Below are 116,983 nucleotides of genomic sequence, written 5' to 3'. Positions count from 1 at the left end.
CCAGTGCAAGCTTATTTAATTTGTTTGTATATCAGAGGAAGTAGAGGAATGTCGTCCATCTTTATCTATATTTATCTTTAATTCGTAATTTCTACGTATAATTTATTGCCCACATGAGGTTTTATGATATATAATAAAGATATTTATGTCATCCTCAGTGTGAATTGTATAAACTTTTTTGTCACTTTTCATCTTGAGCTTTCAATCAAATACAAAAGAAACAAACTAAATACATTAAAATTAACTTCAGATGAACTTTGTGTTTAAAGTCAAATGTCATTATGTTAACACTGGAACTTGCTGCTACACAAAGCTGAAAGCTGGATGTTTGTAGTATAGAAAGACGTCCTGATCCATATTCATCATATCAGGCACGTTTCAATGTATTGATATTTCTTAACTGCTCTTTTGTGACGACCATTTTTCAAAGGAAAGGAAAAAGCCCATAAAGCAGAAACGCTGGTGGAGAGAGTCCTGGAACCACCTGGGTCCGGCCCTGTGTAAACCACAGCAGCTTCTGTTATTTGTTCGAGGGCCGTGCAATATAATAATTGATTAATAATGCAAAGCCCTGTCTCCTCCATAGTAGCAAGTAATAGGATGGTCACTGTAGGTAGTTCTTATCATGCAAATATCTAGTTTTACTTAGTAATCATAATTGTGACCAGTGCAAGCTTATTTAATTTGTATATCAGAGGAAGTAGAGGAATATCCTCCATCTTTATCTATATTTATCTTTAATTCGTAATTTCTATGCATAGTTTATTGCCCACATGAGGTTTTATGATATATAATAAAGATATTTATGTCATCCTCAGTGTGAATTGTATAAACTTTTTGAACTTTTCATCTTGAGCTTTCAATCAAATACAAAAGAAGCAAACTTAATACATTACAATTAACTTCAGGTGAACTTTGTGTTTAAAGTCAAATGTCAATATGTTAAAACTCGAACTTGCTGCTACACAAAGCTGAAAGCTGGATGTTTGTAGTATAGAAAGACGTCCTGATCCATATTCATCATATCAGGCACGTTTCAATGAATTGATATAAAGTTCTTTAGATTCTGATCTGTTCTTAACTGCTCTTTTGTGATGACAGGAAAGGAAAAAGCCCATAAGACAGAGACGCTGGTGGAGAGAGTCCTGGAACCACCTGGGTCCGGCCCTGTGTAAACCCGCAGCAGCTTCTGTTATTTGTTCGAGGGCCGTGCAATATAATAATTGATTAATAATGCAAAGCTTTAGGGAAAACTGTAACCCCTAAAATGAGGGCGATGATTGTGCCGGCGCCGGAGCAAATCAACAGCGACAGAGCCGCACCAGGGATTACAACATCTGCAGCCGAGCGGTGTCGAGGTTAACTTGTCCTGTGATTACAAAACGCATTTTCCCCGGGAGCAGGTGTTACATTGACACCGTCACGATCATGTATGTGCACTCGCACACACACACACGCACACGTAGTGAAGCACCCAATCACACAAAGAGAGAGAGAGAGAGAGAGAGAGAGGGAGAGAGAGAGAGAGAGACCATATGCTCTTGGCCTCTCCTGCCGAGTGGGAACATGAATGAGCCGCCTGCAAATCGATGGGGACAAGAGATCCAGTGTCGAGCTGATCCAGTGCCGACTGACACGTTCTCTGTGTAATCTGTGGCATTGTGCTGCCCGGGGGGGCGGGAGGGTAAGGGGGGGGGGGGAGATTATCCTCCTCTGACTGGCTGCTAAGAGGCCGCTCTGCTGTGGTCCATGTCTGCGTGAAGGGAAGGGAGGGGGGGGGGGCTGGGAGCGTATGCCTCTCTGTAAACGATGCTGGCTCCCCCCCTCCTCCTCTGTCACAGGCTGGATTATGTCCAACATTATCCACCAACCCCCCCCCCCTCCAATACACACCCACAGACACACAAACCCCTCTCTCTCTCCCTCCCTCCCTCCTTTCCAATAAAGGGCTCTCTCTCTCTCTCTCTCTCTCTCTTTCCTTCTCCTTTCAGAAACCATCGGATTTATGACAGTGGATTTTCGGGAAAAAAGTTCTCCGCCAATTCCTGAAGCCGGCTGCTAAGTACCCGGCCGGATTAGAGGAGGCCTCTTGATGTGAGCGCTCCAGTGCGTCGGAGCAGTGCATTGTGGTCAAAGGGGGGGGGGGCGCGGGCGGGAGTACATAGTGCATAATGATAAGGTCTTGTTATACACACGTCGAGTGCTGAGAGCAGAGTGAGAATGTGTTTGTTTGTTTTTGGAATCAATGGAGGAACGGACATCAAGTTAAATTTGTCTCGTGCTTTTGTGGCCATTATGGCTGATATACCACATATACACTATATTTATAGCATTATGACTAATAAAAAAATATTTGCAACAAACTCTGGGTAATGAAATACAACGACGACTTTCCTCTGATCCGGAAATAACCAGGAAAAAAAGTTGTGTGGTGTCTTGATGCTTGAAGATTTATTGTGACACGCTCGTATCGGCAAGTGTGTGTTGCTCAACGTCTAGACACACGGGAGGTAGACGGTCACCTTCACAGCCCGATATCCCCCCCGGTCTGTGTGTGTGTGTGTGTCTGTGTGTGTGTGTGTGTGTGTGTGGCCTGCTGTAAATTCACCACCTCTGAATTAGTTTTGATTGACTGACAGTGGAGGAAAAAGGGGGTTCGGTCTCTTTTGGCGTGCGCACGGCGAGGAAGCTACCACGTTAGACTCAGTTAATAAAGCCTCTCCACCAGTTACCCACCCCACCCCCACCCCCCCACCGCTCTGCCCTTGGAGATCGCTTACATCAAAGCACCAATCAAAAACTGGTGCAGATATAATTTGTCATCAGGGATTTCCTTCTGGAGAATTATAGAGAAGATACAGCTCGAGATCGATACTATGGATTTTCACTGCAGCGGCTGATTGTCCAATTGCCGTGAAACATGTAGCGAGATAAAAGGCCACGCCTGCCATTTTGTAACGGAGTGCCGAGTCAGCATAGCGGCTTGTCAGATACTTATAGGCTGCTGTGATAGAAAATTATCATGCTGCAGTGTCCAAGTTCTATTTAACACGTTTTCCCTCCGTGGGACGTGATTCATCACGGATCTCCTCTCTCTCTCTGTCTCTCTGTCTCTCTCTCTCTCTCTCTCTCTCTCTCTCTCTCTCTCTCTCTCTGCTTTTGAGGAGGCATCACTCTGCGTCATTGTCAAGTGGCCACACATGGGTGGTATTTAAGAGGAGCAGACACACACAGATGCCAGGGCGATGGGATCCCTCCGCTGGAAGACGTCGCCCGGAATCAGGAGAAGACGCTGGCAGAATGTGTTAAATTCCCCAAAACTCCACTCGCTGCTGAACACTTCAAGCATTTACAGCTGATTTTTTAAAAATAAATCCTGATCATTTGAGATTAACTTCCCCAAAACAAGAAGAAGATTTTGAAGAATGTGTGCTTTTAAGGAGACGTCTCAAAAGTGAAGCCAAATTATCTGCAGCAATGGTCCTAAACCCAGTCTCCTCCATGTTAGCAAGTAATAGGAAGGTCACTTCAGGTAGATCTTATCATGCAAATGTTTATTTTTGTATAAATCTACTTTTAATTAGTAATTTGAGGCTAAACAAATGGACTTAAACATCATGATTGTGCAAGCTTGTGTATTTTATTTTGTATATCAGAGAGGAAGTAGAGGAATGTCGTCCATCTTTATCTGTATATATTTATCTTTATTTCATCATTTCCATACATAATTTATTGCCAACCTGAGGATTTATGATATATAATAAACATATTTATGTCATCCTCAGTGTGAATTGTATAAACTTTTTTTCACTTTTCATCCTGAGCTTTCAATCAAATACAAGAGAAACAAATTAGAGACATTCCGATCAACTTCAGGTGAACTTTGTGTTTAAAGCCATTTGTCATTGTGTTAACACTCAAACTTGCTGATACACAAAGCTGAAAGCTGGATGTTTGTATTATTAAAGAGAGACGTTCTGATCCATATCAACCATATCAGGCACGTTTTAATGAATTGATATAAAGTTCTTCAGATTCTGATCCATACTTACCTGCTCTTTTGTGACGACCATTTTCTTGCAAATAACTTCTAAGAGAGAACTTGCATCTCCAGTAATGTTTTGAGGAGTTGAAGTTTTAGGAAGTGGAAGTTTTCCTGCAGCCGAGCGTCGGAGAGGTTAGAGATACAGATGGAAGGAAAGAAACTCAAAGTGTTTCTCCTGGAAGAACATTTTTTTTGGGGGGGAAATATCTGTCAGACGGTCAACCCCCTCATGTCACAGAATGAACACCAGCTCCTCAGAGGAGGTGGACCCTTGTTCCCTTGTTCCACGGAGCCGGGACACGTCTGTCTGTGTTGTCCACGCCGAGCCGGCCTCCAGACCGAGGGCGAGACGCCAGGCAGAGCAAATGAGAGGCTGCAGCTCAGTGACAGAAGCAATGACCCTCAACTCCAGCGTCTCTCACTGTTTACAGATGTTCTGCTGTTGCTATAACGACCCTCTTTCAAAGCCGTGCAGCCGCTGCTCAACGTTGTGTTTTCATGTATTAACGGAAGCGTTGGCAGCGTTTCCCATCGGGGGGGAAAACCTAAAGGTTGAGGCCGTGGAGCAAGAATCCACCAGTCAGAGTTTTATTTCTCCTGCAGCTCGAGATGGAGACAAAGTTAAATGTAACTAAACACAGGAAGATAAAGAGTTTTTCTAGATATGTTCAGTGGAATAATCCTCTGATCGAGTTTGGTTGTTACCCCAGATTCATAATTTTCTTAAGAAGTTGAAAGAAACATGAAGGTGAAAACATTTCTTACCAAAAATAATTCTAGTGAACCATAAAGATGGCAGCTGTAGGACTGGAATCTCTTGTGCTTGTACATTCAAGCTTCAGTATATCACCTGGATTGTTTTGTGTTAATGCATTAATAAGATAATAGTTTATAGGGTGAACCTCGCTGCTGGGATTGGCTCCTGCTCCCCCAGCGACCCTCAAGCAGGAGAGATTATGATGCATGAATGTACATATTTGTCTGTATGTGTAGATTAACAGGAAGATAAAGAGTTTTTCTAGATAAACTCAGTGGAATAATCCTCTGATCGAGTTTAGTTGTTACCCCAGATTTTTGGCTTTTATAATTTTCTTAATAAATTGAAAGAAACATGAAGGTGAAATGCAAATTCTGAGCAAAAATAATTGTAGGTTCAGTTCAACATTTCACTTTTATGGTGAAAAATAACGGAGACGAACCACGTGAAGAATCCTCAGTAGAATAATCCGTGAGATTCTCCCTGGAAAAGACCAATTGCCAAAAAACTGGAACATGTAGGGACGGTTCAGGATATCACCTGGATTGTTTTGCGTTAATGCATTAATAAGATAATAGTTTATAGGGTGAACCTTGCCGCTGGGATTGGCTCCTGCTCCTCCAGCGACCTTCAAGCAGGAGAGATTATGATGCATGAATGTACATATCTGTCTGTATGTGTAGATTAAACGGCTCTGAATCTAAATCTAAGACACACAACCTGTTTTAGGCGTTTTTCATAGAGCCTGAACATGTTGCTGTTGATCTCTGTTCATGACAATATACATTAAATTCTGCTTCTTTACACTGTACACACCAGTCTTTATTCTGTTTATATATATCTTACGTTTTCCTGCAATTATAAGAATCTCCTGCTGCTAACATCGCAAATTTCCCCTTTGTGGGATGACTAAGCATCATCTTATCTTATCTTATCTCATCTCATCTTATCTTGTCTTATCTTATCTTATCTTATCTTATCTTATCTTATCTTATCTTATCTCATCTTATCTTATCTTATCTTATGTCATCTCATCTAATCTTATCTTATCTTATCTTATCTCATCTTATCTCATCTTATCTTATCTTATTTTATCTCATCTCATCTTATCTTATGTCATCTTATCTCATCTTATCTCATCTCATCTTATCTTATCTTATCTCATCTCATCTCATCTTATCTCATCTTATCTTATCTTATCTCCTCTTATCTTATCTCATCTTATCTTATCTTATCTCATCTCATCTCATCTCATCTCATCTCATCTCATCTCATCTTATCTTATCTCATCTTATCTCATCTTATCTCACTTCATCTGATCTTATCTTATCTCATCTTATCTTATCTTATCTTATCTTATCTCATCTTATCTCATCTTATCTCATCTTATCTCATCTTATCTTATCTCATTTCATCTCATCTTATCTCATCTTATCTCATCTTATCTCATCTTATCTCATCTTATCTTATCTCCTCTTATCTTATCTCATCTCATCTTATCTCATCTTATCTTATCTTATCTTATCTTATCTCATCTTATCTTATCTTATCTTATCTCATCTCATCTCATCTCATCTCATCTTATCTCATCTCATCTTATCTTATCTAATCTCATCTCATCTCATCTCATCTTATCTTATCTAATCTCATTTTATCTCATCTCATCTTATCTTATCTTATCTTATCTTATCTCATCTCATCTTATCTTATCTTATCTTATCTTATCTTATCTTATCTTATCTTATCTCATCTCATCTCATCTTATGTCATCTCATCTTATCTTATCTCATTTCATCTCATCTTATCTCATCTTATCTCATCTTATCTCATCTTATCTCATCTTATCTCCTCTTATCTTATCTCATCTCATCTTATCTCATCTTATCTTATCTTATCTTATCTCATCTTATCTTATCTTATCTCATCTCATCTCATCTCATCTCATCTCATCTTATCTCATCTCATCTTATCTTATCTAATCTCATCTCATCTCATCTCATCTCATCTTATCTTATCTAATCTCATTTTATCTCATCTCATCTTATCTTATCTTATCTTGTCTTATCTTATCTCATCTTATCTTATCTTATCTCATCTTATCTTATCTTATCTTATCTTATCTTATCTTATCTCATCTTATCTTATCTTATATTATCTCATCTCATCTCATCTCATCTCATCTTATCTTATCTTATCTTATCTCATCTCATCTTATCTTATCTTATCTTATCTCATCTCATCTTATCTTATCTTATCTTATCTTATCTTATCTTATCTTATCTTATCTTGATAAAAAGAGCAAAATGAAGGCCTCAATGTTTCAAACTGTGACTCAAGAACAATTTCCCAAGTAGCCGAAGCAAATCAGAAGCCGGACCGAGTCTCCTCGAAGGTCAAAGGTCAACCAGAACAAAGTTTACCATTGAGTTGTTGTTCCTCTCCCTCTGTCCCCCCCCTCCCCCCCACCCCCCCGCTGCCTGTCTGGGATGACGGGCGTGTGGATGAGTGTTTTGGGAAATATGCGCGGCGAAAATGAATTCCCACTGTAAGGTAATGAGGACTTGCATGAGCTGTAATTGTTATTATTGCCAGACACAAATTGAAAAGCATAACCTGCCTGACACCAGCTATCAGTTGTCATTATGTGGGAAAACATGCCCTCATTGCAGATAGCTGTCTGTTGACACCCAAAGTAATTGAGGAGGTAGTGGCGCCGCTGAAGGCTCTCAAAGGGGAGGACCAGCACTTGATCAGAGCGTTTCTATGTCTTCAGAGATGATTTGATTTCACGTAATGTCTATTTTACAGCCAGATATGCCATTAATTTGCATGATAGCCAGCCAAAATGTGACATTTTTATTTAGACGTCCCCACAATGTTTGGAGAACAATTGCTCGGTGTTTTTTCTTCTGTCAGTCTCTCAGAGCGCTGGCGTCTCATTATATCATATCTAACAGAGCAGTGAATAGCTGCCTCTCTCCTCACAGTGCTGTGTCAGGTCAATGTGCCATTTTTTAAGTGGTGACGGGAGAGAGGAGGAGGTGGTGGTGGTGGGGGGGAAGGGGGGGAAGGGGGTTTGTTGTTGACAGCGAGATGATGATTTCACACTTAACTCTTTGTTGTTGTTTACCAACAGCAGACTCCTAACGCCGGAAACAAAGGAACGACTTTAGCCGGCACGTTATGCTACATCCTCCATCGTCTGGACAAAGGTTCGGAGGCTTTACTGCAGAGAACAAGGATCCAGGATGTGAAGGGACGGTTTATCTGAAACCTGATTTTTCCTCTGGTCAAAAACAGACCCAGGATCCCCCACTAACATCTGGCTTGTGTCTGCAGGTAGGAAACAATCGGCATTCAGGCCCGGGTCAAGTGACTGACACGGGTTTCTATCGGCTCTGAACGGTGATGATGGAAACTCGGCCTTATCCCTTTGCAAGATGACTTTTTGCCATCAAAATGGAACTCGTGTTTTCATTTGGTACACACAGCCATATTTTCAAATGATATTGTTCTCATGAACCATATCTACAATTTCAGTCTCCTGTTCGGCTGTGAACATGCGTGTTCTTCCTCCACGGTGTGGTTCTCTTTCAGTGAACACAGCGAGTTGAAAAAACAGAAAGTCCTCAACTTGCATCATAAAGGAGTCAATTAGTGGATTTAGTCACCTTCTAACGTTGGTGTTAGGGTTACAAAGGGTCGGAAACTTTCCAGTAATTTTCAGGAAACTTTCCGGAAACTTTCCATGGGAAGTTAAGACGCTGAGCAATAAAAACATCATTCAAAACTCTATTTTAAAGATGGATGGATTGTTTAGCTAACTATTTATATCTCTGGCATTGCATTAGTGTTTTTTTACAAACTTTTTTCTCATCTTATTCTACAGAACAATGCCACGTGCACTCTCTCATGTGTGGAGACATTTCACCCCATCCAATGTAGAAGGAAAGGCTGTGTACATTTGCAAATACTGTGCAAAGACCTATGTTAAGAATGACACAACGATGCAGAAGCATATAGTCAGGTGCCCAAAGTTTCCTCAGGGCTCAAATCAGCCTATGACACAACAAAATGTTTATATTTATGTCTGTATATGACAAGGTAAATACAGGTAGTATAAATTACCCACAACATTTCCAGTTTACAGTTTTTCACAATTGTTAACACACGTTTTTCAAAACAATAACGTCTTTCTCAAAAATGCACACAGAAAACTCAAAACCTCACACACAAAATGCTAAACCTGACACTCCCTTTGCAAGATGACTTTTTGCCATCAAAATGGAACTCGTGTTTTCATTTGGTACACACAGCCATATTTTCAAATGATATTGTTCTCATGAACCATATCTACAATTTCAGTCTCCTGTTTGGCTGTGAACATGCGTGTTCTTCCTCCACGGTGTGGTTCTCTTTCAGTCCTGCAAAATATAAATACTGTGAGCACACTGTATTCTATTCTATTCCATTGTTCATCAAACAAAACAGAGGCTGAAGGCACTTTTATGCCGCAGTCCTGATTGCAAATTGCTCAACAGACCTGAATGTTTAGAGATTTGAGTATTTGTGTGTTGTAGGTTGATGCTTTGAGATTTTACTTGAGAAGTGTGTGCAACAACTGAACATTGTGTGTAGTGTTTTGACAACAAGGTGTTGTGTAATTTACATCAGAGTGTAAAGAAGGAAAGTCAGAGTCTAATGCGGTAAGGGAGTGTGAAGTAGTGCCAAATTGGGTCAAGCTATTGGTACATGAAGTGAAGGTTGTGCAAATTGTGCCGAATTTTTGCTTTTTGTGTGTTAACAACTGAGAAAAACTGTATTCCCGTGTAAAGTTTCCAACTTTGAATATTCCCGGAATTTTGCAACCCTAGTTGGTGTAAATCCTATCTTACTCTCATCTTATCTTAATGCGCAATATATGGACAGAACGATTTCTCGCCACACATCTGCAGCACTGGTCGCCACTCTCTCTCTCTCTCCCTCCCCCCCCCCCTGTGAGCTCAGGCTGGCGAACCGGGCAGACCTCAGCGCCCGATGCCTGAAGCGCCGGAGCGAGACCGGGTGGGGGGGTGGGGGGGGGCTTCTTCTTCTCCCCCTGAACTGGAGCCAAGTGGCAGCACTTAAGGTGAAGGGCCGAGGCGCTGGAGAAGTAATTTAATCCGAGGCTCTGCCCAATTCCCTGGGCGGCCGAGTTTAAGAAAGGTCACGGCGAGAAACAGGCGCCGGTGACCTCTTCCCAATTACGGGCGCCACAGCAGAACGCATCACAGCGGCGTCCGCGGTGACAGTCATTTAGCAGCGACTCATCTGAGGGGAGGAAGTGGGAGATGGATGATAAGGAAATAAAAAATGATTTGCCAGGACCTGTTAGCCACTTCTCCACACAGGCCTGCTGCTCCCCCAGCTCCTCCCTCTCCCTCTCCCTCTCTCTCTCTCTCCTCACTCCCCCCCCCCTGCCACCCCTGCTGCCCATCTCCCTCCTGCTCCACAGACACGTGACAACTCCGCATGATTATTGGCGCAATCACTCATGTAACAGCCTGCCCAGCTTTCCGTGGGGGCTCCAGTATTTGTCACTGTCACTTCCCCAAGTGCTCCGCCATTGTCTTGGAAATTGTATGTGTAAGGCAGGAGATGCCGCTGACCCACTTCGACAAGGGAGCCAGCGATGTGAGGGTGCTCATCACACACAAAAACAGCAGTTTGATGTGTCCTATTATGTGTCCCAGCAAGAGCCATAAATAATTGTGACAAGTTTTTTTGTTGCGCGTGAAAGTCCTTGACTCGGCCTCCTGTTTCCAGCACCTCCTCCTCTCCGGTACGCAGCCGCTGCCAAGCACCCCCGATGATAGATGGCACGGCGCAGCAAATGACAACGGGATAGATTTTTAGTTTGTGCTTTGGAAAGGATCAGTAATGGTGCTTTGCTGTACAAAGCAATAAAAGAGAAGGACAAGAGACAGAGGAGGGGAGGGGGGGGAATGAGGGGAAAACAACCCCCCCAAAAAAAAAAGAATCTATGGACGCCGGAGAGGGAAGAGCGATGGTCAGTGACGCATGGTTTCTGGTGGTTTTCAGCTCCTGGATGTATGAAATCCGGCTCTGTCATGGTGGAGCGGCGGAAACAGACATGAAAAATGCATGAAAGGCATTTTGTTGTATTACATCGTCCACGACATAGTGTTTTTTTTACAAACTTTTTTCTCATCTTATTCTACAGAACAATGCCACGTGCACTCTCTCATGTGTGGAGACATTTCACCCCATCCAATGTAGAAGGAAAGGCTGTGTACATTTGCAAATACTGTGCAAAGACCTATGTTAAGAATGACACAACGATGCAGAAGCATATAGTCAAGTGCCCAAAGTTTCCTCAGGGCTCAAATCAGCCTATGACACAACAAAATGTTTATATTTATGTCTGTATATGACAAGGTAAATACAGTTAGTATAAATTACCCACAACATTTCCAGTTTATTCCTGTTAATTCCCGTTAATTCCCGTTAATTCCCGTATATTCCCGTTAATTCCCGTTTATTCCTGTTAATTCCCGTATATTCCCGTTAATTCCGGTTAATTCCCTTTAATTCCCTTTAATTCCCTTAAATTCCCGTTAATTCCCGTGTATTCCCGTTAATTCCCTTAAATTCCCGTTAATTCCCGTGTATTCCCGTTAATTCCCGTTAATTCCCGTTAATTCCCGTATATTCCTGATAATTCCCATTATTCCTGTTAATTCCCATGGAAAGTTTCCAGCTTTGAATATTCCTTTGAATAAACAGACTTGAAAAATGCATGAAAGGCATTTTGTTGTATTACATCGTCCACGACCACTGAAAAATAAAAGTCCAACGATAAAAACAAATTGATTTACCTCCGTGCAGCTGCATTGTGTTGTTGTGTTGTTGTGTTGTTGTGTTGTTGTGTTGTTGTGTTTCTGACAAACACAAGCTGTATGCAGTTGTTCAACTATTCATTTGAGCACATTCTTTTTTGCTCTTTGTTCTTTGCCAGGATGTGATCCTCAGACTGCTTAGCAGAGGGAAAAATCTTCCGTGAGAAATCGACACGGACGTTAGATAAAGTACCACCTGCAGGTCCCGGGCGCCGGGCGGGGGGCAGGATACCGGCAGACACCAGATCAGTCATGGTAATGAGTGCGGCTCTGGCATACATGCACTGAATTATATGACTTTGAGGCCTGGGCGCCCTCAAACCCCGGCCTCCGCCGTTACTTCCAGCGCTCGCCTCTTATCTCCGAGTCAAGCTGTGAAGTTTTTACTGGGCCATCGTCCCGGCTCCTCCCACTCTGAGTCGTCCCGGCTCCTCGGAGAGAGGGACGGCTCGCTGCGGTGGAATCACGGCTCCGTCCATACGTCTGTGTTTCCTGTTGTTCAGAATCGTCTCGAGCGTTTTGGCTCAATACGCAGATTTAATTCCCAGGTCACGTGACCGCTCGTGCACAGAGAGAAAGAGAGAGAGAGAGAGAGAGAGAGAGAGAGAGAGAGAGAGAGAGGCTGCAAATGAGACGCTTGTGATTGATGATCCACGTTGTGTTGAACACCGGTAGCAGAGGTTGTTTTCTGCTGGAAGTGGGTCATGTGATCGGAGCCTGGCGAATCAGCTACGTCAGCACGCCGTTGTCTTCCTCATCGTTTCCAGAGGTTCTCTGGTTCTGTCCCTTCAGAGTAAAACGCCCTTGAGTTTTCAAACTAAAACGAGGTCAGCGGCGTCTCTTCCTTCACGTGTCAGTCGCTCTAGAAGTATGGACGCATCCTAAGATCATTTCTGGGCCAGCTAATACGCGGGAACTTCTTGTGCCTGAATTCCCCAAGTCAACAATCCAAAGCTTTATTTATTTTAACCCTTAAAGAAATGAAACGTGAGGATATAAGTGACGCGGCGGCGTGTGAGCATGTTTGTGCTCGTGTTCGTCTCCTCCGGTTAACTGCGGACACATTTGCTAATTGTATTCTGCTTCCTCCATCACAATTATTAATTTATCTCTTAAGACCACTGCGGCAGCGATGATCATTCATGTCACCGCATCCGATAGTTAAGAAGTGGGCTTCCGTAAAAATCCATCATGTACATCAATGCACATTACCGAGGTAATTAAACAGGAGGTAATTCTGCCAGATATCGTAAAATATCAAGGGGTGATCATACACCCCTCTGCACTGTACAGCCTCCGCACCCGGACGATGAGGGATCAGCTGCAGGAACCCCTCAACACACGGATGTAAATGTAATTTGTCTATTTTAGAGTATCTGTATCTTACCCTATGAAAAATACTAATTATTCGAAATGTACTGATTGCGGCGAGCCCAGAAAGTGGCATTAAAATAATTACTTGTGAGCCCTCTCAGAGTTTGTACATTTAGCACTGTACCACCATTAGGAATAATCTGTCCAATTAAAGGTTGTGTAATTAATTAAGTGCACGTTCTGTGAAGAGGAGAGGGGAAGAGGATTCATCAACCTGCTGAAATATGACCTATCTTGTCCAAAAGACTAATATGTTTAAACAAAAGATGAAAATTGATGACAACATTATTTGCAACAAAATGCTCACTGTGCAACTATGATGCATCTGCACTTGTATTCGGCTTCGTTGCATTGTCCTCACACTGCGGTGATGTATCACCCCCGGCCGCCTGGCAGTAACTTTCAATGAAGGGCGCTTTACCTATCCGGAGAAAAACGTCTGTTACTTTATCCAGCTTCACATCTCGTAGTACCATGATCGGACGTTGTTTCTTAACGTGTGGAATTGCACACGTGAAGCTAGACGTGGCGGCGGCGAAGGCGAAGGCACGTGATGTGGCGAGGAGCTGAGGCGTGTGTTGGCGCTGAGTGGACATCCTGACACCAACCGCCCAGAAGTGTAGTAGAGCAGAAAACGTCTCGCTGTGCAAAACCTGTCGGGTCATTTCTGTCGTAGCAGGAAGTTTTGAGCCAATGTCGTGTGTGTGTGTGTGTGTGTGTGTGTGTGTGTGTGTGTGTGTGTGCGTGTGCATCTGAGAGAATGAGCAAGATGCCAGGTGCACATTCCTTCACCTGCCATTACACTTGCCAGCTTCACACACACGACCTAGATCAACACTTCGGGAACAAGCACCAATATTTTAGGGCAAATTGCTGAAAATGTAAAAAATAAATAATATCTCAACGCTATAAGAAAGAAAATACAACAAATAACTCTGGCTCTGCCTCTTTGTGCTGAATTGAACGGGCTCTTCTCTTGGCTCTTCTCCCAATCCTCCCACCAGGTTTACTGGAAATCTGTTCAGTGGTTTCCGTGTCATGATGTCAAACAAATAAACAAATGAAAACATAACCTCCTTGTTGGAAGTGGTTTCATGACGTATTAAATAACATAGTTAAAGAGACTAATCCTCATCCATGTTATGGGTTCTTCTCAGGTTTCATCCCTCCATCACAACAATCAGTTTTAGTAGAATTAGTTTAATCCTGAAAACAAACAAACTAACACAATAAAACCAACCAGACATTTGAAATTAAATAGGAAGTGGTCTGATAAACTGAATTATTAATTTGTCATAAAACACAGAGGAAATCAAGATCAGAGTATTATTCCCTGAAAAATCTATCAAAATTAAAAATAATTGTCAGTGTAGTAATAAAATAATAAAAGTCTAAGAGTTATTTAAAAGCTTAAGTGCAGCGTTTTGTATCTTATGAGTTTTTGAATTCGTGGATCTGGGATCATCATATAATGAGTCCACTCTTCAGTTGTGATTTCACAGGTTATAGTTTGAGCTCCGTGGCCCCTGTGTGCTAGCAGGAGGGGTGGGGGGGGGTGGTACCGCCGCCGCCCCTTCCCCAAACCGTCGTCCGGCTGACAGCTCCCAGCCAGGGGTGGGAGGGAGAGGGGGAGGGAGGGAGGGTGAGAGGAGCAGGAGACATAAATCCTATGTCCTATTTAAAAAGAAATACTATCCGTGTCAGGGAAAGGTGGAATGCCCTAAAATGAATGATAACAGACTCATTAAAAATAACGGCCGCCTAAATGACAAATCGCTCGCCTCCTGAACAGAGCTCAGGACAAAGGCTTCAACAGAGTGGGAGCGTACAGAGCCGAGCGCCGCCGGGTGCTACGGCCGCTCTTCCTCTCTCGCCACAACATCAATTAGCAACAACGTCCAGTTATCACGCTCACTGATGGATAACCCGAACGCACGCCGCACGCCACCGGACGCCCCAATTTGTCGCTATTCCTTAAAGGGTTCATATTATGAAAATTCCACTTTTCTAGTGCTTCTACACGTTAATGTGGGTCTCTAGCATGTCTACCGTCCCAAAAACTCTGGAAAAAAACAACTCCCGCGATTTGTTGTGGTTCCTCTCTGTCAGAAACGATACGCTAGATGGCGTCGAATGGGATTACGACCCAAAAATACGTCATTGTCTCGCTACACGGCCTAGGACCCCCACCCCCCACCATCATCTCACCGGTTCCGGGGATAGACGGTGGAGCATTAGCATTAGCATTAGCATTGTGGGCGGGGCACTCAAAAGAGGTCAATCTGAGGAGGGCTGTTTTAGACAGGGTTAAAAAAGATGCTGTTTTAAATTATCCTTGTGGTGTTTTGACCAAAATATGTTACAGATATTTCATTAAGACCCCAAGGAACCATATCAACTTGTGGTGAAATGGGCAAACGATGGGTCCTTTAAATTCCAGAAAACAGAATTTCAAGTTTTTTGCGGCCGCAGAGTAAATCTCCAAGAAAAGTTATTCACGCGTGAAACACAAAACACAAAAACAAACCATAATCCATCTAATTTATTCCCCATCAGTTTGCGTTTGCAGAGCGGGAACCCAACATGGACGCCGCTGGGTTCGGACCCGACGACCACCCGGCCGCCATTAAACCCGTGAACCTGGCAGCGCCGCTTTAAAGACCGAACCCCCCAGCGCCTGACATCACACATTCCTGACGATGACAGTGAATCAAGCCTCCACTATCTCCGCACATCTCTCTCTCGGACTGTAAAGACTCCAGCCAGCGATCATCGGGTATAAACATTTACATCTGTGTGACATCAACAGATTCCAGCGCTACATGTAAATACTGCGGAGAAGAGACAGAGCCCGTCGGGGGGGATGAGGCTGAGGAACGGACGGCTCCAGCGAAGTTGGCCGACTTCTGAACTGATGGATGTCCGTTCTCTCCCGAGCTCGCTTGACGGGGGCAGACGTGTCCGGGAGTGCACCCCCCACACCCTCCCCCCCTTCCTCTGTAAACACTGGCATTCCACACGCATGAGAACATTATTTAGACGAAAGCTTCGTCAAAGGCCTGCGATGACGTGAGTTATGAGGCTCACCAGGAACGGTGTGAATCCTGAGATCTGCTCTGTTTAGAGAAGAGATGCATGAAGTCAGATTAGAGGAGGAGTGGCAGCGAGGGGCCGAGAACCAAGAGGACGGGTCGGGTCGACGTTTTAAAAGACAAAGTTTCAGCCAAAGAAACTCACGGAGAAGTCCTTTTTTTAATCCCGTCATTCACACGCTGCCGGCTCGTTGCTCCTTCACTGCTAAACACTCATCAAAATCACGACTGTTTTGTGTCCTGGCTCCTAAATGGTGGAATGAGCTCCCCATCGACATCCGGACATCAGCAAGTTTACACATCTTCCGACGCAAGCTAAAAACACACCTCTTCAGACTATACCTTGAATAAAAAAAAATTAAAAAAAATAAATAAATAAATAAATTAAAGATAAATAAATTAAAAAATTACTAACAATTTTTGAAACTTACAATTTAGTAGCACTTAAATGGCACTTACTTATAGCATTTTGTAGTTTTGCTTTATTTATCAAGAAATTGTACTTTCCTGATTCTTGTTGTTCTGGGTTTGTAGCCTCGGGGTTGATGCACTTATTGTGAGTCGCTTTGGATAAAAGTGTCAGCTAAATGAAATGTAATGTAATGTAATGTGAAGGGTTTGGGACAGTTGGACTGGAGGAGACGGGGATTGAACTACCGACCTTCTGGTTTGTGCCCGACCTGTTCTACTCGCTCTGTCCCATGCACAATAACAAGGTTCACGTTTAAGACGCCTTTCTTTTAAAAAGAGAAGATGAAATGTTGATTATCAATATAGACTGTAAATAAAGATGGACGACACAGTTCCACTTCCTCCCACTGTAAAGAAATAAGGCCAAAATAACCCGGATATGGAAGCTGACATCTTCCCACTGGGCGATGGAGCTGCAGATACATGTCCTCGACAAACCTGTTTTTATATAATTTATCCTAGTGCGATAAGAACTAAGAAATATAAATGAAAAAATATATTTGTTTATTTAGATTTTTTTAGTTGGGATCAGTTTTTGATCCATGTCCCGTCTGACATCAGGCAGGTTTTATGACGTGTACTGCAGCCAGCCACTAGGGGGCGATCGAGAGGCTTTGGCTTCACATGTCGAACGTCTTACTGCTGCAGAATTAGCTGATTTTACAAGCTCTTAAATATTTCTTTCATTAAAATACCCAGGTTAGCAACGCCCAGCTCATACTAACTCACGTCTTTATACATGAACCCGGACAGATGCAGGAAATACACTTGTGTTAACATTGGCACAAGTTTTGATTGCAAATTTCAGCAAATTCCTGAGTCAATTTGTCGCTGTGCCTGTTCTCTTCTTATTTTATATTGTATATTTATATTGTGACACATATGAGAACAAAAATATTCAGTTTTTTAAGGGATTCACTCAGAGGCAGAGGAGATGATCAGGAGACTTTTCACAGAAGCAAAACAAAGGTAACTTTACATATTATAAGATATGTTTCTGCCTCTTGGTGTGTAACATGCACCTCTTTTCTTCTTTTAATGTGTCCATCGAGATTCTGTCAGTTTGCATTTTCAGTAAATTACTTCATTTGGTGTGTTGACCTCCGACTGGAGAGGTCACTGCTATAAGGACGCTGTAATGTCACCAGATATCACGTTGAGTGCTTTTAAATGACAACGACCCTCGTCTCCGAAACGATTCCAAACGGAAGTAGTTTAAAGAAGCGGTACTTTGAGGGAAGTTGTTGAAGAGGAGGAGGAGGAGGAGGAGGAGGAGGAGGAGGAGGAGGAGGAGGAGGAGGAGGAGGATGACGGCGGCGTTTTTTTTTTTTTCGAGACACTCTGAGCATTTGTGCGGCTTGATTATACAAAGCGACGCTGTGATAAGGCTTCATTGAAATTTACAACGAGCAATCTCCACCATATGGACTTCGCCAAATGGAGATCACAGACGAGCAAAAGCAATCAGCTTTTTAATTAACAGAATTAACAGTGCGATGTTAAACCATAATGACAGCAATAAAAACAGTTGATGTGACAATCAAAGTGCACCAAAAACATTCATAACCATTATTTTCATTAGTCGGAGGGAAAGACAATGGCAGGGAGTGGGATTACACTGGAGAGGGATCGCAGACCCCCCCCCCTGTAATCACACTTGAATTAGCTGCAGATACTGGAAACGCTCCGAGAGGCTGTAAAACACGAGGGTCACACGGGTCTTCTCATTCGGGGTTTATCTCGGACACTTCATTTGATGATGTCGATGCAAAACAACAACAAAAAAAAAAAGGAGAAGTTTCTGTGTTTTTTTGAGACGTTCCTGAAACGAGAGACGAGTCGGCAAAGTTGTTTTTTTTTCCCGATCGGCGGAGATTCATCTTCCAAACTGCCGCCGCTGCATTACAGCCGGAGATCTGATCAGCCGCCCAACGACTCTGGCAGGAAAATAGCAGTTTATTGACCATAAAACATGTGCGGTTACACATAAAAGCACAAACGCACGTCCACATGCTTACACCCGCACAAATCTAACTGCACACACACACACACACACAGGGAGTGACACCTTCGCACACATGGATGCACCGTGGCGGGCGGCGAGGGCCAGACCCCCGGCAACAGCACACACAAAGAAAGTCAAATTATTAGAAATAATGAAAAGCCATCAATAAGAATTCTGCAGAGACTCATTTCATTCTGTTGTCACCAGCGCTTTTCAGCCCATTATTTTCTGTAAATGTTAACATCGCCGAGCCTGCCTATTGATTCTATTATTTTTGACCTTGCATTAGTGTCGGCTAATCTCGCATGCTATAAAATTTCATTTCATAGTGAAAAATACTCGGAGGCCCTAAGGGTGAGTTATACACAGGTTGTGGCACCCCTGGGATTCATAAGTGCACATGCGGGTAAACAAACCGTACATTTAATGTTTCTTAGATGAGTGAGCAGCGCTGGGGGTTTTCATTTCTCTCCAAACCTCCAGGTTCTTTCCTCTTTCCTCCGAGTGGAGGTGAATCAAACTGAGGCCGAGCTGCAGAGGAACGAGAGGATTCTTCCAGAAGCAATATGAGATTTTCTCTCCTGCACACGGACCTGAGAAGGATTCAGGTCATGAAGTCAAATACCGTCTTTTCTTTTTTATTTCGATGCATAAAGGAGACGCTGCTGAACGTTGTTAAATTGTTGGTTCCTTCATTTTTTTTTGCTGTCGACCCGAACTCGACCTCGGTAAGAGAACAGGGAGGGAGTGAAGCTCCTCCCATTAACAGACCTTTAACCAACTGACTCATAATAATACTCAGAAGTAGAATAGTAAAGTAATAAATAGACGTTTTGGAAATACTGTGAGTGCATTGATCAAAGTTGTGGATATCAGGGGCCCAGATCCATAATAATACAAGTAAACATACATCATTCTATGTAATGAATATATTTAAATACACAGAAAAGGTACTTTCACTCAGAGTAAAGCAAGTAGAGAACTTTATCTAAGCTGAGACATATTGTCGTTTATAAAAACTCATTTAAAAAATGTCTCTCTGGTTTTATGTTGATGAGATTTGAATATAAACAGCATTTTTTCATATTTGCAGAGAAAGTAAATCTGTATTTTGTGACTTTCTGCCAGATTATTGTGAAATTATTCAAAATTCTAATCACACAAATTAAATCAAGTTCACAACAACAGCAAACTGCAACATCAGAGTTTCTCCACAAGCGAAATCTATATTCCAACAATGCTATACTTTAATTGTGGGAAATATAATTTTTGGGACCATGAATGATTTAACTTCAGTTTGTAGAAACTTTGCTCCCCCATGAAATATGACTTTGTTTGTGAGGATTGTTTATAATCCGACTGGAACTGAAACACAACCTCAGACGTCTGTTGTAGAGTCAGAACAATTATTAACTTTGTGTTAACTTTTAAAACAAAGATGTGTTCGGTTTCTGTCGCCTTCGATACTAAGATTCACGTCTTTGTTCCATTGTTTCCATTCGATCTCGTTGGCTTTGTGTTCACAGGATCATTTAAGGAGCGCACTAAAGAATGTGTGTGAGATACGTCCGTCCTGTCGCACAATGTGTGTGAGACGATACTTGACACACAATACGTGACAGTGATTGACGTACGGGCGTGTTGATCTGACGCTGGCTCGCTGTCAGTTCCCTGGCAAGTCTTTCAGTTTGTGGATGAACTGGTTCCCTTCATTGTTATATAATTATTGTTTTGATAACAACAAAATCAACATCATTCTTTTCACTTCACAGCTTCTTCGATTTGTTTGGTGACGTCTCAACGTTCGGAGTTTGGTCCCAACGATTCAAAAAATATATATTTTGATCTCTTGAGTAAAATGAAAAGTAGGAAGGGACCTGCCCCACCAAGGAAGGGATGAAAGCCGAATAAGTTCAGAGTATAAAGAAGGCATGAAGGTCAGCTCTATTAATAATTAGTGAATAAATATATAAACGTAAATAACTCGTGCTTATACCCTGAAATCCTTAATTACAATCTGTCAATTTCAACTAAAGACGGTTAATTCCCTGGTCTATTCCCCGTGGGTGAACCTGCTGTGCACCGTGTGTTGATGGAGAGCAGATCCGGTCGGACGCTTTGGATCCGAGTGTCAGAACAAATCAGAAATCATCCGATCATCTCCAGATATCAATCTGTCTCTGGATCAAACCCGAGCTGCTTCCTCTCAGATCTCCAGAGGATCTGTGATCGGCTTTGTTCCCTGATTTTTCCTTTTGTCTCGTTTGTTTGTTTGTTTGTTTGTTTTGTCCAGATTAGTCCACAGATGTGTGTTTATCTATTTTTAATGTCCCACCCCCCCCCCCCCTCCTTTCTACCTTATCACACTTTTCAATTTGGGACTTTTGATGCAAACATGCCGGAGCACTTTGCCGCAGCTCCAAAATTAGAGAGCGAGGAAAAGGGAAGGGAGGGAGAGAGAGAGGCAGGGAGATAAAGAGAGAGAGAGAGAGAGAGCCAGTGATTTTCCAACTGTGGATGCCTGTGTTCTACGTGTCACTTTGGTTAATAATCTCCTACCAATCCTTCAGCTGGCGTGCACGCTGCGGACGCTGCAAACCATGAGAACATCTGGCTGTGTGCAGCCGGCTGTCAGAGGCTCCTCTGCTGTCCATGATGGAGATATCAACCCAGTGAGCCGTGAGTGGACATCTCAATCTGAATCTCTTCAGCTCAGATAAACCACCGCCGCAGTCCTCCCACTGATAATTCACACAACATACCCCCCCCTCCTCCTCCTCCCTGCAGTGATACACAGGCAACAGCAAGATCAGTGATTCTGTTAAACAAGGAATTAGATGGAGGTTGTTTTTTGAGGCGATGACTTGGGTTGCATAGGGGCGGAAAGTTTCCATGGGAAGTTAAGCTCGGGAATTTTGGGAATTTTGAAAGAAAAAAAACTATGCAAATTAAACGCTGAGCAATAAAAACATCATTCAAAACTCTATTTTAAAGATGTATGGAACGTTGAGTTTCAACCCTCCACTGTGCATTCTTCCATCACATGCACAGATAACTCCCAGCATGCTTCACTCTACAGCAGGACTATTGAGGCCTGCTGTAGAGTGAAGGACTAGTCAGGTAAGTTTCCATGATATTACTGGGAAAATATATGAGCATGCTGATTGAGGATTGTTCATCTGTTCATCTAGACTATTTCCATTCATTTATCCATCAATTGTAAAATATGTTTACAGACTATTCCAATTGTTTGGCTAACTATTTATATCTCTAGCATTGCATTAGTGTTTTTTTACAAACTTTTTTCTCATCTTATTCTACAGAACAATGCCACGTGCACTCTCTCATGTGTGGAGACATTTCACCCCATCCAATGTAGAAGGAAAGGCTGTGTACATTTGCAAATACTGTGCAAAGACCTATGTTAAGAATGACACAACGATGCAGAAGCATATAGTCAAGTGCCCAAAGTTTCCTCAGGGCTCAAATCAGCCTATGACACAACAAAATGTTTATATTTATGTCTGTATATGACAAGGTAAATACAGTTAGTATAAATTACCCACAACATTTCCATTTTATTCCCGTTAATTCCCGTTAACTCCAATATATCCCCGTATATTTCCGTTAATTCCCGTTAATTCCCATGGAAAGTTTCCAACTTTGAATATTCCAGGAATTTTGCAACCCTAGCGATGACTGCGAAATACAAAGGTCCTTTTAAAGAAGGTAAAGAAAGAAATGGGATTTATCTGGGAAATGTTGTGGGTAATTATACTAACTGTGCTAATATCAGAATCAGAATCAGATCAGAATCAGAAAGGATTTATTGCCAAGTAGGTTTACAGAGTCAGAAACGACCTCCATCCAGGGAAGCAGCAGCTTAGCGTTGACACCATCAAACCAACACAACACCATCAGTCTTCCTCAGATGTTACCTCGTTCTCCTGCTGCTCTCGGTGGCGTTTGCCAGCGTGCGCTCAACCTGCCCATTTGTTTTAATCACCACAGCAAAGTCAAAAGAAAACAAGGGGGCGTGGCCGGGCGAGGCGTTTCCGTGGGAATCCTGATCCGCGAGCGTGTCCTAACATTTCACATTACGTCAAACGAAAAACAACAAAAGAAGATCTCAGGATCTGTTTGGAGAACCTGGCCCTCAGAGCAAAGTCAAGTACAAAAAAAGACGTTTTTGAAATTCTGTGCATTGATCAAAGATGCGGCCGTCAGATCCATAAAGTAAAACAAGTAAACATACATCATTCTATCTAGTGAATATATTTAAATACACAGAAAAGGTACTTTTATACAGAGTAAAGCAAGTAGAGAACTTTATCTAAACTTAGACATATTGTTATATATCCAAATGTTAAATTACAGCAACGTGTATAAAAACGTGTTTAAAAATGTCTCTCTGGTTTTATGTGGATGAGATTTGAATATAAACTGTATTTTGTCATATTTGCAGAGATAGTGAATCTGTATTTTGTGACTCTCTGCCAGATTATTGTGAAAATACTAAAAAATTAAACAACAGCAAACCACAACATCAAAGTTTCTCCATCAGTGAAATCTGAATTCCAACAATGCTGTAGTTTAATTTTTTTTGGTGATGTGTTGCCAAATGTGGGAAATTACAATTTTTGGGGCCATGAATGATTAAACTTCCGCTTGTAGAAGCTTTGCACCTGGCCTTCAGATCCATGAAGGAGGCCGAGCAGCGGATGTTCCCGATGAAGAGGAGGGAGGAAGGAAGGAACGCCGTGTTTGTTTTTCCTTCTCCGGGAAAAACCACGGTTATGTGTTTTCAATACGATGAGAGTGGGAGATAAAAATTAAAGAGAAGTCCCCGGGGCTCATCCGAGTTTAACAAAGCACCGAGGACAGGCGACCTTAAGCCCACACAGCACGCCGCCAGAGGCTCCTCCCCCTCCTCCTCCTCCTCCTCCTCCTGCTCCTCATGGAGAATGTAATAAATAAATGAGCAGATGAGTTTGGGTTCTGACAAGTGAGGGACACGGCTGCTCCCTGTGCATTTTTGATAGTGATCTAATTCCTGTGGCAGGCGTGGATGTTGATTCAATCAGAATGTCGGGCACTTGACAAGACAAGACACAAGCCGGCGTGGAACCTGTTTGAACAGCGTGCGCCCGTGTGGAGATGGCCGGGGAGATTTGCAACGCTGCACGGCCGCCCGCACGCCGCCCCTGTTATCGTCCCTTTCCCACAACATGTCCGCAGAGAGACAGGCAGGCGGGCAGAAGGGGGGGGGGGGAGAGCGAGCGAGAGAGACGTGGAGGAATCCTCCGAGGCCCAGCTCCTCTTGTGTTCCCTCTCAGGGTGACATCAGCCCTCTGACACTCTGGGTAAACAGACGTGTGTGTGATGGCGCCGGCCGTGTTTCCCTTCCACTCGCACGTGTCCGCCCGCCGCCGCCGCCACCACCACGCCTCCTCCGTCAAGTCGCCCTGACAATCACGGCGCCGGAGGCAAGACATACGCACGAGCTGGAATCACAGGCCACCAGTAATTATGGTGGACGAGAGCCGAGCGAGTCGCTGTGTGAGACGCCATCAATGGGAAATCAGAGCTCGGGGTTGGTCGCTCGGTGGCGGCGCCACAATAGGAGCGTGATAACGGGGGGGGGGAGTTTTCAGGTTTGCTATTCAACTGATGAGCGCCCGGGAATCACTGTCTCTGTGGAGAAGTGCTGCTTTCACCCGGATTCAACACAATACCTCGATCGTCTGACACAACACACACGACAACGCACTCGTGTAAACACACTTTGGGACGAACGCTCGAGATTCCCGACGCACACGCGAAGTTCTGACATCACATGTTGTCTGATCAACAGATTTCATGGAAGTTATTTGTCTCTATTCACATTGTCAACCTGTTTGTGATATTGTGTTCTCTTAGTTAGTGAGTCGTCCTCAAACACTGCAGAGTGAAGTTAGACAACTTTGTGTTCATCCTACCTGGTTTATCTGCAATGAAGATCTTATATAAAGTCAGTGTTATTAATACAATGACCCAGAATTTGCTTTATCATTGTACACGTTGAGCCTATTGCATTTTTCAGAGTCTGTTAAGCAACCAACACAATCTTCAGACCTGAAACATTTCAAAATAAAAGGTCTGTAAATCAGCTCGATGTAAAGCCTTGCAGCAGCAAAACAAGCGTCGTGCTTTTACTTTCCTGTAGTTTGTCCCATTTGTCGACCTCTTCTGTAGTTTATCCCAGGATGTAGAATACGACATGTTACACTGTAAACCTGCCTGTTTGTATGTTTGTAATGCTGCTAAGATTTAATATATATCCAGTGTTATTCATACAATGACCTCAAATTTGCTTTATCATTGTACACGTTTAGCTTATTGCATCTCATCTATTTCAAAGTCTGAAGGTTGTGTTGGTTGCTCAAACAGACTCTGAAATAGACGAGATGCAATAAGCTCAACGTGTACAATGATAAAGCAAATTCGAGGTCATTGTATGAATAACACTGACTTTATATAAAATCTTCATTGCAGATAAACCAGGTAGGATGAACACAAAGTTTTCTTACTTTGCTGTAGTTTGACCCAAGTGTCGACCTTTTCTGTAGTTTATCCGAGGACGTAGCATAGGACATGTTACACTGTAAACCTGCCTGATTGTATGTTTGTAATGTTGCTAAGATTTTATATATAGTCAGTGTTATTCATACAATGACCTCGAGATTTGCTTTATCATTGTACATTATAAAATCTTCATTGCATATGAACCAGGTAGGATGAACACAAAGTTTTCTTACTTCCCTCTGCAGTGTTTGAAGACGATTCACTAATGACAGATTTAGAAACATTTCAAAATAAAAGCTCTGTAAATCAGCTCGATGTAAAGCCTTGCAGCAGCAAAACGAGCGTCGTGCTTTTACTTTGCTGTAGTTTGACCCAGTTGTCGACCACTTCTGTAGTTTATGTTCAACTACTAACACCGAATGAAACTCCCGCCCAAATCGCACAGAACTCACGCTGCAGTTCCCTCGACCACCTGGTGAGAAACCGATAGGATGAACGATGGCGTTTGTGGAACTCGTAGCTAGATCTTTATCCCGAGTGTTGGACGGAAATTTGGCTCCAAATGAAACGGAATCATTTGGGCGTCCCCCCCCACCCCCCTCCTGCCGCCCGGTCCCCCCCCCCCCCCTGCGTGCACGGCCCCAAGGAGGTCAAAGCTACATGTACAGAGTCACTCCACTAATCTCCTTTGTCACTCATAAAATTTACACAACATCTCCCTCATGGAGGCCTGTCAGTTCTCGGCTGCCTGTGGCTGTCAGAGAACACAGATAATTACTCGGAGGGATCAGAGGAGGCCTCCATTATTTATAGGGCCTGGATTCTCTGAAAAGAAGTAAAGAAGAAGAAGAAGCTATACAAGCTGCTTTGAATGATTTCTCGTCAGTAATAATATAATACAAGGTTATTATTGTTTTAAGGAATCTTCTTTATGGTGTTAAGTTTTGAAAGAAAAATCCAGAATCAGACGGTGAACACGCTGGAGTCTTTTTTTTCGTGTGTGTTTTGCTAATGATAAGGATTTTATTTATTACCCATAGAGGGAAGATTCTTTTTTGTAAAAAGTCTAAAGTGTGATATGAAACTTTTTTGAACATTTAGGTAAATGCAACACGTCCTTTCTGAGTTCATGGGACACGAGTGATACCGGACGGGCGTCATGACAACGTGACGCTCACACACTCCTTGTGTTTGTGTTCATCTCGTTGCAGTGACCTCACCGGCTTGTTTTGTGTCTTTCTCTTTCCCATGAAAATCCTGTGAGTTACACTAAAGCCTTGTGAGAGGAGAGAGAGGATGAACACGTCACAGGGATTTCTAGATCATTAACGACTGCTTCTATCTTACATGGAAACTGCTGCTGTGAAGCTCTGGTCTCGACCTCCAAGCAGATATCAGGGTTTTTAAAAACGTGCCTGGCTTCAAATCTTTAAAATAACTCTCCATAAATCTGAATTTTCATGGCTAAACAATCAAAGGTCACGGAAAATGTATGCACGTTTTTACGACACCTTAATTCCCATGAAAAACAAAGACTAAGCAATTAGTAATAATTAAAATTAGAATATATTAGTGGTAAAACAAAACCTTGAGATTATCAGGTAGTGGGTCAGTGGATGTGACGTTAAATTGGGTTTTAAAATCATTTGTGCTGCTCCTGGAAACGAATGATTCGATACCTGCATCACTCTCAGCCGCCAGATGTTGACCTTGCATCTTCCTCCAGATGTTGCTCCAGAAATAACGTCCAGCAATTTAGCCTCTTAGCTCCTCTCAAGCTAAACCGATGGATCACATTTTAGCGAACGTGTGACTGAATCCAGCTTCTAGGATGAGATATGGACCAAACAAGAAAAGTACACGTGAAATAATCTTTCTCCCGATCCCCATTAGCTGCAGCATTGCTATACACCGTTAGCTAGCAGGTTATTTATCTTAATATCAATATTTGGTTGTTATGAGTAATTTAATGATTTAAAAACAGGGAGAAACATCATGATTGACAGATGAGTCTGACTCCCAGGTGAATAAGTGAACGTATCATCCAGGCCTCACTGTCAGGTCAACTCTGGCTGTTATTTCATATTATTATTGGCTATATTTAGTCAGGGAATTAAACTGGGTTTAAGCTAATCTACATTTTGTGTCCGACCACCATTGTCTCAACGAGGTGCGATCATTCAGAAGCATCAGCTCCCGCCCGGCGCCAGGACTCGTGGTCGTGGGCAGATCGGCTCCGACTGACAGTGACCAAACAATGATCAGGATTAAGTGTGTTTTTTTCCAGGGGGGCTGTAAGCCTGGTTAAAACCATCTCCTACCTCCCAGTACACGTGCCTATTCAAATCGAATGCGCCATTTAAATGCCAGCTTAATAAGAGGTGGCAACTCCATGTGCAAATCAATTTGATATCTACAGGGACTGAAAAGTGCACATCACACATTACGAGCCCGGATCAAGCAGGGGGCAGGTGCCTCTCTTCTCAGAATTACAAGGAGTTTGCAGACGGATATGAATTCACAATTAGTCTCATTGTGGCGACTTCTTACGGTTTGACAGCGTCTGGGGTTCCACTAAAGGCCATGTGTGCCAAGCCATGAATTTCTTGCGACAGGCTACGATACCAGAGAGGCTATATTTAGGGAGGATAACTAGTACTGCACGGTATAATCTGACATTTGTACCACAAGGGAGTCATACTGCATTGCTCACAAATGACAGTGTCACTGTTGGTTTGTGTCCCCGGTGGAATAGGTTAAAGAGAACAAAACATGTTTTTGCAGTGGAGTGCCGCTCTGCAAGACAGATCTAATAAAACTGTATTTGATTGTGTGGATATGATCTGACTGTGGCTGTCAGTGGTGAGTGAGCCCCCCCCGAGCGCGGAGGCAGCAGCAGGAACAAAGAGTCTCCCTGGGAGCGGTCTCAGTAGACTCGGGAAACAGGAGTCTGCATGACTGGCCTGCTTGTGATGGCTGACTCCAGCAGCAAGGCGTTTCACCTTCCCCTCCACCGCTCCACCGCTCCACCGCTCCACCGCTCCACCGCTCCACCGCTCCGGCCCCCGAGCCCGGGGACAAAGGCAGGAGGAGGAGTGGAGCCGGCCATTGTTCCCGTGGTGATGGCTGCAGATGTTCCTAAATCCCAAGAACACGAGGTATGAGCATTTCACCCTAATGTGAGATATTCATGAATAAACATGCAGCACGTCCTGGTAACATTCTTATCAATCTGCACAGCCGACGCTTTCTATCGGTGTCGTAGTTTAAATTATAACGTCAAGCGGCGTATTTGAGCACCTGTCAAGTCCTCTTAAAGAAAACAAGCATGATGTAATTCTGCTCAACCAGGCAATTCATTAGCCCGAGTCAAACACTCGTCCTTCTGCAGTTGGCTGCTGGTGTCCTCCCCCCCCCCGGGGACGAGCAGGAGCCACTTAGGTCCACATTCACCAAGGTGATCAAACCTGCGTCAGCCTACACCTGCTTCCCCCCCCCCCCCCGCCCTCTCAGGAGGAACCAGGAACCGGCTGCACAACAACACTGCTGCAACGGCGGCGGCGGTAACACACTTGGGGAGTTCGTCTAACTGCGTCTTCAATCACCACATCTCAGAGCCATCCAAGGATTGCAGGCATTTACAGGGCGGGAGTGGGGTGGGGGGGTGGGGGCAGGAGAGCACATGGAGGAGTTTGTTTAGGATGCATATTGCACCAGCTGATTGATGCACGAGGAATATTCCAGCCACTTAGCTACTGTAGTGCTCTAGCAGTTATATGACACCTTGCATTTTTTCTTCCATAGCGCCTTTGCATCCTCTGGCAGAGCCGCCTGCAGATGGAGAAACACTGATGCTAATAAACAGACATGGAATATGAGTGTTGAAGACATCTTTACTATAGGAGACCGTGAAGCCATGTTAGCAGAGGCAGTGGAATATTACACCAGCGAGATGCTCAGTGGAGATTTGGGGATCAGCAAATGTGCAGGCTGTGTTTTTTTTCCAATGATATGTTTGAATTATTTCTTATGGGTGTGCATAATGGCAATATAAATCTTTCTGGGTGTGCAATTACAAAGACTGGCATGGTCTATTCCCCGCTGGGTGATCGCCTGCGAACAATGACATATTACTGGCTGGCCGGCAGTGGTCATTAAGAACTGATATGGGATTTATGGCCAGTCTTTAAACATGAGATGGCATTAAAGAGATTTGAATACAGTCAGAATGGCACAAAGAATCCTGCCTGAGCAAGATGGAGCTAATGAACTGGAGCTGGAAAGCAGAGGGATATAAAGTTATTTTGGGTAAAGCCAATTTCTCATCAAGCAAAACGAGTCCGATTTTAATCACGGGTTGTCAGAGCGCATAACAAGCTCGCTGCGTTATTGTGGTTTTGTATCGGTGTAAGTTTTATCTGGCTGTAATGAGCAAAGTTGAACAATTAATACATTAACGCACGGTTCAATTTGCAGTGATGGAACGCACACGCTGAAAAGCAGATGACAAAATATGGGATTTTTTTTAATAGGAAGTATGAAATGCACGGAGGGAGCGATTACGTTTGGCGAGGGTTTCAGAAACGACGCCGAGCTCGAGTCAGTGTTTCTGCTCGATGACAAAAAGCTCCTCATACAACCACGCTGCTAATTTCCACTGGTAATTAAGGAGTCTTACATTCCACCCGATACCTGCTGAGTGAGTATAAGGAGCTTAAACATCAGATGTGTTCATTGGAAAGTGAGAAATAAAGACTTTGCCTCATCATATTAGTGCCAACCCCTTAAAGTGACTGTTTATCATGAGGTAGTGCTCAAGGTTTTAATGAGCTCCTGCCTGTTCGAGTATAATTCCAATTAGTCCCTGCGTCTCGTATAATGGCCTGATTACCTCGTGAAGCCTCCATTGTTTTCTCTACAAGCCTTGAAAGGAACCCTGACTATTTTAATCTGTTTCCCAGCGGCGGCACACCTGCCAAGCCCGTTCCACCTCCTGCAGGATGATCACAGGTACTGGTTCAGAGGATGGCAGCGCATGAACCCCCCCCCCCCCCCGGTCACACCTAGTGGATAGATGAGAAAACCAGTGTTGGAATCCCGGATTCTGACTGCATGCGTTTATCTCTCTGAATTAAAGGTGTGTTGCTCGTTTGCAGGTTTATAATTCAGTGATAGGAAAGGAGGAGACTGTGTCTGGAGATGAAGGACGTGACCGCTCATGACAAGTGAGGATGAATTGTCGTGATCGCCCCCTGGTGGTTGGCTCATGTTCGTGTTTGGTTTTAATTTGTTATTTGAAGCTATAAACAAACGTTATGATTAACTGCTGAGACTGACTTTCTATTTGTCGGGCGCAAGATGGAAGCATTTGCAATCTGCGATATTTTTTCGGCCATTTATAACTATGCTAGCTGTCTCATACTCGGACACTCTGCTCTGATTGGCTAGCTGGCCTTTATCTTTATTGTTCAACAGCTTAAAGTACGTTGAGGAAATGTCACGCCCCTTTTACCCAGCTGCTTCCTGATCAGCTGTGAACACTGGGTACGTACAATGGCGTCAGTTCTGCCTTAACAACTTTAGCCAAACTAGCCTAAAGAAGGACATGCTACGAGCTACATGCTAATTGGTGACATAGATGTTTATGAAAAAGAATTAAAGGCCACGGATGGACAGCCCAATAAATAAACTACGAAAATACACGAAAACCTAAATATAGACGTTCTAAACTCACCATGTTAATCACCATGTAGCATTGATTGAGATCAGGTCCCAGGTATAATTTCCGAAAATTACGAAAACGCCACGATAAAGACGCTGGCAAAACGATTCCTGGATCTGCCTGTTTGTCCCGATCGACTCCACCTCTTCCTCCAGTCGTGACCCCCCTGTGTGGAGGTGCATCTCTTTATATTATATTTATAAAGAGACCTGCAACATGGCAACAATACCGTGCATATTGTAGTGTTTGCACCTCGGCTCACTTACGTTACCGTGCGTCTGATCTCAGTCGGAGCGATAGAAGATCCTGTAGCCGTGTCGGCCTCTTCGCCGCCGAGGAGCCGTTACCTCAATTCTGGTCGCTGCCATTTCAGAAGCAGCGAAGAGACGAAGCTATTTCTGATCAGAACCGAGTCGGGAGGAGAATCAGTCGTTAGCAGCAGACGTCTGCACTGTCATCTTGTTTAGACAGTTCTGGTTCCACGTGAGGCTGATTTACCAAGAAACCCAGCGTCCGACCCGGATGACACACGACTGGTGTTTCTGTCAGGAGGAAATATCGTCAGAAAAATGCGTCTTTAAATAACGTCTTTAAATAACTTCACCCGAATGATTAATCGAGCTTGTGCTGCCGATTCCAGGTCATTGTTGTCGGTATCGGAACGGATCCGGATCCCCGAGGCCGGCGTCATGCCCGAGAAATGCTTCCTTCAAATCACTCTAACAGGATATCAGCTGCAACGTGAACAATAGGCAATAACCAGAACCTAAAACTGAATTTAGATTTCTCTCTCAGATTTGACACTCGCGCAGGAATAAGAGACAGGAGGGAAGAAATGGTAATCTGCAAGAAAACCCTTAAAAGAATCAATTTGGCAAGGTGTCTGAAAATGTGACTTTATCCGGCGCTGTGATTCCGACTGTCTCCCGTGCGAGTGGGATGACTGTCTTTCTTCCCCGCTGACAGGCAGACCCAGGCCAAATTGACAGTTCTTTAAAGCGCCTGACAGAAAGCCGCATTAATTAAGTCATTGCTGGACTTTAATTGTGTTAAGAAGTTGAAAAAAAAAAAATCTAATATGAGAAAAGGTTACCAAGTCCTCCGTGGTGTCAGATTTTCTACTTTCTATGAATATTAATGTGGCTAATGAAGACAATCTCCGCTTCATCTCCCCATTGTTCTGTATTCAGGTGCCAAGCTTTCACAGCCATTGATTTGTTGTTAAAGAACAAATATGTCACGGGAGGAAATGACTGCCACGTCCTTTATCTTAAATTTATCAAGAAAAACGCCTCTCTTCCCAGTGGAAGTGCAGATTTCTCTTTTCTTTTTTTTTGTTATTCCAAGACGATTCTCGCTGAGTGAGTGTCATGCAAAAGTTGTCAAGGTGTGTTCGGGTGTTAATTAAATGTGGTAAGCCAATTTTGCTTCTCCGCTGTGAACAGGGAACAAAGACGAAAAATCCAGAATCTCGACAAACAAACACGAAGCCGCCAAAGCAAAAGCGAGTCTTTGTCTTTAGCCAGTGGCGTAAAACGGTGGAGCTCTCAGCCTCCAGCACTTCAGCTTCCAGAGCAAAGAAATAATATATTTGTTTGTGCAGATAAAGTGTGTTGAATGCTATCAGGGCAGAAAAGAGCAAACGAGTGTGTGTGTGTGTGTGTGTGTGTTGGATCTCGCTGGTGATGAGCCGCTGGCAGATAAAGTCCAGTGATAAGATATTTGATGGCAAGTTACAAGTTCTTTGTGCCTGCCACGGAGCCCGGGGGGGGCGGAGAACAACACCGAGCATTCCCCGTACTTCAATATTAACCGGCCGTCATGATTGCCAGGGCATATTGAAGAGACAGAAATTCAAATGAACCTCTCTCCCCCCCCCCCCCCCACCCCCCCACCAACCCCGTGATAAGACGACCTGAGTCCTTGTGAAAGATGAGCTTCGGCTATTTCTGGAGAGCGAAGTGCTCGGTCTCGCCACGGGGCAAAACCCTGAATAGCCGGGGTTGGAATTACTTGAAAAGAAGAAGGACTGGCTGATGTACTTGGCACTTGTCGTTGAAGGAGTGTCTTTTGTTCCCAACGCCATAGATCTCCATCTGAAGGGAAAAACCGCACAAAGGAGCTCATGTATTTGTGAATCCTTTTTGTGAAAAATTAAAACACACACACACACACACAGAGGCTACGTTACAGAGGAAGGAAGGAAGGATGGAGTCAGAGAAAAGAGTTTCATCTGAATTTACTCTTTATAACCTTAACGTCTTTTTAACTCCCTCAGAATGTCCTTGTCTCGGACGGTTGTCGGAAACGAGAGGAGTCACCGCGGCTAATTTATTATGTGTGTACACAACGTGTGACGGATGGTGGGGGGGGGGGGGGGGGCATGTTGGACGTCTCGCTTAATGCATCCGACAGAGACGACTTCTTTCTGATGTTGTGTCCCAGTGCATGTTGTCAATGAAGTTCACAATGTGTCCCACCAGAGGACACACACAAAGACGCACGCACACACACACACACACACACACACACACACAGAGACACACACACAGGGAATGAGAGGAAGCATCACTCAAAGCCGTCCTGAGATCAGCTCTCAGACATCATCAATTTAACACTTCTCTCCAGGGGAACTGTGGTTTTATGTTGAAAGAGTCGATGGTAATTCAGGACACGATAATTTTATTCATTTAATTTGATGAATTAGCGAGTATCTGCAAAACTTTTCAACTCAGGAATACATGGAATTCACTTTCAGTCACTTTAAGGCCCGATAGTCTCCTTTACTTAGTTCAGGCTTCACCACATTAAAGGGACTCTTACCTTTGTTGCATTTTTACACTTTTTGTGGATAAGGTTAAATTGGTATTAATAAGGTAATGACACTCTAAAATGCAAGACAGACCCACCAGGAGTAAAAACAAACAATTATTTCACTCTCATAATATTTAGTGAAAACTTCAACCAATAAAATTCTTCGGACCGAAGGACCTTATTGGCCGACAGACCTGTCTGTTTGCTGCATGGAAACAGACAGGAAGCCCGTCTGCTTCTTGTGACGCATTCGGGCCCACGTCATCAATGTATATAACTTACCGGTGCTTCTGAATCCGCATCCATTGCTTTGGTAAACAAACCTCACGTGCGTGCGCGGAGGCAGTATGTCGTAAGTCTGCTTGTAAATAAAGTTTCTTCAAAAAAACACCGCGGATGGGAACGAGGGGGTGGGGCATTGGAGGAAGGCGGGATGATTTGAATGTGCTGTAATTCTCAAATGCAACAAAGGTAAGAGTCCCTTTAAACACACTTATACATATCTGAACTGTAAATGCACCTGATTTTTAGTTTTTCATCAAAATCTGTGAATTATTTCCATTGGAAATCAGTGATATTATCAAAACACGCCCTAAATTACCATGTTGTCGATGTAATAAAGAAAATTATTGGAGTTGCAAGAAAAGTTAATGGCTTCTTCTCTCACTGATACCGAATCTTTCCGCCAAGTTTCGTTGTCATCCGTTGTGTATTTTTTGCGTTATCTCGTTCACAAACACACAAACAACCATACGAATCAACACACAGGGGTAAAAACTATGATTGTCTGACTCTTTATATCTTTTTTGTGCTTTTAAAGTCTTATTTACACTAAAATTGAGAACGTGTCTCCATTATTTTAATGATAGTGCGATTTTCTTTCATGTATAAATCAAAGTCCTCAGTTATTTATTTGAATATACTTAACAATTATGCGGACTAGAAAAGGAGAAAGAGGGATTGTGGCTTTAATGTCCCCCCCCCCCTTAACAATTTATGTTGCATAAAGCAGATTCCTCAGCGGTGATTCTGCAGGAGGGAGAACTGAGAACCACACTCGCCTTTATTTATGGGGAAAGTTTAACTTCTGGCTTTGTGCTGTAATGATTACAATTTTGACTTCGGAATCCTGGTTTTTTGAAATGAATCAAATTAACGACCATGTACAGTTGATATCCTACATTTTTCCCTCCTGATGTATATTCTCCCCCTGTGTTTGCGTGGCAATAACAATGAATACAGTTTTTATTATTGTTATTGCTTTTGTCCCCCGTCCCTTAATCGTGACTGCGTTGACCCCAGGAAGACACCGGAGAACAAATGAAGAGCGGCATCAGAGGGAAAGTAATGAAACGTCTCTCAACAACACTTTGTCTCCGTTCCTTCTTCGGCCGAGTCTGGGATACCTATTAACACTCCCTTTAAATTATTCATTCTGATGGATAAAACACCTCCACAATTAATTGCATGTGAGCCGCCCCAGCCCCCTTAAATCTGTGGAAGAGGCTGAAATTCACAGCGTGCACTCGTTAAATGTATAATTTCCTCACGCTGACCGGAAACCCCCCCCCAACCCCCCCCCAACCCACCCCAGCCAGCCTCACAATAACTTTGCCGCGCTGTACTGCAGGTAAACACGGTAACAAGGACGGCTGCTGATTAATGGGGATATGGTGAAATCTCCTCTGTGTGAGTTGGTCTGGAGGAAACGAGAAACGCCCTTCTGGTGTCGAACGTTCCTGTTTCATTCCAGAACCTTTCACCGTCCACACCGACGTTTAAATTCATCACAGACATCATCAACACAAGCAGCATTAATCACCACACTTCTTTAACAGTAGGAAATGTGGCTAATGTTTTATGTCTTCTCTGTTTTGTTGACGAAGGAGGTTTCACGTGCTAACTGACTGCAGCCGACTCCTCGTTAATATTTGATTTCAGATGAAGTTTTTCGCTCTGAGCTGCAGTTGTGTTTCCACCTGCAGAGCGATGGATAACACATCTGTACGTGACAGAAACTGCAGTATTGATACGGGACACAAACATAAAGAGACTGATGGCTGCTGCTAAACCCACGTTAGTGTCGCTATTGACGATTCTGGTGGATCTCGAATGCAGAGGTGAAACAGAAGTTGGATTAGGTGTAAAGTCCCGCTGTGAGCACAGAGGGTAAATAAGCATTGTGTGTGTTTTTTCTGCTGAAAGTCTTTGTGCAGAAGCTGGTGAAGAGGAAGACTGTGCTGCCCGGCTATTTATTGCTCTGCTGCTGAATGCAACGCCAGCTCAAAAGGCTTCAAATCATTGGGGAGATTGTTAGGCTTCTGTGAAAATTACGGAAATGCAGGGGAAATGGATGAGCAACACTTCATAACAATTAATCAGAGGCCGCTGATTAATAAAGTTCATTTTTTATTCTCGATGATTCAGGGGATTATCAAAAGGACACTGTCCTTGTCATTTTGATTAACAAACCCATCCTCGCTCTGGAAGAGGACGCGCTGAAGGGAGACGCTTTCTTTCGCCCATAAAATAAATATTGAATGAGAATATTAACTCGTTAACCTTGACAAGTATTTGTAATTTTCATAAGGGGGTAAACCAGCGGATTCAGCACAAAAAATGCTGTGGGGGTTTGAGGAAAGGCGCGGGAAGAGGGGTGGGAGGACGACAACACACAACAAATTAGAGAGAATGAAGAATGCTACTGCATGAATCCTGTCATTTTTATGGGCTGCAATGATTAATTTGTTTGTTCAAATTCTCAATTAAGCCAGGAGGAACTGGCAGAATTAGAAAAAGGAGAGCAGTGCAGTCTTGTCTTGGCTCTGCACGCACCCGGGGGAGATACGGCCCTACCTGATCTCAGGTCATCAGGCTATTCCGCAGACAGCCTCCAGCGCCCGGAGCGGGGGCGTGGCGCCGGGCGTCTGCACGACTCCTCTCAAACAGCACAGCGGTAAGAAAAAAAATGTAGATCAAAATATTTCCTCCCCTCCTGATAAATCATCCTGCCTTTTCCTTTCATTTGTCCAGGTCGCCTTGTCAAGGGTAATGCCCTTAAAATGTCAATTGTCAGTGTGAGCATGAATTGCATTAGATGTAAAGTACAGTTCGCCACACACAAAAACAGCAGTCAGTCGCAGTGTGGTACAGAGAGAAATAAAATATGGAGCTTGCACTTCCCTTTTCCCTGGAGGGCCCGTGCACTTATTATTTGTCAGAGTGACAGATGTTTTTCAAATGACGGCGTCTCTTGTGAGCTGAACTTCCACCGACGCTGTGCGGTGAGAGACGGCGGGACGCGGCTGTGCACCATCTGATGGAGGAGGCCTCCACGGGACCGGGTCCCCCCCCACGCTGCCGTCCTGCAGGGACGAGGAGCGGGGGGGAGGAGGAGGAGGAGGAGGTTGTCAGGGTGGTCAGCCCGAGGTGATGGAGGCGCTTCACGTAGCAACGGTAGCTCAGACCCGACTCCTCACAGCAGAAAACTCCAGAATCCACTCTTTCGTTCTGGTCCAGGCCCTGGTCCTCTCACGCCTCGACTACTGTAACCCCCTCCTGGCAGGTCGACCTGCTAGTGCCATCCGACCTTTGCAGCTCATCCAGAATGCAGCAGCTCGACTGGTTTTTAACCAACCTAAATTCACTCGCACTACTCCGCTCCTCCGCTCCCTACACTGGCTCCCAGTGGCTGCCCGCATCCGGTTCAAAACACTAGTACTCGCATACCATGCTGTAAACAGATCAGGTCCAGTTTACATCCAGGACCTGGTCAAACACTACACACCAGCACGTTCACTCCGCTCTGCTTCAGCTAAACGACTCGTTGCTCCTTCACTGCGAGCTAAACACTCATCAAAATCACGACTGTTTGCTGTCCTAGCTCCTAAATGGTGGAATGAGCTCCCACTCGACATCCGGACATCTGAAAGTTTACACATCTTTCGCCGAAAACTAAAAACACACCTCTTCCGACTGTACCTTGAATAAAAAAAAATAAATAAATAAAAAAATAACCACTTTTGAAAACTAACACTTTGGTAGCACTAAAATGGCACTTACTTATAGCACTCTGTAGTTTTGCTTTATTTCGAAGAAATTTTACTGTCTTGATTCTTGTTGTTCTTGGTTTGTACCCTCAGGGTTGAATGCACTTATTGTAAGTCGCTTTGGATAAAAGCGTCAGCTAAATGAAATGTAATGTAATGTAATGTTCATTGAATTTGCAAAGTAATGTGGATTTTGTTCTGGTGGCTGCAACAAATATTATATACCGCACAGGCACAAATATGAATATAGACGGAAAACAAATTTGCAAGCAAGTGTGTGACTGCAGCAGAAAGCAAGCAGAGAGAAAGAGGTCATATTACTCTGTGTGGGAGGTATAGACGCTCAGGTAGCATCGTACAGTGTTAATAGGTTTCTGTAAAGTCTGCAGTGTCCAGCGGCTCCGACCACTCAGGGTCAACAGGAAACACTCGGCACTGGAATATCATGGCAGATATTTGTGATATTTCTCAGGCTGCGCGGGAGAAGTGTTAATATGCAAAGTGCGCCGCTCTCTGGAAGGTTCCTTTAACAATATATAACCTCAGAAATCCAGAGAAATACATATATTTAATATTTAACCCAGCACATTTACAAACTGTCTGCAGCAGAAACGTTCTGTGAAAGGAAATAAGAAAAACCTGTAAAACGGCACACGTATAAAAAACAGGCTCCTCCACCAAGGCCCAAGTGTTCCCTTATGAAAACACATTTAAATTCACTAGATGTTTTTATTTGGATCTGTACCAGATTTCTCACATTCATAAATATCAGTCTCCTAAAAGTGATTTTTCATCGAGCTCCACTGGAAATGTTGAAAAACAGGAAATCCTGCAACAATTCCTAAATCCAGATCCTCGCATACATTTAATGGTTGCTTCCTTGGGTTAGGCCCCGCCCCCACTCCACAAATCCTGCTAACGAACAAACCAATCAGACGTAATTATGAACACAACATGAACATCTGTGTCATCTCTCCTCAGACTCCACGATTCTTATAACCTCAAAATCCAGAACCACTCGTCTTTCAAAAATAAATGTTCTTAACTCGAGGATATCCCGAAGCAAAAGGACTGTTTTTGCTCCCTTTTCATATCTATGTAATATTTATATAACCTCTGCAGCAGTTTTCTGAAAGTAAAATGGAAAAGAACCTGTGAAACACTTATAAAAGAGAGTAATCACAGCGAGCGGATCCGGATCGCTGACTCGGGGCTCGACCCGCTGACGTGTGGACAACACGCTTCTCTTTATGACACCATGCATTTAAAACCAAGTGCTACACACTGTTTATATTACATCTCTTTATTAGATTGCCTCCTGGTTTGCTCAGTAAAGTATTTGTTTACCTCCGCAGCCATTTTATATTATTGAAATCAAACAAAAGGATAAATCGTGCACATTGGAGCGCGGCGTGTCAAGAGGAAGACGAGGAAATAATAACAATCCGGAGACGAGAGCGATTCTCTTCCACGGACGCTGCAAATTCCCCCGGAGCAAAAAAAAGTGCAACTCTTTTATTGTGTTTACGACCATTATATGATTTTTGTAATGAAATCACAGTGTGTTTTCCAGACCAGTGGGCGCTTTTAATAGCGTTGGCCACCTTTTCTCTTTCCAATCCAAGGTGTCCTCTATGCGGCTCTATGTGTAGATCCAGAGCGGCAGCATCGACTGCAGCCGGCACTTGTGAAGCGAAAATGCTTATTAGTCAAACAGTCCCCATCGGAATAATGCCACGGTCAGCCGGTGGTGAGGGATAACTCTGTGCTGGATGACACTCCGCAGCCTATTCTGTAGGGGATCTGCTTTAGTACAGCACGCACAAACATGATGTATGGACACACAGGCGGGGGGGCATCATGGGACCACACGAGGGAAGAGCAGCAGAGGAGTCGCTGGAGCCGGAGCAGCATCGAACACACGCGCTCGCTTCAGAACAAACGACAGTATGTTCTAGTTTCTGTTTAACGATCCATTTGCCCCCCCCCCCTCCGCCTGCAACCTTGATCAAAACCTGTCGGCAAAAAAAAAGAAGAAGAAAGGAAGCAGTTATAAAAAAGGAATATGGAAGGTTTCCGGCCCGCGGCCTCGGAAGAATCACTCGAATTCTTGTGTTCGGAGAAAAAGGAAAAAACAGCCGAACGTCCTTTAGATGCTTTTGTGGAATTAAACTAACGCTCTGGATTTATAGAGGAAGTGACATCACTCCGGCTTCTTCAGGCAAAAGGTGTCGCTCGTAGAATGTGGCGCCAGAAGCAGGAAGTTGAACCGTAGCAGTTGAGTCGGTGGCTAACAGGCTGGGAAACATGCTACTTGTTCCCAGCATTGTTTGTACTATTCATCTGTTTATTGTTTGCAAACATACGGTTATACCGTCATTAAAAGAGAACAGAAATACAACTGATGTGACAGGTCAAGAGGTCACATGCAAATACAGAAATATCCTTTTGCCAAGGCCCAACGATTCTCTCATGTAACCACCTTTTATATTCACTAGATCTGGATTTTTATTTTGGAAGGTTTCCGGCCGGCGGCCTCGGAAGAATCACTCGAATTCTTGTGTTCGGAGAAAAAGGAAAAAACAGCCGAACGTCCTTTAGATGCTTTTGTGGAATTAAACTAACGCTCTGGTTTTATAAAGGAAGTGACATCACTAGAGCTTCTTCAGAAAACAGGTGTCACTCGTAGAATGTGGCGCCGGAAGCAGGAAGTTGAACCGTAGCAGTTGAGTCGGTGGCTAACAGGCTGGGAAACATGCTACTTGTTCCCAGCAATGTTTGTACCATTCATCTATTTATTGTTTGCAAACATATGGTTAATATCGGCATAAAAAGATAACAGAAATACAACTGATGTGATGGATCAAAAGGTCACAGGCAAATACAGAAATATCCTACTGCCAAGGCCCAACTGTTGCCTCATGTAACCACATTTAAATTCACTAGATCCGGACTTTTATTTTGGATCAGCACCAAATTACACCCACTTCCAGATCCGCACCAACGTTTTATTGGTTCTCTTTTGGGTCAAGTACATGTAGTTCCTAAAGAAGTTAAAAGAAAGATGATAGAACATAATAAAGGTTTGTATAATAAACATAATAAAATGAAAATATAAAAGAAAAGCTTATTATTGAAATGACAACACAGTGGAGCAGTTTATACATTGGATAAAAGTGGATTTAGCAGCTAAGCTAACGAGCTAACGTAGCTTCCTTGCTCCTGACTCTGTGTCTCTCTGTTTCCTCAAAGGTCGACTCTGTCAGGTCGACTCGTTATTCGTCAACGCGACAAATTTGTGAGACACAGTTCAACAAAAATAAAAGAGACTTTATTGCCTCACTAGTGATTATTCCAGTGAGATGAATCCACTCTCCCAGTTTGACCTGCTGGTGTAACTGGGCCTGAAGCAGAGTTTGTGTATATCCAGTCTGACTCCAGTTGCCAGGAGCCTTCAGGTTTAATACAGAGAGGTTTGTCAAAGCATCACATATTTATGTGGAATATTTGCTGCGTGTGGGGAAGAAGAAAATCAATTTCCCGCTCCTCTTGATAATTGATCTTTCTCTTTTTCAGAGTTTACTGGAAAGATGACATGTCATATCTATCTATCTATCTATCTATCTATCTATCTATCTATCTATCTATCTATCTATCTATCTATCTATCTATCTATCTATCTATCTATCTATCTATCTATCTATCTATCTATCTATCTATCTATCTATCTATCTATCTATCTAACTATCTAACTATCTATCTATCTATCTATCTATCTATCTATCTATCTATCTATCTATCTATCTATCTATCTATCTATCTATCTATTTATCACCTATCTATCTATATGTATATCTATCTATCTATCTTTCTATCTATATATCTATCTATATGTATATCTATCTATCTATCTATCTATCTATCTATCTATCTATCTATCTATCTATCTATCTATCTATCTATCTATCTATCTATCTATCTATCTATCTATCTATCTATCTATCTATCTATCTATCTATCTATCTATCTATCTATCTATCTATCTATCTATCTATCTATCTATCTATCTATGTATATCTATCTATCTATTTCTATCTATTTCTATCTATCTATCTATCTAGTCATTTATCTATCTATCTATTTATCATATATCTATACATCTTTACATCTATACATGTATCTATCTATCTATCTGTATATCTATCTATCTATCTATCTATCTATCTATCTATCTATCTATCTATCTATCTATCTATCTATCTATCTATCTATCTATCTATCTATCTATCTATCTATCTATCTATCTATCTATCTATCTATCTATCTATCTATCTATCTATCTATCTATCTATCTATCTATCTCTCTATCTATCTTTCTATCTATGTATCTATTCATTTATCTATCTATCTATATGTATATCTAACTATCTATCTTTCTATCTATATATCTATCTATATGTATATCTATCTTTCTATCTATCTATCTATCTATCTATCTATCTATCTATCTATCTATCTATCTATCTATCTATCTATCTATCTATCTATCTATCTATCTATCTATCTATCTATCTATCTATCTATCTATCTATCTATCTATCTATCTATCTATCTATCTATCTATACATGTATCTATCTATCTATCATCTATCTATACATCTATCTCTCTGTCATACATCTATCATCTATCTATCTATATGTATGTCTATCTCTTTATCCAATTTAATCTTTTTATCTAATGCATCTAGTGGATGTATCTTATTTATCTATATATCTAACCTATATATGTACAGTATATGTATATATGTCCTGAATCTATATATCTAATGCATCTAATGCATCTCATAGCTCTATCTAATCTCTCTATCTAAATTAAACTATATTTAAACGCAGAGTAAATATATATACTGCATCCCTCTACGTTTTGTTGACGTATAAAACAATAGAAAGTCTGGAGGAAGCAGAGACGAAGCTCCTTCAGCTCCTTCACTGATTTAATTCCCCGGCTCCACTCACCAGTGTCTCTCTCCGGCACCTTATCATTAGCCAGTAAACCTTCTCAAAATAAATCCAATCCCATAAATCTGCCTCTGAAGGAATCAGATACTTTTAAAAAAGTGACAGCAGCCACTGACCTTGAGATGTATTTTTGTCACACGTGAAACCGTCTGGCTCAGCAGCGAGAGATGTGCCTGTCCACATGCTTCTGTGTGGCATCGTCTTGCTAATTGTCAGTGATGCCATCAAAGGGATGAAGCAGACCTGACAACTTAGCTGATGAGCAATAAGACGAGCATGAGGGGGGGGGGTGGGGGGGTGGGGGAATTAGAATTAGAGCCAAAAACATGTGACAGTTATTCGGTGCAGCCTACCTATGCTTTTAAGAGCTTTAAATCACTTGGCTTCCTTTTGTCTCCTGCGTTTGTGTCGCACCAGGACAGAGCAAACGAGGAAAAATTAAGAAGCTGTTGTTCAAAATAGTAATTACTGTGTTATTATAACATCTAAATACATTAAGCAAACTGGAAATATCTGGAAATATAAAATAACACTGAAGGGAATAGGTGCACGCTGCATCGAATTGTCATGAATTCTTGTGGTCGGAGAAAAAGGAAAAACAGCCGAACGTCCTTTAGCTGCTTTTGTGGAATTAAACTAACGCTCTGGTTTTATAAAGGAAGTGACATCACTAGAGCTTCTTCAGAAAACAGGTGTCGCTCATAGAATGTGGCGCCGGAAGCAGGAAGTTGAACCTCAGCAGTTGAGCCGGTGGCTAACAGGCTGGGAAACATGCTACTTGTTCCTAGCATTGTTTCTACTATTCATCTATTTATTGTTTGCAAACATACAGTTTATAACGGCATTAAAAGATAACAGAAATACAACTGATGTGACAGGTCAAGAGGTCACAGGCAAATATAGAAATAAAACCATGGAACTACCTTTAAATTCACTAGATCTTTATTTTGGATAAGCACTAAATCATTTCCAGAAACATCCATGAACAGTTTTTTAAGAAAATCGATGTTATAGAAAGTGAAAGCAACGAAATCCGCTGACTCAGATCCGCACCAAAGTGTTATCGTTTGTCTCTTGGGTCGAGTTCATGAAGCCTAAAATAGTAAAAAAAAAAAGATGATAGAACATAATAAAGGTTTGTATAATATACATAATAAATTGAAAATATAAAAGAAAAGCTTATTATTGAAAGGAAAACACAGTGGAGCAGTTTATACATTGGATAAAAGTGGATTTAGCAGCTAAGCTAACGACAGGCTGGGAAACTGTAATTATAACATTTAACTGCATTAAGCAAACTGTAAATATCTGGAAATATAAAAAACCCTCGAGGGAACAGGTGCACGCTGCATTGAATTGTCATGAATTCTTGTGGTCAGAGAGAAAAAGGAAAAACAGCCGGACGTCCTTTAGCTGCTTTTGTGGAAATAAACTAACGCTCTGGTTTTATAAAGGAAGTGACATCACTCTGGCTTCTTCAGAAAACAGGTGTCGTTTATAGAATGTGGCGCCGGAAGCAGGAAGTTGAACCGTAGCAGTTGAGTCGGTGGCTAACAGGCTGGGAAACATGCTACTTGTTCCCAGCATTGTTTCTACTATTCATCTATTTATTGTTTGCAAACATACAGTTAATATCGGCATAAAAAGATAACAGAATTACAACTGATCTGACAGGTCAAAAGGTCACAGGCAAATACAGAAATAAAACCATGGAACTACCTTTAAATTCACTAGATCCGGACTTTTATTTTGGATAAGCACTAAATTACACCAACTCCATAAATATCAGTCCCCGAAACATCCATGAACAGTTTTTTAAGAAAATCTATGTTATAGAAAGTGAAAGCAACGAAATCGGCTGACTCAGATCCGCACCAAAGTGTTATCGGTTGTCTCTTGGGTCGGGTTCATGAAGCCTAAAATAGTAAAAAAAAAAAGATGATAGAACATAATAAAGGTTTGTATAATATACATAATAAATTGAAAATATAAAAGAAAAGCTTATTATTGAAAGGAAAACACAGTGGAGCAGTTTATACATTGGATAAAAGTGGATTTAGCAGCTAAGCTAACGACAGGCTGGGAAACTGTAAATATCTGTAAATATAAAATAACAGTGGAGGGAAAAGGTGCATGCTGCATCGGATAGGCCCGAGTGGTAATGAGGCGTCACATGTCCGAGTATGACTTTAAAGTTGAGGAGCGTCCCCCCCACCCTGCCCCCCCGCTGACTGTAAAACATGCAAGACAAAACATATGACACAGGGGATGATCCCGGCCGGAGACTGACATCTGCTCAAGTACATTATAGTCATTCCACCGGCAGAAAGGTCACATTGACTCCTGTGGTAAATTGGACGGGACAGCTCCGGCATACATGGAGTGTCAAGTGTGAGGAGGTCTGAAAGAAAATCCCTGGGATGTTTCATCAGGACACACACACACACACACAGACACACACACAGACACACACAGGCGTGCAGAGAGGCGGACGTATAAAAGTGTCTACATCTCGCTCTCACTTATGATTAGCACAGTTCATCATCACGTTGAAGGAGAAGTCCGAGGCCAGTTCCTCGGGTAATGGAGACGCAGCGAGTCGGAGTCGGAGCCTTTTAGTTTGTTTTTATCTTTACTTTAAAAAAACCTGCCGTGCAAAAATCTAAATAATGCAAAGGCGGCGCGATGCGAGTTAAAGTTCTGGGGTTTATTGTTGCAGCTGTTTATGCAGCGAATGATTAAATTCCCAGTTTCAGCGATTCTGCAGCAGGAAGAGAAGAAAAAAACAAAAAAAACCATATATTTACATGTTCATTTGAGGCGTAATAGTCTTTGGACTAAGAATACCCCGAGAAGAGCGGCAGCGAGCGCCACAGCCGACTTCCTGCTCCGAGATACAAAGGGAAACAAACTTGAAAGGAAATAAGCAAATGAATGCGATGCCTCATTAGCCGGGTTTTATTTGACCGTGGCCAATTAGAGAGCATCTGTAATCTAAAACAGTCAAACCTAAAAAAAGATCTCGGCTGGGGACTGAAGCCTTCGCCTCGGTTTCATTCAAATTATTTTTTTTTCTTACAGTGATATTTTTTTTCTATTTGATCGAATATAAAAAGAATCCGCAGAGGACGTTCAAGTTCACGAGCGTTCAGACGGGTTTTTGGCGAGTTGGGTTGAGGTCGAGGTCGGGCGCTGGTGCGTTCGGCTTCGCACCCGCCGCTCGCTTGTTTTTTGTGCCGTTGCTTCGTGATCAATACCCCCCCCACTCCCTCCCTCCCTCCCTCCCTCCCTCCCTTCCGTCTTAATCAACGAGCCGCTGAGGTATTTGCGGGCCGTTACCTTAATGACACAAAGGTGCACTTTTGAAAACCAGAGCCGCCGCAGCCTGGGACGAGACTGACAGCTGGTTTAGCTATGAATCACACCTGAGTGCAGAGTAACCCCCCCCCCCCCCACACACACACACACACACACACACTCGCACAAACAGAGACGGCGCCGAAATACTGATGTGGAGAGAGAGGTGAGCTCTGAGCGAGTGTGAGTGATCCGCATCAGGAGATCCGACCACAACAAGAACCTGACTGCTGACTTCACACAGGAGGACAAGGGGAAGGGGAAGGGGGGGGGGGGGGGGGGCTGCATGAAAGATAGTAACACCTGTATTGCTTATACTGGTTGTTAAGCATTGGAATAAAATTTTGTGCAATATGCATAACCAAATGCTGGAATAATGAGCCATCTGTACGTGTGGTCCCTTCCTCGGAGATTGCCAAGAACGGCGCCATCTGTGATGCAGCTACCAGCTGTTTTCCTTCTTATTACATGTTTATTAAAAGCTGAAGTTGTCCTCTTCAAGATGGGGGGGGGGGTGGGGGGGGGGAGTGTTGGTTATCTGAGTGCCTCCGTCTGCATTAGAAACAGACTTGAGCTCTGTTCCCTGGTCCTATAAAAGTGTTTGAGCAGAACAGGGGGAGCGCTAATTAAACACTCCTTCTTTTTTCTCATCAGCGACTCGCAGGAAATTAAGAGAACAAACGGGAGATTGACTGGCAGCAAAGCAACAGACATGAGAGAGGATGAATGGATCGAATCCTCCAGGACGGGAAACAAACAAACAGGCGGTGTCACTTCTCCCACCTCCGCTCAGCCCTTTGGCTTCGTGTTTGAAAATCCCTCCGCGGGGATTTACGCGTCTCTTCTATTTGCATTGTTTTCAATTTTCAAAACCTATTAGCGAGATATCGATCGAACCGCAATTGAGCATTTATGCACAGCAGGCAACCTGCATCCCTCCAGTCAGAATCAGATCACATCTCCCCTAATCCAGGCTGGCAGAACTGCAGACCACCCTCTGCAACTGTCAACAAATTTCAGGAGCTCAAACTAAGATGCGTCGGGGGGGGGGGGGGGGGCGTCCCGCAGCCGAGTGATGGACACGGAGACGGAGACGGAACTGGAAATGTCCGTCAGCGTCCTCCGCCATGTGCTGAACGAGACAGGTCCGGTCTGAAGAGACACTGACAAACCCGGGGTGGACACACTGTCGACGCAGACTAAAGCAACAGCAAGGGACAAGTGACAGGCCGCCTCACCTCACTGCAGGACGTGCACGTGGGGCGGGGGGGCAAACTGAATGTGTGTGTGTGTGTGTGTGTGTGTGTGTGTGTGTGTGTGGTGGATGGGACGCCCACGTGCACGCTCGTCCATATGGACAGACGGGAGATTCAAACCTATAGACCAGGGGGTTTTCAACCGACGGCATTGCAGGGGGTCCACGAAATTCGCTTTGATATTTCGACACATTTCCAGATTACTCTTGAATATCGTGAAAAATATCAAAAATAAGAAAAATATAACTAAAATAATACAAAGGTGCTGGTGATCATGAGGTTAAACTTAAGTAGGCTTAAAATTGTTTGTGTGATATTGTATGATTTTCATTTGTGACATATTCGGCATTACTTTGTCATCTTCCCTCTTCAGTTGTAGCCCCAGTTTATGTTGATTGTTATCGATCACCGTTACTTTAACGTTCTCTAAACATGTCAGCTACACGTCTGTACATTTAAGTCATGAACGTTATATATTGATGTACATATGGTTCTGAGATGCAGTACAACTACAAACTGCATTTTAGTTTTATTTTCAATTCCTAAGCACTGAAAATCAACCGTTTTTGTTGTTTTTCACACAGATTTTTCTAGATTTGTTTGAGGTTTTTAGATAAAACCAACATGGAAAACCAAATGTTAAAACTTCCTTCTATCCACACACACACGTACACACACACACACACACACACACACACACACACACACACACACACACACGTAGGCACATCAGTGGGCAGAATGGTCCCTGGGACAAAACCAGTTGAAAACCCCTGCTCTAGACGACCAACACTGGATATTAACGTGTTGTCTAAAAAAAAGTCAAATTGATATTTGTGACGGTGCAACCATGGCTGAGGGGCTGGTTTGTTCCCCCCCCGCTCAGTGCTCAATTAAACAAACAAAATGCCCTCTATTTCTGTATAAACAATTACCTTCCATAGATTGTAACCTTATTGGATCAAGTGAAATGTTTGAAATAAATCATTAAAGGCGCTGACAGGGCATTTATCTTCACTCGTGCTTTAATGCTCTGTGCACAACACAGTGGATGAAGTCAGTCAAGGGTGTGTGTCTGTGTGTGTGTGTGTGTGTGTGTGTGTGTGTGTTTTTGTTCTCCTCAGCAGCCCGGGCCCCGGTGCGCCTCAGTGTGTGTGCTTGTTCGAGCACCGTTGCGTGTGTCAATCCTCCTGTGGAGCCGTGTTCTCAAAGCTCTTCATTTTGAAATCAAGCATGAATAATTAAGCCATTTCACAAGGCTGCTTTAGCGATATATTACATGAGAGGAAATAGGTCAAGCAGCAATGTTAGAAAGAGTGTGTGAATGGGTGTTATTGGGTGAAGGGAGAGAGAGAATAGATGGTGAACAATACCTCCCTCCCTGTGTCCCACTTACTGTACTTACTGTACAGAGTGAGTGACGGCTGCAGCTTTACACTCGTGTTCTGATGGAAAGAAAAACCGTCTGAGATGCAGTGAAATGTGTTTTTACAGTCGGGGCTCAGGTAACATCTGGGTCAAAGGTCAAACTTCAGCTTTAAACCTGCGACTGGACGAGACGCCTAGAGGGCGACGAGCAAAACCAACAGTTACAGCTTTTAAATGTGTATTTTTATGAGTTATTTGTATTTTTTATACTTTGAAAGACACGAATAGATATAAAAATATACATATTTAGAATGAGTTAGCATAGCATATGGAAGAGTTGCAAATAATTCATTATAGTTATGAAGGAAACAGTATAATGACCAGTTCTTATATCACAAACCATCACAAACAACAAATTATATAAACACAAAGTTTTCTGTAATATAACTAAGTTTAAACCCTTTTTAAATATACATTGTTTTTAGAAGCTAATTTAAACATTAGGGATTCCTGAGGTTTTTATAGTGGAGGAGGAAGAAATGATCGGAACACCTTTACCACCTTTAATTAAATTCTTCCTCCTTCTTTCATTTCTTCTTTTAACAACTATAATTTATTGAACCAATAACATTTACACGTAATTAGAATACCACAGTCTCCTGACCAGACACTGTGACTTGTTACTCTGCAGGTCTGACGTCTCTCCTTTGATATTCATGAATCTATAATAAAAAAAATATCTATTCCTGCTTTGAAACCACCAAACAAGAACCCCCACAGAAGAAACATGTTTTTCCCTGAGTGGTCTCCACAGACACTGGGCAGGTAAATCCCAGCGGCCGCTTGGCTGCAGCACAACAAGCTGCACACACAGTGTTGATAACTGGTTGGTAAAGAAACCAGTTGCTGACTGTGTGTTTACCATTCATAGGCTGTAAAACCCAAAAACTGTGAACTGAAAGACACTAAAATGCTCCTGCAGCTAAACTACGAGCACGATTTTTCATTTTACAGTCATAAAACTTTGTTTATATAAAACATTGATCAAAGCAGCTTCATTTAAAACCCTATAAATATGTTATAGGGTTAATATTCACACGATACATTCGTCTACTCATATTCTGACCGACTGTCACCTCCTGTCTTTGCCTTTTCCCTCATATCTCTGCATCCTGTAGGACTACAGACCTGAAGTTCAAATGATCATATGGCTTATTTATTATGCATTCACTTTACTAACGTTCTGTGTTGGACCCTTTACGTACGTTGCAAACACACATCGCACATAATCAGAATCAGAATCAGAATCAGAAGGTATTTATTGCCAAGTAGGTTTACACCTACCTGGAATTTGCTCTGGTTATTGGTGCATACAATGAACATGGAAACATAAAAACACAATAAAAACACCACCCATAAGAAAAACTATAAAAAACAATATATATTTACTCACTATTTACTTCTTATTTACTCACTTTTTCAATATTTATACAAAGCAACATTTATTTAGACATAAAGATATCTATATAAAAATATATAAAAGATAAAAGATATAAAAAGTGGAGTAAAAAGTGAAATGCCAAATGCAAAACAGTGAACAGTGTCAAATGCAATATGCAATGTAATGCAGTTTAATATAATAATATAATAAGTGTTAATTTAACACATCCTTGAGGTGTGGGGGAGGAATAAGTCCAAGTCAGGTGGGGGGGGGGTCCCGGGCCTTGATGATAAGGCCACATAGACTTTATTCACTCCTGGCACACGACGCACAAAAAGGCCGCTGCCAAATCCAAAGTAACCGAGCGAAGCCGTGGAATGACGGAGGAGGAAGTGTGAGGTGCTAGCGTCTGTCAGCGGGAGAACCACAACAAGTAGCCACTTGTGCACCGATAGCGTTTGTGTCTCTGCAAACACACAATGTAATAGTGGAGAAAAAGTTCAGACTGATGTGAGAAAGCTCTGTCATCTGCTACTTTCAGGCCTGAGGACAAACACACACTCACGCAGCCGCGGCTACAACAATAACACACGCCTCAGCCGTTCAGCTTCACCTGCTTCCAAATAAACTCTCACACGGGGTTCGGCCCTCGTGAAACACTCTGCGTCTCATTTCAATCCCACAATCTCGATGCCGTCATCAAAAAACACACAACAACAAAGGAAACACAACAACCGTACGACCAAGGTGTCGTTTCAAGTCGTGTTAAATGAGGTTTGTTTCTGTTTATATGATCACACACGACTGCTGGTTCTGTTTCAAGTGTTTTTTATTCACAAACCTTGAAACAAGCTCATATTAGACTTGCATTTTTATTTCACCGCTGGTTGGGACGTTTTATTTTTAACCGCTTGTCAATCACTCAACTGGAATCTTCTCCTTTTTTTTGTAATAGCTCTTTGTTTCTAGCTTTGGTAAGAATGACATGAATTACATCGTAAAAAAAATCAAGCAGCTGCTTTTGACTGTATGCATATGTTGTTGTTCCTCTTTGAACATTAGGAAAGCAGACTTCAATCACAGCCTGTCCATTCGACATGAGATTTCATCTGAGGATTAAAAGACAGGTTTGGATCTCGGAGACCGTTCCTTCTTTCATCCCGACGGCAGCTTTATATTTAGACTCGTTTTTGTCAAACGACGCAGGGACTGAATCGCACACAGACACACACATACACACACACACACACACACACGACACCAACAAGGCCGTGAGTTATGATCTCAGGTGGAGTCAGGATTGTGTTGAGATGGATAAGTGTCCAGTGGAGATGTGTTCTTAAAGGTTGTTGATCCTCAGAGACTCTCTGGATCTCATCATCTCAGCAGGTCTGTGCTTCACTCGGAACACTTTGGGTCGTTCCCCTTGTCGGAGAGAATTTAAAATAACTGCACAATTTCATTTCTTCTTGATCATATTCGTCTGGCAAAGCTCTAATTATCGGATCATTGTTTCTGGAATTAAAATCCAAAGCCGGGAGAAGTGCCCGTAAATCTTCTAATCTTCACTAAACCACGAGGCTGCGACAAACAATCATTAAAACACAGTTGTTTCAAACGGAGTGGGGATTTATTTCGGTGCTCGTCGCTGTAATCAGGAAGAAATCTTGAACTCGTCAAACTCATAAAAGAACAAAAACAGAAACAGAATGCATGCTGGGTTCAGGTCGGACAGGTTTACAATCTGGTATCAAACCTGTAGGATTCCTGCAAAGATGAACTGATTACATCGAGCTGCTTCTCATTGACTCGCACTTTCTACTTTACGGGTTTTAATCACTTGCATTGTGTGAGCTCAGAACTTTACATGTATTCACACAGGTGTTTTGGACTTTGGGACTTTTTTGCAAACTGAAACCAAACCACAACTAAATATCTTTAAAACTCTGATGTCGTCTGATCTGTTAATACCCAGTAAGTCTCATATGTCATATGCTTTAAATTCAGTGGGTTTCAAATTACCAAAATACATACCACACAGCAGAGGGTCTCATACAAAACAAATAATGAAGTTATAAAATGTTGCTTTCATATAAGTAATGACTTTGATATTTAAAGACGCATACAAAGTTAATAAAAACGATTGAATAGGTGAACATCAGCAGCTGTAGTTTCCTAGTGTTGTACATTTCAGTTTCCTCAGGTCACACTCAGACTGAAACTGCAGCTTCAGACACAGACTGAAGCCTCTTTGTGTTTATTCTGCCCGGCTCCTTTATCCCAGGCTGCAACACTGACTGTAAGTGAGACGTTACACTCAAGGTTAACCTGAAACGTCCAGAACAGACTGTGAAGATCAATCCAAGTCTCTCAAAGCCGAAATGATGAGAGGTCGGAAACTCCGGCTGCCGTCAAACAAACCAAAAAGACACTTTCTGGAGCCGCTTTGTTGACAATAAATAAAAAAGGCTGAATTTGCCGACTCTCCAGAAGTGTCACGGGTGACTTCCAAGGAATGTGGGCATATTTTTCTATTATTTCAGAGCTGAACTTGAGCTCACACGAGTGTGAAAGCTCAAACAAACATTCGAAGAATGCACAAACTCCTACTTCCTGTGTTCTTTGCTGCAGCTCTTGATGAGATATGAGACAAAAGGATCATTCATCTGATTTCAGGCTTTGGGAAACATCTGCATGTGTAACTGGGAAGATCTTCAAATTCAAAAATAGGATTTCACCTCCACTCCTGACTTTTTAAGGCTGTGATTAAACTCAAAGTTCACAGGCACTAATTAACTTTTTGTCTCTCTGAGCGTATTTCCTAAAAGCCACAGTCGGGTTTCTTTAAAAAGCTTTAACAAGACATGTGTTGGTCACGTTTCCTCCCGGCTCAGGAGAGAATCAGGTTTTAGAATCGCAGCCCTGCCCGGGAGTGAAAGTTAATCGTCGACTCGCGATAAAGAGAAATTCCAGCACGAGCACGTACACCTGCTCCAGCTGCACATTCAGGTGAGGCAGCTGACGTCAGGATCCAGGAGGCGTGAGCGGAGGAGGAGGAGGAGGAGGAGGAGGAAGGCCGGGCAGAGATAAGGCGCCGGGCACTTGTGTAACGCCTGTCACAGCACACGCATGCTTTGTGTACACACGTCTGTTCAGAGCTGTCAGGCAGGTACGGCTCCGGCTGGATCTGAGCCGTGATTGATGGAGCAGGTTCAGGTGGAGTTCACGGGAGGTCTCCGGTATCGTTGGCCAAATGAGTGACAGACACAAAATGGGGTGATGGAATATTATCAGGAAGCCATTTGTAATGCGGGGCGAGCCGGTGGATCTCTGAGGGGTGTTGTCTCTCCGAAATGAAGTCATCCATCAACCCAACTTCATATTTGATTAGGTCATGAGCGGCTTTTAAAGAGAAAGAGAGGCTTTGGTATTGTGCTCACACAACGCGATAACAAAACACACAGGACGGAGCGTAATGAAGTACTCTGGAGATCGTAGAAGTATTTGATAAGAAGTTTAATTTCAGATTCTACTGAAGTGTCACAAAGATACTCTATAATATATTAAAAGCAAGCGTCAAAGAGGTATTTTACACACGGGTCAAAATCGTATTCTGTTTATGTATCTGTAAAAATAATTCTCTCTCTAAGAAGTAGTGGAGTACGAGATTGAAACGTGATCTTTACTTTGTGGAAGTGAAAGGTTCCATCACATTTACTTTCAGGGAATAAGATTAAATGATTAATCAATTCATTCAATAGTTGATTGAAAGTAAAATTAACCATTTGATTGAAATGAGAATTTATCTTGTTATTTCTTGACAACTTATAAACTAAATCAGTGGTGGAAAGTATATAAAAGTACACATATTCAAGTACAGTACTGAGGTACAGTTTTGAGGTACTTAACTTTAATATTCCTTTTTGCTTCTCCGGTACATTTCAAAATTAAATGTTGCACTTGTCTCTAAAGCTTTAGTTACATGTTTGTTTGCAGACTCACATTATTAACACAAAATAAACAATAATCTATTTCTATAGAGTGGGAACCCCGGCAGCGTATGAATGGTGGTACATGAAGTAATCTAGTAATGATTATAATTCAACTATATAATCTAGATTATTCTGAAATGAACTAATCTGCATATTAAGTGATTTCAGTTCATTTTGATGCTGATATTTTCTCACTGTTTTGTTAAATGTTTACTTCTGATCTCTTCCTCTGTCGCTGCCTCTGACTCTGGTAATAACTGGAGGATTAATCAATACACAGATTAATTATCACCTCCTGACCTATGTAAAATTAAATATTAACATACTGTGGAGATACCCTTAATTTGAAATAATGTGAAACCAGTGAAAATGTATATATCAATTAATCATGAATATATGCAGCTTCTTTAACTTGTATCATAACCTAATTATTGTTACCATTTACCCAAATGCTGTAATCAGATTACACCACAGATATAGTAGTTTATGGCTACATTTTTAAGTACAGTTACTTTATAAAGGTTTATCATTGATATTATTGACCCAAATGCTAGTTTGCAGTTGGCATGAATTTGGATTATTGTCAATCAACAGATAAAGGAAAGGTAACTCGGATGTAATCAGAATACACTACTAAAATACTATAATATGTCTATAGTTGTAAGTAAAGTAACTTTTTAAGGATGCAGCATCTTTAAAATGTGTTGTAACCTAATTATTACTGTTATTATTCCTCCTCCTGTATTCATCCAAACATGGTAGTTTGCAGTTGGCATGAATTTGGATTATTGTCAATCATCAGATAAAGGAAAGGTAACTCGGATGTAATCAGATTACACCACCGATAGAGTAGTTTCTGGCTGTTGTTTTTGAAGTAAAGTAACTTTTATTAAGGTTGAGGATATTTAACAGGACTCCCAAGTTGTTCAGTGTGTGAGTCAGTGTGTGTGTGCTAGTCAGTGTGTGTTGTGTGTGAGTCAGTGTGTGGTGTGTGTGTGTGTGTGTGTGTGTGTGTTTGTGTTTGTGACGTCAGGAGAGTTAAACACATAGAAATCTGTTTTACAAACTTTACAAAGTCTTTCATCCTGTAAAGCGGAAGCTGCAGGAAACAGAGAAGGAGAAAAGCCCAGAGAGCAGAGAGAGAAAGAGAGAGAGAGAGAGAGAGAGAGAGAGAGAGAGAGAGAGAGAGAGAGAGAGAGAGCAGCTCCGGTGTCTCTCTCTCCTCTGGCCTCTGTTCCTTTAATAAACTCATGGTTATCTAGTGTAACAAATGTCTCGCTGCCATCACCAGGTCCATGCGAGGAGGAGGAGGAGGAGGAGGAGGAGGAAGAGGAGGAGGAGGAAGAGGAGGAGGAGTTGTTAATGTTCAGTTTGTTCTGGGGATCGATCTCAGCTGCTAGTCCCGCATCTCTCTCCGCGTGCACGCACCGCCACGCACCGCCACCACGCAACCGAGACGCTTTCCCACGCGTAAAGACCCCGGAGCCACGGGGGGTCCGGATCCGCCAGGAGAACCAGAACCACTGAGGGACTGAGGGACACACACAGGCGACGAGCAGAGGACACACACACACACACACAGCACTGATGGACACACACCACGGATGGTGAAAGGAGACGAGTCGTCCCCCGAAAGAGGAGGAGGAAGAGGAGGAAGAGGAGGAAGAGGAGGAAGGAGGAGGTGAAAGAATAGAGACCCGATCCAACCTGAGAACCATTCCAACTGGATTTCTGTGGAGAGACTGAACTACTCCGAGAGCTGAGACAGAGACACACACACACACTCACTCTCTCTCTCTCAGACACACACACACTCTCTCTCTCTCTCTCTCTCTCTCTCTCTCTCTCTCTCTCTCTCTCTCTCTCTCTCTCTCTCTCTCCCTCTCTCTCTCTCTCTCTCTCTATGCATGGACTATCGTAGACCGCATTCAGATTTCACCTGGTAGTGAACCTCGCCTCCACAGACAGAGACATGCCGCGGAGGAAGCAGGAGGCGCCCAAGCGGGCTGCGGGTAAGAGAACATGGATTTTATTCTGTTATTCTTTTTGAAATACGCAGTTGTGTAACGTGGTTGTGTGATTGTTATGGTTCTTGTCTATAACGCAAGGTCCCGTCCCGTCCCCCCCTTTCACCCTCCCCTCAAACTTTTATCATGCGGGACCCCTGGATAGATAAGAACCAGAGGGATTTATTTATTTATTTATTTATTTATTTATTTATTTATTTATTTATTTATTTATTTATTTATTTATTTATTTATTTATTTATTTATTTATTTATTTATTTATAACTAGTGTGTGTAAGAATAAGGACTCGTGCATTCTTTGTGCTTTTGTGATTTTTTAAAATAATATTAAACACCCAGCTGGTGTGGGACCCTGTGAAGCCCATGTGAGGGGCTCCAGCAGGGGCCCCGGACCCCCGGTTTGGTGCCCCACTTTGTGTAAGAAAGTCAAAATGTTAAAACAATAGGGAAGGAGGAGGAGGAAGAGGAGGAGGAAGAGGAAGAGGAGGAGGAGGAGGAGGAGGAGGGAGGGAGTTGCAGCATCACAAGGTGCAGTTGAATTCAGTCACGTTAACGATGCAAAGTAAAGACACAGATATTACAGACGTGTACTTTTCCTCCCAACTCGTCACGGAACATTTGTGAATTCATTGATCAGAAAGTTTCATCCCTCGCTCACGTATCTAAAGAATGAAAAGAAAGAAAAAGCAAAAGCAAGTGTGTGTGTCTGTGTGTGTCTGTGTGTGTGATTTGACCTGAAGTGCAGCGAGCGGCTGAAGTATGTGGAGCTGCTGGATCCGTAGCACATGAACTCTGGGTGAACTCCTCATAATCTTATGGACAAATGGAGAATGGGTTACACTCACTCACTCACAGACACACACACACACACACAGACAGACACATGCACTCCGTCCAAGCTGATGCCAGGAAGCAAGGGACACACACACACTTTGAATTGTTGTGCAGCAGGACAATGCGGTTAAAAACCTCCAGTTTGTGCGTTTTGTGCGTCAGATTGTGGATGAATTAATAATCTAACGTTGGAAGAGGCCTTCCCGCAGTTTAGCCCCCAGCGTGTGTCAGCTGTGTGATTGTGTGTCTACTTTGTCTCTTCTTCACAACACAATCTGAATCACAGCCTTTACCCACAATCCCCAAAAACTTCAAGAACCGTTCAAACCACACAAGGTCACGGTATCGACGCTCAGCCTCTCGACCTTTCCTCCGCGGCCTCGGGGTCACGTTCTTATTCCACGTGAATCCAAAACGTTCCCAGTTACACCCGCCCCCCCCCCCCGGTGATGGAGACGCTGGATTAAAGAAGGAGACGGATCGGGGGGGGGGCTCCGGTGTTTGAGGATGCAATTACTTGGTGGTGGTTGTGTTGAGAAGTTATCAGTCTTTATTATGGCTGCGGATGTAGCAACCAGATGGCGATTGTTCTCTGCCAATATAGCGTCTCTTTATACCCCCCCGCTTAAGATACTGAGACCCTTATCTGCCCGGCACACTCTCAGTTTACACACACACACACAGACACACACACACACAGTGTATAGTAAATATTTTTCCCACATTGCAGCCTCCGAAAGCCCCTTTTCTTAAAAACAATGCCCCTCAGTTTTTATTCAGAGAACTTTGGAGCAGATGCCTAAGTGATCCCTTTACACGCTCTCAGCTGCCGCGCCTGTACTCTGGTAAATGTGTCAGCCCTATAGAGAAATAAGCCTTCCAGAAGAGTTTCTTCATTGTTGAGGTAATTGTCTCCTCTCTGACAGGCACATTCATCAGTGGCTTAATGGTCAATCAAAAGTTGGCAGGCAGAGTGTTTTCATTCTTTCCTATCCACTACATTAGGAATACTTAATCAAAATGTCTCCCGGTAATGGCTGTGAAGAGTTCATGACTGACTGATCCGTTGTCTGTGCCGATAGAAAATTAACAGCTCGGCACTGGAGAGATGTGGGCCTGCAGATAAACAAATTGTGCATTAATATTTCATCTTCAAGACCTGGGATGTGCTATCAAGCGGTGGAATATTCCTGGGCTGTGTTGTCATTTTTCTCGCGTTTTTTTCTCCTCCTCCTCCTCTCCTCCTCCTGTATTCTTGAAGGCTCTTTGCAGCTGTAACTCATTTCACTTGATGACTTTACTGGGGTTACAGAGAGTGACGACAAATTGATTACCTGGCAGAGCAAGAATGGAGCGGAGAGAGACGCAGGCTGACAGTCATGTTATAATAATATGTTTAATGATGTGTGGAGGGGGGAACAAGGAGAGAGGAGTATTGAAATAAGAGCATGGAAGATGCAAAGGAATAGGTTTCATTTTTTCCTTTTGTAGCAGGGCTCTTAAAGATGCAGTATCCCTCCTGGTGGAAAATGTTTTTTTCTCGTGATGGTGTTGTTTAAACAAAAACAAAAAAGAGAAGAGAAGAAACCATCCGCAGCTCGAGCATTAATTCAGAGGACATCCAGCATCCAGGGTGCTCGCCTGCTCCTGTGGGAGTTGTATTATTAATAGGCGTATTTGTAAAACGTGAGACCACAGACGCTGGAGTAAAGGCTGCTTCTTTTCTGATTTACTTCCTTTGCATACATAGTTTGTATGGTAATTTAAAAAAAAAATGCCAATTACCCACTGGGCCTGAATAGGAGGATTCTAAACCTTTGCTTCATCACGGGAGACAGAGGACGATCAGGCCGCAGATTCCAGGGAATCTGTTTTTTTTTATTTTATACGTGGTATAAACATAAAGTCCTATAAGTGCCCGGGATGCATTTTTGAGTGAGGGGAGCCATATGTTACTTTTCGGGCCGTGGGAGTAATTTTCCTTTTTTTTTTTTACAATAGCTCTGTGCCTCAACCCGTTAGCCCAATTTGCTGTTAACAAGAAAAATTGGAGAACAGACAAAGGCATTAAGTGTTGCAGTGCCAGATAGTGACTGACAGCAGCTTGTGGGAATTGGCGAGCAGAAAATTCCTCCTAAGTGGTTTGTTCAGAAAACATCCTACGATCAAGGCAGATGTTGTTTATCCCGTTTAGGTAGAGGAGGGAAGTGCGTTTTTTGAATGACAAAAGCTGGGAGGTTTTTTCCCTTTAATACCAGATTACCAGCCTCTTGGATTCCTTCCCTGTGCTCACTGTCCTTTTGTCTGCAGCCTTTGTAACATCACTCTGATTCGATTTGCCCAAATTTTATTTAAACAATTGGTCTGAATCGAGATCCGGGAGAGAAGAGACCACTCCCACTGGACTCACACGTCAATATCTGACCCTGATAACGACGTCATCGTTATAAGAAACATGGTTTTTAACAATTCTGTCAATCACGTGTGATTTACAGCTTTTATTTTGACATCTCTAGCTGTTTCCCTTCATTGTTTGAGTTAAAGCAGGAAGTGAGAATTCCCACCGGGTTCTCAGTTAGGAATTGAAATATTTAAGTTGACCTGAGTTCGACCGATTTATCGTTTTGTTGATGTGATATCGACCAATAGGAGCCTTTTCTCAGACGTATCACGATGTCTGGACACATGAAAACATTTATTCTAAATTATAAACGGTGAAGAAAAGATTTATTTTACACCGAAATGTTTAGTTTCTTATTTCAATTTCTATACATTTGGTCGCCTTTGTGTTTTCATTTTACTGACAGTTCCTTTTTATACAGTTAAACTGTAAAAAAATGTCAAACCCGACTTACAAGGGTTTGAATATAAATCCTTATGGAACCTTTTTCACTGCCAAATATCGGTAAATCTAAAATTGACCATGAGAGGGATATTGTAAAATCAAATTACATATGACAACCTCAGTTGTGAGAGATCATCGTCTCACCTGCGACTCCAGAGAAACAAACACTGCATGAGAACGATGCTTTTATCTTGGTAATCACCTGGTTTCATCTCTATAATCAGTTTAAAGTTGCCATCTTGATACTTGTGTTATAACCTCGTTGTGAAGATTGTGTTCTTCTCACGGCTCAAACAGGACTCGTGCATTTTTTAACAGTAAAAATATGAAAAGCTGCATTTCTCAGTTCCTGCATTTGCCTCAAATCAGGTTTTCAAGCCATATTATCATTAGTGGGCGTTAAATATCTGTTTTTATTCTGTGTTTCTGGATCGATGTCGGCAAAGCAAATGTTTTGTTTTGATCAAATCCAGCCATGAAATCTCCTCTGGCTCACGAATACACCAAAACCATAAACTCCCACTTTGTTGCAATGCTTGCAATTTTCCCCCAACTTGCAGGCGCTCTCCACAGAGATGCCCCTTTAATAACTTTCTGCTCATCAGCTAGTTTTCATGCTGTATTTCCCTAAAAAAAAAAAAGAATAAGGAGGGAGGGTGGGTGATATTAAGTCAGGTGGTTTGTCGTCTCCCTGCAGATGCTCCCGCGTGGCAGGGAGGTGACAGGTGTAGATAGCTAATAGTTTGCGAAGGGCCTTTGTTTGCGTGTGAGCAGACAGGGTGGTGCACTGTCTAGGTGATAAGAACCAACACTCCTGTGCCCTCCAGCGCCGTGATCTCTCTCCTCCGCTCCCTCTCTCTCTCTCCCTCTCTCTCTCTCTCTCCTGTGTGCAGGGAGAAAAGAAACACCGCCTGTTATGATTGGTCTCAAGGCAAAAGTGCCTGTGCAGTGTTGCACCTCTCGACAGCAACTGCTCGTTCACCTTCGCCTTCCCTCCGAGACCTGCGCCAGTTTCCAGGCAAATGACACAATTTGATATGCCGTGGGGGGGTGATTCATGTGGATAATGTTTCCATGTGATCATCGCCTTGCAGGAAAAAAGGAGACGATTTTCTTGTTATGATATTTTTTTTTTTCTTTTTTACTCATTACGTCTGACAATAACTGGAATATTGGGAGAGTTTATTGCGAGCAGGCTAAAACTCATTATTTTCTGCTAGACATCCCAAGTACAAAAGAAATTATGTTATGGTATTTTGTCCAGGTCCCTGCAGATGTAATGATTTACAGAGGGAGAATAGGAAGGAGCCTTTATAGCCCGGGTTGTTCATTTATGTGGATTTAGAGGATAAGAATGCAAGGCAAGCTTACAGTTAATACAGTAGCTCCACGGCCTGCTATTGATTACACGGAGGTGCGATGGTATATTTTCTCTGGTTTATGGTAAAACGCTCGGCCCCTCATGTGCTTTGTGTTATTGTAATGATTCCCAGCGTAGTTTATATCTTTATAATTCATATCATGTGTAGTTTCATCAAGAGCACGTCATCTCTCTTCCCTTTCTTTGCACACTCGAGAAGATTTAAGCGAGGACATCCATCTTGTAGTTGTTGACCTACATGTACAGTCAGTCAGGGAGCGAACCCGTTGGCCAGATGGTCGCCGAGTCTTTAAAAACAATCACCGGAGGATCGGGTTAACCCAACCTGAGATGCTCTGGAACCAGGTTGCCACAGAAAAAAAAAATGAACAAAAGAGAAAAACGCCTGCGCTCTGATTTCAGGCTCTCGTTCACCAACAGCTCGTAAAGAACAGATAGAAGGAAGCAAATCACACGTTGGAGTGAAATCACATCGTATAGCAAACGAGCGCCGGGTAATAAATGAATATGACATTTCCCTTCAATACGTGAGCGCCCGGGAAAAACAGAGAAAACATTAATCTTAAGTTATCCGCGCTGTACCTGATTTGCTTCTTATCAAATCCGTAATGAGCTTCAATTAAGATTTATTATGCAAATTAACCCTCAGCTGCTGCCGACTGCAGGAGCAGGAGCTATGACAATATTGTGCTAATGGTGTGATCTGTAACAATTACAAAAGGTAAACTGCCTCCACGGTGCCTGGGCTGGGAAGTCTGCGAGAGGTCAGGCTGCTGAATCTGCACCCGGGGGGGGGGGCAGCTGGCCACTGGGAGATTTGTTTATCAAGTCGCAGTTTTCAAGTCCTGACTGTAGGAATGATATTAAATTTAAAAAATAAAGGTTTTTACTGATAATAGCAGAAAATATTTGACATCAGGATGATTTCTATACGTACTAAAGAAAAGACTAATTAGAGAAGGTTAGAAGCAGATGTATGTCTCGGAGATTTGTTTATCAAGTCGCAGTTTTCAAGTCCTGACCGTAGGAATGATATTAAATTTAAAAAATAAAGGTTTTTACTGAGAATAGCAGATTTTTTTCCAAAATAAAGCATGAAAAAAGCGTGTTTGAAAACCTACTGTCCATTTCCGTTAGAGCTCAATACGCCACAAACACAAACCTGCCTTTACTAACCCGCCTTCGCTGAGTCGGCGTCCGTCTCCCGGTCACCACGGTTACGGCACACAGCGAGGTCACGACCTGAGGAAGCGCCGCCGGACGCTTCCCTCCGGCTCGGTATGAAGCTGTGAACCTTGCACCTCCTGTAACTTCCCTCAGCGCGATGAGGCTGATGGCGCCCGGACAGCTTTACGGCTGGCGTGCTTTATGAGTCGTCAGGCGGCGCAATTACACAGGAACCTAATTTGATGAAATCAAGTCGATGTTCCAGCGACGCCGTTGACCTTTGCTGACCTGTGATGTCCCGTCTTCTCCATTCGGGTCAGACGCAGGTTTTCACACGTCGGGCGATTCACTCGAGTCTTAAACATGCTTCTGTTATTTGGAAGAAATTGTTGTAAACGTCGTTGGCAAATTAAATCGATCAAAGCTAATTTATGCATTTTCCAAGTTCCATGTATTTTGAGTCACAGCCATAGAGAGAACATGTAAGAGTAATTCAGAGGAGACCACATTAAAGATGGAGGAAAACCTCAAATTATTAAACCACTTCACAATCTTCTCTAGTCTATAATATAACATGAATATATATGTAAAATAAGCCGAGCGGTTTAACAAAACATTACAATTGATTTGACATATTTCTTCAAAGAGCTTCACTTACAAACGATACCATACAATAGTTATAGGTACTTGTAGTATATCATTTTGCTAATTGTCCTGTATTGTTAATTCTTTCACTGCTGTTAACCATCAAACTCTTCTCTCAGTGATTTGAGGGAATATAAATTTCTGCAGCTTTTCCAATTAGCAAAGCTTTCAAACCCTGAATGTCTCATTTGGTCTTTTTGCTTTTTGAGTTTTAATGTCAAACTGAAAATAAAGTAGAGTAGTTGTTGTTGCGCGTCCTCGAAAAACACGTGAGCGTCCGGCCCCTGAACGACTGGTGCCAGTTTACTGTGGGAAAAATGTAGGATTTTTTACTATGGAATTATTTTATTATAATATTAAACCACTTCACACTCTTCTCTAGTCTATAATATTACATGAATATATATGTAAAATAAGCCGAGCGGTTTAACAAAACATTACAATTGATTTGACATATTTCTTCAAACAGCCACATGGAGCTTCCCTTCCAAATGATACCATACAATAGTTATATGGTACTTGCAGTATATCATTTTGCTAATTGTCCTGTATTGTTAATTCTTTCCCTGCTGTTAACCATCAAACTCTTCTCTCAGTGATTTGAGGGAATATAAATTTCTGCAGTTTTTCCAATTAGCGAAGCTTTCAAACCTTGAACGGCTCATTTGGTCTTTTTGCTTTTTGAGTTTTAATGTCAAACTGAAAATAAAGTAGAGTAGTTGTTGTTGTGCGTCCTCGAAAAACACGTGAGCGTTCGGCCCCTGAACGACTGGTGCCAGATTACTGTGGAAATATTTAGGATTTCTTACTATGAAATTATTTTATTATCATATTAAACCACCATGAAAGAAAAGAAAATCCAATAAATTTGAATTAAAATGTATTAAAAACATTTTCTCAATAAATATTTTCGCTCAACATTAACAAATATGGTAAAAATATAATGTAGTCATATATATTTATATATAAAACCCAATATACAGAACTCTTCCTGTCATGTTGTTAAAAAACATACAAGAATAAATAAAAAAAATTATGTTTGAGGGAGAAAATATTTCACATCAGGATGATTTCTATACGTACTAAAGAAAAGACTAATTAGAAAAGGTTAGAAGCAGATGTATGTTTCTGTGTGATGAACAGAATCTCGTCCTCTAATTGCCCAGCGTTTCCTTTAACCCTTTCATCCTGCCGCTGAGCGACCTCGGCGTCCTGATTTGGAGTCGGCTCCTCCTCCTCCGGGCGGCGTCGGTCTGTTTGTGTCGACGCTCTGTGTCTGAGCCGCTCTGTTGAAACAGCTTAATTGATGCTCATTAAGCAGCGGTGACAGCTGAGGTGTCCGTGATGAATGTGGAATAATTGTGTTGTCCTTACAACTTGATTAAGAAGAAGAAGAAGAAGAAGCACACAACATGTCAGCGGTGTGTAGCCCGCGGCCTCGGCCTGTTTGCACCGATCGGCCCTTAGCGCCCGAACACTTCATCTGCTGCAGTCGTGCAAACAAATAACTTTCCAAGAAGTTTCATAAATCCACCAGCGGATTAAAAATAACTCTGGGAGCGTCACACCTCCCAATAAAACTCCATTTAAAAAAAGAAAGAGTGAATTATGTCATGTTGTCTTTGTGTTGATTCAGCCCCAGTCTGGCATTTGCCTGCAATAATAAAGTCAATGGATTTCAGGGCAGATGAAAAATGCGATCGTTGTGTTATTCCAGTTTTAGAAATTAGAGGCGATTGGAATTGGTTCAGAATTGAGTGTCTTTGTAACGAGTGCATGACGAATGCTATAATTTAGAGAAAGAAAAAAAAACGAAGGCCGGGAAACCAAAAATATTATTCTGCGGTGTTTTATTCGCCGATGATATTCCATGAAGATCAACTCATTTCACTAAATACCCCATAAAATCCACTCATAATAATATTATTTTTCTTACGTAGTCACAGGAGCATGGGTTCTCACAGAGGAGATCAGGTCCTCAGAACATCTGGCAGACGCTCAGTCATCCTCACTTCTTTTTTGGGGGATTTTTTGTTTGTTTAGTTTCTCAAATAAAATCTGTATCACTTGCAGATTTAAAGGCCTTCAGAGTAAAAGCGACGCTCCCCTTTTTTTCTACATGTCGGGAGAACATGAAAGACATGGGGGGGGGGGGAAGGGGGGGGGGAGGAGGGAATTTCCCGAAGAGGGTTGGATTTACAACTTTATCCTCACATGATTGATATTACACAGGGAGGTCCTTTTACAGGAAGCGGGCGTGTCTAATTGTGGTCCGACTGTGTCTGACTGGGAGCAAACATGATGCCGAAAAAGCTGTCGGGGGGGGAGTGGGGGGGGACTGCACCCACACGTCATAGAAGTGCTTCGTGGTGATGTCATCTTCACCCAGATTACTTCGTGAAGCCGAGGCCGCGACCGATTGAGCAGAAAGCGATTTTTCGGGTTTTCAGAGACCGGACAGAAACCTCGGGCTTCAGCCTTAGCGGGAAAACGCGTATTCCCTTTTCTTTGTCTTCTCCCGGGCCCAGGCCCCTCCCTCACGTGATGACACCCGTGACCTCACTGACGATAGCTGCTCCATGTCCACACTCGTCTTGAATCTGTCGAGAGCAGATTCATCTCACAGACTCTCGGCGTCCTCCCACGTTTTGCCGGCTCGTCGTATATATCTCGGGGCCCAGACGTTGGAGGGGTTGCTCGCCAGGCCGGCCGTAAGTCATCCCGTCCATCACCGCCCCCCCCCGCTGCTCCGTTTTCAGCTGTTACTTGTAAAGCAGAACAGCACGGGTGAGATTAACTGAGTGACAGGAGGCCTCTAAAAGCAAACTGTAATAGTGCAATATGTTACAGTCATATTTTATGGCCTTTTCGTGCGGGAGGCCAAGTGTGTGTGTCTGTGTGTGTGTGTGTGTGTGTGTGTGTGTGTGTGTGTGTGTGTGTGTGGATCAGCTGCAGAACCTAATGGGCCCTTCACAGCACCGCAGTGATAACAGAAAGTAACGGTGTTGTGTTACCGCAGCTTTTCATTGGCTGATAATAACCGAGCAGGTGAGGACAGGAAGTGCAGCTGAAGACGTTCAGGATATTTTATTCTTATTGTTTTGTTTTCAATACATCCAGTGTTCTTTTTGAAGGATGCACTTTTGTCTCAAAGTGTGTGTGTCTGTCTGTGTGTGTGTGTGTGTGTGTGTGTCTGCCAAGTCACCGAAAAGTCATTGATATAGAACTAACTGTCAAAATAAGTCGTGTTCAATCCCAAACCGTTTAAGTTGTCAAGGACACATTTTGTTTCCTCCCTCCCATATACTGGCAAACATTGAGTCAGCAGTTGTCTGTTGTGTTTCCAGCGCTGGTGTCTCGTGCTCCCACACCCCCCCCCCCCCCCCCCCAGGCCATTCTCAAGTTGTAGAGCGTGGTCATTTTCTCTGTGTCAGTGGGAGGTCAGTGTTGTGGCAGTCAGCTCAGCTCTTCAGTGAAACAGAGTCTATCGGGAACCCTGGAGACATTTTGTCCGACGTGCTCCGTCTTCCTCGCTGATCTCAAGTCCGCTGGAAGAAAAGCTTTAAACATTTGTCGGATTACTTTCAGATCTCAGGACTTTTTATTCAGAGACACCGAGGCCTGTCGGGTTTAAGCTGCTCCGCGTGAACATGACGTAGAGGAACCCTGATGAAATCTGCGTTTCCTTTCCCTTCCTCGTTGTGTGGTCATTCGTCCTTCTCCTTAAAAAGCAGCTCCACCTACATTCAGCTCCTCTTCAGTCTGGATATCCACCTTTCCCTCCGCTGTGTGAGTGACTGACACGTCCTCTGTGAGCTGTGTGTCCCTGGGAGCCGTCGCCGGGGGGGCCCTCTCATCCCTAGAATCTAACAGAGGTCACGCACGGATCATTGCTTTTACCAAAAGGCCGTGACTTTACCCGAGGGTGAACCCGGTCAGGACGGTGGTGCGGCGGCCGGTCGGTGACGGATCTGGAAATAACACGAGTGTAATCTGCCGAGTCATCACTTTATCAGAGCGTCTGGTTGTTTTCACTCGTGTGTAGAAGCCGGTGACAGGCAGAGATGAGATTGGAGGGATTGGCAGTAGTTGAATTATACGAGATTTATCGGAAATCGTGGAAACAAACGGAAACATCTCAGTTGTTCTGGGTCGGATCGGAAGCTGCTCTGTTTACTCTCAGCTTCACAGGTCGAGCTGGGAACTGTGGGAACGTGATATTTACATAGATATATTTTTATTACACTTTACAGTAAGATCATGTGCCTGAAAATGAAAGTTTTAATTAACATTTTTCACGAGAAGCTTTCAAAGAAGCTAAACATGTATTTGTGCCGAGTTAAAAAGGAACGATTTGTTACGTGACTCATAATAGACACATAATAGTGCAATGTTATTTAGAGGCGACATCTGTGTCATTGTGATAATGACACACGTCAGACGATTAAAGCCGAAAATTAAATATGTTTATGTAAATTTAGATTATGATGCATGTTTCCAGCTCTTAGTCAGATCTGTAGCTGCTGAGCTGCTGTTCACTCGCTCCGTTTTCTCTCCCGTTGTTCGATTCGTGCACAACTGAAAGACAAAAGACAAAAGCGCCAGATGTTTACATGATTGTGAAGGAACTACATTTCCCATAAACCACTGGGAATGATCCCTTTCCACTGACTTCCAGCTGTTTCTTCCTGAAATTAACCTTGTTGTCAATTTGGTTTAGTTTGTATATAGTGTTTCTTTTAGTGTGTGGTGTAATAAGCGATTATGGTATATGTCCCATCGTAGCGGACGTGATTTCTGCAGGTTGTGGTTAATATCTCCATGGTAACGGCGAACCCTACCAATCCGAGATGTTGCTTTTCATGTAAGGATTGTGGGTAGAGTAGTTCTTCTCTTTGACATCAAGGATAAAACATATTCATACAAACTTGTGGCTTCTACAGGGGAAAATAAAATCATTATACTTTCTCGTAGACCGTGGTGTGTTTACCTGGGATGGGTAAATTATTACGGCTGATAATTAGGATTATTACTTCTGGATCTACACTGAGTTGAGCTCTATTGCACGGACAGAATTGAAAAGCTGCAGCTCAGCCTTTGATTGTCCAGCGATTATCAAGATTAATACATTTTAAGTGCCCAGAAGTTATTTCCTTTATTGTCCGCTAGCATTTCTCTGGAGGTCGACAGCTTTCTCGCTAATTAGCTGCAACGTGCGCGGCTGGAAAGTGACATCAGCGAAATACTTTGAGTCCAAAGACTTAATGATTGAAGGAACTATAAACGTGCAGACGCTGGTTCACTTGCACATTAACCCGAACAGCCAGTGGTCTTATTTTGAAGTTGGCCTGTTAACTATTAAAATCTAAAATCTAACGACTCCTATTCTGCCCTTTGTTTTTACGAGGGCAGAACTAGGAGGTAGTAGGTAGACGGACTTGTTCGGGTTTTAAGGGGGTCACCTCACAGTGGATCGCTCCGGCTCAAACCCTAAACACCAGATTATTCCTCCTCTCGCTGCAGGTCTCTAACAAACAGCCTAATGGGCCGGCTGACCTTGCACGCCACAGCCTCATTAAACCGAGCGCCCGGCGACCTCGGCGCTGTAAAACAGTTATATCAGTTATCACAATGCACTGCCAGTGTCGTAAGAAGCACTTCCTCTCGTGGAATGTGGTTTGTGCCTTTTCCCTTTGAGTGCCACGGGTCCGTTTAGCACCTTGAACAGCTTCTCTTTGAAGGCTGCGATAATCCCCCGACCAGGAATTCCTCACTCCCTCGGTGAGTGAGTTGTTGATGTGGTGGATCCGTTGCAGCCGGCTTTTTGTATGTCTGGCCTGGCACGTTGTCGTCACATGCCACAGCGACGCACACAGCACCTCCCGAGCAGAGCGTGATAACAGGATTCATCCCTTCATCCGGAGACCTGTGATGGAGGAGATGTGAGCAGCGGCGTGATTTACTTCCTGTGTTCTGTTCTGGTTTATTAAGATTAAGATTAAGATTCATTTATTTGTCCCAAACACATGCAAAGACATGCACAAGCACACTCATGCAATTGTGGGGAAATGTAATCTCTTTTGGATCCTTTCAGATTGTCTCTAGAACCTGATGCCAAATGGACACTTTTCACATCTTTAATTTGCTCTAGACATCTTTATCAATCAATCAATCAAATTTTATTTGTATAGCCCATATTCACAAATCACAGTTTGTCTCATAGGGCTTTAACATGGTGAGACATCCTCTGTCCTTAACCCTCAGCAAGAGCCAGGACAAACTACTAAAAACCCTTTTAACAGGTGAACACACGTAGAAGCCTCAGAGAGAGAGAGAGAGAGAGAGAGAGAGAGAGAGAGACACATGTGAGGATCCATCTCCCAGGACAGACAGAAGTGCAATAGATGTCAAGTGTAGGAAAACATCATCGGGATTAAAGTTTTTAGCAGCATCTATGAGGGTAAACATTTTGAAGGATAACTTCAATACTCTATGTCAAGCAGTCCTGCTGCAATATTAGACATTTTTATTTGTTTGCATGTGCCATTCTTTGTGTGTTTGTGTGTGCGTGTGTGTGTCCGTCATGTGGCGTGGCGGTCCTCTCGCGCCCTGGCAGCGACCCAGCTGAGAAGTTCCGGTTCTGTCCAGACGAATCCTTCAGGGACCTCATCAGCCCCTGAATTTCCTTCCCCTCACGCCTGAGGGCATCCATATTCATTTCCTCCTCTGATTTGGGGAAAATGATGAAAGGCTGGCTTTTTTCCAATCTCCTATTTCCTGCCAAGGTTGCCTGCATTTCCATGCAATGTAAATCTGCAAAGACCTGCAGATACGCTCCCACTTGGACTTGACCAGCTCCGTGTTATCAGAATCACAACGTGTCACAATAGCCAGTGAGACAGAGGAGCCTGTGTTGATCAGGAGTGTGTGTGTGTGTAGATAAGTGCACTACACTTAAAACTGACTCATTGTTAGAGGACTTAAGTTTGGTATTGTGCGTATTGACTCGGTGCAGAATGCCTCCTCTGTCTCTGCACAGACGTCTGCTTCTCATAAGAGGAATATCTCATGTCAGGTTATGAAGGCGTGATGATATCATGGAGGTAACTGCATTGGTTTTGAAATAAACCTGTGATTAAACTGGTGGGCGGGTATTTACTCTTATACCGGAGACGGGAAATGAATGTTAATGAAAATAACAGTCACATACAGTAATAACCCCGGCTCTGTAATTATTGGCATGCTTTGATGATGCCGTATATATATACCCGACGCACACATGCGCCTGTTTAACTGAACCTCAGGTAGGCTGCTGCCCTCGGCTCTGCACGCCGGCGCTCAGGGCGGGGCCACCCGGCGAGGGAGCCGGCTCGCAGTTGCCGCGACAACCCTAAACACACATGTACACAAAGGGAAGGCCCCACTGTGAGAGAGGATCATCTCCACCTCTGGCTGGGTAGAGCCTGGTGTCGCTGGAATGCACTCCTGCCCCACAGGCGTACACTTCCCACACTGATCATTACTGATGACGCACACCGAGGACGGAGGGTTTATATTTTAGGTAACACACCTACAACACCTCTCCGTCGCACACTGGTGAAAGACACACAATAGGAAGTGAGAGTCTAATATTTCTAATATGAGAGATCACGGGCGACAAACCTCAGATTTGTGCCAAACATGGGAATTAATGAAATAATGTAAAATAATGAGTAGAAAAACACTGATAGATTAAAGCTGCGTGGATGATGTTCCGTCTGTTCCTCACTCCTCAGCTGAAGGTTGAAACCATGAACACTGTGATGATCCGGGCGACTGCAGATCACACACTCGCTCTCTGGTGACAGCTCCCTGACAAAGGGCTTTTGATAGTATTATTTTACACCAGTGGATTTATGGAGCTCAGAAGTTGGTCTTCATTGTTGGGCTCCGGATCTGGGCCACATGTGATAACAGTGTTATCCCTCCGTACAGTAAGCGTGTTGATACTCATGCAACTGTCTGTCATCCGAGGGCTGCAAGACGCTAAAGAGCTGGAGAGGCCGTGGGCGTCTGAGAGGCCTTCTTCTCTGGATCAGCTGGTGAAGTGAGCTGCACACACAGAGAGAGAGAGAGGGAGAGAGAGAGAGAGAGAGTGGGCACGTCGCTCTCCGGCTCCAACGCTGACCGGGCGGCGCAGAGTCGTTTGTTGACAGCAGCCTGTGTCTCTCACCGCGAGGGCAGGTCACATTCTGCCGGGGCCGGGGCGTCACCCGTGTGTTTATATAAAGCAACATCCCCTCTGAAAATGAATATAACTCATGTAACAGCAGAGGCTGAGATTTGAATAACAAACAGTGGAGAGCAGACCTCCACCTAAAGGCCCGACAGGCTCCTTTAAATCCAATCAAGCTGCTCCACATCTCACACACTCGTAAATATCGGTCCCCAAAACGGGCCTGATTCATTTCATCAAGATCCGGGTTGAAAAATGCCTTATTTCCCAATTTTAAAGAAAGAGAAATTCAAAAAATGTATATTGTGAAACTCCGTCTGGTTGCTTTTTTGTGTAATCGTGCTGAGAAAGCAAACAAACCGGGGGTGAGCACATAACCTCCTGAAGCGCCGGGCATCCCGACACCACACCACGCCGGTTGTGTCACAACCAGGAAGTCGACCCCTGACTTTTATTTTGAAATATATTAAACGTGAACCTGGGGCCGAACAGGGTCGAGTTGCGTTGAGCTCATCTGTGGAGAAGCTTCGGTGTCGGGCACATCTGGAGAGTCCAGGTTTGAGAGAGGGTGAGGAGAAGTCCAGCACTGCTGAGGGACACAACCCGGCTAATTGTAAACAGCTGCAGGTGATATCACCCCTCAGACTACAGAGGGGGGGGGGGGTCAGGAGTCCCACAGAGGAGCTGAGGATTTACTGTAACACTAGAATCCAGTCCGACCCACTGAGGGAAATATTAAATGTCTGTTTGGACAATAAATGAGAGCAATTTACTCGCTCCTCAAGTGATAAATGATTTTTTCATGCATTTGCACTTCGACAATCGTACAGGAAAAGTCCAGAAGAATCAAAAGAGCAAATTCCATAAAGTTTTTTGCACAACTACAAACATCTAACATTGTTTTAAGCAGTTAAGAGTGAGACTGACACTCGTTCTGATCCTGTACCATCATGTACTTTATAGTTTTTAGTTCATTAACGTGACAAATTGTAGGTTTTTTTTCCTCTAATTTCATTTCGAAACTGAAAAATGTTTGTCTGGGTTTGTCAGCGCTGAATCACGCTTGGTCGTTAAGGTCGGATTCCAAAGGAGCTAAAAGTTAATCGTTGCTTATTTCTCAAGACAAACAGTTAACTCACTGTTTATTCAGTGGAAGAGAAATCCTGGGGATTTTTTTTTTTCTTGCACAAACTGTGAATCAGGGAAGTTTTTTTGGAAAGTAAATAAGACTGAATATCTTTTGTTCTTCCTTCACCACAGTAGACAGGAAGTTCACTGACTCATATATAATCAAATTTCAATTTTTTTTAAAAAACACAATGTATTTATATATTGTTTTTACTGGTCAAATTATCAATTTTCCAGATTCATAATAATTATTCTTATAAACAGCCGGTAAAGACTTACAAACTAGATAAATAATTGTTGGAATATAAATCAAAGTTAATTTTGCGCTGTATTTAAAATATCTAAAATGTTTCTAATGGAATAAACCACCACAGAATAATTGATCAATATATCATCGTAAATTGACTCACTCAAAATTGATTAACAATTTCAGTCAAGATTTGACTTATTCCACTTTATAAAATTGTGACAATTGTGCTACTTTTTAATTGTGTATAAGCATTCCCGGTTGTTTTTGTACATGTTAATTTTAGAATTTGCTTTTCCCTGGACTTTTTAAGAACAAATTAAATAACCAAGAAGAACCAGTGATGGGAATAATCCTCCTGCAGCTCAGTCTGGTTTGTGTAAATCTGCTCGGTTGGTTTTTGCGGTGACTTGTCCGGTAGATTTTCAGATTGTGTTCGTGCTCCTGCTCGTCCTGCAGCCGCTCAGCCTCCAGCGCTGCCATGTTCCGGTGAGACTGGGCACCATCTTGTGTCCTGAGCGGCAGCGGCAGCGGCACAACCAGCTGCCTGTAGTCAGGGGAGGAGGGAGAGAGAGAGAGAGGGAGAGAGAGAGAGAGGAGCTGCTCCGGCCTATCTCAGATTTGGGCCTGTGAGTTATTGACCCTCTTTGATAAACCCCTCGGAATGACGCCGGCATAATTCACCCTAAAAGTTTGCACTGTCACCGGGATGAGCTAACTGTCCTCGCCGAATATATGGGTGCAATTTTCCAAATAGGTTTATAGCAATTCTGGGGGAGAGGAGGGCGAGATAGTGATATTACCGACTTTATCACTGCAGCTGAGCAGCGTGGAGCCTCTGCTCGGTATCTCTCTCTCTCTCTCTTCCTCCACCGCCGGGCGATCACACACACCACACAGACACTGCAGGTGAAGAGGAAGGAGTCCTAATGGAGGACAGGGAAATGATCTGTCATTATTACAGTAACGCTGTATTATCCACTCGTATCATAATCGTGTGTGTTTCCTCCCTCTCTCTCTCTCTCTCTCTCTCTCTCTCTTCTGTCGCATCTCAGGGTTTGTCTCTTTGTTTGTCCTCCTGCAGATATGTGATTTCATTTCAACATGTCTCACTTCACTGTTTCTCCTTCTGTAATAATAATACAACCCGTGGTCCCATGTGTAATTTAGGGTCATAATCCCAATAATCTGTCGATTTTAACTTTTTCCAGTCAAATTTTTGGACAATTCTCTTCCAAGTGTAGCCGAGCGAGTGAGTTTTGAATGGCGTTGTGATCTGATAACAGGAGACGTGTTAAGCAAGAGTCCCAGTGGTGACTCATCCTGTCTGGGGGCCGCGCCTCTCGTCCCATCAAACTTTTCTCTCTCTGTGTATATTTTTTTTATATCAGTTGAATCATCGTTGAACCTTTTTTTTGTCTTTTTTTTTCCCTTCGGGAATCTGAAGCCATCACAATCTAATCTACACACCAGTTCAGTGCATCATCCTATAAATTGATTCTGACCCAGTCCTGGAACAAAAGGATCACTGTTGCATGGCCACTCCCTCTTTGGCTCTCGCTGAATACTCCCTTTAATCCTGTGATGGGTGGTAGCCGGGCGGCAGGGATACAACAACCAGGAAAGAAAAAAGGAAAGTGCCTTATTTAGCGTGGTAAAGGTGGGGGGGGGGGCCAGGGTGAGGACGGGTTTGTGAGACTGGCACCGATCAATCACCCGGTGAGGGGAAGCTAATGAAGCAGGCTGTGGTTTATTAAAGGGTTAGCAGAGAAAAAGATTACTGCCGGGGTCTCGGCTTCCCAGAGGCCCCGGCAAGGAGGAGACATGCGCCTCTAATGGGTCGGGGGGGTGGTGGGGGGGGCAGCCGTAAAGCAATCAAGGTGTTTACTCTAAGCTGGCTCCCATTATGTGAACTGGGTGTGAACACGTGGGGTTTATAAAAAGGAGGAAAAGGATCCGCTGCAGCTTCGGGGTCCAGACGGATCTCCTCCAGACGACATGAGTACAACTAGGGTTCATAATAATAATAAGACCGCGGTGGATTTAGCTTTTTTTTGCAAAACGCTTTCCTGATTTGAGGTAAAATGTGAATCGGGTGAAGTCTGTAAAAACACGTGTGCTTCAGAATGAAACCGAAGGCACTCTCTCTCTTTCTCTCTCTCTCTCTCAGATAGTTTGAGAGACAAATGAGGAGCAGGGGAGTGAAACATGCAAAGCAGATGTTTTTCTCACCTTTTGTTTTAATGGCAGCGAGACATTACCGATGCCATTACCGGGACCTTTTTACCTTTTTACGGCTTCTTTTAATCCCCCCGCCCCCCCCCCCCGGAGGAGAGTAGCCTCTTTACTTTCACAACCACAACAATTTGAACCCATTTCCAACTCACTTCCCTAATCTGCCACGGGGTTTCACACGGCTTCCTCCGTGATTACCCTGCTCTGAAATCAAAAAGGTAAAGAGGCATTATGATCCTCCTCTTAGGTGAACATGTGCTGTACAGAAAAGAATTGTGCATTATTTCATTTTAATTTAAAATCGTCACTCTCAATCCAAAGTATGTGCATATACGTACTGTTCAAGATTTGAAGCTGTGTTGTCTGTGTATATACTGAATGTCCCCGTTACTAAAGATGAAAATATATATTGTTGACCTATATATGGAAGATACAATAATTTTACTGGCTACGCAGAAATGTTATGTGATGGCTATAAAAGTGTTGTTGTATCTATTTCTTATAAATAATGTATATTTTGAAATACTGTAATATTTTCACAGATTGTCGAGTTCTTGACAATGTGAAATGGTCAAGCAGAATGAGGTTTGAATGAGGTTTTTAGGGTTGAATTAGAAAAACAAATAAGTTGCTCATTGAGAGAAAAGTTTGGACCAATTTTCTCATTCTTCAAATCCTCCACTAAAACCGACCAAAAGGTGTCAGAGGGAAAACTCTTCCGGAGCCTGAACAAAGTAGTCACTCTCAATCCAAAGTAAATGAAGTTCAATAAGCAGGACCCGGCCGACATTTTCAATAGAGAAAATACTCTCGGCGTACGACATTCCACTGACGCTCGCTACTCTACGTCTATTCTATTTCTTTCAGGACATTTCTCTGGGCTGACGATGCACGAATCAAAAGTTGTCCACCGTTGCAGCTTGTTCTTAGCGCTACATGCTGTACAGTACCAATAACTACCATTTATAGGATTTTAAAACTGGAACGATGGAGATAGTAATGTTTGGTTTGAAAAGAAACAGTACCCCAAGGTTCTGCAGTTGCATCTGGGGACTTCAAAATGTACATTTGTTGTTTTTTGTCTTTGACTCATAAGCATCTTTTGTAACAAACAGGGAAAAAATAGAGCATTTCTTGTTCTTTTCCTCGGCCGCGACTTATTGTGCTTATCTCAATCTTTGATAATGAGATCCCCAAAAAAACTGGTTTCTCGTTCCCATGAGCAGATTTCACGTGCGCCGTCTGCTCGCCGCATCAGACTCGACCTGTAAAAGCTCAGAGGAGCCGTTACCGGGGGTCCGCCGAGGGGCTCAGAACCAGGAGGAGGAGATGAACTCCACGGCTCCGTCCCACAGTCCAGCCGACAGTATATCAGCGGCATCGCAGCCGCATGGGCGTGTGTGTGAACGCTCCACTCATAAATATCTCTCCCCACCCCCCCCCTCCTCCCTCCCTCACCTCGCCGCCACCGCCGCCGCCCACACACCCCCCCCACGCCACCCTAAAGGGGCCTCTCTGATGGTGATGGCGAAAGGATGTCGCTGTCTGGGTGATTGAGTGCTGCTGGTCCCGGCCCTGGGCACATCCCTGCCCCCCCGGCCCGAGTGGGAGGCCCACCGCCGAGCGCCGGCCTGGAGGGAGGAGCCTGCGGGCGAGCAGCCGCTCAGCAGCAGGAAGTGACTCTGAGCAGCAGCAGCCGCTCAGCAGAGTGTACAGTAGACAAGCACTGAATTAGCTTTTTGTTTTAACACATTTCTATCTGTGTGTGCGCCGGACTTCTCTGAACTTGAACCCCGGCTCTCGGAGTCATTGTCATTTCCTCTCACTCAGAAATCTGAAATAATCAAGGCTGGGTAATTAGCCTCACGTGCTGCATTGTAATTGGGGGCAGACGGAGGTTGCCCACTCTATATATTTTTTTATATTCCCGTTTGATAATTGCAGACTTTACCGTGCCCTCCGTTTTAATTTCTCTGATCCTCCTCAGCTCGCTGCCGTAGAAGCTGCTGCTGTTATTTCTAATTCTCTAATTCGTGGCTCTTTTCATCATCGCTCATCAGGAGCTCCGGTGGTTTTTTAAAGCAGAGAGGCGAGAGTTCACTTTTGGAAAAGCCACTGTCTATTCCCTTTTTGGGTTTCAGCGCCGTCAGCCTTCCCACTGCCTCTGGGCCATGAGAGGCCTGACACTGTCCAGGTCCGCCCTACTTGGCAAGAGGGAGAGCTCCAGAGAAAGGCAGAGTTTATTTCCTGTTCTTGTGAATCATATATCAGTACAATTCCCCTCTGTGCTGTTTGGCAGCGGCGGAATGACGGGTGTCATTTATCATACGGACTGAAAGAGGCTGTGGGAAAAGGGATTTGGATTCTTCTGGAAGTGTGTGGACTCTCCTTAGCGGTGAATCATTAAACGGAGGAGTTTTTCAGCTGGGACATGAGTAACTCCTCGCTCGCTGGTACTTTGTTCCCCAATTTCCCTGCGTTGGCTCGATCATTAAAAGACTCAAAAAATAAGATTTACTCGTTTTATATGAATCGTGAAGGGAAATGCTCTTTAACTTGTAATTTGGGGGATTTGGTCCTGCTGAATCCATTAAGTCGCGGCTCAGTCTCCGGGTTTGGAGCCGGCTCCCTCGGTCATGCTTTGCAAGAATTAGATTTAAGCTAATTTGAATCTACAAATTTGATTAGCATTGCATTTGTCAGCTTCTTGTTGTCCTGCTAAGTGATGACATTCTCATCCTCCTCTTGTTCCGCTCTCGGCTCCAGTGACGGCTGTTGGAAGATTTGTGCTTTATCAACATTTTGTGCCTCCTTTTTTTGGGGATTTTTATTTTTTTATTTTCCACTTCCACTCGTCAGGGACGTTTTTTATACCGTTTCTTCACATTGTGAGCCGGGTGATCAAAGAGGACGAGCGGTGATGGGCTGTCACCGGCTGTTTCGGTTCCACCGGCAGGAATCAACGTGTCGAGCTTTAACTTATCCACAGAAAAACACACGGCTAACCCCCGCTGCTCTAATTGAGTGTAACTCCCAGAAACCTGTGAACACACATGCAAAACTGAGGGGATCATAAATCAGACAGACGCTGCCGCCCGCCTCCCACTGCCCCCCCCCCCCCCCTAGAGGAACTACTGGTTTCCATGAGCTGGCTGGAAACCAAACGCTCTCTTTATATATTTTTTTCCGTACCCGTCGTACCCATCTTTGTTTTTATTGAAAGTTTATTGAAAGCGTGTTCCAGCTGTCAGCGACTGTTAGCTGTCTCTCATGGAGCAGATCACAAAGTTAAATGTGCTGTCAGCAAGTCCTCGGCTGGAAATAGACGTGTTGAGGTTAGCCTCCCCCGCCCCCCCCCTGCCCAGGACAACGTACATTCATCAAACAAGGCGAGCGTAAAGGTGTAACGAGGCTCGTTCTCGGGTTTCAAGGTGTGATCCGGAGCCGCCTCCTCTCTCGGTCTTTTATCTGAAACACTGAAACTATCCACACAAGCAGATGCTGATATTGTTTTAGTGATATTCAGCTTTTCAGTCTGCAGCAGTTTTCTGCTTCTCTCTCTGTTTCCTGAAACTTCCTCCTTGATGCGTGACCTCCTCCCCGAGGCCCTGGGTCCCCGGGCCGCTCTCTTTGACATGTCCGCCTGCCACCCGCCTCCTGAAGAACACTGTGGATGCCCCTGAGGTAAATGAAAACATTTGGTTCTTGCCAGACCTGTTCACGTCTCGGCCGGGCCACATGAGCTGGCAGGTGACACGTGTACCGAGGAGAATCGGAGACCGCGGCGGTGGCCTACTTCTTTTCTTTCCACACAGGCCACGCAGGCCACAACCCAGAAACACAGAGGAGTGTGTTCCCCGGCTCAGAATCCCCCCCCCCACACCCCCCATCCCGGTGCACCTGACAAAGAGCGACCTGCATCCAGGTGAAACTCAGGCTGCAGCTTCGCCTTTTTTTTAGTGTCCCGGGATCCATTTCATCCAACGGCAGGATGCGATCGTGGTGTTTCCCGTGCTGTTGCCTTTTTGGGGGAGGGGGAGCGGGGGGGGGGGGGGTGGCACTCACCTCCAACGGCACCGGGAAACCAAAGAAGAATAAAATCAGTATTTTATCAACGGTTATTTAGCTCCTTTACAGCCACATTTCTTTGGGGTCAGCCCTATGTTCCCACATTTCTAAGGATTTCTTTTCACTGACAATTTTGAAAATTAGGCCCTAAGTTCCCACAGACCTATGTTCCCAGATTTATTTTGAAAAATTAGTCCTGATGTTCCCACAGCCCTATGTTCCCACATTTCTAGATTTTTCTGAAAATTAGGGTTAGGGTTAGGGTTAGCGGTGTTGAGCTCAAGAGAGTTTGGAAGCTAGCTAGCTCCTTCAAATCGCCAGCTACGGAATTAAGAACCCTTAACTACCAGGCAGGGGTAGAAATGTGGGAACTGTAGGAACATAGGGCCTAATTTTGTAATAAATATTGGAAATCTGGGAACATAGAGCTGTGGGAACATAGACACGCTCCCCATTTCTTTCCTCTTCCCTCTTTGTGACCTTGCATTGTGCCGCAGCGATCCAAGACCCGAACTCCGTCCTCCTCAATCCGTCCTAAAACCAAACACGGTCACACGTCGACCTCAAACGTCCGGAGTTAGGCCCGAAACATTACGAGCCGGTAGCGAGGATGCTAGCAGCAGGGGGGGGGGTCGTCCTGGCCGGAGGAGCAGCCGCAGCTCTCCTGCTGTTCCAGCTGCTCCAGGAGGACGGGAGCTGACCCGATCTCGGCTGTCGGAGAGAGAGGACACACTCCTTCTGGCAAAAGTAAATAAAAAACGTGCAATTAATTCAACTGGAGCAGTCGGACCCCCCCCCCCCCCCCCAAGCAGAATCAACCTATAGAGGAAAAGAGCAGAAACCATTAGAGCTGATTTATCGGTTTGCCAACAGGAATCTGCCGATATGAGACTTTCACAGACGAATCAGTATCAGCTTTTGTTTTTTAGCCGATATAAAAACTGTACATTTATCTTTAACCTTCACATAAAAATATATATATATTCTATATTATCTTGGTTGTATTGGTGTTATATCGTTTTATTTATACTTGGCTCCAGTTCTCGTTACCATTGAGTTCCTGTGTGTTTTGGACGAATCTTCTGGGTCAGTCGTTCTTCTCTTAACTTCATGAAAACCCTTTGTTAGTGAATCTCAGGGTCGGTGCGTCGCCGTCTCATATCAACATCCGCAAATTACCAGACTCTTCACATTCAGCTCTCATGGGGAAGGATGATTGCAATTAAAAGCACGGGGCAAATGTTAATTAAGTTAACTACTTGAAACTGGAAACAGCAACTGTTTTTAAATGTTTTTTTACTTTTAAACTTCGCTCTTCTTTCTCTCTTCCATTTATTTCCGCAGCCTGGTGCAAATTACAGTAATAATGATTTCAGAGATGCAATCAGAGTTTTTTTTTTTAAAGCGCTGAAATGTTTCGTAACGTTCACGAAGGATTAAAAACACTGGATATTTTTTAAATAAAGACGAATCTGCTGCATTCACACGTCGGGTTTGTCTCTCACGTGAAGCTGAGGACGAGCCGGGATGTTCTTCTTCTTCTCTGACTGAAGCGTGGCTGAGGAGAACGCTGCAGTTCACAGGGTTATTAAATCAGAGGGAATAACAGGCCGACTTCTGGCCATTCTGGTGATTGATGAGCCGAGCTTTATTTGCTGAGGCAGTGTGTTTGTTCCTGTGTAATTGTCGAGCAGATGGCTAAGCTAACTGTTCTTAAATGCCTTCGGACCTGCAGGGGTCCCGGGTCCTGGCATTTTCCCTCCTAATGACATTTTGCAAACATCTCAAGCTCTTTTATTTTGTTTTGAAGTCTAACGTTCAGGATCCGAACGGCTCCGTGAGGCACTTAGTTCAAATCATTTCCTTCCCTGTACGACTCTGTTTTTAATTTGCTCAAAGTAGGTGTTCTGAAGTCGCTCTGTTGGTAAACTCTGCAGAAATGAGCCCACTTGAATTTGAAGGGAGATGAGAGAGGGAGAGGGGGGGGTGGGGGGGGGGGGCAGTACCTGCGAGGAGTCAGATTGGAGGAGAAAATGGATCTAGGTGGCGGCGCGAGTCATCAATCACAGCCCCTCAAGGGGAGCTGCAGCTAAAGCTGCTCTGAAGTGCTATCTGTCAGCTGCTCCAGCTCCAGCCCGGGGACCAGGGGGGGGGGGGGGGGCCGTATCGCCACCCATCAGCTCAGACTCACACACACAACTGCCATGTAAACACGTGCAGGTGCTGCTGTCAGACTCCACCCTCGGCCCAGTTCACCAGGGTTCTGCATATTCTCAGCGAAAGGTCAGGAAGGCGTCGGCCTCTTCCTCCTGCTGCGGATCCACGGAGGCTGCTCTTCCTCTAATAGGTTTTTGATTGCGTTGTGTTGTTCATTGTGATGTGAAAGTGAGTGCGTTGCTTCTGCCGCGTCCCTCCCATCGCAATCCTGAACAGACTGAAGCCGGCGAGCGCTTCCACGCCGCCGCCGAGCCGCGTCTGTCAATACCGCTCAAGACGGATAGTTGCTCTCCATGCTTATTGATTCAGCACGGGCCGGAGATATAAGTATCATTTGTCATTTTCTGGAAAATTATTTGGAGTCCTAGTTAAAACCCACCGTGCCTTGGGGGGGTTGGGAGGTTGGTGGGGGTGGTGGTGGGGGGAGGAGCAAGTTGTCTGAGCTTTGATGAATGACTGCACGGGTTTTTGGTTTTTACTGCGAGCGCCGGGGCTCTTCAGCTGCCGTTTGCTTTCACCGCCGTCCAAGAAAAACAAAGCGATGGGTCCGAGGCCCGAGCGGCATCGTGCTGTCGGGTAGAGCAGGGTGGTCCGGGTGGTCCGGGCAGAGCAGCCGGGAGGAGGGTGGTCCGGGCAGAGCAGCCGGGAGGAGGGTGGGCCTGGGACACCACACGCTGCTTTTTCCCAAAAGGACCCGGTCGCTCTCAAAACCGTCCTGCTGCTCCGAACACACATGCTATGAATATGAATATTAACCATTCATCTTGTAGCGTAACGAGTAGGGTTGCAAAATTCCGGGAATATTCAAAGTTGGAAACTTTCCATGGGAATTAACGGGAATTAACGGGAATAAACGGGAATTAACGGGAATAAACGGGAATTAACGGGAATTAACGGGAATAAACGGGAATTAACGGGAATTAACGGGAATAAACGGGAATTAGCTGGAAATGTTGTGGGTAATTTATACTAACTGTATTGACCTTGTCATATACAGACATGAATATAAACATTTTGTTGTGTCATAGGCTGATTTGAGCCCTGAGGAAACTTTGGGCACTTGACTATATGCTTCTGCATCGTTGTGTCATTCTTAACATAGGTCTTTGCACAGTATTTGCAAATGTACACAGCCTTTCCTTCTACATTGGATGAGGTGAAATGTCTCCACACATGAGAGAGTGCACGTGGCATTGTTCTGTAGAATAAGATGAGAAAAAAGTTTGTAAAAAAACACTAATGCAATGCCAGAGATATAAATAGTTAGCCAAACAATTGGAATCGAACATATTTTACAATTGATGGATAAATGAATGGAAATATGCTAGATGAGCAGATGAACAATCCTCAATCAGCATGCTCATATATTTCCCCAGTAATATCATGGAAACTTACCTGACTAGTCCCGCCCCTTTGCAACCCTAGTAACGACACTCTGAATTATTATTTCTTTTTCTTGCTGTTAATTTCTACAAGGAAGTGACTTTGATGATGTCCTGGTTTCGGGCAGCGGGCCAGCGGCAGGAAGCTTCATTACTGTATGGATCATCTTTTAAAACCATTTAAGATCAACGAGCGCCGTCGCCACTAACGACGCCGACGGCAGGAAGTTCATTACCATCAAAACCCTTTGATTCATTCAGCTCCACGCTCACTCATCAGCACATCTCTCTCTCCTTCTTCTTCTTTTGTGGAAATTCAATGAAATTGTTCCATTTTTTTTTATGACTTGAAAGTTGAGTCCTTGCTGGAGTTGCTGGCGAGGAGGGAAAAGTGTTTAACGGGGGGGGAGATGTTTAACAGCAACCAAAGGCAGAAGAGGAACCTCAGACACGTGAATGACAAGTAATTATTTCCCTTGTCCGTCAAACGCTGTTTTGATGCAAGGATGCGATCAGACATGATATGAACAACTTCAAGCCTTCAAGTGAAAATGATTCTCAAACCGTGCAGAGTGTGAGTCTGTGTTGTGCTGAGACATGAATCATTCACACACAGACACACACACACACACACAGACACACACACACTCACACACAGACAGACACACACACACACACAGACACACACACACACACACACACACAGACACACACATTGGGAAGGACAGCTTTTTGTTTCCTCACCAATATTACTGCTACATCTTTTCAAAGCTAGATGACCATTGTGCATCGGTTCCATTGTAGCAACATGTCTCCTCCCAGCAGGAGAGAGAGGGAGAGGGACAGCCTCCTCTTCCTCCTCCTCCACCTCCTCCTCCTTCTCCTCCTCTTCCTCCTCCTCCTCCTCCAACTCCTCCTCCTCCTCCTCCACCTCCTCCTCCTCTTCCTCCTCTTCCTCTTCCCCCTCCTCCTTCTCCACCTCCTCCTCCTCCCCCCCTCTTCCTCTTCCTCCTCCTCCTCCTCCACCTTCTCCTCCTCTTCCTCCCTCCTCCACCTTCTCCTCCTCCTCCTCCTCCTCCTCCTCCTCCTCCTCCTCCTCCTCCTCCTCCTCCTCCTCCTCCTCCTCCTCCTCCCTCCTCCTCTTCCTCCTCCTCTTCGTCCTCCTCCTCCTCCAACTCCTCCTCCTCCTCCTCCAACTCCTCCTCCTCCTCCTCCTCTTCCTCCTCTTCCTCCTCCTCCACCTCCTCCTCCTTCTCCTCCTCTTCCTCCTCCTCCTCCTCCAACTCCTCCTCCTCCTCCTCCACCTCCTCCTCCTCTTCCTCCTCTTCCTCTTCCCCCTCCTCCTTCTCCACCTCCTCCTCCTCCCCCCCTCTTCCTCTTCCTCCTCCTCCTCCTCCACCTTCTCCTCCTCTTCCTCCCTCCTCCACCTTCTCCTCCTCTTCCTCCCTCCTCCTCCTCCTCCTCTTCCTCCTCCTCCTCCTCCTCCTCCTGCTCCTCCTCAATCAATCATCAATCAAATTGTATTTGTATAGCCCATATTAATTTCCTCTTCCTCTTTCTCTTCTTCCTCTTCCTCTTCCTCTTCCTCTTCCTCTTCCTCTTCCTCTTCCTCTTCCTCTTCCTCCTCCTCCTCCTCCTCCTCCTCTTCCTCCCTCCTCCTCCTCCTCTTCCTCCTCCTCCTCCTCCTCCTCCACCTCCTCCTCCTCCTACTCCCTCCTCCTCCTCCTCAATCAATCATCAATCAAATTTTATTTGTATAGCCCATATTCTCTTCCTCTTCCTCTTCCTCTTCCTCTTCCTCTTCCTCTTCCTCTTCCTCTTCCTCTTCCTCCTCTTCCTCCTCCTCCTCTTCCTCCTCCTCCTCCTCCTCCTCCTCCTCCACCTCCTCCTCCTCCTACTCCCTCCTCCTCCTCCTCAATCAATCATCAATCAAATTTTATTTGTATAGCCCATATTCACTTCCTCTTCCTCTTCCTCTTCCTCTTCCTCTTCCTCTTCCTCTTCCTCTTCCTCTTCCTCTTCCTCTTCCTCTTCCTCTTCCTCTTCCTCTTCCTCTTCCTCCTTGCTCTTCCTCTTCCTCCTCCACCTCCTCCTCTTCCTCCTCTTCCTCCACCCTCCTCCTCCTCCTCCTCCTCCTCCTCCCGACCACACAGTTTCTCCGTCTCTCTCCTGTTTCTAACACAAGCCCCATAAAGTAGGTTATAAAAAAATATGAAGTTTGAATAATTAAAAGCAGCCGTGGCGACTCACTGTAGTTTTTAATTCTTTTCTTTCCAACGAGCCGGGGACTCTCTCTCATGAACGAGAGAGTTTACATCAGTAGAGCAGCTTCTCCATTTTGTTTGGCAGAGCTGCAGGACGACAGACAACAGAGGCCCGGCTTAATCTCTTAGGAGAACTAGTGCATGAATTGATATCCTCCTCTCTCTCTCCTCCTCTCTCTCTCCTCCTCTCTCTCCTCCTCCTCCTCTCTCCTCCTCCTCTCTCCCCATCGCTCTCCCCGCCCCCCCCCCGCCCGCTAATGTCTTTCCTAGAACTTGAACAAACAGCCTGTGCGTGTAGGACGTAGAAGACAGATGTTTAGGATTACTTTCACCTCATTGCTCTATTGTGTGCACTTTGAAGCAGCTCAGCTGATGTGGGACGTCACTCATTCAGGCGCCGGGCTCCTACCGGGCTCCTCCTGTTTATCAAAGTGCCATCTGCACTCGAGACGGAACAACAACACGGTTTCATAAGAGCCGGCGCCCGTGAGGAAGATGGATCTCCGTGGCGTTCGGGAGAAGTCGGGGTTAAAAACAAACACGTGACCGAAAGACGACGAGCGGCGTTCCTGTTTGTTTTCGGCTTTTACAGAAATAAAGCTAAATGTTCGCTCGCTATCTCGTCGCCACCATAGATATATATAAAGACTAGATGTCTCGGCCAACGGAGTCGAACGTCCGCACATGGCGGCCATCTTGCTAGAGGACAGCTCGCTCACCCATAACATTGTGTTGTAGTGGTACGTACTTTTTAAATAACTTGCTCAATTTTCAACTGATTTTTAAACGGTTTGGTTTGTTATATACGTCAAAGATGTAGATATGACTGCCTACTTATGAATAATTATGTTATTTTCTAAAAAATGGAATAATTTATGCAGTGTCATAACTACATTTCTGACATTTATAACAAACCAGATCGTTTAAAAATCGGTTGAAAATTGAGCAAGTTATGGTTATTTAAAAAGTACGTACCACAACAACACAATGTAATGGGTGAGCGAGCTGCCTCTAGCAAGATGGCCGCCATGTGCGGACGTCCGGGCTCCGTCGAACGAGACATCTAGTCTTTAAATATATCTATGGTTTCCCCCCCATCCCAGTTTGTGTGTTTACAGATGTAGAAACAAGATGGCCGGCGCCGTATTGATATTGTTGAGGTTGTGACACTATCTCCTGGCTGAGCACTTATCTAATGTGGCGTCTGTGGGAAGCTGCAGGAAGTGACTCTGGGACCGGGGCCGCGGGTACTGCATCTTTAATTACCATTGATATCGCACTGGAGAAGAGCGGGGGGGGGTGGTTGATGGTGGCGGCGGCGATGGCGTGAAGAGGGGGGGGGAGTAGAGAGAGGGAGAAGACCCGTGTTCACTTTTTAATTAAGGCTCCGTAGTGTAACTCGTCAATGTACATTATTGGAAGAATGAACGTCAATGCCATTGCTTTCTCTCGCCCTCCTTTATCTCTGTCAATGATTCAAAGACATGATTTATGGTCGGTCTCCGTCTTTCAGGATCATCCATCAGGCGCCGGCGCCGCCGCAGCGCCACCCGTTGTAAATCATTCTGAAAGCCTGTCACTCATTTCCATTAACCGTTCCTCTGTCGCTCTGCTCTCCACCTCCCTCAACCTCCCTTCTTTTCTGTTTTTTTCTCTTTCTGTCTCCCCTCCTCCTCCTCCTCCTCCTCCTCCTCCTCCTCCTCCCCCCACCACCACCTACAGCCACGCAGGGTATCAGTTCCGTGCCGCTGCCTCGTCCGCCTACCTTCTTTTCAATAAATTAACCACTTTCTCCCGTGCAGTGAATAAACGGCCTCGGCGCTCGCCACCTCCTCCTCCTCCAACTCCTCCTCCTCCTCCTCCATCACAGCTCAACACCTCAGAAATGTCACGCCGCTGACTCGTAGGCTAAATGAGGATATGGCGCAAAGAAAATATTTTTGTTGCACTGACTTTTCCATGTGGTAATATTTGCACAGCGAGGAGACGGCGGCGGCGGCGGCGAGCGGGGGGGTATTAATGAACGCATATCCCACTCTTCACCGCGGCGCCGCATGAGGTTTTATTATGTTTCTTTTATTGAAGGTGACTCGAGGATAATTTGGCAAAGTGCAAGCGCACACGTTCGCTACCTGAGCCCGAGAGTCGAGTGTGTTCACGCTGTTTCTTCTTCTTTACGCGTTGATTCCCGAGAAGCTTCCGAATTCTCCGTTTAACAGTTAATGGAAACAATATTATTTTGGTGATTATAATGTTGCAGAAGCAGCAGTAAGTGGGCAGTGCGGTTGGTTTTCTGTGGATTCTACCGGGGGTCGGCCCTATGTTCCCACAGCCCTATGTTCCCACATTTCTAAGGATTTTGTTTTCACTGACAATTTTGAAAATTAGTCCCGATGTTCCCACAGCCCTATGTTCCCGGATTTATTTTGAAAAATTAGGCCCTATGTTCCCACAGCCCTATGTTCCCTAATTTATTTTGAAAAATTAGGCCCTATGTTCCCACATTTCTAAGAATTTTTTTATCACTGACAATTTTGAAAATTAGGCCCTATGTTCCCACAGCCCTATGTTCCCAGATTTATTTTTGAAAAATTAGTCCCGATGTTCCCACAGCCCTATGTTCCCAGATTTATTTTGAAAAATTAGGCCCTATGTTCCCACAGCCCTATGTTCCCTCAGACCTATGTTCCCAGATTTATTTTGAAAAATTAGGCCCTATGTTCCCTCAGACCTATGTTCCCGGATTTATTTTGAAAAATTAGTTCCGATGTTCCCACAGCCCTATGTTCCCAGATTTATTTTGAAAAATTAGGCTCTATGTTCCCACAGCCGTATGTTCCCAGATTTATTTTGAAAAATTAGGCTCTATGTTCCCACAGCCCTATGTTCCTGGATTTATTTTGAAAAAGTAGTCCCGATGTTCCCTCAGACCTATGTTCCCAGATTTATTTTGAAAAATTAGGCCCTATGTTCCAACAGGCCTATGTTCCCACAAACATATATTCCCAGATTTATTTTGAAAAATTAGGCCCTATGTTCCCTCAGACCTATGTTCCCAGATTTATTTTGAAAAATTATTCCCGATGTTCCCACATTTCTAGATTTTTCTGAAAATTAGGGTCAGCGGTGTTGAGCTCAAGAGAGTTTAGAGTTAGGAACTGTAGGAACATAGGGCCTAATTTTGTAATGAATATTAGAAATGTGGGAACATAGAGCTATGGGAACATAGAGCTGTGGGAACATAGACACGCTCCCATTCTACCACTGGCTCTCTTCAGACACTCCCAACAATGACTCCAGTCTTTACCCAGTTTCTTTTTTAGTGAAACAGGTTTTATGAACAGAAATAATTGGCTCAATGGAGGCGACTGTCAATCTCCTGCACTGGTTGGTGTGCCGGCACCGGGGGGGGGGGGTTGGATTCACCGGCTCCTCTTTCTTTATTCTAATCAACATCTCGATATCAACACAGCGGAATACCCACAAACAGCAGAAAGCCTGTTTCCACGGGGGAAACTTTCAACCGTTTGGTGCCAACACATTTTAAGGATTTGCGGCGGCCATTGTTCTCGGAGCCGAGCTGTCAAAGTGACACCGCACTCACCGGGCAAATCCAGAAGTTTGCACTTTTCAGAAAGCAGCGGGCCCTAATCATTTCTTGCGGAGGACACTTGACAACAAATTTGCCATTAAAATGAATCTGAATAGGAGGGAGCGGGCGGGGGGGGTTTGATGCGTCCCCCCCCCCCCTTTATGTTTGCCATGAAGCCGCCTTTGGTCCCACTAGAAACTGACAGTACCACGCTTCAGCTGCAGATTCACTCGGTAGCCTCATTGTATTTAATGAAGGGAAAAAGTGGCAATCTACTATTAATGAACCTGGAATGTTAAAAGGAGGAGAAACTGCCTCCCTTTGCTGGAAAACTGCATAAAACTGCTCTGTACAAGAAAAGCTTTGAGTGGAACCCGTCCAGGTTCTAATGAAAGATCCATACAGGGACAGAGGGGGGGGAGGGGAGGGGGAGGGAGGAGGAGCCTGTGAGATGCAGATTGTTTTTTAATAGAATAAACACACAGAGTCTCCTCCAGCTGCAGCGTCCAGGTCGTCCAGGCCCGACCTCGACTGGCTGTTGTTGTTTGGGGGGGGGTCAGTGTGACGGGTTCATGCAGAGTTTAGGGGCGGAGCCAGGGGTGGGGGGGGGGGCAGGACTCACAGCTACAGATTCAGAAAACAAAATATATAAGTAACTGTATTACGTTTTAGGTCAGGGGTTTTCAACTGGTTCTGTCCCAGGGACCATTCTGACTGGAAAGTAATCAGCAGCCCACTGATGTGCCTACGTGTGTGTGTGTGTGTGTGTGTGTCTGTGTGTGTGTGTGTGTGTGTGTGTGTGTTCGTGTGTGTGCGTGTGTGCATGTGGATAGAAGGAAGTTTTAACATTTGGTTTTCCATGTTGGCTTTATTTAAAACCCTCAAACAAATCTAGAAAAATCTGTGTAAAAAACAACAAAAACGGTTGATTTTCGGTGCTTAAGAATTGAAAACAAAATTAAAATGCAGTTTGTAGTTGTACTGCATCTCAGAACCATATGTACATCAATATATAACGTTCTAGACTTAAATGTACAGACATGTAGCTGACATGTTAAGAGAACGTTAAAGTAACGGTGATCAATAACAATCAACATAAACTGGGGCTACAACTGAAGAGAGAAGATGACAAAGTAATGCAGAATATGTCACAAATGATAATCATACAATATCACACAAACAATTGAGGCCTACTTAAGTTTAACCTCATGATCACCAGCACCTTTATATTACTTTAGACATATTTTTCTTATTTTAGATATTTTTCACTATATTCAAGAGTAATCTGGAAATGTGTAGAAATATCAAAGCGAATTTCGCAGACCCTCTGCAATGCCGCGGCGGAACACCAGGGGGCCGCGGACCCCCGGTTGAAAACCCCTGTTATAGGTGATTAACAATATAAACAGGTGGTGATTCTTATATTTACTAGATTACACAAAGGGATTACTTTTTAAAGAAGTTGTAGATTAGTTCAGCAGCGGGTGTAAACATCTGGGAACTAGTAAACAACAACATGTGAAGTTAGCTTAATCTATAAAACTTTATTTTATTGCTGTTCACGTGTTTTTGTTCGATTTCATGCAGAGAAACTAAAACTTTAAATTAAATCTCTTTCTTTCAGGAGGTTTAGTTTGAGTGCAAATTTGCGTGGATTAATTTCCCAGTTTCCAAAGAGTATATTGGAAGTACTCCAAAGTATTTAAAATACATCACTCTCACTTTAACAGTATAGAGTACAATTGAATTCCAGGTGTAGTCTGTAGAGAAATACATTTTAAAAGTATTCTCTCTTTCATTCCTCCGCCTCAACGTTCGGTGCAGGATTCTGTTCCTCTTCGGTTTTGGCAGCCGAGGTGTTGACAGAGCCGAGTTAACTCCTGTGTACAAGGCGGAGCCGGTGTGACGGGACAGGACGCCAACGCCAACGCCGCGGCCACGCTCCACGTCACGCCTCTGACTCCGGAACGCCTGCCTGCTCGTTACAGTAACACACCTTGGTTTGTTTGGTTCAGTGTGTAAGCAAAGCTGGCACGACGAGGAGGAGAAGGAATGAGGAAGACTTCCCACCGGCGGCTTTTTATAGATTTATCACGATGACAATAACACGTGAGATCAAAGGACGTTTTAATATTAAAGACGATTCAATCCTGGATATTGCTCCTCTTGGGCTGAGTGAACCGGAGTCGCACGGCGGAGCGAGTGTTTAGAGAACATCAGGCGACGAGCGAGGTGGAATTGAAAAGCGCTTGATTCCGTCGGGCCGGTCGGGCACGAGACCCGGGCGCCGCAGCTTTCACTCCCGATCTCATAACGCAGGAACAAAGGCCCGTGTGTTGGTCCTTCACACGATGGCCCACTTTCCTCCGTGCTGACACGCAAACATTCCTGACTGACATTCAATCAGGGAAATTTGAACCGAAGCAAGATGGTCTTTTATTAGCACCGCCCTGTTTGCTCGGCTGGTCAGCTCCGGTACGCGCGGCGCCGTGAGTGGCGTGCTGTGAGATGATGGCTTCTCCCTCTGATAAGGGTGAACGAGGGGTAAACTGCTATTCTGCAGAAAGGAACCATCAGACCTCATCATGTCGCTCCTGGAGAGCGGTGTCACGGGCTCTTCAGAAACCAAGTGACAGAGCGCCGCTGCCCCCCCCCCCCTCTCTGGCTCCCCCTCCCCTCCTCTCATCGCCGGTGGAAGCTGCAGCCGCCCGGCTTCTGCTCCACCGACTGGAACTCTGCATCAGTCAGGGCAGAGAAGATCACATATAATCTGACAAATATACACTGAGGCTTTTAAGCCTCTTCAGTTGTAACGTTATCCTCGCCGCTCGCCAAGCGGTTTGTATTTACCTTGGCTTGTTAGCGGACGAGGACGAATAGAAGACACTCGCGCTGTGTGCATCGTGTTGATACTGTTTATACACAACAGCCCATTACAGCTTGTTCAGGAGACGGACATTTAAAGGGATGCTTCACCAAAACTACAACATATTGACCTTACCATAGATTTCTGCCTTCAAATCTGTGTTTGTACAGAATGTGAAATTTACTGAACTATTGCAGTTAACACAACTTATCATGTCTTAGCTTGTTAGACTGGTGGTGATGCAGCTTTCTGCCTGAAACTGTACAAGTATTTTATTTGTTTTATTTAAAGACAAAAGTTATCTCAGAACGCAGAACCTCGAACTGCAGAACCCGTTGTTTTTGTAAACGTACTCATCATCAGCGTACGTCAATGAGTCCGAGCCACGCCTCCTTGAGTTCTTAACAACACACATAACAAGTGTGAAGCTGATACGATGAACAGTTCTCGAGATATGAGAGACACAAACAAACAAACAGAGATTTATCAAGTTATTAAAAAGCTAAATGTCTCCGCTCAACGTCACAGTATTGTAATATTAGATGATATAATGTGATTATGTAAATTTCACATAAGATGCCTATTTGTCTGACATAAGTTTTTGTCATTTCTATTGATATTTATATCAGGCAGTGTCTCTGCATTACTTCATATGCACTTTATATTTTTATTTCACTTCTAATACACATTATACTATTATTTATATTTCCTCTTATATCCTTTACACCTAATACTTTTGTTTTATTCACTGTATTATATTATGTACTGTGACACTGTAAGAAAATACTCAAGTTGAGTAAAAGTACGTGGGACTTGCACTACAGTAGTTAAGTAAATGTACTTTCCAGTGTCTGCTTCTCTATATGTGTTTATGTTATTCCAATATTCATCAGGATCTTTTTACAGTTATCCTTTCCATATATATTATAGCCACGCCTCCTTGAGTTCTTAACAACACACATAACAAGTGTGAAGCTGATAAGATGAACAGTTCTCCAGATATGAGAGACAAACAAACAAACAGAGATTAATCAAGTTATTAAAAAGCTAAATGTCTCCGCTCAACGTCACAGTATTATAATATTACATGATATAATTTGATTATGTAAATTATATTTCAGTCATTTCACATAAGATACCTATTTGTCTGACATAAGTTATTGTCATTTCTATTGATATTTATATCAGGCAGTGGCTCTGCATTACCTCATATACACTTTATATTTGTATTTCAGTTATACGACACATTATACTTTTATTTATCCTTTACACCTAATACTCTTGTTTTATTGACTGTATTCTAGTCTGTCCTGTGACAATGTAATTTTGGAGCTAACAGAAGAATTTCCTTCAGGATTAATAATATCTCATTTTAATATTTCCCCTCAAAATGTGTAAAGTATCATAATATGGAAAGTTGAGTAAAAGTACCTGGGACTTCCACTACAGTAGTTAAGTAAATGTACTTTCCAGTGTCTGCTTGTCTATGTGTGTTTATGTTTTTCCAATATTCATCAGGATCTTTTTACAGTTATTCTCTCCATAGATATATATAATTATATATTATGTAGAAATATCCACCTGCCTGTGGTGCTGGTTCGGTAAAGGTCTGTGAGACAGGCTGGGGGGGGGGGTTGTGTGTATAATTGTCTCTGTTGATGGGGTGGGGGGGGGGGACTGCACGTGCCGCGGCGGCTGTGCCACGTTCAAAGTGATGACTTAGGTGCTGGAGTGCAGATTGCGATGCTCTCCCACCGCTCACTTCCAATTAGGCAGCGGGCCGACTGATGCGTCTCGGAGCAGAAGCTTCTCGTAGGCATCAAAAGGAGCAGCCGCGCTCGGTGACATCACCGGGGGTGGGGGGGGCTCCGGCTCCTGGAGCTCGGCAGGGGCAATCTGATGTGGCTCAGTAAATATCATGATTAGCCTCCGTGCAACACACAGGGACAGTTTTTAGAAATCCAACACATTTGTCTCTCGTTGGGAATCGAGAAAGCAAAGTTCTCCCCGTGTTTTCAGTTAACAGAATGTGGGTTGTGAAAACATTTTTGATTAATTGCCATAATTATTGAGATCATTTTTGCCCAAATGAACAGCCAGATGGCAGGATACGGTGTCATATTTGTGATCCTATCGTATTAATCTGGCTCTGGGTCCGTCTGAGCACGTTGTGCCACGTTCACAATCTGTCCTCCTCTTGTGCCTTTTCCCCTTTCTTTTTTTAGGAGCTACTGCAAGTTTTTTTATCTGATTATATTAGTCTATTAAATATTAAAGTTGAGGGTGTTTGAAAGCAAGGCATTTATCTGCATGAATAGCTTGTGTTTAGTGAAGTAAGTAATGCGCTTTAAGTAACATCTCCATCATGCATACCAAAATTAACGTGAGTGTTTTCCGTCTCATGGTTTTGGAGCCGAAGCCTCAGAAAGATCCGGTGAAACCACTTTGTCGGGGGGGTTCACGTCTGCTGCCAATCCCACTTCTCTGTGTTTTCAACCTTTTTCTTCTTGACTGTAATATAAGAAGTATTTCCTCCTCGACACAACACAACACAACACAACACAGCAGCGTTTTGTCTTTTAAAAAACACACAAATCGTCTGAGTCGTTTAGCAGCAGAAGTGTTGAAATGAAATAATGGGTCAGAAGGGAACTAATGACACAATCCTGTTTTTTAAAAAAAGCCAGTCGGAATCTATTTGCTTCTGTGATATCAATTAACCTCCAGACAAATTTGTCAAAGGGAGCAGACTGAGCCCGACTGTTCTCTCCTGACTCCTCCGTGTCCTTGGGCTTCGGAGAGAGAGACGGTTTCCTGACAGCGAACAATGAGGAGAGAGAGAGAGAGAGGTGTTTACAGATCTTTACAGATGCCTCCGGGCCTCAGAATTAGCTCCTCAGCGCTCCTCCTGTGATTCCGGGATCAGAATTAGCTTCAGATGTGTCATCAGGTCTATCATCGGGGATGTCTGACGACGCGTCGGTTTGATCTTGACGAGTCAGTCAGATTCCTCTGTCAGACGTTCGACCTGGTGGCGTGTGTGAGCGTCTCGGTTCTAATGATAGAACCGCATCACGGTGACTTTCACACACACGTCGTCCTGCTTCAGACACAAAGGAGCTTCTGGAGAGAGTTTTGTACACCAAGTTCTTTTTGACTGACATCTCACACCTATTTATAACAACAGATGAACACGGTTATTAAACGTGTTGGTTTCTTTCTCTCTTTTTTTTTTAATGTACAGACACAATTAAGTGGGAACATTGCTTACATGCGAGTGAAGGCGGATGACAGTTGCCGCGGCAGCCCGGGGATTGTTCAGTGATCCTGACCCTCGTTGTTAGCGCCCATCCAGCCGGCCTCCTTTTATTCCCCCCCCCTCAACCCACCCATCCCTCTTTTCTTTCCTCCTTCTTTATACGGCATAAATCCGGGAGATGAAAATGTCATGGAGCAGGTTCATTTTGCAAAGAGGTTTTGATTGCCATGCGCGTGTAATTGATTGTTCCAAGGACAGGGGGAAATCTCGAAATGTCATAACAGTCCTGCTTAGGTTGGTCCCACTGCCGGGCGATCAATGGGAAGTAAAAAGAGATATTGATTTGCGAGCAGCAAAAAACTGTAGCTTGAGACAACCGGAGAGCGCCGGGGAAAGTGGCACAGACGTGCAGACCTGTCACTGGCACCTATGAATTACCCAATCTCCTCTGAAGATAGTGTTTCCGCGGATACTCACAGATACTCTCCCAGTCCTGCGCCGGGTATTTGCAGCTGTCCATTAGCTAAAGCTCCTCAGGCCGCTAACTCTCCGAGGCTTGTCAGATTAATGAAGGAAACGTTGACCTTCCGACGGATGAACGTTGATGTTCTCACCATCACAGAAGTTTCTGCTGGCATGTTGATATTGGAAACAGAATGCCCTTCTGCGGCTGGCACGCAGGTTTCTGACATGATTGACACTTCCTGAATAGACTCCCTTCATACAAGGGGGGAGAGAGGGAGGGGAGGGAGGGAGGGATCCAGCTCCATGAAGACGTTACCGCTGAAAGTTGAGCTGTAAATACACTGGGGTCCAAAACTCTGAGACCCCCTCCTCCTTTTCTTTTTTATATTTCTTTTTGAGTGTTGTCATGTCGGGCAGCATGAATAAAGCAGTAAATGTAATGTACTGTTTCCCATGAGCTTTGCTAGTTTCCCTCTGATGTGATGAAAAAAAATCCCTTTTGGCTCCGGAGCCGAACGCCGCTTCTGTAAATCCAGGCCTCGCTTTGCCAAGAGTCTGCTCCGACGGATAAAGGTTATAAACACTTCAACTGTCTGATTTATGATGGACACCTCAGGTTTTTTGACCTTTGCATATCTCTGTCTGAAGATATAAATTTGTAGTGACACAGATTGGAGGCTTTACAGCGGTTTATGACATGCTAAATCTCAGGCGAGGCATGGCAGCCTCTTGTTGGCTGAGGCCAGTTAGCCGGGGAGAGGCCTCATGTGGACAACGTCTCCCAAGCAGCCATTTCCTGTGCAAAGAAAATCGCTGCTCCTCACTTTTTTGTTTTGCACAAATTCCTTTTTACGTTTCTGGCCGTTTGTTTATTCTGAATTCTTCCCCCTTTTCATTAAACCAGGATCTTGTGTCTGATCTTGTATTTTTGAAAAAGCTAATGCAGCTCGATGTGGCAGCAGTTCTGTGGTCGACCAAGAGTCGGGCAGAGCAGAGTTTCCAAACCCGCTCCGGCTGAGACGAGCGTGTATCTCGGAGCGATCCCTGCCAGGAGGTTAATTGCTGCCTGTGGAAGTCTGTGACTCAGGGCATCTGATAGAAAGGAAGAGAACAGCAGGAAGGGCAGCTGTTAATCTCTGTCAATTCCAGCCTCAAACACCAAGATAAGACACAAACATTCACACAAGGATTTAACTACGTGTTAATGTAAGTGGTTCTTTCCAGGAAAAAACTGTGCTCGGCCATTATTCTTCCAGTGTTTACTCCACATGTCGTGTATCGGGGGGAATTTTTAAGGAACATAAAAAATGCAGGAAATAGCAATTACGTGATGGTTTGTCCCTTTTTCTACGGAAGCACCACTGGACTGGAAAAACGCTCATCTCGCCACTTTGCTGCTGGTTCTCGCCGGCCCTTCAGTTCCTGTGATGACTTTGAAGAAGAGTGGACATCAACTGGGAGCTTGTCACAGCCGTTGGTGCTCTCCTCTCGCTGTGAATACTATATATACGACTATAAATAAAACATACCTCTGTGCTCTTGACAACTCTCTCCCTGAGCATCAAGGGTGTTGCGGAGGCCATCACTGATCTCGCTCGGCCAATCACAACATCCCTCTTGCGGTGGATCAAGGTCGCGGCGGCGCACCGGGGCGAGTGTGTGTGTGTGTGTGTGTGTGTGTGTGTGTGTGTGTGTGTGTGTGTGTGTGTGTGTGTGCGCCCGGCTCTCGTTCACGAGGAACCCTTTCTCCGTGTTTGTTTTGAAAGTCCGAATCCCTATCTCCATCTCCGTCCATTAGCCGGCAAGCAGTTCACCTCCAGGGCTTCTCTTGAGGCACTTTTGAAATATTGATAATAAAAAAAAAAAAAAGGAGTCTTATTTTCAGAGAGCAAAGAGGGTTGGAAGACATTCTATGGGACGCCCAGTGTGGGACTCCTGAGTGCTCCAGGCTGCAGCCCTCTCGTGGAGTGCCCTCTATTCAGAAAAAAGAAATATTAACCACATGAAATGCATAAGTGCCTGGACAGGGCTGTTATGTCCTATTCATATTTAACTCGGAGCACATCTGCCACGTCTCTCCCAAAATGCACAACTCCCAGCGCGTCTGCGAGGCGGAAAGTATCTGAGATATTTGTGACAACGCTGACAAACTGCGTTTATTGTGCGACGTCTTGATAAGACACGAGAACATCGGCTGTGATAGTGTTGACGTGGGTTTTCCGGGTGGATAGATTTAAAATAATTCTGAAATAGTTATTGTCAGAAAAGGACGTTTTAATCTTCTGTGGCTGTGTGTTTGTGTTATGTCCAACATGCACCCCCCCTCCCCTGGTGCTGAGTCAGAGTTTGCCCTAATTGGATGATGGGAAATGTGTCAATTAGAAATACTGTTGTTTAATTATCTGTTAATTGAAGCAATAATGTTTGTGCTCTACGAGTTGGGAGAAGGAACAGGTGAATAATGGAAGAAGTAATTGCTGTTTATGAGACTGTCACAGGAAAAATGTAATGATGTGACGGATTGCCAGTAATCTTTTGAAAATTTGTATAATTGTCTGGTTTTAACTCTGATAATTGAATCAGCTGTTACACGAGCGCGATCAACATCTTCATCACTTTTCACATTTGCACATTTTATTCCTATTCCGCCGTCAACGCAATCAGTTTCCTGATGCTGAATTACTGAATATTGAAACTTCTGTGATAGCGGATAAATGTCTCGTGAAGTTATGTTTTCTCATCTTTTTCAGTCGATGCTTCTCAGTTTATCGTGGGACATTAGAATATCTGCGTTAGTGGGAAACCATTCCTCACGTGTAGCTTCAGGGGGGGGGGGGGGGCGGAGGAGAAGTTATCCAGAACACAAGGCCGAACACTTTCATTGCAGTTTTGTGACATCCATAATCACTATGGAATTGGTCATTTGCAATAACACTTAACGGGCCCGAGAAGAATCAATTTCCTTTTGTCACTCAGTGGCCGATGATTGTTGTAAACATCTCGACTTGAGGCCAGGAAAACCTTGGACGCAGCACTAAGTCAATGGCCTGTCGTGAATTACATGGAGCTGTTGCACCAGCAGCGGTCTTTTAGTAAAGACATTACGTCCAGCGATACTCTCCAACCTCCCAAGGCACAGAGCAGCTGTCATTATGTTGTCTTAAATGGCTTCCTCGCAACAAAAAAATTACTGTTTGATGCTGGGGGACGTCTAAATATTGTAAATTAAATCATAGAGTCATTAAAAACTGTTGTTATACAACACATTTCAACCTCGTTAATTTCTGTCTCCTCTTTTTCCAGTGTACATGCCTGATGAAGACGCAGCTCTCCAAGATGCCACGGCCGAGGAAGACGGAGAGAACGACACTCAAACCGAGGAGGAGTGCTCGGAGAAGACCAGCCCCAAAGTGTCTGAGGACAGAGAGCTCGACAACAAGAGCACGAACACGTACAGCAACCAGAACTCTCCCATTAGTGTCCTTTCCAATCAGGAGGCAGAGCTGGAGTCGCGCCTCAGCGACACCAGCGACAGACTCTCAGACTTCAAAACCTCCTCGCCACCGGAGAGCCAGAGGGAAGTCGAGAGCCGCGGCTCCAAACACAAGGAGGAGAACGGCAACAGCTTGGAGAAAATGAGGGCGGCCTATGCAAACTTTCTCTCCGACTCCTACTGGACGGGGATCGGGATGGACTTGAAAACGCCCAAAAACACCAGCAAAGCCAACTGCGACAGCACCAACGGCAGCACCAAGAGCGAGTTCGACTGGCACCAGGACGCGCTCTCCAAGACCCTGCAGCACACACTCACGCCAAAGCCCATGTCCAAACCCAACCTCTTCAGCTCCGTCCACCTGTACAGGCAAACCACCAAACCCTGCGGCTCGGTGTTCACGGGCGCCAGCCGCTTCCGCTGTAAGGATTGTAGCGCGGCCTACGACACGGTGGTGGAGCTGACGGTCCACATGAACAAGAGCGGACACTACCAGGACAACAACCACGGCAAACAGAGCAATTCTTCGGCCTCGTCTTCGAAATCGAGGAAACGAAATCTGCATGATATGGAAGGGAAGGAGGACGCACAGAAGGTTCTGAAGTGCATGTTCTGTGGCCACTCGTTCGACTCCCTCCAGGACTTGAGCGTCCACATGATTAAAACTAAACATTATCAAAAAGTGCCTTTGAAAGAGCCGATCCCAGTCATCACACATAAATTGTTGCCACCAGCAAAGAAACGGGCCTTCGACTCGGTGAGACCTTGCTCCCCTGACTCCACCACCGGTTTGTCCGGCTACACCGAGGCGCAGCGGGCCGCCACCATCGCCAACGCCCACAACAACCGCTACGGCTATCAGAACGGAGCCAGTTACACTTGGCAGTTTGAAACGTGCAAGTCTCAGATTCTCAAGTGCATGGAGTGCGGCAGCTCTCACGACACCCTGCAGCAGCTCACCACGCACATGATGGTCACCGGACACTTCATCAAAGTCACAAATTCAGCCTCTAAAAAGGGCAAACAGTTAGCGCTCGACCCCCTGGCCATAGAGAAGATCCAGGGCCTGGCCGAGCCGGCTGCTTGTGACAACGAGGGAGAGAAGGTGTCCCCGAAAACCGCCTCCCCCGGGGCGAGCGAGAGGGATAGCCAGGGGGAAGGAACATCAGACAAAATGGAGGACACCGAAGTTAAAGATGAAAAGCAAGAGGGCGAGGATCAAAAGGCGAACGACGGGGCTTTTAAGTACCCGTATCTCCGGGAGGAAGATCTCGAACAGGAGTCGAGCGGAGGAGGAGGAGACATTCTTAAATCTTTAGCCAACACAGTGGCCTCTGCCATCAATAAAGCTCAAACAGGGACGCCGAGCTGGAGCGCCTACCCGAGCATTCACGCCGCCTATCAGCTCTCTGGCATCATCAAAAGCTCCCCTCTCTCCGTCTCCCCCCCGACTCAGCTAAAGCAGACATTTAACCACAAGCTGAGGCCGATCGCCCCAAAGGGGAAGTCGTACCACGGTGCTGTGGGAGTTGAGGCTCCCCAGGGACAGCATGAAAACGTGGACATCAAAAAAGAAAAGGTTGGCATTAGCGACGGCAAAGAAAGTCAGAATATCAAGTTTGATCTGGCGGAGAATGATGACAGCGATTGTCAGGATGATTCCTCTTCCTCTTCAAAGCTCGATGCCGACTGTGGGAACGAAGAGAGTGAAGCGATCAAAGGGAAGTTCAGCCCGGATTTCTCTGACAGAGGCAAGACACCGAGTCCGTCTGCCAGCAATGGACGCAGCGCTGCTTCAGAGCCGCTCGGTGACTCTCCGGATCTACTCGGCATCAACCCCCTCAGTGCGCTGCAGTCCGTTCTGAACAATCACCTGGGCAAAGCAAACAAGCCCAGGAACTCCAGATTAGATAAACTCTCTGCTCACACTAAGTCTCTTTTTGCCGACATCGACTGGATTAACCGATTCAGCGAGAAACCGGCCTCAATGCTCAGAAGTCCGATAAGAAATAGACCCGATAACAGTTTTCTCTCCGTCGGTGACGACCAACCGATCGACCTGACGAAATCTAAACTCAGCGTGCCGAGCTCGCCGCTGCTACAGCCCTCCGCCCCGATGCCGCAGAAATATGCTTTGTCTGACATAGCCGACATGGTGAAAGTTCTTCCAAAAGCCACGACGCCAAAACCCTCCGTCCCCTCGAGGATCCCGACCATGAAGCTGGAGCCGGACGCCAGGCGCTTTGAGGACCTCTCCTCCGACGTGTACTCCATCCACAAGCGTAAAGGCAGACAGTCGAACTGGAACCCTCGCCACCTCCTCATCCTGCAGGCCCAGTTCGCCTCCAGCCTCTTCCAGACCTCCGAAGGGAAGTACCTGCTCTCGGACCTCGGCCCTCAGGAGCGGATGCACATCTCCAAGTTCACCGGGTTGTCCATGACCACGATAAGCCACTGGTTAGCGAATGTCAAATACCAACTGCGCAAAACCGGAGGGACCAAGTTCCTGAAGAACATGGACACGGGCCACCCCATCTTCTACTGCAATGACTGCGCCTCCCAGTTCAGGTCGCCGGGCGGGTTCATCTCCCACCTGGAGTCGCATCTCGGGTTCCTACTCAAAGACATGTGCAAAATGCCCGTGGAGCACCAGACGAAGGTGGACGAGCCTGAACTGTCGAAGGTCCTCGGGGTCCGAGCCACGGAGGCTCAGGTCACGGACGAGGACGTCGAGTCAAAGTTCAAGTGTAAGCTCTGCTGTCGGACATTCGCGAGCAATCACGCCGTCAAACTCCACTTGAGCAAAACTCACAGCAAATCCCCCGACAACCATTCACAATATGTGGAAATGGACCGGGACTAGTTATCTTTTCCTTTTTTTCCTTCATATTATCATCACTTCTTTTTATTTGCTTCCCCTTTTTTTCTTATTTTCACACACGGGTCAGATATTTCAGCCATTCTCCAATTAGCGTTGTGTAGCGTGAATCATTATTAAAACATTTCATGGAGTTCAGCGGAGACACACTGGGTAGAAGTCGTATAAGGAAACACTAAGAGATACTTTTGCACCCTGCTCAAATGCATCACCAGTAATGAAATGTATTACTGCTTGAAGAAACTTAATTGCTGATGTTTGCATGCGATAGCCCCCCGGCTATGACTACTATTTATTTGTATGATATGTCAAGTTTCAATTGTATTTCAACAACAAAATAATGAACTAATTGTACTTTACAACTCCTGCATCCACGTGCAGCTGTCCCGACACACACACGACAACACACATGCAGACCTGTACAGTGTATTGCTATGTAAAGATGTTTTGTGTTGCAATGATAGAAGAGAAGAAGAAGAAGAAGAAGAAGAAGAAGACGAAGAAAAAAAAAAAAGCACTTTAATAAATGTTTAATCACCAGTTTAGACTCGGATTCTGTACATGACTCAAAAGATAACTAGGCCGTTTGGAAACAAGCATATTTCACATGTAAATATATTTTAGAAGAAAAAATTAAAAAACAGTGCGTTTCATGCAACAAGGATAACAGCAAGACAGATGATACCTGTGATACCTGCACCTTTTTTACTTATTCAAATAAAGAGTTAACATTTGATAACAGCTTGTGTTCTTTCTTTTCTTTTCTTTTAAATCATTTTCAAGTTGTTTCCCTGTTGGTTTATGAAGTTAGAAGCTTGAATATGTTGAGAAAACTATTAAGATTAAGATGACGGACAAAATACATGTGCTAGTAACAAGTATTATTATTATTATTATTATTATTTATATGTGCTTAATATCCTTTATGTCCCTTTAGGCAAATTCCTTGTTTGTTTTTACTTCTAAGCACTAAATAAAGTTTATAATAACTATTAAACTATTATTACGTAGATCATTACCTAATAGTTTTCTTGGAAAAGTTCTCACAAACCTTCCAAATAAAAATATTCCAGTAATTTCTCATTAATGCTGCAATTGTTAATTTAAATTCAACATATGTGGAGAGCTCAAGTATTAAAATTCCTCTTTTTCCCTTCAATTAAAACCATATTACAAAGGTCTTTCCGGGAAGCTCATCAGAAAAAAAGTCATAAACGAAAGCATTAACCGCTAATCTAATATTTAAAATCACAATATCTTTCTGTGTAGGAGACAAAGGACAATATCCTGGCTCTGTACAGTAAACTGCATCCTCCCCTTCACCCGCACGACTTTTAGATACACCTCCAAGATATATCTTCTTGTCAGCCGTTATTGCTTTCCCGCGAACGCCGCTGCTGTTGCTGCAAGATGGTATCATAACAATTAAACATATTTCCTCCAGCTCTATTATTTCAAGGCTATTAAAAATAATTGCCTTCTAAATTCATAAACATTTTATGCAATTCATCTCTTTTCAAGCAATCAAGTCCTCAATTACCTCCACCCATCAAACCTCTGGGTTTATAACGGGCAACTGACATTTGATGGTAAATGGGGAAAAGCACAGGCGGTGATTTGAATGCTGTGACACCGACTTGGCCCCTATTGTTGGAAACGAGCAGGCAATCACGTTGTTCATCAGATGACTCTTAATGCAGTTAAAGTATTCAGCTATAATTTCTGCCTGCATTTATAATTACTGTCAAAGACCACACACCTCAGTGAGCAGATTAAAGCTATAAATTATTTAGTGCCTTTCTCCGCCGATGGATCTCTGATTTGTCTGTAGGGCCATTATGTTTCAGAGCAGCAACTTGTTCTAAATTGGAGCGAGCGTTGTTCTCTCGGCTGCAGCAGGATGCTTTTGCAGAAAGCTCACTACAACGATTCCTCTCATTTTGTATGAAGCATTTATTTTGGTTTTTCCGGCTCGTTTTTCTACGTGTGCAGAGACGAATCATTATTCAGAACATATATAAGCTACAAGTACGTTTTGAGGATTCAGCAGAACCCAGTCGAGCTTCGCCCACGGCTAACCAGAGAAAAATGCCATCATCAGTGCGATCATAGAAGGAAATTAGTTGTCTCTGACTGTAATTTGCACTAATAAGTCAAAGTCAATGCGGGAATTATTGTTAGTACACAAAAATCTTACAAAGCCGTGCAATTTCTGCGAGGTTAATAAGACTGGAATCGCCATTTTTAGGTGCAGGAATCATTGCAGAGGTGGAAATCGAGCTGCACCCAAATATAAACACATGAGTTATTAAACACTGATGAACTTCAGGTAACACGTCTCAGGTAATGAAGGGAAATGAACCCATAATTCTTTTGATGCTTTATATTAATCTGTTTTGGATGTTTGCATATTAACACAGTTAAATCGCAGCGTATATCCAACACGTCACGGCTAATTACAGATCACACTCCCTGCAATTACACACACACAGACACACAGATAATCTCGGTTTATAAACTGATTGATTATGATAAAATATCACGCACAGGAACTCGGTCATACATGAACACACACAAACGTTGCAGTATCCTGTATTAACCAGGGCAGTGGGCAGATGACTCAGTGATGAAGCCTGACTGCTTCCATGGTTTCCTTCTTTAATGAAAGTGGAAAAAATACATGAAATGAATAAGAGGAAATGCCGTTCAGAACGAGTGCAGTCACGTCCTCAGACCTTTTCTCTCATGGACTCGACTCTGAATGCAGTGAAGCCTGAAGCTCACACGCAGACCTTCACCGAAGTCCGGCTGCAGAACGAGTCTGAAATGAATTCAAGCCTCAGAAACGTCTCAGTCGGACTCGGCAGACGTCGGGTTCATCCAGTTACAGTTTGTTAAAAAGAGGTTTAGCTTGGTTGAAAAATCAGATTATGCACATAAGTAAACTCGCATCGCAGACGCGGTGAAAACCCAACCTTAACGAAATCGACGCCGGCTCGCATTTGCAAATCCTTTGTCAATCTGTCGTTAAACATGCTATCAAATAATGATAAGTGCACGCTGCTCGCCCGCGCTGGCGTGCGTCGGCCTGACGCTGATGAGCCGTAATGGGGCAAATGTGCATCAGAATGTTCCTGCTTGGGTTCACACAAAACATTTACACTGTGCCTGACTTTGCTTCGTCCCTGTGCCAGACGAGCGAGGATTCTCTGCATCATCTGGCCTGTAAACTGGAGGAGGAGGAGGAGGAGGAGGGAGGAGGAGGAGGAGGGAGGAAGAGGAGGAGGAGGGGGAGGGTGTTCATCACACAGCAGCAGGATAATGACGAGCTCATGTGTTTAATGAAGGGCTTTAGAACTTATAGCCATAATGACCCACATCCTCACTCCCTTTTCTCCCATTTACTCCGTCCAGTGTCCTCAGGTTATTACGTCCCTCTGAGAAATATCCCCGGAAAAAAGAGACACTCGTCCTCTGCACACACACAGACACACACACACACACACAGACACAGACACACACACACACAGACACACACATCAGGGACATTTCTCTGTCCCATCGTGCTGCTGTGGATAAACTGACACCATATTATTTTCAAGGGAGCAAAGACTTGGTGAAAAATGGCCGATCTGAATCCTGCACCTTTTTGCTTTTCCTTCTCCGGGTTGATAATAAGCTGCTGAAATTTCCTTACTAATGAATTCTGCCTCCTGAGATCGTGGGCGCTACAAGACAAAGAAGAATGCATGTATGTCTGCACCCCCAACATACATCATATCTTCCAAATAGCCCATAGTCCTAATGGTGTTGCTTCAAATATGCTAATTAAGCAAAAATAAGTGATGAATGGAATACATTTGATCAATCAAGGAGGCCTAAGCCCCCGGTGCTGCATATTCATTGTACATCATGAATATGAAACCAAAGTCATTTATCAAATATCAGTTGCACATTTGTATCTTATTAATCATACATGCTGAAACTTCTGTCTTGTCAGAAAAGCTGAAGGTTGATGAAGCACTCGCAGGAAAGGATTCAACTCGGGGAACTCGGGGCAGCGCTTCACTTATAATGCATGAGATGTTTTCAAACTTCCAGAATCTTAAACAGTTCGTGGCTCCTGATGACGAGAGACGAGTCCTGATGCTTTGCACGTTTGGCTTTTTTGGATTTCCACTGGTAATGATTGCTCGATAATTACAGATATTCACCAGTGCCTTGCTTGTAGAAGGACTATTGATTTATTGGATAACTTTTGAGGTTTTAAGGGGGTGTATTTCAAAGTAATAATGCAAATAGATGTGTTTTTATTTACAATTTAACATCTTGGACAATAACTTACATTCAATTTAAAACTTATAGGCAGTAAAATATCATAAATGTTCTACAAAACAGTGATTAGAAGATAAACTGATGGTTTTATTTATCAAGAACTATACAAATATGTCCCAGCTGGTCGTACAGCTATATTCTGCCCTTTGTTTACATCTTATTAGAGCAAAACATGTTATTTTATTACATTTTCTTAGTAATAGGAAAAATCCTTTCAGCAGAAAAACAAATGAATAATCGATTATTTGCAAATTGAGCGAACAGCAGACGAATGAAATAAATGGAAATCTGCTTCTCATTCAGCTGATATAAAAGGTTTTTTCTTCTTCTTTTCTGTAACGACACCATTAGCTGCATCGGATCCTCAGTGTAACAACGTGTGGAGGTTTTCATCACCGTCATATATTGGATGAGAGAACTAACACTTGATTGCCAGCAGTTCATCAGTGCATCCTTCATATTTGTCACCCGGCCGCCTGCAGGCAGCGTGCTAGCTCAAATTGAAGCTGACATCTTCCAAATATGAAAGCAACAAATCACAGGTTTTTATTGGGCCTAATCTGCAGCCTCGCCCCCTGCAGACGTCAGCACAATCACGGACGCTGCTCTAATTCTTGCCGTCTGGCTGCTCGTGTCTCCCGAGCGTCTCCGGACCCGCACAGCAAATGACCAGAGACGAGCTGGGGGGGAACTGTGGGGGGGGGTGGGTGACACCTGTGCTTATTAGGAGGCTTTAACGTGTCGGTGGGAACACGTGTAGCTCGTGCAGCAGGAACAAGCGTTGGTTTAATCCTCGGATGAGCTGTAAATACAGATCGTGTCTGAGAACTTGCTGCAACATGTTGGATCAGCTGACGGATGAGGAGCAGATGTCCGTTTGATTCGCTCGATGGTTCCGTTGTTTCACATTTAATGTTTTTATTATCTTGAAGCAGAGACGTGAGAGGAAGCTAAAAAAAGCAGACGGAAATTTTAAAAAACAAAGAAAAATGGAGTTTGTGATAGATAATTAAACTTATATGTTCATTAATTATGGGGAAAAAACATAGACCTGTCATTTTTAAAAGCATCTTCCTGTTTTGATTTGTCCAAGGATCTGGAAATAAATTATATTTAAATAACTTTTAGACGTAAACTTTGGGTCGGGATATTTTTGGGAGTTTTGTATTTCACATATGAAGAAGCAGCAGGAGATTGTTTGAGTCGGACTCGTTGTTCACAACAACAGGAAAAAAACGGAGAAAGCAAATAAGAGCAAACAACTAAATCATGAATTAAATGTTTTTATTATCTTGAAGCAGAGACGTGAGAGGAAACTAAAAAAAACAGACGGAAATTTTAAAAACAAAGAAAAATGGAGTCTGTGATAGATAATTAAACTTATATGTTCATTAATTATGGCGTAAAAACATAGTCCTGTCAATTTTAAAAGCATCTTCCTGTTTTGATTTGTCCAAGGATCTGGAAATCAATTATATTTAAAGCAACTTTTAGACATAAACTTTGGGTTCGGATATTTTTGGGAGTTTTATATTTCACATATGAAGAAGCAGCAGGAGATTGTTTGAGTCGGACTCGTTGTTCACAACAACAGGAAAAAAACGGAGAAAGCAAATAAGAGCAAATAACTAAAAGCATGAATTAAATGTTAAATACACAATAAACATCCTAATCACACATTAAGATTCGCTCCTGCTTTTCATCCGGAGACATTTGCATTCTGTTCATTTTTATTTGTGTCCATCACGTGTTAGAAACAACATCAACATGTCCACTCACTCGCTGTGTTATCACTTGGATATTATTCATATTTTAATAGGGGGACCCACCCTAAAGGTCCCAAAAATGGGCGGAGCCTCTGACTGATTTAAAATGTTTGTTTACTTTGTTGACACATGTAGTTTGTGTCAGGCTTTAAACAGGTTCCACTGTCAGAGGTTTCCAAAATCCGGTTTCCTACAACCTCACAAACTGTGTGGAATAAAAACGATAAGTAAAGTGTGATGAACTCTAAGGATGTTGAATGAATTCCTCCTGGTTTGTGTAGCTCGTCCAGGTTGTCGTGTTGTGAAGAGGCCGAGCTCCTCAGCTGCTTCCTGCTCCGTGTGGACAGACACAACAAGAGGAACCACGGAGACTTGACAGAAACCCACTCGTCTTTTGTCCTATTCTCACCCAAAGGGAAAAGCCATTTTTCGTCGGAGTGTGACAGGGGAGAAGGGGGGGGGGGGGCTTTAAATGTTCCTCAAAGATAAACTGAACTAAACAGCCGCTGCCGAGAGGAACAAGATAACAACTGACTGCAGCTTCCTGCAGGTCGGGCTGCAGGAGATGTATTGTCAGTGTCATTTCCAGCTTGACATCGAGTCAGAATCAGAGGGGGGGGGGGAACTCGGCACATGCGACTCCATCAAGTCTCCACAGACCCCCGATGAAACCAGATCCAGATTTCAGGTTTGGATCTGCACCAAATATCCTTCCTCTAAACGAGCCTTGTTGTTAAAAATCAAGATCTGTGAATCATTATCTGCAAAATCAACAAAAATATTTAAAAGAAAAACATCCTGAGTCCGTCTCGTGTTCTGGTTCTGAACCAAAATGAATTTGGTTCTTTCCCTAAAACATTTTTCTTCTTTTCTTCAGGATTACGCAAAAGCTCCCGGCTGGATTATCTCACAACCTGGTGAACAAATGTGTCTGGAAAGAACGTGACATTAGACTGTGGTGCAGATCTGAATCAGGAGGGATTCTTCAAACATATTCCCTGATTGCTCAGAGAATAATTAATAGATCTTGAAATCAGCAAATACGTCGTAACAGCCAAAACAAAGATCTTAAAGTTACCAAGAGGGGTAGAATCCAAGATATGTACAGGATGGAATACTTGACTGCACTATTACAACTGAAAACAGAGGTTTTTAAAAACAACTGGTCCCCGATTGCTCTACATTTCCATCTGATATGAGCAAAAAATATATATATATATATATATATATATTGCTTTTGTTTTCCCTTTGTTTCCCATTTTAAGCAATGGACATATGCAGGTCATACTATTTCAGAATAATGTCTTGATGAAATGTTATGTGAAATGTATTGTGTCTGTGGACATTGTTAATCGGTAACTTGACCTTGATATATTTGGATCATGACGGCCTGGACCCGAGACATACATGGACAGTTAACCCCAGTAACCTAAGACTTGAACCCGTGATACCTAATTTCATGTTAAAAACGATGTACTGTATGACTGTATACGACAAAGGAAATAAAAATAAGTTAAAAATAAATAAATAAATAAAGTTACCGAGAGGCTCCACACAGCTGAGGACGGATGACACTGAAGTCATCCATCGCTCATATAAAGATAAAGATTAGAGCAGCTTCAATAAATAACGATAATATTCGACAGTAACACAAACGAGTGAAACAATGAGTGAGCGCTGCAGCTGCTTGGGTTTTAGAGGCGTGGCCCTGGGCTGAGCGGCGTGGCGTCCGCTCGCTCGCTCGACTCGTTGGATTCTGCAGGAAACTCGATGGCGAGTGATGAAACTCACAGCTGCGTTCTCAGATCCTCACAATTACACAGACGAGGCCAAGGAGGAGCTGCACAACATCTGTTTGCTCGTTTACGTGTCAGACGCAAAACATCCGACGTGACTGATCTCACTTTGACAAAAACTTGGGGAAAAACGATGCGTCTCGCCGCCGCCGCCACCGCCGCTTTTTGGCGCTGAGAATTACACTGATTGGTCCGAGGGGAAATTACATTTGAAAATAAAGTGCTGCTGATTGCCCCAGATGGGGACATTCTGGGGGACAGCATCATTACTATTACTTTGTTTTACTAATGCAGTGTTTCTGACGCTGGATTTTTCTTGCAAATTATAGAAAATGAACAAATTGGATTATTTCATTTGTTGACTTTCAGCTGCGAACGTCTAAATCCTCCAGTTTGCACATCATGGCACAGTGAGGTTTCACAATTAGAAAAACTCAAGGATAGAAACCTGGAAGGAATGTGTGTGTCTTCCTCTGACTAACAGATAACCAACAACTGGATCGGATCGGAGAATCCAGGATTTGTTGTAACCAGTAAATCAACGTGGATGTTTCCTTATTGTCAGCAGAAGCTTCTCCTTCCTCGTCTTCATCAGCGCCATAAACTGTTCACACCTTCCTATTTTTAGATCACTTCCTGATTCGCAGCCTCGTTCAACCCTGCAGCCAGAAGCACTTCTTACCTTCAGGTTATGTTATGTAGGTTAGAAGTTAAAGGTTTTATTGCCTAGCAGGGGTTTATTTTGCTGGGGTGTGTTTGTGCAAATTATAAAAATATGCACCAGGGGAGGGAGGGAGGGAGGGAGGGAGGGAGGGAGGGAGGGAGGGAGGGTGAGTAAACACCAGAGACTGGATTGTGCAAAGTACAGTTAGTCTGTTATTTGCCACTGGAAGTTTAAAGTTGTTTGTTAATTAGCAGGATTACACAAAAACTACTAACTGATTTTTCACTAACTTTAAGGAGGGATGGAGAAATTCTGCTTTCTTGAACATCGCAGTTTACAGTCATTCAAGAGGCTTCTGTAGAAACTGACTTGTTTCTGCCTCCAGTAGAGTCGCCCTCTCCTGGTCAGTCGTGAGAATACAGTTCCCAGGCCCTTCCTCCATTGGCTCCACTTTCCCGCACCCGGAGTCTACGTCTATTGTCCCTCACACTTCTTCCGGCTGAGTCGACCACACTCGACCCAACGATCCCTTCCCTGACCCACGAGCAAGTTTTTCCCAACCTGCTGCGCTACACGTGCACGGCGCCCGTATCCCCCCCGACGTAATGTGGCGGCTAACGCTAACCAGACGCAGCCACAGTAGCAGTGACACCTACACAGACCAGAGCCCAGCACCTGACAGAGCTGTGTTATTTTAACAACTGAATGTTCTCATTTCCCCGTGTCCATCAGTCAGCTGGAGTGGATCGTGGCCAGGAGAGGGGGGGGGGGGGGTTGATGGATGGGGGGTGTGGGGGTAGGGGGGGTTTGCGTACGGAGCTCTCAACCTCTTGCCCTCCCCTGCTGTCATCTGGTGCCCCACAGCAGGCCAGAGGTTGTTGGCGTTTTGCTCACTTGTAATCCGTCTCACTGTCGGCCCGCCGGCGCCCGGGTCACCTGTCACTCAGCTTGACGGGAATCAGCATCGACGCCAGCAGATTTAAGCTATTTCTCCCCGTCCGTAAACACAGCCGGCCGTCGGTGGGCTTCCAGAGAGGAAACTCAAACAACAACAAAGAGAAGAAGGAACACACACGTCGCTCATCAGGCAGCTGGAAAAAAAAACACAGAATCTGATCTAATCGCACATGAGAACGTGTTCAGACGTATCTCGTGATGTAACTACGATTAAACGTGGATTGAGAATCAGGTTGTGTTAATGTGACGTGGCGTGCTGCTCACTTTTCACGTCACACACACGAGGACACGGTTTGCAGAGCCCAGGGTCCGGCAGTAAATCCCACCCGTCACTCTGAAACACAGAGGTTTGACCACATGAGGTGGATTCAGCACGAGGTTTAAATCACATTACAGAGAAGATATTATGCAATTTAATTCTAAGTATTTCATAAACACAAAGTTGTTACTCTCTTATTTCTTAACCCTTTTATTTTTAATTTCAAGTATTAACCGTAGCTGCTTTCAGACTTGACCTGGACTTTGTTAAATGTCCTCGGAGCTTTAAGCCAGAACACAAATGTCCGAGGAAGTTGCTGTGGACATTATCTGGAGTTTCTGTAATAAAGATTTGTAGTAAAATAAAACAATTTAGATTTATTATGACATGTCTCTCCCTCAACAAGTAGCTTGTTTCAAAAAGCTCGACCCGTCTCCCTCACCGGTTTCACTTGGAAACCACTGACGTTATCAATCAGATTTCATAATTACAATGTTAAAGCCCTATGAGACGAATTGTTATTTGTGAATGTGGGCTATACAAATAAAATTTGATTGATTGATTGATTGATAATAATCCGGGTTCTGAGAACGTGTGTGAAGTGTTTGAGACCAACTTCACTTGTATTGGATTTGAGTGAACTTTCATTTTTGGGTGAACTATCCCTTTAACCTTTACTGCATCCGACTCTCTCAGTTTTCTCACCGTGGCCTGAGCTGCTCTGAAGTCGTCACCAGGAAACTGTCACAATGGATTAAATCATTTCACCAGGATTTGACGTCTGAAAGTCCAAAACAAAATCGTTCTCTTTTTTATCTTAAACAAAGACTTTTTAATTGCATGATGCTAAATTCTTTGCCTGTCAAACACGCAGAAGATATTCTGATGTGAAACATGATGTGTTTAGTGCCACGAGGGTTTGATGTCTTTATTGACATTTTTTAAAAGCATAAAAGACAAGTTGAAGTAAATATTTTCCGAAGCTTCACTGTCTTTGTTTCCTTTTAAGGCCGATTGATGACACGTGATATTACTTCAGCTGAGCCATGTTTAAAAAAAAACACTTTTCTCTAAAGGTTCCTGCTGTTGAGGGTCGGGAAGGGGGGGGGTGGAGCCAATCACGTCTGACACTGAGTGAGGGGCGTGGCCAAGGACAAACCGCCAGCGTGGTGAAGAACCCGGATAAAACCACGTGACCATTGGGAGATAACATGCACAAATTGTATGTTCACTAAATGTTCAAGGTTTTAAAACATATTTATAAGAATCTGGTTAAGTATAAGAGAGTAATTAATTATTGATTTATGGAGAATAAGTGAGATTAAGTACGTTTGTACAACTCACTCTTTTTCGAATATGGAGATTATTACGTTTTTGATTTTTATTTCCTGATCACTGTTTTCTGTTTATTTTTTCACTCTGTTCATATAATTTCTCTTTTTTTAATTTGCATTTTAGAAAAAAATAAAGATGAATGAAACTCCACCCAGTAAGACCCCGGTCATACTGGGATTTGAACCAGGAACCTTCTTGCTGTGAAGGACAATGCTAACCACCGTCCTCTCTATAAAACAAACAAACACGTTTTGAGAATAATTCTTAATCGTCTGCGTATTTGAGAATGTGTTTCATGTGTGAACCAACGCCTCACATTCATAATTCTGGCGTCTGAATGTAAGACATGAACACCAGCTCTGTGATCAGGGGGGTGGGGGGGGTGGGAGAGATGACTCTGGTGCAGCAGACGAACAGGAAACATCGCAGCTGTCTCCGGTTTAATAGTTCTGTGAAATAAAAGAAGTCGTCAGATACGTTGCAGAAACACTGAGGGCGTTTGTTCCCCTTCATCCTCATGCCGAGCACGCGCTGCAAATCACAGACGCTAAATTCATCTAATGATGCAAACGTAAGCAACAGCGGTGGCCCGGCGCCGCAGAGCCACTTGTCACCGCGGTCAAGATGCAGACGTGGACATGTGCAGTCTTAAGAACCCCGGCCCAGTGCGCAGACAGGGAAATCAATACAGCGTTTTGTTATCTATCTCTATCTTACAACTTAAAAGAGAGGGATTAGATGTCATAGAGTGAGCCCAGGCAGACTTAGGCAGAGATCTATCATGGTAGAGCTTCACCGGCCTTTTCCTGTGTAAATCATGTGTCACATGGGCGGCGAGTTCATTCTCCGGCCACGGAATACATTTAGGCCTTGGACACGGACTTCCATTTTTCACTTTTGATGGAGTGCTTCCCTGCAGTGCTGCCGCTGTAAGTAGATTATTTCCTCCCGCCGAGGCGCTCTCCTTGTTGTGTTATTGTCGCTCTGCAGCCGGATCAGGCTTCACGTGCTCAAACAGGTGATTGATACATTTTAATTACTCCACTTCTCGGAGGAGTGCGGCCGTCAGACCTGCCGAGGTTTTAATGTGACAAACGCTCGACGGCGGAGGAAAATCACACACCTGTGGCGAAGTCGCGGAGGTGCTGGGGTTTTTTTTTGATCCTGATTTTTCTCCCACCTGAGCACATGTCAGGGGCGGGGGGGCGGGGGGGGGAGTGCGATCTGGCCTGATCGGTCACGGGACCCTCATCCTTGTGGATGTCTGCGGACCATCTCTCATGTGGGGGGGGGGGGGGGTAGCAGGCAGCTGACTGGAGTGAAAAGCAGCCGCAGAAAGATATGAAGCGTCACAATCTGTAACACAGCGAAGACAAAGGGTTCGGCAGGAGATGTGCTACGTGCTCAAGTGCCTGATTGAAAAAAAGGGGGAATCTTGTTATTTAAAAATATAATATCCAAGCAGGGTTTGATTCCTGTTATACATAAAAACCATAAAGACGTAATAAACCAAGTGGAATGAGCAGCTTCGGCGGCGTCACCTCTCCGATCCTCTCGTGGTCGACACAGAGGAGAAGCCAATCTGCTGCTGTAGCTACGGGAGTCTTCTTCTTCAGGTGCTGTATATCCTCCGTTATGGTGCGAAGACAGACCAGCAGGTAGTCACTCATTCCAGACATCTATATTACATCTGTGAGATGGGGTCTTCCGGAGACAATCATTCCTCCGATTCACTTTCAGCACACGAGAATCATCTTATGCCATGAAAGTATGTGAGCGCTGAAATTGTCAGGCAGCTCCCACTTCCAGCTTTCATCATCTCTTCCCAAAGCATTTCGATTTAATTTAAGTGTGCCGGGGAGTGCTTTCATTTTGTTTTAATGAAGTTTTAAAAGTTGGCTGATCTGTAACGTAAGCCGCCGCCGCCGTTGCCGTTGCCGCGGTCCAACTTTCGCTCGCCCGTCATCTGTTCTCCGTTCGATTGCCACGAGGAATACAATGTGATGACCTGTCAGGCGTGACACCGTGTGTGGGATACTCCCGAGTTCACTCAGAAGTTAATCACTGGTGCAGAGGAATAAGTCCGTCCTGCAGTTTGCTCCGAGATGATGAAGAGCCGCGTTCGTGTCGAGCTGGAAAACAACAGCAGATACGTTTCCTGTTGAAAGAAACGAGTTAGAAGTAACCTTCACATCTGGAGCCAGACATTTAAGAAAGTTCTCTGTAAAAACCTTTTAGACTGTTAATAAAGATGGATGACACATCTCCACTTCCTCCTATTGTAAAGAAAATGAAGCCAAAATATCTCGGGTGCCGCCATCTTGGACATTTCACCGAATTTTTTGAGCCAGAGTCTGAGACGTTAGCGATCGTGGTTTGGAGCTAAGAGAAAAACTCAGCTGTCAATCGCGATCTCAGGAGCTTTATGGCCAAACTGATGGATGGAATGGATTTACAAGCGTTTATCCCATAGACGGACAAAGCAAAAACACTTTGATCGCCCCCTGGTGGCTGCCTGCAGTATAGGTCATAAACCCCACATCCTCCATATTAGCATGGATTGAACTAAAATATCAAAATACTGGTTAAATAGATTTTTTTCCAATGATGGTTTTTATCATAGTTTTTTGATGATAGAATCTATATCGTATGTTCGTCTGTCCGATAATTCCTAAATGATAATAGTGTTGTGATGAAGCTAAAACAGAAGAAGATTTGAGAATGTGTTTTCATGTGTGAGTTAGAAGAAACCTTCACATCTGGAGCCAGACACTTAACAAAGTTATCTGTAAAAACCTTTTAGACTGTTAATAAAGATGGATGACACATCTCCACTTCCTCCTATTGTAAAGAAAATGAAGCCAAAATATCTCGGGTGCCGCCATCTTGGACATTTCACCGAATTTTTTGAGCCAGAGTCTGAGACGTTAGCGATCGTGGTTTGGAGCCACGAGAAAAACTCAGCTGTCAATCACGACCCCACGAGCTTTATGGCCAAACTGACACTGGATGTAATGGATTAACGAGCGTTTATGCCATAGACTGACAAAGCAAAAACACCTTGGTCGCCCCCTGGTGGCTGCCTGCAGTATAGGTCATAAACCCCACCTCCTCCATATTAGCATGGATTGAACTAAAATATCAAAATACAGGTTAAATCGATTTTTTTCCAATGATGGTTTCTGTCGTAGTTTTTTGATGATAGAATCTATATCGTATGTTCGTCTGTCCGACTGTCTAATAATTCCTAAACGATAATAGTGATGTTATGAAGCGAAAACAGAAGATTCAAACCCTGCAGAGTTAATATCAACATCACGTCCATTAATAGCTCCACTGGGAACAGAGCGTCACTTTGGTTCTTTGAGTCCTCTAATCGCTGAAATTGACCCAAGATTATGTGAAACAAAGACGTGGTAAATGTCGTCATCTGCACAAAGACAATGAGACGCTGCGTCCGATGTCGTGGCATTACGTCGGAGGATTTAAACAAAGAATTGAACCGTAGACAATATCTGCTTTGGAAATGGAGACGGGTCTTAGCTGCCACATCAAAACGGAGCAAAAAAAAAAAAAGCCATAGCATTTGAAAGCCTAAAGGCTTAAACTAATACAAAAAGTCTAATCAGACTAGCAATCCCTGATGTTAATGAAGGTGTCACACATCGCACAAAGAAAGTTGTGCCTGGCAATCTTCCATTTTTCGGCTGCCTACACCAGTGACATTTCATCTCACATTCAAAGAGCGCTGAGGCCCCTTAATGAAATGCATAATTAACATATTCTAATTGTGCTGAGCACAGTGATGGTTTTGACAGAGCTCACTTTCCATGTCTAATTCAATGCTAATTTAATCTGTTCTTTTCCCGCCGACATGACCTTTCTTGATTGAGTTTCACCGCAAAAGAATTTTTTGATGGATTGATTTATCAACCTCTTGGAATGCAACAAAAGTGCCAGTTTGAGACGGACGGGGACGAGGAGGACGAGACAAAATCAGGTGAGTGTGGAGAAAAACAATTTGATATTTTAAAATTAAAAACGGAAGCCAGGCGAACCGTTTAGAATCCACGTCCAACGATACGACCGTGGCGTTTAAAGCGTTCCTGCACAAAACGCAGCGTTTTGAATCGGGCAGGTCTAACGGCGTCATTTCTTAGTCACAAGCAGAACATCGCTTAAGCCATTCAGCTGGCGAACCTTTAACACGGGGATTAGGAGGAATCTAAAGGCGTCTTTATGACGGAAAGAGCAGAAGATACCGGCACTGTTCACGGATCCTTTTAATCTGAGTATTTACCAAAGGTTGATGCTGAGTAGGCAGCTAAGAGTGTCTCGGCCCACTCAGCTGTTGAAACTCTTATTTTCTCACAATGGGAAACGAGAAAATGATATCCAACAGTGACACAGCCTATCGGAGGCTTTGTTTAGCTTTGAA

At 43.9% G+C, this 116,983-nt stretch overlaps 1 protein-coding gene across 1 annotated transcript; it reads left to right on the top strand.

The window, feature by feature from the left end:
- The first annotated feature begins 56,196 nt into the window (after positions 1-56,196).
- On the top strand, positions 56,197-102,127 carry LOC133005539 (teashirt homolog 2). Its single transcript, XM_061075248.1, has 2 exons — positions 56,197-56,237; positions 98,366-102,127. The coding sequence occupies exons 1-2, from the start codon at positions 56,198-56,200 to the stop codon at positions 101,416-101,418; spliced, it is 3,093 nt and encodes a 1,030-aa protein (XP_060931231.1). The 5' UTR covers position 56,197; the 3' UTR covers positions 101,419-102,127.
- The last annotated feature ends 14,856 nt before the right edge of the window (positions 102,128-116,983 follow it).

The sequence above is a fragment of the Limanda limanda genome, chromosome 7, assembly GCF_963576545.1.
Source record: "Limanda limanda chromosome 7, fLimLim1.1, whole genome shotgun sequence".
NCBI lineage: Eukaryota > Metazoa > Chordata > Actinopteri > Pleuronectiformes > Pleuronectidae > Limanda > Limanda limanda.
This window is presented reverse-complemented; position numbering and strand designations above follow the sequence as displayed.

What these genes read in the sequence shown, in the direction of transcription:
- LOC133005539 (XM_061075248.1), top strand. Translation starts at nt 56,198, where the DNA reads ATGCCGCGGAGGAAGCAGGAGGCGCCCAAGCGGGCTGCGG. An exon ending in GGCGCCCAAGCGGGCTGCGG is followed by an intron (nt 56,238 to 98,365) that starts GTAAGAGAACAT and finishes CTCTTTTTCCAG; the next exon opens with TGTACATGCCTGATGAAGAC.